General features: G+C 42.1%; 3 protein-coding genes across 8 annotated transcripts; 1 reads left to right on the top strand and 2 right to left on the bottom strand.

Annotated features, from left to right (window-relative positions):
• Positions 1 to 1984: 1984 nt before the first annotated feature.
• On the bottom strand, positions 1985 to 13189 carry RNF146 (ring finger protein 146). Of its 6 annotated transcripts, none has more exons than XM_038131884.1 (4): positions 12841 to 13181; positions 11640 to 11760; positions 7339 to 7495; positions 1985 to 3768 (listed from the first exon to the last, which is right to left on the bottom strand). In XM_038131884.1, exon 4 carries the CDS (start codon positions 3765 to 3767, stop codon positions 2709 to 2711), a length of 1059 nt encoding a protein of 352 aa, XP_037987812.1. In that variant the 5' UTR covers position 3768; positions 7339 to 7495; positions 11640 to 11760; positions 12841 to 13181; the 3' UTR covers positions 1985 to 2708. The 6 variants fall into 6 exon arrangements, with proteins under 6 accessions (XP_037987812.1, XP_037987816.1, XP_037987813.1 ...); XM_038131888.1 differs by having other exon boundaries at positions 13042 to 13158; XM_038131885.1 differs by lacking the exon at positions 12841 to 13181 and adding an exon at positions 12419 to 12724.
• A 22214-nt stretch (positions 13190 to 35403) lies between these two features.
• Positions 35404 to 93635, bottom strand: RSPO3 (R-spondin 3). Its single transcript, XM_038133578.1, has 5 exons — positions 93356 to 93635; positions 62136 to 62327; positions 60464 to 60610; positions 57974 to 58171; positions 35404 to 36567 (listed from the first exon to the last, which is right to left on the bottom strand). The coding sequence occupies exons 1-5, from the start codon at positions 93450 to 93452 to the stop codon at positions 36374 to 36376; spliced, it is 828 nt and encodes a 275-aa protein (XP_037989506.1). The 5' UTR covers positions 93453 to 93635; the 3' UTR covers positions 35404 to 36373.
• Positions 93636 to 93883: 248 nt separating this feature from the next.
• Positions 93884 to 96747, top strand: LOC119699713 (collagen alpha-1(I) chain-like). Its single transcript, XM_038133577.1, has 2 exons — positions 93884 to 94854; positions 95633 to 96747. Exons 1-2 carry the CDS (start codon positions 93901 to 93903, stop codon positions 95795 to 95797), a joined length of 1119 nt encoding a protein of 372 aa, XP_037989505.1. The 5' UTR covers positions 93884 to 93900; the 3' UTR covers positions 95798 to 96747.
• The last annotated feature ends 17351 nt before the right edge of the window (positions 96748 to 114098 follow it).

Below are 114098 nucleotides of genomic sequence, written 5' to 3'. Positions count from 1 at the left end.
TTTCCTAGGGGCTAGTTTGCCAGCTTTCTCCTCAGCAAACTAGGTTTCCTATTAAATTGTGAAATGTCTGTCTTGTTTTTTCTTCTGTGTACTGGGACAACCCAAGGGTTTAATGGGAGTTTGGATTCTGTACCAAGCCTGTAAAGGCTGGATACTGGAGATCACTTTTAGCAATACAGATACTTCTATCTTATTTGCTGCTGATAGAAATATATTTACCAGATGATCAATCTAGATAAGCAAGGTGTTCTTGTAGAATTCTTGGGCCCTATCTGATTTATATTTTTTTTAGCCATGAAATAGGATTCCTGTATCTGTGGTTATCTGTTCTGGAAATGATGAAATGCTGTAGATTTTAGAGTATTTAAATTTCCTTTCTCATTTTCCCTTCTGCTCCACAGTGCATTTCTCTGGTTATGCTGCACAAGTTGAAAATCATTTAGTGCATGGAATTACAGTCAACCACATAATGCAGTGTGGCTGTGGCTTTGCTAAAATGGACAGAGAACACATTTCCTATTGAAAGTAATGGTTTAAATATAAGATGAGAATTATCAGTTACTACTTTTCCCTAGCTTGATCTGGGGAATGCAGTTGCTACTCTGATGGCTGGCTATTGAGGTCTCACCAGCCGTACTTTAACTAATTTTAGTGTTTCACAGCTGCAGTCAGCCAGCAGGAGCCAAAAGCAGCATCACAAGTGTAGAGGTGAACTCCCTACTTGGGTCAAAGAACCCAAGGATACTCACTGATACAATTATTTGTAGACTGTTTGGGCTATAAAACCTAAAATTAAGTATGTAGTAGGTCATGTTCCTCTGTTTTCTTTCTTGTTTTTTTCAACCCATACTCTCACATGAAGTGTGTGCACACTGAAGCTGAAGTGTTCTTAGTGAAAGCTCTTGCAGTACAAAGTCGTCTTTTGATTAGAGCCACTGTATACTAACTCAAATCAGAGAAATAAGACAGCTAGCAACTAACAGAGAAAAAAGCATTCCAGGCACAGTTTCCTTCCTGAAGTCCATGTAATTGGTGTATTTCCTTATGGGACTGGAAGATGATTGTGAAAATCTGTGTTCAAGAGCATTTATTCCTGAGAATGGAGGAAATCTTCCTTATTCCATCCTAGTCTTGTCTGTACTTTCCTGACACACTGATCTCGCCTGTAGGCAACAGAGGAGGGGCACAACTTTGTCCAAGATCAGACACGTCATCCATAATTACAGTAAGAAGGTTATAGATGTTTAAATCTACCATTTTTAAAAGTCAGCCTTTTTTTAATTCCCTTCAAATGGTTGTTGCCTTAAAGCAACTTTTGTCTTAAGATCAGTAGTACCAATGTATCAGCTACCGTCCCTTTCTATTCTGAGATAGATACTAAGAATTGGAGTTCAATTAGCTTTATTTTAAAATAAAGTCCAGAATCAACTAATGCTGTTTTTCTCAGTCTCAGAAAAAAAGTGTTAAAGAACTGCCAAAGAGATAAAAGACAAGCTGTGTTTCTCAAGATTTGGCTTCTAACATTCAGAAGTCTGTTGAAATGCAGCTCCTGCACTGCTAATACAAGCACAAAACTACACTTTCTGTGCTGCTGCCATAGTTTTTCTGTGAAGAGATGAACAGCACTACAGTCCATAATATCCATGTCCTTTGTTAAAGGGTCAACTTTGATAACTTACCCTCTTTTATCAATATTTCTGCTGTTAAAATAAGGCAGTGTGTGATAGATCTGCCTGCCATCAACAGTGAAGTGAGTTAATCAGCTCTTCAGCTGTCTGTTGAGCATTAAGCTTGCAACTCATGATTTTTCAGTAAAAGACGAGACGCCTACAGCACTGTGTTTGAGAGACAGCCAGTGAGGGATGCAAGAATGTCAGGATGCCACTCAGAACTAGTCCTTCCTTCTGGTAAACAAGGGAAGCTGTTTTATGATCATTTTCTTTGAAATTCCTTCAGTGAAGTTCAGTTAAACTGGAAACATATCTGAGATTGTTACTGATAAAATGTAGTTTTATTAAATTATAAATTCTGTAACAAAAACAAGACAGATCAAGAAAGATCTCAATAAACAAAACTACAAGGACTAGATGGCAAAGCCAGTGAAAAAGCCATGGAAAGTGTAAAGGTAAGGATTTGCAACACAAGTTAACAGCATTTTTACATTTCCATTGAAAGAAGTAAATGATTGCTCTTGTCTAGTAAAAACACTTTTTAACTCCAAACTCACATCTATTTTCTCACATTAAATTAAGCATCCTGCTCACACCCAACACCTTGCCTGATTCCACGTAGCTTTAGTGTTCTTTTCATACATCAATCCATGCAGAAAGTAGTAAGACACTTAATGCAACAGTCAGATAATGAAGACAATTCAGGTTGTACAGTAGATATACATTGGCCAAAAAGGGATAGAGTATCTTCAAGGGGAAAATGCTACAAAATAAACACAAGACATTTCCAAGAAAACTGGGCATTGCTAAACAGCTTTCAAACCATTAACAGGACAACCCAGTTTCCTAGAGTTAAAGAGTCTTCCAGCTGAGACATGTTAAGAGACTTAAGTTACAACAGGCCAAATCTGTTTTCTCCCCTTCACCCCACCCTCCCACCAAACACACTGCTAGGTTTGAGTGCAATGCCAATGTGGACAGAAAATTTACAGAAAATTACAGCTGAGTTTTTTTTTTTTTTTGCGCATGGCTCTAGATTTAAACTTCAGTGACTGTGCACTGTCCATCTGGCCTTCTAGATCTTACACTTGCGTTTGCCACCCCACCCCCTGCCCCTGGTCTATCTGCTCCTGCCTGGCTTGCACCAGTATTCAAGTGTCTCTGCTGACCAGAGGACGGGTGTTGCTGAAGGTGGGCAGACACATCCTCACTGTCGCTGCTGGCATCCGATTCGGTCTCCTCAACAGAGGTGTCGGGGGCTGGCACCCTACCAGAAGATGATGATTCGTGGTCTTCTTCTCCCTCTCCCCTGTGACTCCTTTCAGCCATACTGTCTCCATTTATTTGCAACTGGGCAAAAGAGTTCTCTAGAGAGTTGCTTGCATCAGGTGATGGCGTCGAAGGGCTCACGAGCTGACCATCTAGTGCTGGTAGGGGCCTCACAGAAATGGATGCTAGAGGCTGCACAGCTGCAGCCCCTGGAGTCAGTGTGCTGTCCGCACCATCAGCGGAGCTCTCTCGTGCCAGGTTGACAGTGTTGGTGTCACAGTCCAGCCTCAGCCCAGCCACTCCCTTCTTTGGTATATCTATTATGTCCCGTTTTATTTTTCTGCGACGTCCATGCTCATTTCTCCTATACTGAACCATATTTTCAAGGTCTGCCACGTATAAAAAACCAGCAATTAGCATTTCAGTGCTCTTTTTACCCTTGGAAAAGGCATCTTCCAGCTCTCTGCTGGTACGTTCATCATACTGCCACCAGCCATTTCTACCTTCATAGTACCAAGCATATTCTCCATTGCCTCTGCTTGCTGCTTTGAGTTCTTCGGGTGACAGTAAGGTTGGCTTGTCAAGGAAATCCTCAGGAATCTCCTGTCGGCAGAGTGCACATCGTTTCCCAAGCCAAGAAGCGCCCTTAACACACAGATAGCAGAAAACATGTTTACAGGGCAGACTTACTGGATGGACACACGTTTGCAGACAGATAGCACATTCAGGGACTTGCAGGGAAGGTGCTGCATTGGTACATGACTCATTTGTCTTCCTATTTGTGGGAAGCATGTTGATCGAATGATCTATTTCACCACAGCCAGCCATCCTGCAGAAGATCAAAGAAATTTAAATCAGTTTATTTATGTAACTTAAACTAGCACCTCGTATCACATTTCACCTCAACATCCACACAATGAGTGAGATATTTACTTCAAACTGAGGTAAGTTACTGTTTCCTGACGTGATGGACTACATTGAGTACTGGGAAGATTTCTTTTCCTGATCACCAACCTTTTATCTGTTTAACTTGCAGCACGTTAACATACCAAGTCAGAAAATAAACTTTGGAATTTCTTCTGTTCATTCCCTGAAGCAGAGTTGATTAATGACCCTTCAGCCAACCAGTTACTTTGGTACCTCCTCAGAAAACTTAAAGAAATTATGGTTCTTTCCTCAAGAGGTGACATAGCTGCAAACTGAACTTAAACAATCTCTCTTCAGACTACAGGTGATCATCTGTTTGATTAAGAGACTTTCTGAACAGTATCTCGGACTAGGTTTACACAACAGAAAATACGCCTGACAGCAGCACCCAGCTGAAGAGTTCCCCAACTCTGTTTCTCAGTTCCCATGCAGCATGGTACCCTCAAAATATGCTCAGAACAACGACAGGGATGCAGAAAGAACCAGATATGAAAACTGAGGTGTCCTTTTCAGAAGATACCTTGGACTCCTTAAACATCAAGTGAACTCCCTGATATATGTGAGTACCTCTCGAAAGGAATCACTCCAGACCAGCAGAAGCAGCAGTGTACTGCTGAAGACACACAACTCTGATTTGACTGGCTTGTGAAGTTATTGCCTTTACTTTTTCTGGCCATATCTTATTTCTGTTATTAAAGATGTTTTTGTAACTGTAACAGAATGGGGAATGCAAAACTGCATCACTTTAGCATTGTGTAGGATTTAAGCAATTGAAAAATTCTAGCCTAAATATGCAAATGCCTTCTCAACTACATTTTTGCCATGGCAATCTTTCATGGTCTGTTTCATGGTCATTTTTCTTTTATTTATTAACAATCAAAACCAAATACCAGATACCAAATGAGGGAGGAGAATGGGCTTTGGGGAATGGGGCCTAAAAAGGTGCTTTTTTAATTTAAAATCCCCAAGAAACTTCAAGACTGATATTCAACAACAGCCTTTCAGTGAAAGTAGTCTTTGTTGTACGGGCAGCTAGGAATAGTTCATGCAAAACTACCACAAGCATGTGGGCCAAAAGGGACCTTCAGAGTCACCTAGTCCAGTCTCCTGCTCCACATGGCACCAACACCAATACTAGATTAGACCAGCTGTAGCTTTGTCTAGCTGAGTTTTTTTGAAATCCGCAAGGATGGAAATACCACAGGCTCCCTGGACAGCCTGTTCTAATGTTATACACATTTCTAACAAAACGTGTTACCTCAAGAGAAAATGCCTAGTACTGCTGTAAAAGCTTTCACTGTTTTAAAAATCTTATAAATATATGCTGGGATTAAACAAAAACCTATGCTTCAGTATCTATATTTATCTTTACAATAATATATCATGTGCTATTTACTTAAAACATTTTTCTGTATGCTGTCTGTTCCCTTCTATCACTAAAATTTCCTCTTCAAAGACCAATGCCTCTTTAATCCTTTTTTTATCAAATAATTATTTTAAAAGCTCTACAGCTCAAATACTTTTTCCTGAAGCAGCACAGAATTGTATCCATCTACGTTTTGGTTTCATATCTGAATTTCTTTTTCTGAGATTAATGACCAATCTGCATAACAGTTCTTAAATCAGCATGCCAGATACACACACAGCATTACCTACCAGCTGGCAGCTGTGATTTTACTGCACAGCACACATCTGTGAGATCCATTCTAACAATGTTGTGAACAAGTTGCTTTTTGGAAGCCTCACACTTCCGAGGATGTATTTTGCGACAGATTTTTATTTAGCAAATGTAGGGGTTTATACCAAGAAACTTATTAGAAAAAGGGGAGAAGAAAGTCTGTTGAGATTTCAGAATACCACAAACTCAACCCAACCATCATTTCACAAATGAAGAGCTGAAAGAGAAATCCATTTATTGATTAATTTGTGCTAACCATGGCTGAGGGAAAGGATCTTAATTTTCAAGTGCCCCCACAATGACATAGTACAATGCAAAAAAGCACAGCAGCAGAGATTTTGACTTCCATGCTACAGTTTTACAAAAGGATGCTTCTCCCTGAATATCCTTTATAAAATTATCCTTTTCAGAGTGAAAGAAAAGATTAAAACAACCTGTAGGTAAGTAACTTAACTTCTACATGAGTCACCTATCATAATTAAGATTTTTGAGGTGATTAAAATGCAATGCAGGGATCAGAAAGGCTTTGACAAACCAAATTGTGATATCATGAGCTAAAGACAGTTTACCCTGAAGTAAACTAAAAGAAGAATTAAAAGTTCTCACCTGTTCACTGAAAGCAAAAATGCTAACATTTGAACTGTGCTCAATAGGTCACCCATTAATTTGATGGATCTTTGGGGTCCTTTACTAGATCAAGATAATAATGCAGGATATGAAAAGCAGTAAATGCTTTTTCTTGAAATTCCTATTTGATTTTTAATGACTCTAAGGAAAATGTTATGTATAAAATGAATAGAGATAGAGGAGCAAACCCTTATCTCTAAAAGTGCTATGCAGGAACATAAAACTCTGATATGATAAGCACAACTGCAGTTGCATGTGCTCAGAATGCAGGACAATTATGCACTTGAAGATTCATATCAACTACACGGATTCTGTCTCACTTTTTGTTTTTAAAGCATGACGCTAATTAATCTTTTTTTTTTTTTTAATTTACCTTTTTAATACAAAATCTAGCTCATGGAGTTTGCTTATAAGCTGGTAGGAGGACGTACATGTAGGTTTTTACTGAAGACGTAATCCTTCAGAACCAAGGACAAACATCTTGGACTGCTATTCTGTTATGTTATGGCTGTGGAAGCACTTGAACTGCAACTTCATGGTACTAACAATTAAACAAAACTGACCACACAGTATTTTTCCTGAAATTATAAGTAATATTTTATAACAAGGTTTAATCAAAGCAGGCATTATATCAGAACTGTTATCAAATAAGAAAGCTCTATTTTTTGGGGGATTGGGTTCCCTTTAAAACACTCCTGGCATCACGGAAAATCATATTCTTGACTACTGGCTACTCGACTAAGAATTAACTAAACTCAAGGAATGATTCTAAAAAGAATTTTATTTTAAATATTTAGATTCTCAATTCAGGTATAAATAAGGGACCAAAAAGAACCTGAACTCTGCATTTTAACAAGTACAGCCTAAAACCGACTGAGACAGTATGGAATGAGTCCAAAATCTTGCGAGATCCCACCTCTTGTGGTTTTTACTGGTAATATTAAGTAATACAGTTAATTTCTAAGCTATGGGGCCTTCATCAGTACATGAAGTATGGAAGAGGTGATGACAACTACATGAAAAGACCCCAGGCCTTCTTGGACTCTAATGGAAGAAAATGTAAATTCCCACAAAACCACTTCAAATTCCAGGTCAAATTATAACTGCAACTAAGCACTCCATCAAGGAGCTGACATGTTTAAGTTCATTAACAAAACAACAGCTTACTTTTTCTTAGTAATTTCTACTGAAGCATGCCACGAGACTGAAATGTCCTCTCTTCAGATGTCTCCAGCTAGGATGGCAGGTCCTCCTTCCCAAGGCTGGCTCATTCCTGACTTGTCCTGCTCAGTGGTACACTACAGCGTTTCAGCTTCCCTGCAAACTAACAGAAAGCAAATAATACCACCATTATAATGTTGTCCAGAGGTACACACAAGCAAAGTACAATGCCGTGGTTCTGTTACAGAAAGGAAATTACAATGCTTTTATTTACTTGATGCGTCTTATTTTCAATAAAACTACCACAGGACTTTTGTTTCATTTTTTGTAACCATCAATTTTGATCCATAGTTTTTGTTTTTATGCTCAAAAAAAAAATCATCCTTTTTTAAGCATTATAAAAAGAAATTATTTTTTACTCTAGTAAGTTAATTGCTCATTTCCATATAGTGACCTCACAAAAGGAGTAAAAGACCAAAGTTGGGAACACGTTATGTTTATGCAAATTTAACCTCTAATAAATGATCCCTTATATTTAGGAAATTTAGAAAGTCACAACGGCTTCCTAAAGCTTTTTATAAAACTATCTGTATGATACCATCCCAAAGGATCATCTAGCTATGTGTCTTGCCCTGACACAGACTAGTATCAGATGCTTAAGGAAAAAGCAGTGTGCACGAAGAGCTGATTTCCCCGAGGTCTTCTCCATATTTCAATCAGAAATTTGCCTCTCCATATTTCAAGGCTCAGAACCTTGAATCCTCATCCTCTTTTACAGAGATCATTGCATCCATTTAATGAATGAACTTCAGAACCATTCAGCACTTTCTTCTTTATAAATGTACATTTGTATGTCCTCATACCAGCTTATAAACAAACATTTGATACCTACCAAGGTAAACTAACAACAACAAAAATTAATTAAGACCTTCCTCTTTCTTTAAAATGTCCTGATGGGCTCCAAGGTTCAACAATGGAAAGAGTGCATACGATCTCTTCTTTTAAAAAGAGGACAAGGATGCAACTTAGCCTCCACACCTCAGAGATAATACACCCCTCTTCAGGCTAGCAGATGATGTCAGTCGCAATATATTTGCTGAATGCCACCAACCAGAATCTGAGCCAAGTCACTTCACACGGCTGTAATAAACACTGAGTGCCTAACAAATACCTTAAAAGTTCCTACAGCAAGGAAGTTGGAATCTGCAAACTCAAAAAGGTAAGGGAAACCATCACTCTTGCATTTTTGCAACCTAATCACGAATCTCTTAGGTCTTGACCTAAGAGAACCACCTTCAGTGAATCCTCTGTAAAAAGACAGATGAATCACAGAATCACCTACAGACCAATCCTTTTGGTCTGTAGCTTTCTGGATGATTCTCAAGCATCTTGAACTACAGTTTCCAGTTGCTGCAAAACATTACATATAGGAATGATTTGAAGTAGACCTGAAGTAGACCTGTCATCTCTTTGATTTCCATTTGTTCAAGGAAAGATTAATTTCAGCATAAATACAGTGCAGAGCAGACATGTAAGAGTCAAGTAAAGTCACGGAGTGATAAGTCCCTGTAAGAACATGGAGTATTACAGTGTTCTGTGCTATAGTCCTTCATCAAATGATCGAATATTTATCACTAATAATATCAGTGTTCAGATTACTTCAGTGCATGAAGCAATACTCAAATATGTTATTTTCCTTATAGCTGAGCTCCATGTAACATTTTGTACAGCTATTTTTAGAATGAGCTCCAAAGGAAAAATGCAAAAATTAACAAGCCTATCCACACCTTTTCTCCCCTCATAGTTCTAGCAGATTTCCTTTCTTCACACATCAATCTGAAACCAAGTGCGGCAATCGCCTTAGAATCGTGGCTCTGCTTATCCACTGAGACAAGATACTATGTTTTCTGTGATCAAAGAGACAGCTGCAACAAGCTTGATGCTCTGGGTGTGGTATTCAGTCCTTCATCTTGGGAGCTGGCTTTCTGTTACTTCAATAGGTATCACTTGAAGCCTTTTATCTACTCCCTCTCATAATGCACTACTAGAGGTAGCACATCATAAAACCAAATGCTTTGTGGAGATGGCAGAAAAAGGCTGGGTCAGTTCTCAGAGATTTCTTAGGAAATAAAAATGCATACGCATATTCAAGATATGTAATTATACCTAGAAGAATCCAAGGAAGGCATAATTACAGGATTGTGATAAGGCAACCTTCCAACTGCAACAAAGGTCTTGAAAAGAACTAGTTCACACACTGACATCAAATAACCTCTATATTTCATGTCATTGCTATTTATTTAATAAGCCAGTCTTGAAAATTCTACTAAATGGACTGACAAACACTTGTGGTTTCATACACGCCCCTTCTTGGATGATGACTCCTCCTTTGAAGTCACCTGGGTAAGGGCTGTGTTCTATACTTAGCAATTAATTTTCTCTTTTTCCTGTACTATGAGGAGTTATGCTATCTGCAGCAACCTGCAGATCTCCCTTCCTAAACGCCTGCATCCTCTCACATACTGATTTTGAAACTTTAAAGATGCAACAGAGAGAAGGCCAGTGTCACCGATCAGGCCCATCCCCGTCCAAACTGAGGCTCAGCCTGCATGGGACTGTTCTCTTTGTCCCCTTGAAAGTCTCTCGGGATGCTTACTGGGAGAAGTCATGTCCACTTCTTCCACGCTTTAAGAATTTGAAGTGGTGCACTTCCCACCAGACCTATCTCCCAAAATGACTTCAGGTTCGCCTTAAGAACAATGTTAAGCTTTTACTAGGTCAAGATAGAATGAAACCATTTCTAGTCAGTTCAACTGTGCTAGCTAAATTATGAGACCCAGTAAATTATCAGGCCCAGCACAATTTTTCCACCCTTATTCCTTTGGGAAAAAAAAAAACAAACAGCAACAATTACGAACGCTCGCCCCAACTACCAATAAACCAACCCATCGAAACCAAAATCAGAAGCTTGCATGTTTAGGAAGCCAACTCCTATATACTGATGAAGAGTTACCTATAGTCTTAAGTTTCCTCTGTAAGTAAAATTTTAGGTTTCTAAAAACACACAAGTGCAACACTGGTGAATTCAACAAACATCAGCCTAAGACTATTATATGAGTCCTACTTCAAATAACAGAAATCTAGGAATACTGCAATGCCATACAGATTATTTTAAAATAGCTATCACAAATTCATCATTTCCCCCCTTGAAAACTTAGCAGTTACAGTATTCTTTCACAAGAGTAAATGCTCTTCTGTAATTAAATACGTGGATTATTTTCCATCAACTCCCTATTTTTTAACTCAATTGGTGGGTAGGAGGGGAAAATGATCCCCTGAATTCTGCCCTTCCCCACAAGTAACCATGAGCCACACAGTGTGGGAAGAAAGAAGGTAGCTGTTTTATCTAATGAGAAAAATCACTCTCCTGTCTGACGGTCTGCTAGTGTCAATACACTACCAGCTCAAGGTACTCTGAGTCTCATCAGATGTGTTTAAAACTGTCCCTGGTACTGATTAGCACAAAAGATCAATAACCTCACTGTTTCCTCTGCTTGCCTTCTTAAACTTAGAATATTCTCAGGAATTGCTGATTGTGATGAGGCTTCAAGTTGCCTGTCATTCCTTATCGTTGGCTACTGCATATTAGTAAACCCCAACATTTATACCTACGCTCGGAATTGAATCATAGAAGAATAGTCAAGTGCAGAACAGTCAGCCATTTCACTATTAAAATGCTACATGTATTGAAAATGAGGTTGTTCCCTATGCTACAACTGGAGCACTGACCTTGAATTTTGAGTATATATCCTATTTCAATCTATTTAACAAAGAAAAATGGTAATTTCTCACTCAAAAGCAAAAGTGTGCAAAAAATGAAGCAGAAACTGGTTCATCTTAAGTTACCAATGCTTCAGAAACTCAAATAAGTACAGGGACATCTCTTTGTGCATATATTTCTATATATGTATATAGACTTGATTAACGTGCACAGAAGAGAGGGAAAAAAAATCAGTTTCAATATGAGGACTTTTCCAGGGGCTCACTATTCAATAGGCAATAAAAATACTGCAGTTCCAGCTCTTTAAATAAATGACAACTCCATTACATCTAAATTGATGAAATATATTTTGAAGGAAACAAGAACAAACTTTTTTTTTTCACTCACTACAGATTTTGTATTATAGCAATTTAAACAACTGGCACTTCATCAGACTTGGAAAGAAGCTACAGTATTAAACACAAAAGACTGTAAAGCAAGTTCTTGCAAAAACGTTCAAAATTTAAGATTATTTATTCAAAATTACCAAATGAAGATTCAGATTTCAGCATGTCTTCAATACTATTTCACGCTGTGATTTTTGGTACCGCATTTCTAGAGATGCTTCAGAATCTATTTTTGAGTAGCCCACCGTCCAGAGGCAGCAGCTAACAAAGCAAGAAGGATCGGATTTTTAGTATTACAAACCTGACAGAGGCAAAACGTTTTAAAGCTCTGCTCCCTACTCCTCCTTGTAACTGTTAATACATAGCTGCATATTACACACCAGTAACAAAACCTACAGCGTTTCTCAGGCATATCACAGAAAAGCTGTACTAAGATTAAAATCCCCCACAGTTTCAATTTAACTATTTCACCACTCCGATCGTCTTATTCGCATTTAGTTAATGTTTTTCAGTGGCGGCAACACGTACCGCGCCAAAAGCGGGACCCGTTTACACATCCCACGTCCCCTTTCAACATTCCGAAGGGATGCAAAGCCAACACTTGAGCCGAGGCGGTCAAGCACAAAGAAACAACAGCACTTCCATTAGGAACGCTTAGTTACTTCTGTCTGGGTGCTCCGCGCTGCGCTGCGGGACCGCCCGTGCCGCTCCGCTCACGCCGCCGGCGGCAGTGCCCGCGGCCGGCCGGGCACCGCGGGGACACCGGCAGGGGCGAAGCCACTCGTTACAGCGCTGCACATCGCCCCGCGAATCAGAGCGCTGCGCCGGCTCGGCCAGGGCATCCCGCCACGCGTGACGCCGCCACGGCTAGAGCTCCTGACCTATTTTACTGCCCAGCACATCGAAACCCCCGACTCACAGAACCGATACGGCTGGGAAAGACCTCCGGCCACCGAGTCCAGCCTAAGCCCGAGCCCGGGCAGGCACTCTGCGCGCACCTCGCCCCGCACCGCCCTCGGGGGCGCCGCCTCCTGCAGCGACACGGCTCCGCCGAAGGGGGCCCGGCCGGGCAGGAGGGACCGGGAGGCTTTGCCGGCGGTCCCGGCTCTCCTGCCCAGCCTCTGGGTGCGCGGCCTCGGGAGGGCTCCCGAGCGGGCTCTGCCGCCGCGGCCCCGACACCCGGCACGTGACCCCGCGGGCGGAGCGGCGCCGGGCGACACCCCCCACCCGCCCCGCCGCCAAAACAATACCGGGCAGGGCTCTGCCCGCCGGGCGGCCGCCCCTCGCTCGGCTCGGCTCTGCTCAGCCCAGCTCAGCCGGCCTTTTGTTCAGGGCACTCACCCGCGCGGGAAGGCTGCGGCGCCCACTCCAGCTCGGCCGGCGGCGGAGGGGCGAGGGGAGGCGGCGCCGCTCCGGCCTCGGGCGGCCGCGCAGGGGGCGCTGTCGGAGCGGCCTTTGGTGGCTGAGGCCGTCGCCGCCACCGCCACCGCCTCCCCCCGACCGCTCCAGCTCGGGCGCGTCCGCGGCGGCGCGGGGACTCACCCGCCGGGCCGGCCCGCGCCGCTCGGCTCAGCCCCGCTCGGGCCCGCTCCGCTCCGCCCGCCGCCACCTGCCGCTCCCTCCGGCCCCGCCGCCGGGACCGCGGGACGCGCCGACGTCACGCGCCGGCCGGGGCGGCCGAACGCGCCACCGTGACGCCGCCGCGGCGGGGGCGGGGCCGGGGCGGGGCGGGGCCGCGCGCGTGATGCCGCGGGGAGGCCTCGCCCCGGCCCCGCGGCGGCGTTATGGCGGCCTCGCGCGGCTCGGGCGGCACTCGAGCTGAGGGGAAGTGGAAGGGCTCGGCGGCTGCGGCCCCGGCGGGTGCCCTGCGGGGGAAGCTGCCAGGCGCCCGGGAGGGCCCCGCCTCCACACATGGGGGTCCCTTTCCCGGACCCCCTACCCAGGTCGTGCCGCCTTGTGGCGTGCTCGCCGTGGCTGGACGCCAGGTGCCTTCTAAAGCGGCCCTGGCACTGCCCTCCGCAGCTGAGCAGGGGAGGGGCAATATTACCTCGTGGGTCGGGATAAGGACAGGAATTCATGAATTGCCGTCATGGGTAAAAGAATCTTGACGTGGGGAAATGAATTTAATACCAGTCAAATCAGAGCAGGATCATGAGAAATAAACCCGAATCTAAAAACACTACCCTCGCCTTCCTTCCAAGCTGATTTTTGGCTTCCCACTCTTGATTTTTGGGATGCAGTCCTTCAGGAGCAGCCTGCTCCAGCGGGTGCCCCCTCAGGGTCACAAGTGCCACCAGCAAACCTGCTCTGGTGTGGGCTCTTCTCTCCATGTGGCCACAGATCCTTACAGGAGCCTGCTCCAGCACAGGCTTCCCACAGGGTCACAGCCTCCTTTGGGCACCCACCTGCTCTGCCCTGGGCTCCTCCATGGGCTGTGGTGGATCTCTGCTCCCCCATGGACCTCCCTGGGCTGCAGGGGCACAGCTGCCTCACCATGGTCTGCGGCAGCGGGTGCAGGGGGATCTCTGCTCCAGCGCCTGGAGCAGCTCCTCCTCCTCCTCCTTCATTGCTCTTGGGATCTGCAGAATTGCTCTCATTCTCATTTCACTCTTCACCTGAAGTTGTTGTGCAGACCTTTTCCACTTCTTAAATCTGTTATCCCACAGGCACTACCCCTGTCATTGCTAGGCTGAACCTTGGCCAGCAGTGGGTCCATCTTGGAGCTGTCTGGCATTGGCTCTGTCAGACACAGGGGAGCCTTCTGGGAGCTTCTCACTGTAACTCCCTCCCCAAGTCCCTGTCACTACCAAAACCTTGCCACATAAACCAAATACACCAGAGATGAAAGATCTGGAAGCAGTGGGAGCCGCAGCATGTGTATTCCCTGGAGCTTTCTGACCAGAAAAAGTAGGCAGGCACGCTTCCTTGGGATTCGTTGTTCAAGTGCCTGGTGGCAGTGCTGGGGGAGATGAACTTGCACAGCTCTGTCACAATTAATGTGAAGGCAGGTTGCAGTTGCCCTTGTTCCCACCAATGAGGCCAGACAGTGGATTCAGCAGGAGGTACAAACAGCTGCTGGCCTTTCCAGGGGCATATTCTGCAGCTCAGGGAAGCTGCAGCTCATTTTTTGCCTGAAAATTTAGGTGGCTTGACAGTCAAGTACATGCCTTACACTTCTGTGCATTGCCTGGTCATGCTTGGGTAGCTGCAGAGGTTTGGCTGTTCTGGTGTCACCCGTAGGTGGAGGTGGACCTCAGCAAGACCCAGATGTAATTTCAGGGGGTCAGACTATCCGAAAGCTGAGCTGCTCCTGTAGATGAGGTGCAGGGAGGAGACCTGTGCCACCTGCTGTTGTCAATTGAGAAGTCTGCTGTATTAATATTTTAATAAAGCAGGATGGGAAACAATAATCCACACATCTTTTAGGCTGGAATGGTATTTAGATGGGGAAAGGGACTGTGTGTCTAGGTACTCCTTGCACCTAAATGGAAAACTAAATGCTTCAAGGTGCAAACTGTCTACGCAAGGGCTTGTTAAAACTAAAGCTACTGTTTGGCTGTTCTTATGGTTTTTAAACCCATGGAAATCACAAGCATCAGAAAACATAAGAGATGACAACTCTAAAAATATTAAAGTCTAAATGTGATCAGGAATACCAAAAGAAATGTTGCAGCCACAATACACAGAGCATCTCCATACAAATTCAGAAGGCTTTAACATTCACCCATACAGAGTAACACCATACCAAATCAGACAACTTCAGGTGTCTACCCATAACCACATACCACCTCAGAAGGCTGCAAGTGTCTGCCTTTCCTGTTCTTTAGCCCAACCTTTTATACCCCTCATGTTCACGCATTGCACCTGTGTGCCCTCTTCCCTTTGGTGATTGGTCAGTGCACCTGGGCACTCCATGTTTCATTGCTTTCTATGTTCTCTGGCTTTTCACAGCTGTAGCCCATTGGGGGTGAGGCTCAGCCACAGCCCCACTCCCAATTAGGACGAACTGTGTACCTACAAAGAAATGCATTTCGTTAAATCACTTATTATTTTCTAAAAGTTCAGAAAAGCCTACCCAAAATTTGTGCTGGTTTTAACAAATGTGACATGTTTGCATCCAAGGACAAGCTTTTACGTGGTAACCTATGTTCTATTTAGATAGTTCTGTGTGAGGCTGAGTCTAAGAACAGAGGTTAGGGAAAAGGAAAGCTCTCTTACTGGCAGTGTGTGCTCAGCAACAATAGCCTTAATCCTTTACTGAACCAGACCTTGATCCTGTGGAAGCTATTGAGGCCAAATTCCTGTCAGTTTCTGTTAGAATCTGACCTAAAAAAAAGAAAGCAGGCTTGATCTCTTAAGGGATCTTAAGAGTTCAGGCAAAGCTACTCTGACTGCGTGCAGCTTTGGAAAAAAGGCAACACCTTGAGAAGACTGTACTTAGTAAAAAAGAAGTCTATGGCTGTGTATGGATGTTTGGAGGCTGTGTATGGAGTTTCACTGCAGCTGCAGTGATGGACTGAGAAAATGTGCTTGTGAATAAAAGATTTTATTTTACAGTCCGTGAGTTATAGAGCAAGCGTGGCAATCAAAGGAATATCAGATAGTGCCAAAGATAGTGACCAAAGAATTAAATGCATTTCACCTTACTAGACTAAGGGAATAAGGAGCATGAAGGGGTATCTAGTTGAATAGATTACAATAAGGGGATCAGTTCTAGCAATATACCTTCTAAAATGTTCCCTACATGGTTATCAATCCATATTACCAGCTTCTATTTCAGTCAGAACGGGTATTATTTAAACATCTTCTTTTGTGTTTCTGTTTTTGGCATGGACACAACCTATTCATTCCCCTGATGGTTTTCTTTATGCCTGTTACTTTGTACCTGTCTGTTACAATTGAAGCCACCTCAATTGTATCTTTTCTACATCTACTTGCTTCACATTTCTGTTGTCTGCTATGTTTCTCCTTGTGTATTTTTATTGTAGTCTACAACGTCATCACTGTGAAATTCATGTCTTTTGCTCACCGCTAAATTATTAATTAATACAGTGGTTTGAAAAGTAAAGATTTGCCAGACTATTTCTTAAGGAACACCACTTTCTCTGCTAAGTGTCTACACTCCCATTATTAATATTTTGCTGTGATGTTGGAGAACTATTAATCCATATGTGAAACACTTTTTCCTGCTTCTTCCAATCTATATGATCTATATAAACCTTTGCAGATGTGCCAATGTCTTATATTCCTCAAGAGCTCAATCCTTGCTGCACTTGGTGCAGCTGAGATGAGAGGGAGAAAAGCAGTTTCCTTCTGCTGTGATTTTGAGTCAGTTTATGTCAAAGCAGTTTGGGAAGTTGGGGTGGAGAACCTCTAAACTGCTGCATGTTAACGACTGGCAGAAGAGTGGATGATGTGTGGTATCGTGCCACTTCCATGCTCCTGCACCTTCAGCAAACCCTCTGTAAAGTCCAGAGAAGGTGTAAAGTTGGCAGTGCACTGCACTTGTCTGCTCCTTGCAAGGAGCCAGAGAGGGGCTGAGAATCAAGTTACAATGTGTAAAAGTACTAAAGAGAAATCTTGATTTTGCTTAAGTGGCACATTCCTTTATGAACCCCCTGTTGCTTATCACTCCCTGCATTCCTTTTCCTCTAAGCTGTCCTCCAGCAGGAGATCCCTATATTGCAGTGCCATTTTCATTGAAGTAATAAATGTCATACTGTCATCAAAAACCAAGATACACAAATTTTCCAGGATCACTTCTTTTTACAAATGATATTTATAGTTTTTCACAGTCCTAGACACAAGCTTATCCCTTGTGCTATGAGTGTTTTAAGATGGTGTCAGTGAGACAAAATGACATTCATTTGAACTCTCTTGAAATGCAATTGCAGTTGTGCCAATGATGTATGAAATGCAAGTTGATTGATGGAAATCCAAAGCCCCTTTGGGTTTGCAAGTGTTTTTTTTCATTTCGACTCTCTAGAAACTGCTGAGGTTTATGCCTGTTTCAGCAATCTGCATTTACAGTCCTGCTGCACTGTAGCTAACTGATTTACAGTTGCTCTTTGTAGATTCAGAACAAAGTGTCAGTTAAAGGCCAAATTGCTGTATGGAAATGCAACTACTGTACCTCATGGAATATCTGTATTTTGCTTACATAATCTAGATAAGTAGTAACTTCTGCCAAAAATGCTGTTATTTAACAGTTTTGGAAGGACTATGCTGGTTAGTCATGAGAACAATCCCATTTTGCTTTAAAAACAGGAAGCTGAATGATGCTGACGAGGAGGAGTGGGAGAAGAGGAGCTCAGGGCGAGTTCTTTTTCTCAGTTCTCTCAATCTGTTACTTTTGCTGTATCTGTACCCGTTCTGTCTGTGAACTCCCAAGGAGAGATCCTGATTCTTTTGTTTTCATTTAGTGGCATTAAAAAATTCCACACAGCATACAAAACAAATTTATTTTATTGCCCCAGTTGGCAGGCAAGGTAACATTTTCTTCTGCCAATAAGTAAACATTGACTTTTTCCATTATCCCAGCTGTCAAAATCATATCACAGTATATGTTGCTGTGGAATTGAAGTCATCCATATGGTGATGCAGACAAGCAGAAAAATCCCACCACAAAACAGTTATTGCATTAGAATACAGTGTGTTTAAATCTTTTCGTTTTCCAGGCAGCAAGTTTGCAGGATTAAACCCTTCTTTTCCCAAAAGTAAATCTTGTGCCTTAGTTTCATCATCACTTGAATCCCTTTCTCTTTGACTTATTCCCTATCAACCAGGGGAGCAATTAAACTCATTAAAAAGAAAAGTATTTTGGGAACTTCAAAATCATGATGTTTACAAAATTTACAAGGTTAGATTTTGTTTGTGGGTTTGTTTTTTTTTTTTGGCCCCAAGTTTTACATCTGTAGGACTTAACAGTAACTTATAACTGCACATAAAATGTCCATCTGTAGCTATAAGGTAAGCTTTATTCTAACTTTATTGAAGCTGAAATTCTTGCAGAATCATACATCTTCAGGAATGAAATCCTGAAAACTAACTGGAGTCACGAGATTCTTGATATATGGAAAAACAGTTAATTGCAAGGAGGGGTAGTGCGCTCATACTATATTTTATTTTAGTGAAAGGAAAGCAAACTATAAAAAAAATGTTGGTGTCATCTTCATCTTTAATTTTAAAAAATAGTGAATGAGCAATTGCAATTTCCTTTTGTATCACTAGATGGTATATGGTAACTGTGGGGAAGCTGAGCTCTTAAAAAAAATGGATATAGTGTAGGTACTGCTGTCTCTCCTGATCCAGATGTTGCGCTGACCAGACTCCCTGCTTACAGAGGGAATGCCTGCAAAGCTGTTCCTGACACCTAAAACTGCTCCTTGTAGTTCCAAACCCCTGGCTCTGTCAGGCAGTGACAAAATTTACTGAGTGATTTGGTGCTCATGTTTTCTGGGAAACTGCACAGTACTTAGGCCTCAAACTCAGAATTACATTTTTGAAGAGAGGAACACTATATTAAAATGCTTGAAAACACCCACACTTTATTGGAAAGTTAGCAAAGTCTTCAAACATTGTGGATCAGACCCTCTTTGAACTACCTGCTGGTGAGTGCTCAGTAGGTGTAAAAGTCCATATGGAGACAGAACCAATGGAAGTTTAGGTTTGAAATTTTAGTTACAACAATATGAGCTACCATGTAGTTTCCATGCAAGGACCTACTTTTACACTAGAGGGCATATTTTTATTTTCTCAGGTAATATTTTTGAATTCTACATTATCACAATCAAAACAGCATCTCCTATAGTAATTATATATATATTTAAAAATATGCTAGTGTAAAATATTTGCTAGAATTTTATAAAAGAACCAAGAGCATTTTATGCTGTTCCATTTGGATTAACAGTTCAGCAGCTTAAATGGAGCTGTTTCCATGTAGTTGCTGTAGTAGTCCATGACACTGTAGTTTGAAAATTATCAGTACAAAATTAAAACTTTCCTGCATGACTCTGTCCTCTGGGCTTTAGTTGTGTGAAAAGGGTATCATAAGTAAAATTTATAGACACAGTTCCACAGTTAAATCTTATTTCTCCTGTTCCATAGAACCCAAACATTTGTTAGTGCTTTTTAGAAAAAAAAAGATGTCTAGTTTTCAGAAGAAAAAGGTGTCTAGCTGCTCTGCTATTTGGTAGCTTGTGCTTTTTCCATTCTCTTGGTCTCTCGTATGCTCAGACTCTGTGGCTTTCTGGGTGAGAGACCCATTATGATGGGCAGGATCATCTGAAGCTTTCATAACTACTTCTCACAGTGTCACCAGATTCCCCAGGAGCAGGAAATGCTCTGGAGAAGGACTCAGAGTGCAGGGCTCTGTTCTTCACAGCCTGACCCTGCTGGGCCTTTGCTCCCCTTGGTCTTCTCTACAGTGTGTGGCAGGTTCCTCAGGAGGGAAGGGAGTGAGGAACACACCACACGTGTTGTGTGCTGCGTAACCCCCCAGCACTGCACCGAGGCAGCAGACGAGGAGAGAGTGTCTTTCTATGGCTTCACCAGACTTTTCTCCAAAAAGAAAAAAAAGAAGATGGAGTTGTTATGGAAAAATCTTGGAAGGAAAGTAATTTCAATCAATGCTTAAATAATTATTCTAATTGCAATTTTGATGACTGTCACCTTTCGGAGCCATACAGAGTGAGACAGTTAATGCAAAGGTAATATTGCAGATGAAAGAAACAGTATCACTTGCTTTTGCATCTGTCTAATAAAGTGTTCTGAAACAGTATGACAGAATTGCACAGAAATTTCTTAGTGGCATGAAACTTTGAGATGACAGGAGTTCGTTGAGGATTTGATGCATGCATTCATCAGTAATGCTCTACTGCCTGTTATATCTTAGAGTTTAATTAACAAATTCAGTAAGGGGAAGTAGCATCTATAAGCTGATAAAGGTACATTAGGCATAGCTTACAAAATAAATAATACAGTCTAAATTTAATAATTCTGATAACCCACATTGTCCCCAGGCTAGTACTTACACACCTTACATTTTGCAAGTAGTTTCATTAGATCCATCAGGATAGACTGCCCAAGTGAATATCAGTGTGTGTTTAACTGCCTGCTACCTGCAACCTGCTTGGCTTGGCTCAGGGTGCATGTGGAAAGTTTTTTGCCTTTTCCTGTAGAAGGGAATGGTTTGAAAACATGACAGTGCAATTAACCCCTCTGTAGATCTTCTCTGAGGGGCTGAGAGTGACAAATTTACATCCTGGTTTAATTTGCTGCCAGACTGGTTTAGAATGGCATGAGCAGGCTGCCCTGATAGCACCATTTATCAGAAAGAGGTCTCCAAGAGAAGATAAATGACTTGTAATCTCAAAAGAGAAGGGGTGCATTTTCTGCAGCCTAGAGTGCAAAGCCCTTTCCTTCTGTATGCTTAATCCCTTAACTTCAGCCATTTCCTGCTCATTCGGTTAGCTCTAATAGTCCTAGCTTTTCTGATTGAGTTCATATCAGTTCTGTGGATTTCATAGGATGGCAAAAATTAGCTGCAGCAATACTATATTCTCTCTCTGAACCCAAATGAAGAGAGCAAGCAAAGGAAAATGGAAGGCATGAAAGAAAAGTTCACAAAATGATCACAGTACTTTTGGGATCCCAAATTTTCCAGATCAGTAGTCATTTTAACTAGCTATGAAATGAACTATAATACTGACCTGTTTCGCTGGGATCTTATAAGGATTCATTAGATATAGTCCTTTAAAGATGGAAACTACAAAGTGGTAGTGTTCTGCTGGCCCCAAAATCCTCTCCAGGTTCCTAAGGGTCAGTAGACAACTCTCTGGGTAAAGCAGCTGTTTGCAATCTGCAGTTATGTATCATTTATTGTGCATATGATAAATTATTGTATCTATTATGTATGCTTGAGTTTATATCTGCTTGGGTTTTCTTTGATGCATTTTTTCTTCTCTTTGGTTTGGTTGATAGGATCTCAAGATGAAATTAATTTCTTCAGCTCGTGGTGAGGCTACCCTGGGGATGACTCACTTGAGCCTTTGTGTGCACCAGTGCATAATTACTGATCTCACTGGAGTTTTAAAAAGTGCTGTTCCAGGGCTTCTTGTTGTGTGAATTAGGTCTCTTGGTACATGGGTAATGTTAGCTTGGAGTTTGTTTGTGGTTTAGGTATGTTTCATAATCCTAAAAAGCTTCTGATATATTAATGCATCATTAATTTTCAAGAGTATGTATTCTGTTAAAGGGCTAAGGTAAGTAGACCGGGCATTTTGTTATTTCATTTGAAGTCTTCCCACGACCTGCATTTCTAGAAGTGTTCTAATTATGGAGAGCATTGAGAAGCAATGGAGGAAAAAGCAATGGAGTAAAATATTCTTGCTTCTTGGCTTCCAGCAGTGCTGATAAAAGCTCATGAGGGGTTTACATTAGAAACAGATGAGGAGTCTCAGTTCCACCACTCTGGTTTTGGGTAGGATGCCACTTTGAGCTCAACTCTGGCCATTTTTCTTGCTGAGTAGCACTTAACTCTAGAATTATTATCCCTGATTTCAGTTAAGTCATTCAGTTGTATGATGATCACTTCTTTCACTGTTGTTCTCTCTTCAGGGAATTTGTGTTAGGCTTTTTAAAATTCAGGTAAAGGCTATACTACTTCCAGTAACTTGAAATGAGCTCTGAAAAATCTCACTTTTGCATTTCTCCATTTTCTGGCACCACTGAGCACCACTGCCTTTAGCTGTGAATTGCCTAATGTCACAGGAACTCACTCACCACCAGCAGAGCTCAGTGCCATTCTGTGGAGTTAGCAAAGTTTCAGCTACTCACATCAGCAATGAGTAATCTGTAGCTTTTAAAGTACACACGTATGTGATCAGCAAGATGAGTAGGTTGTATCTTCCAATTGTATAAAATCCTGGATTTATATGAGGGCTGAATTTATGGCATCTATTTACCTGGGGCCTCAAGGCTGCTCCTATTACTCATTTTTACCAGGATGCTGGAACTATGTTATTCCACTGATCCCGGATTAAATTCACTGCTGTTGTAAGAGGATATAACTAACTCCTTGAGTTCCCGTGAAGTAACACTGGTTTACACCATCCACAGACTCACTCGTCTGATTTCATCCAAGATTCCAACACAGCTGGATAGTGAAACAAAGTTGAAACACAATGTTATGGCTTAAAGAGTGAGCAGTAAGGCTAGATAAGTTGACCAGGTATGTGTGTGTGTATGTATGTATGTATGTAGGTATGTAAGAAAGAAAGAAAGAAAGAAAAGAAAAGAAAAAGAATGAATGAGTGAACTTAATTATAATTCATATTGAAGACTCTGCAAGGCTTTAAATTTCAAAGATGAGGCCATACATTTTACAGGAGGCATAATGCTTGGTTTGAGCGGAGATGATGAATGAATCGGTACTTCCATTTGAGTTTCCATAACGTGAAAGGTATCTATGTGTTTTTAATGCATGTGTGCAGTTGTATACATCCTCATGTCTGCAGCTGATGATACATTTTGCTTTGTGTTGTGTGGCAAATTTCTGTGATGCTTAGGCCCAGCAAAGTAGATATTCTGTGTAGGTTCAGGTTAATTAGTGCTGGTGCTTTTGGTTCAGCTTGATGTGATATCAAATAATTATGTTGATGGAGTGATTATTTGCACCATCTAGCTTACTACCTCATTACTCCCACCTCAGTTTCTAGTTTGCTGTAAAATAACAGCAGGAGGGATAAGTTACAGAACTCTGCAGGAGAAGCAGAACACTTTGCAAGATCTGCAGAGGAATATTCAGGACTCAGGGTATCTGGATAGGTGTGGTGGACAGTTAGCAATTGCTGGGTATGTGCAGAAGCTGGATATTTCTGCTGAAAAGGTTAGCAGTGGTATGATTACTCGTTCTCTAGTTCTAGTCTCAGATATTTTCAGGCTTCATTCTTCAGTGAGGCACATAGTATCTATCATTGTTCCCCTTTGGTTAGCTGAAGAGCTGCTGAATCTTCTTCAGGAGCCCAGATTCTGTGGCATTGGTTTTTCATTATCTCCAACAATGGGATTGAAAGCTCTTGCAACTAAAATAAGACTGGGAGAAAACTTACAGCTTTACACAGAACAAGAACTTATAAAGGAACATTCTTTGATTGATCACCCAGCTAAAATGCAGTAGCAGTCAAGATCTCTCAGGAAAAAATGAAAGCCCATATTGGAGAGGTGCCTGGGGTGATAGTAGACTGAAAAGGGCAAAGAAGGGAGGACTTGTATTTTAAACTCATTTAAAATTGTTAACTTTGTTTAGAATAGACAAACGGTGCAGTTATGACAGCTTAAGAGCTGATGCTCTTAGTTGAGTGCCCATAACTGTCTTTGTATAAACTTTTAAACCAAAAGAAGCAGGTCAAATCTGGGTCATACTGGGAGATTCAATATGAGCATTAAATACACTTCAGCCTCTCTAAGTGTCTATAGATGTGCCACCCATTTAAATTTGTGGAAATGTAGGTAGGGTTCAGGTGTCTATGTGCATGTCTCTTGGGCTTCTTGAGATGCTGTAGAGTTTCTGAGACACCCACTGGGGGCTGATACATCTAACACAGTGTCTTTGGGACACCCAGGCCTGCCATGGTATCTGAATTCTGGGCAGGCTGTCCCAGGGCATCTCGGATGGCAGTCCATGAGCTGTTCAAGAAGCTGCACTGAGCTCCTGGGCAGTACAGTCAGAAGAGTGGATCGACTCACTGGATCAAACTTCAGTTTGCCCTGAAGGCAGGTGACAGCCATGCATCATTTCAGATATGACACAGGCTTTACAGGAGACGTGCCCTTTTTGATGTTCTGTTTGGAAGTCAGCACAGGCTTGATAGGGAGTGTAAAATGGCCCTGGACGCCTACCTTTGGACAACTCCATTACCCTCAGCCTCCACTACTCTATTCACCAATTTAATGTTGACAAAAACAGGATTTAGGCATCTTATCTGTGCAGACACCTCCATGGAAACAGTGAAAATTTGCCATGGTAATCTCAGTGTGAACTTTGTCCTTTGCCTCAGCCCTGAAACAGAGAGGTGAGAGAGGCTGATTTGGCCAATGAGTTATGCTCCAGCAGGTCACTGACTCCTGCACCAGAAGCTGCTCTTTCCTGCTGGGGATCACTCTTGCCTGTACCCAAGCATTCATGTGTTGGTAGAAGTCAAAGGTTTTAAGGGCAGCTGTGAGCAAAAGAGAGGCTGTTGCAGTGGTCAGAGCTGCAAAGTCTTTTGTGTCCTGATGGCAGATGATGAAGAATTGGATCCCAAGAGCTTGCACTTGTGTTCTTTTTAAAATATGATATATATACAGAAATTCCCACTGTGTGATGGCAGCAAAGAGACAACGTATTCAAGGGGCACCAAAGTTTTCATCTTTCCATTGTCCATCTGGGAGTAGCAAGACGGAGTAATGCCATAACAGAATAATTACCATAATATTCTTTAACAATGGGAGTCTCACTGATAGCTGAACACATTTGGGTTATGTCATTTCTCATGATGCAGTGAAAGGCAGTACTGTTGTCTGTCAGTATCCATAACTTTACAGGTAATTGCAGCTATGTATGAGCCATGCTCTTGGTTGATTAAAATTGTTTACCCAATAATTGAAGGCTTATTGTAGTATAATTGTAATTGTAGTATACTGTGTTATTTCTGAACAATGGAAAAGTAAAGGCTAAAGGGTATCCAGTGGAACAAACTACCTCCTGCATGCAAATAAATTGTCCAGTTGCTGTTATAAACAAGAAGCATTGTGTTCTGCCAGACTTGCAACAAAGAAATCATTATTTGTTTGGCCTGTGTGTTGAAGAACAATGATCTCTATTTCCAAAATTAAAACCATAATTAACGTATTATTATGAGTCCACAACACAAGAATGAAGAAAATGATAGTGTTAGGCCCCTCTGAGTCTCAGATCCCCAATTAGCAACCCCTGAATCAATGGTTCAGATTTTTCCCACATGAAGATTGCTTCATGCCTGACTCTCTGTTGTTTGTGGAGGCATCACCCCATGGTCTGAGTCACTGAAATGCTTCTCTCATTACCTACCTGCTATGCAGAGCTTTGCCAAGAAAGGCAAAGTCTCATAGGGATGTATCTCAAACACCTCAGGAAACAACTTAGGCTTTGTCAGTTACTGGAAACCAGAAAATTATATAGGAGGCCTCTCACTGGTAAACAGTTGTCACAGAATTTATTTTTTTTTAGCTAATAAAAATAATCTGAAATCCCTTCTTAAGCCCTTTTTCAGGCCTGCATTTCACTTTCCTTTGGGTGTTGCTGGGAGTCTTGGTCTTGATCATTCTCTCTTAATAGAATTGTGGAAAATAGAGTAAAAAAAAAGACAAAGGTAGCATTTCAAGACTTCTACCACAAAACAAGCTCTCTAAATTACAGCTGCAAATATACTGATGTATGTGTACGTAAGTATTTGTTCACATCCTTATTACTGTCAGATGTTAGGGCCAAGGTCTTCATAAGTCTTATGTTTCTTATGTGTTGTTAATGTGTCATTGAATTTAAAATGAAGACATTGTTCAGGTTGTCTGGACACAGTGGCAAATAGTAAAAGTCAGTAAAAAGTCTCTGGGTAGATCTTCAGTGTCGCCTAAGCTTCTGTGGAAAATGAGTGAGAACATTGCAGCTAAAGAATTTGCTACATTATTTAATCTGGCTGACAGTGCAAAAGCAACTTCAAATTTTGAAATACAAAACTGCAGTGAGTCAGAAAAGAAAGAGAATTATTTTAATTTGACTCACCCACTCACATCCTACCTCCAGGTTTAAGGCTGCAACCAGCTGTGCAGTCTGGAATACCCTGCCTGTGTAGGGTCAAAACTAAAGCCAGATGACTAGGTCTTTTCTTTTTGTAAAGAAAACTTTGAGGAAAAAAACATGATCCAGAGCTAGAAATCAAGAAGTTCCAGGTGAAATAAGTTTTACTGACTTAATGTTATGGTCAGATTTCCTGTCCCATCAGTTGTTCATGTAGCTTCTTTCTTCCTCTACACTTCTGTCTTTCTGCTTCCTGTAGTGCCCTTGGAGGGACTCCTTAAACCACTGTTTTCCTCAAACAGATCCTTCCTTGTGCTCACATCAGTTCAGCAGCCACATCACACCCGTGTTTTGCTGGTGAGCAGATGTAACTCTGCTCAGCTACTGAGGCCCGTGTCAGAGATCTCAAAACAGGTCTTCTTTTAGTAGATGTTGCTTTGCTTCCTGGCCATGTGATCCTAGCTGCCTTAGCATGCATGGTCTGAATTGGAACAGTCACACAGTAGGAATGCTGCTCTGCTTGGATGTGTGCTCCAAAGTGGGACACTCAGCTGTGAGCCCACCTGTCTGCTAGTCCAGTGAAATGTCACTGTCCTGGATCCGGGTATTTGGAGTATAGGACTCTCCCCGTCCCCTTGCATGTGCTTGTTTTACTTGCAGCTCACAGCACATGCATGAAATAAATCACTTGTTTGGGTAGATATAGACATTGATGCACACACCTGGAGATTCAGTCCAAGAATTCACTTTTTAATTCTGACTACATTACATAGCTCTTTGCTCTGCTTTCTGATGAAAGCCATATCGGATCCTTTTTTTCAGGATACACTTGGAGTGGGAGGACTATTTCAATATCAGAAAGTCTGCACATGCTGACTGGTAGCTCAGGATCTGTCTGCTTTGCACACAGTTAATTTTTTTTCTCCCCAAATTATGGTGAAACTGGCCATCAAGGTGGAAATTTGCTAGGCCAGCTCACTACCAGTTTTCCAGCATGGTAGCACAAATTATTTTCCTCTAAGAAAGATGATAACATTTATGTTTTGCATTTTTCTTCCAAATTAGGAGGCTCCAGTGTTTCTTTGAATCACTGGGAAACAAGGAGAGTAAGTTTTATTTGGAAAAGAGTAGGAAAGGTGTTATTCTTTTCTAAAATAATGAATGAGGGAGCTAGGAATGCAAACACACACATCCTGAGAAAGGGTAAAATTAGGTACTGGCTACAGATGGGATGGAAGAGATATGTTAGTTTTAGTGCTGGGAGTCTTGTGTTTTGTTTTCTCTTTTGCTAAATGCTCTCAGTGAGTTATATTGTTTAGTATATCCAGAAAGGGAGAAATTTGTACAGATAAAGAATTATTTATTTCTGCTTCCTTCAGCTGATTCCCATTTGTGGCCATATCCCTTTCTTCCTTGGCAGTGCTGCTGTATGGCTACTATCTCCTTCATAAGTAGATAGGTGTGGGACCATTTTTCTGAAGCTTTTTTTTTTTTTTTTTAAGCTTTGATCATTCTCAATGCTTTTGCTTGAACAATTTCTAGTTATACCCCTTCTTTCTTCAACTGTGGTACCTTAAGGGGACATTGTAGTTCAGCTGATACTTCTGGCAATACTGAGTGGAACAGAAGAATTGTTTTATATATATTACAGGCTATATTTCTGCATGTGTGTCCCAGTATGATGTTTGCTTTCTTTGTGATATGACACTATTTACATTCAGCTGTGAATTACCACTGCTGCCTAAAGGGCCTTTTCTTCTTACTCTGCATTTGTATGCTCCTACCTTCGTGTCCTGCTCTGCATTCTCCCCTTTTCATCTTGCTGCTTTACAGAAGCCCACAGGAACCTTCTCAGTCTTTGGCCACAGCCTTCTGAGAGATTTGTTCTTGTGCTTAGCTGAGGAAAGAGACTGTGGGAGCTTCAGACTAGCTTCAGCAGGGCTTGTGCAAGACAACTCGTGTTTGTATAGACAGCTTTATACAGAATTGTAAGTCACTGTTATTGCTCGCACCAACCATGTGCAAAGACACCTTGACTACGGATCTGTGTCACTGTATTAAAAAAATCAAGGTATAGGCTGTTTAAAACAATACACAGTGCTTTCAATGCATGCTTTAAGTAATCCTCTGAGTGCTTTGCATCGCCTGTTGCCTTATAGCAAACACAGTATGTCCACTTTTCAAATTAATACAGAAATTCCTTTTGATGCTGTCAACTGTTCTTCAAAACATGGCAGTTATTGCTCTCCCACAGGGGCAGATGGCTGAACCATGAGGAGGATGCTTCTGCAGCTCCCCCTTGTAGCAATAAATAATACAATGTATGGTGCTGCTACTGTGATTTTTTATGAAGTAACAGTTTCAGTAAAACTGGTTATAAAACACATTAAGTATGATTTATAGGCCTGAAATGATGACTATCCAGCATTCCTGAGTGATGGATTATTTATTCTTGTAGTCAGAAGACAAAGCTTTCTATATTGAAAAATAGCTGATACCTCTTTAATTACAGCCTAGGTACAATGTGCACATTGTGCTTCTTAACCACCCGCTGACAGACACTAAAGTGCAGTGGACCTGCATTTCCTAATGTAAGAAATTACTCCTAGGATCCTGCAGGACCCATGAGAAAATTGCAAAGAATTCTTACTTATCCCTGAGCGAGTCTGTCTCAGCTGAATAAAACTTCTAAGTCTTTCTAAAACCTTCATTCTTAAGATCTTATATTGAGATGGCCCCCTAATGGTGCACCAGAATTTCAGCTTAAGGTGCCCAGCTGACTTTAAAGTAGTTACTTTTAATGATCATTCTTTTCTTTCCCCTAGGATTAATTTTGAAAATGTAAGTCTCTGGGTGCATGTGCTTAAGAAATTTTCTTGTGTTGGCATTTCTCTCTTGTATAAAAAAAGGAAAACAAACCAAAACAAGAATTTGATATCTCAAGAAAGATTTCTACTGCCATGAGAATACTTGCTTTTCTTTTTCTTTTCCTCCAAGCAGCAAGTACAATATGTCTAGACTTCAGTAATGCATTTGGCACAGCAAATGTAAGGTTGTAGGAAACAGGCTGTGAAAAGAAACCACACATGAGGGATGCTAATTACATCGTTTGATGCACTACTGGAGCTCAGATAATGCCAGCAAGGTAAAAGGATTCATAAGTAGAATATGTGCTCTTGCTCAAGATTATCTGGGAAGCTGTCACCAAAAGGTACTCCAAAGAGGATTTGTCAGGATGGAGAGTAGCAGGTGGCTCAGCCCTCACTATTCATTAACTATAACATAAACAACTTAATTAACATTCAAGAAGACTCTTCATTTGTTACAAATCCCATTAGGAAGTGAGCTGAGCATCTGTAGCGAGGAGAATAATACAGAAATAGCACAGTATATTCCAAAGGTGTAGAAATGGGCCATAGCTGTAGCCCACGAGGTCAGCCTCTACCCTTGGGATTCATCTCAAAGGTGACTACAAGAGACTAAAATGTGTGAATGGTCTCCCACAGGCTTTCAAGGTGTTTTAAAGTATAATTTTGGCTCATCTAATATCCTCCCTCTTTTAGAGATGTTTGATCCAAAGTGCAGTCTCCACCAGTCCTTCCGTCCCTGACTCCAGTCACACACATGGGCACTTGAGACATCCAAACCACGCAGTCTTGTTCTCAGCAGAAGTGGGTTAGTTATCCCACATGAGGCACATCTACAGAACAGATGGCAGGGGCTGGTGAGTAGTAGAAGAATGTTTTAGAAAGAAGTAACTAGCATCTGGAAAAAATAGAAGCTCCTCATGCTCTATGAATGGTCAAAGTCACTCTTTAATGGAAGTAACACACTAGAAGAGAGTAATATCTCAGGTGTTATTACTGAACAGAGTGACAGCAGGACATAAACCTCTGACATGGGAGACATTATCACCAAACATGACAGAATTGTGCTCTTCAGCCACTGTTCAAAAAATCTCCTGGTTTAAAAACAGGCTGACACCTACTTGCTCATTTTTTGGTCTCTGGCTTGCAAAACCAGATGCTTTTTTATCAGCTAGTTTAGGAGTAACAGGGCAGGGGGGGCTGTGGGGGGAGAAAGGGCTGATAAAAGGATGACCATGAGGTTATTATTTGGGATATTACTTTTCTAGTAACTAGCAGGAATACACAGTTATCCATCAGTGCCTTGTGGACATAGTTTACTCATTTTTAGTTCCCTCCTGCTGTCTGAAACTGTCAGAGAACAAAATTATTAGAGTAGCTATAGGACAGATTCTGTTGTAATTTACTCACTGGAGGTTTATTTTATGAACAAAGCATCACTGTGAAAAATAACCTCTTTTACCATTTGGAATTGTGCTTTTGCTGTGAGATGTTTTTCAGTTTCTACCATTGTTCAACTTTGACAGCAGACTAAACCAATACATCATTTCTTATGAAAAAGGAACACAGCCCTGAGCAGATTATGCTGATTTCCATAAGAAATATTACCCACATTTTCCTTTCTCATGGCAGCTTCCTTTATGAACTACTATGTATTTAAACAGTACATGGATGATATAGTAAGGATTGAATCATTTATAAAACCAGGTATTGTGCTATAGCCTAAAGGGAACTGCCCTCCTGTTTTTCAGTCACAAAAATTACCTCAAAATAACAAAAGCAGTCCCTTAATATCATGTTCTGGGAAAACATTGGAGTTTTACTAGAGCAAGGTATTAGTTCCTGTATTGCTTCCCCCTGGACAATGTCTGTATCAACATCTGTAGAACTTTAAAAATCTGTTTAGACACAGGAGTACTGGAGTAGACTATAAATGAGTAGAGATTACTTAATGCACAGATTAAATAATGGTGGCAACATGTTTTTCAGCTTCTTGCTTATCTGCAGCCAGCCAGCACTGTTCCCTTCTCTGCATTAATTTGTCTCATCTCTGGTTTCCTTCTATAGGCACATCAAGAACTAAATTAATTCAATCCCATTGGTTTCATTCTGGAATAATTTATCCTAGTGCTTTATTCCCTTTATACAAGAAAATGTGGTTGCTGTTACTAGTTTAATTTTGTTCACATCATCCTTTATAAAGGTGGCAGACCAACTTTTTTATCTCCTGTCTTTGCTCTATGGCCTCATATTTTGGTGGCACCTGCAGAATTTGTTCTGCTTCCACAGTAGTGGCTACAGAAGAAGTTGTGCTGCCAATTTTATCCAAGAGAGCCTGCTTACCCTACCCTTCCTTCCCCTGGCTGAGATTCCATGATTACAGGTGAGTCTGCTAGTAAGATTGTTTGGTTTCTTTTATATTTTTATATTATATAATGAAACTTTATTTTATATGGACATTGTTAGCACTCTGAAACACTGTATAGAACACTATCAACAAGAATTTGCACATGAAAACACAGAAATTTCTGTGTCAAACCAATCAATGGGTACTCTTGCTTCTTAAATGCAATTAACATTCCAGATCTGAAAGGGCAGGCCTAACCCACTAGGAGTGTCACAGTGAAGTTAGGAGAGGAAGATGTAACAGGCAGATGCATTATTAAAATGGTGAACAAACATGATGACTTCTCTTTAAGTTATGCCAAATTTTTACAAAATACTAGGACAAATCCAACCCCCCATTAACAAGAGGCCACATGAGAAAATTATTTGTGGATTTGTAACAACAGAGTGTGCTTGCTTTTAAGAGTGCAAGGTCTTTAATGAGTAAGTTTTGTGCTAAATAACAGCAGAGGAGTAGCAGATCTGAGCCTGCAAATGTGACCAAACCCTTGCTGATGGACTTAGGAAAGACTGAAGCTGCAGCTGATGCTTGCAGAATGTCACTTTGAAGAGTAGCTCCCATGATCAGGTGTTATGTCATCCTGTGCAGAGGTTAGAATTTTTGTGCAACTTCATGTGAACCATGCAAACTAAACCCAGTGCTGCCTCTGCAAATAACAATGCATAGCAAGTAAGTACAAGTGCCATGGTAAATTCATGCTGCATCAGAAAGTTCAGCCTTCAATAAGTTTCAGAGCCTAAAACCACAGAAACAAAAAATAATTATAGTGACTCATGAGGGCTATAGAGGAATTCTTCGGAATTAATAACAATACTCTTGTGCTGCTTTCCCGTCAGCACATCAACCACAAGTACACAGAGGCTGTTGGTAGCGACACAAGACCTTCACTGTGGGCGATGAGGGTGATGATGATGGTCCCATTCTGCTGATGGGCTCTTCTGCTGCCACTTTGCTACAGGGTACAGCAAAACCTGTCATTTATTTAGTGCATTGGTCAGCCTGACAACTCTGCTGTAGTGGCTTAGAATAAAGCTGCTGGGACAAATTCAGTTCAGCAGTTCAGCAATTAAACTCTTTACCACTGGATTCTTTTATTTGGATCTTCAGATGAGAGAACAAGCTACAGCTTGGTCAGACAGATCTGAAGCCTGGGACATAACAGTTGTTTGCTTTCTTCTGTCTCTTTGTTACTGATGACAATTCCTTCAGCAGCTTAACTGTCAGAAATAGCACTCAATGTGTGTTTATCCACTGGCCTTAGCTGGTATTTAGTATTTTATTTCAGATATATTATTTAATAATTATCACACTATGAATTTGGCTTATAATTAATGCCCATTCAATTTAGGTTCCATTTTAAGAAAAGCTGTTCATAATTCTCTGGGAATCACTTCAAATCGACTCTTAAGATTTTGAAGTATTTTTTAACTTGGAAGCAATTGTCAGGAAAGAAGTTTTGCACAGATTGAGTCACAGCTACTCCTATTACCTAATCAAATATTCTCCAGTGAGGTCCTATGAGCTCTCACTAGCTCTTACTAGCATGTAAGATTATTGACTCCTGATTTTACACATTTATTACTGCATGGGCAGAAGGTGTTATTGCAATACACTTGGCCTACAAGGGTCCATATTCTTCAGTTTCTTGGGAGTCCCAATTGAGTAGTTCACCTACCAGCACGGTGGTCTATGTTCTGTGCAAGGACTTGAGAAAATTTTAGTTGTCCAAGTGCATTGGATATACTTTTTAGTGCCTCACCATGGCTATAGGCAATATTATCAAACATTTTTCTGTGTGGGAGGAAGCAGCATGACAGCAACTTCCTTGTTCATTTCCAGGAAAGAGGTAGCATGTTTTTTCAGGTACTAGTGCTATAAATTATTACTGCCATGGGCCAAATTCTGTTTACATTTTTATTTCTTGCTGAAAGGTAACATCATTCCAAGTTCTGCTCTTGGTAAAACAGACTTGTCACTGCCTCTTGTGTAAGCAGGGGATTTGTAATAAAGATTTTTGTGACAGTGTATACTAGAACTCACATTTGTATCCTAAATTACTTTCTTTTTCTTTCTCCCTCTTTCTTTTCCCTCAGTCTGTAAATCTTGAACTACTTGATACTGCTTTTCCAGTCTTCTGTTTATCTTTGCCAGATAAATGGCATTCCTTTGACTCCTCCAAGTGTTGTAGTTGAGAATAACTGAGATCAGGGACATTTTGGGTATAGTATCTAGTTTTGCTTTTTCCTTATTTTTTAAATTCCTCTCTGAACACTCTTGTTTATTTTTATAGATTTTGTTTGTGCTTCCATCAGAAACAATTCTTCCATAACAAACCCCCTTGGCCATTTAGCTCCTATATTTAATCAAGGCAGGGAAAAAACAATCCTACTGGTTAGTTTTAAGAGTTGCAGACAAATCTTCCCTGAGTGCAACTATTCATGTGGTCCAGCTGCTGACCTAGTTTGCTGAATCCAAGTAGGGATGCTTCATCTAGCCAAAAACCTGTCTTTGGAGGAAGTAAATTGAACAGTAAATTCTTTCCGAGCAGCTGAACATCCCTGTTTGCCCACCAGCACTGCAGACAGATGAATGATGCAGCTGTAGGAGAGGGTTTGAAGCACTAGGTTCCCCTTTCTGTTGTGAGACCAACACCTCTCAGCCCAGAACTGCTACTTGCACCTCCTCTGGTGCCAGCTTCGGAGTCTGGCACCATGAGGAATTCTCCTTTCCGCTCTCTATTTCAGCATCACCCAGAGCCTCAGTGGTGCACACAGATTCTGCACCTTGCACTACTCTAAGACCAGCTCCTCCTCAGCTGCTGCTCCCAGCAAGGTGAAAAGATGTTGATGGAGGGATTTGACTGCTGTTGCTTGGGTCAGTAGTGGGAGACTGAGACCAGACTCCTCTGGAGGAGGGTATAAACAAGTTATGCAATGGAGCTGGGAGCTCACAAATAGTCACCCCTGCTCCAGCCTCCCACTGCTAGGTGCTCCTCACAGGCACACCCTGCTGTGCTCTCTTACCCATCCAGACTCCATTGTGTGTGAGGAGTGTTACGTGCGTACGATGCTCATCTCTGTAAAATTCAGCCTTTCAGTCTTCTGAAAGACTGAGAAAATAGAATAAATGCATAAAATCAGGGACTGGTTACAGAAAGTTTTAATTAATTCTCATGAATGTAGGAGGCAAAGTGTGGAAGCCTTAAACACTATGTGGTTAGACTACTGCATCTACATGTATCATTAGAGACAAAGCTCTTACAAAGCAAGCTAGGAGACCATCCTACATTGCTGTCTGGATGATTAGGATATTACTTGGAAAGTCACTGGCAGCTGTCACTCAGGTGTCCTCAGCCTGAAAGACAGGCTTGAGTGTTGGACAAGGTCTTTTTGAAAGTCAAATTCACTGTGAGAAACAGAAATAGTGAACAGGGAAGGGAACTGACTCCTGCCACCTGTTCTAGTCCACGCTCCACAGTGGGTGGGCTGCTACCCCCGCGACAGCTGTCATTGGGCAAAACATGGCAACAGAACACAAATCATGAGGTATGTTTGTTCCTCAAAGTGTTTCTGGAAAGGGTAAGTGCATTTCAGGGCAGCAACTCAATGTGTAGCATAACCTGTGTTTCACTGATGGGCTGCTCTAGCCTCTAACAAACATGAATGGTACCACAGGATTCGGTTTGTCCTCTGAGCAGTGGAGATTTTCACTTCTGCTGTGTCAGAGAGAAGAACCAGAATAGGAATTTAAGTAAAATTGGACAGAAGTTTGTAATTTGTGTACATTTGTAAATTTATTTTTGTGGATACTCTTTTGCTAGATGCACAGTGTGGGTGTAAGTTGTGTCCTCTTCTGTCTGTGAAGCTATCAAATTATTCCCTTCTCCAGCAGAAAAAGTGACACCATCACTGTGAAAAACACATACTTACATGGTCTGTTTTTCTGGTTTTTATTAACTCAACGTTGTCTCCTACAAATACGATTTGTCATTCACCAGAAGATTTGAAATGTAGACTTAAGTTACACATAGGTATAAAAAGCATAAAACAGCACACGGTACCACTGTTTAGACCAGAAAACATTGTGTTGTTCACAGATAAGAGCATTATTCGAGCTCAACTCAGTTTCCTTCTGCCTCAGGGATTCAGTCTTCAAAGCTGCAGATGCTTCTGCTTCTTATCCCTCAGCAGCTGAAGCCCTGCTGGTTTTCTCCTGGTGTTTCTCACCTATGTCTGGAGCATGGACTGGGAAAACACAGGGCAATCCCATCCTGCTCCACCAGAGGTTGTAAAACTTTGGGCTCCTACTGGCTCTTCAGAAATGTTTTCCTCCTTCTCTTAATTATGTACAATATATGAAGGGATACGATTTTCATCTTTGATTTAGACATATCTCTTGCCTCATACTTAAACAATAACTTGAAAAATATTTTACAAAGAAAAAAGAACATTGTTCATCTGGAAGTCATTCATTATTATATTGCTATATTTTATACCCTATTATTATTATATACAAAATTTCTTAATTGCCTTTTACAGATGCATGGAAGCATATAATATAACAGTTTTAAAGGATCCCATCTTTAGATTTTTTTTCCTTGGCTCATGTCAATCTCTTTAATAAACTATGGTTGCTTGGAGAATATAGGATGTATTTGGAATGTTGTTTAAAGTTTAATAATAACTGGTAGCATTGTCCATTTGCAGCCTGAATGGTTGGAACACCTGTCAGGGCGATCTGGTAGAGATAGCAGCATCATAATACTTAAACAATCATGGAGGGCCATTAATGTGCAGTGTCAACGGGTGCCAGGTCCTGTTCTTTGTTTGGGGCTTTCCTTTTCTTCGGCTGCGTTTTGTTGTTGTTTTCCCTCTGTTCCCGGTTTTGTCTTCGGGCTGCTCGCCCTTTGCTTTCCTGTCTTGTCTCCTTGCTTTCATCTTTGTTGGATTTTTTTCTTTTCTCTTCCCTATTTTTTTTCCCTGAAAAGAAATGATGGCACATTAGAAGATTTGCTCAGATCATTAAAGTTTCTGAGTCCCTCACTTTGCCATAACCTGTGAAACCAGCCCTGGTTTAGCACCTCCCGTTAGGAGCTGGACACCAGTATTTGGAAATGTCCAATCACCACACCCACATCCCAGGGGATTCTTGGTATTGCAACATGAATCCCATGGCAGAGTGTCTGCTCCAGCACAGATGTGTGATGGTCTTCAGACTAAAATGTGTCTCAAATCAAACTCTAGACCATTGTCACAAAATCAGGTATTCAACTACTTTATTGCTTTAAGTCAGGTGAGATGTGGAGGAATTTGTTGCTGCTTCAGACCTCTCCAATACAGCATCCTGTCACCTTAGGAACATTAAAACTTTGTAAATTGGCTGTGGAGGTGATATAATAGAGTGCATTTATGCTTGCATGTGAAGAAGAAATTTTTTATGCTGAGTGTGGTGCAGCACTGGAACAGGCTGCCCACAGAAGGTGTGGATACCTCATCACTGGATCTGTTCAAAGTCAGGCTGGATTGGGCTCTGAGCAACCTGATCTAGAGAAAGGTGTCACTACCCATGGCAGAGGTGATCTTCAAAGATCCCTTCCAACCAAACATTTGTGTCATTCTATGATTCTGTTTCTTAGCTTTACAAACCAGTGCAGGAATGACATTGGCTTGAACTAGTAAGTACACACGAGCCTAAAACAGATTAGATTTTTGTCTGTGTGGGACTACTGAGCAATGCAGCTGAAATTCACTTGCAGCTAGATGAATCCAAATAATATCTTCAAATATCCCAATAATATCTCTGGAGACTTTCCTGATAGAATGTCATACTGACCCCTGTGCCTTCTTACATGGAAAAATTTCTGGACAAGTATTGAAAAACATCTGGCTAAACTCTCTTTTATGGTATCTCAATAATGATACTAGTGAAAGTAATCTATCCTTCTTTGTTACAGAGAGAATACTTTTTGTTTTTAAATTTTAACAGAGATAATCCAGGCTTTCCTACACCGGTGTAGGGGGAGTTACACAAACCTGGCAGTAGCTCTTGCTGTTGAGGGTGCTAAATTTTTATCAATTTTGCTCATTCCTGCCTCAAAACCAAAGACAGTGGTTTTTGATGCCTCACTGAGCTCTGTGGGAGTATGTCTCAATGAGGGAGTAGGTGCAGGAAAAGTGTCTTTGTTCTGAGAACAGATAACCATCCAAGGAGGTTCAGGGTGCAGGTCAGATAAAAGAAGAGAGATTCAGAGGAGGTGAAGAGAATGCAGAAGGCAAGGAGCAAGATGTGAGAATATGCTCTCCTTGTTGTGTGGCTCTTATGGGAATATTTTACACCTTCTCCATTCTTTACCACCACTGCCTAAGATTGGAGAGCAAGAGAAAGTTTAGATACACACATTAAGTAGTGACCAATATCTTTATCATTTGTTGTTTCTGGAACATTAAAATTTTAAATGTAAAATGACACCTTAAATTTCAGGGAACCAGTTAGAGATTACCCGAATATATACCCACATACCTGCTGAATACCTCTCTGGATTTGTAAATGCCATCTAAGATGCCCAGAGGTGAGCAGGGGAGACCTGCAGAACTGATGTGGGAGGCTCAGAAAGGGCTACTACCACTGGGAGAACTGGGAGACCTCCATGCAGAAGTAAGGCTGCATCTTACCCAGCTTGTAATGCTATCTCTTACTAATGGATAAATGACAGTATGGGATTTCATTCCAGTGGTTTGTAAATACTATTGGCCCAAGATGAAATGTTATTTGAATGGAAACTGTCCAGACATTCAGTGTTTGACATTACTCACTTGGTGATTAGCCAAAATCATTCAGCTGTGACTTCCCAGCCACAGTTCTTTAAGTGTGTTGGAATGACATGTAATGGTTTCCCATTCAGTCATGGACAAGGATATACGTATTTATATGTGTGTGGATTTGCTAAGAATAAGATATCTTTGTCTAGCTAGAGACTTATCCATGCACAGCTTTACTGTTTCTGTTTCAATCAAACTGGTATCTTTACAAACGACAAGGAAAACTGACCTCTGGAAAACACTTAAAACTGAGTTGTAATTCTCTTCTACTCTGAGGATAGCTAATTTAGAGTCCTCTGTGCAGTTTTGTGCATGGTTTGATGTTACCACCTCCATTCTACTGCCATTTGTGAAAAGATCTGATCTCCAGACCTAGAATGTTATGGTAAAGCAACATAGCACAGAAGGGTCATCTTTGCTGGCTCTTTAGGTCCTTTCATTACTATTTTTAAAAATGAAAATTTTTATGTGACAGTGTAATGTTACTCCTAGTCAGTCATATCCCTTCTCTTTTCTTCCCAGAGATTTGTTCCTGAGTATTTTTTCTTCTTTCTTCTACTTGCTGAAACTCACTTCATAGCAGCACATTGAACTGGGTATCAGGTATCATGGAAATTCATTGAAAATTTGGGCATTTGGCTGTCTGTGAAATGAAAAGTGCAAGAATTACATGGGCCATTATGTTTACTAGTTCATCTCTGAATGAGAGTTGGCCTTTCAGTACTTAAAGACAGATTATAAAAAAAGATGAAGAATGATTCTTTATATGGACAGATTGTGATAGGACAAGGGGGAGAGATTTTAAACTAAAAGAGAAGAGATTTAGGTTAGATGTTAGGAAGAAATTCTTTATGGTGAGGGTGGTGAGGCACTGAAACAAGTTGTCCAGAGAAGCTGTGGATGCCCCATCCCTGGAAGTGTTCGTGGCCAGTTTGGATGGGGCTTGGAGCAACCTGGTCTTGTGGAAGGTGTTCCTGCCCACAGCAGGGGTGCTGGAACTAGATGACGTTTAAGGCCCCTTCCAACCCAAACCATTCTGTATTTCTATGACCCACTTTGCCTTTGAAGAAGATGACAAGGCAAGGCCATTATTAAAACTGCAACTCAGCGAAGAAGTAAACAATGCAATAACATGACCTGGAGGAATACATTCTCCGGAAATTTCAATTCCATGTCCGAAGAACGTTCTGGTTAGAACGCTCTCCCGGGCTGCAGCCTGTAACATTGTGAGCTCGTGTGTGTCTCCCTCTCTCGCTGTCCCCGGACCGTGCTGCAGTGCCCGTGCTGCCCGCGCAGGGGCGCCGCGGCTCCGCAGCCGCAGGTTCCCCGCGCCGTCCCCTCCGCTCGTGTCCTAAAGCTCCCGCCCGTGCCCTTCCTGCCGCTGGACTGTCTGCCTTCGCTTTGCTTTGCCTGCGGGTGAGCTTTCCCGATGAGTCACGGAGTTCTTGCTGTGATGCGCTAACGTTACTAACGTTTATTTCTTCTTACAGATTCAATACAACGGTTCGAAATGAAAAATAAAATTTAAAAATAGGCTAAGTATTTTTAGACAGGAGATGAAATATTTTCCAATAGTGTTTTGCTTATGAAGAGAATATATATAATATCAGAGAAGTATTCATGAGAATCTAATACATCTCTGATATTATATATTACAACTATTGTATTACAAATGTATAATACTTTCAATATATATTACAACAAAGTAATTAATTGGCATTAAAATAGCTTTTATGTTGGAATTAAAGCTTTGTACACACAGCTGTACTGGAAGAATTGATCTGCAGGCACTGTGAGTTTTCTGGTACACAGGAGATACCTTACTACTTCTAATAATAGCAAATTCCTACATTGATGAAAATCTAGTGACTTGCCATAATTTTGATAAGTACAGTAGTTCAAATTAAATGCAGACATGAAATTAGTTTGGATAACAATATAATTACATGTCTAATCAGATTCAAGGTGCTGAGTTCTTGTTAATATATTTTATAGCCTCGGGTCAAAGAAATTCCCGAGTCTGTATTTACGCAATCCGTGTCTGAATACATCTATTTAAACAAGCCAGGGTATTTCAGAGAAGCCTGTGCATTATCTCCTCGGATGTGATATTTCCACTAGATCTGTAGCTGTATTTTATGGATTAGCAGGAGGACGCGTTGGCCATGACTTGGGAGGCCTTGGTACTCAAAAGCACTGTGTGACAGACTTAGAGTTACTTAGAAAATCATGGCTGATGTGGATTAACTACCACAGGTGACAGATTTCTTATGCTGTGAGCATTGTCACTTAGTCCCACCTATTATATTCTGCTGAAATTGTTACAGGGGGCTTGGGTGCTGAAATCCCAAAACACCATAGGAAGACATAAAATCGGATTGGGCAAACTGCTTCACTTTGATGGGGGGAAGTATTACAGGGTAGGCTTCATGGAAATCCCAGAGGGATGAGAATCTGCCATCAGACATTTGTGATGATTGTATTTCTTTCATCACTCCCGTGAAGGCATTTACCATGGGAGAGCAAAAGGAGCAAGAGGGGCATGGAACTGCTCCTGTTGGGATTGCAGGCACTGATGTAACAGGTCCCTCTTTGGAAGGGTCCCACTGCTTCTACTAGGACTGTCACCACGGACCACAAATCTTCCCCACTACACTGTAATAAGCTGAAGAGCTGCAGTAAAAGACCACATGCTGCTGCTGTAACGTGCCACAGTGTTCTTTCACACCCCTCCCAGCCTTGTCTGACCTCTTGGCGCTTTCCTGGCTGCTGGAGCACTGTCAGCACTGGTGCTGCAGTACCAGTGCCCCAGTCCCTCTGTTCCTCCATGAGGCACAGGGACAAAACCTAAAGGTTACGTGCCACTACACTGTGTTGCTCTCCTTCCCACCTGTCCACACCCTTCTCAGAGGCATTTTTTGTCCTCTTAGAGTAAAAGTCTGTCATGCTTTCCTCATCATGTGGCCTGGACAACAACAGCGTGACGCAAAGAAACCATGCTGAGCAAAGAAACCAGGAAGAGAAGCATGCCCCAGGCTCTGAGCTCCCTTACTCTAGCTCTGTCAACAATACAGTCATGCCATATTATGCAGATGAGCAGATCATTCTCATTTTCAAGAAAAGTGATACATTTTTTTTCTGGAACATAGCCTGTAGCATGTACTCACACTACTTGCCAAGATAACATCCCTCCAAACCCCCAGCTGCCCAGTGATGCAATGGACTTTCTCCTTTCATTCCCAAGCCACAAGTGGCTGATTCATCTGGTATGTCTTTTTGAAGTTTAAACAGCATAACTGCATAACTTTTTTCACAGCAGTCTTTTTTTTTTCTTCTTCTTTTTTTTTTTCTTAGCTATTGTGGCCCTATTTTATAATCACTAGATTTCCGGGTAGCCGGAGTGTGAGGGTCAACAACTTCAGAACAATCTAGATGCTACATGACTCAGTGCATTTCCTGGCCTGCCTTATTGCTGCAGTGGTTCCAAATGCTGAAGAGAATATAGATAAAAATTATAACAGAGCTAAGGTCCACAGACATTCAAGGGGCAAGTAACTTGGTCAAACCTTGGTTCTCCTGCTGTTGAGATGCATGATGGTAGCCTACCTGGTTTCCATACCAGTCCAGATAGATACAGATCTTAAGGCACGTAACATATCCATAGTTCTATGTAGTGATCTTTGATAATCCAAGATACCTGGACAAGCTCCAAAAGTGGGAATCTCATGAGGATTAACAAGACCAAGTTCAAGATGCTGCACCTGTGTTGGGACAACTCACAGTGCCAGTACAAGCTCGGGGGTGAACAGATGGAGCACAGCCCTGCTGAGCAGGACTTGGGAATGCTGATAGGTGAGGCTGGACATTAACCAGCAATGTGCTCCTGCAGCTCAGAAAGCCAGTGGTGTCCTGGATTGCATCCAAAGCAACATGGCCAGCGGGGCGAGGGAGGGGATTCTGCCTCTCCTCTCTTGTAAGACCCCGCCTGGAACACTGCATCCAGCTGTGGGGTCTCAGGCACAGGAAGAACACTGGCTTTTTAGAGCATGTCCAGGGGAGAGACACCAGGATGATTAGAGGGATGAAGCCCTCTCCTATGAGGAAATATACTGAGAGAATTGGAATTGTTCAGCCTGGAAAAGTGATGTCTTTGGTGTGACCTAATTGTGGCCTTATAGTACCTAAAGGGAGCCTGCAAGAAAAAGGGAAAGAGGCTTTTGACAAAGGCAGGTAGTGACAGGACAAGGAAGAATGTCCTTAAAATGAAAGACAGTAGGTTTACATTAGATCTGAGGAAGAAATTCCAGAACTGGTTGCCCAGAGAAGCTGTAACTGCCCCATTCCTGGAAATGTTCAAGACCAGGTTGGGTAGAGCTTCAAAAAACTTGGCCTAGTGGAAGGTGTCCCTGCCCATGGCAGGGGATTTGAATTAGATTATCTTTAAGGCCCATTCTAATCCAAACCATCCTGTGATTCTATGATGATGCTATACCTCAAAAGCTATTGATACTTATAGTTGAGCAACTGTATTATGGGACTTGGTGACTAATTTGTTCTTACGTGTCCTATCACCTCTGAAGAGTGGAAATACTTCTCTAGATGTAGACTTTAGATGTCTTTGTATGAGGATCTTTAAGGTTTGTTTGCCTCTGAAAATAGGATCTGGACCACTAGATTGCATTCACTTGAAAAATGTTCTTATTTACATTGTGTGTGCTAGCTTGTCCTTGCAAGAACAGTACTAAAGGAGGCACATTAGCAGGAATGAGAATGTTGTTTCCAAATACAGAAATAGCTGGGGCCTGCACCACAGCTGTTGGCATAAAGCAGGCAGAGAGGAATGGGAGGAGGCCTACGCGATTAGTTACGCCAAGACAGGAGATGTTGGGTTTTTCACTGCTGTAGGAGATAAGGAGAAAGTTGTATCCTGTTAGATGTATGGGAAGTCAGGAGATATAATTTCTTCTGTGGATGGTTGGGAAATGACACTTCTACACTCATGAGCTCATAAGCAAGATTTATGGGAAGTCCCTGGCTTGTGATGACCTCTTGCAGTAGAAACTGGTTGGATGTGCCTTTCCAGTGCCATAGAAAAGATATTGCCAGTGCCTGAAAATAGAATATCCTCCAGTCAAAGAAGCAGCCAGAGAAGGAGGATTCCTATAATGAGTTCTGTTTGCTGTTTGTGGAGACATTTACTGCTGTCTCTTCAAACAAGTGCTTGTGGGGATTTATTCCCTTCGTGCTTGTCTGTTGGGACTAAGGGAATTTGCTAGCAGCCTTGTTTTAATCAGGATTAACGTGCTAACAACACCAATTTTGTAATTACGTAACGGTTTTCATCTTATAAGAACCCGCAGCTTATAAAGTCTGAACACAGCTTCCAAAGACAGGAAAGTAATGGCAAATTAGCAGACCAGAAAATCACTCCCCTTTCCTTAGGACAGGAAATGACCTAGACCATGCTGGTATTTAAGAAACTGGCATTTTCTTCTTTTGAGACTTTTAATGGTGACTTCTGAATGGGATTGGGTTTATAAAGCTCTCCTAAAAGAGGGGAAAGGTCCGTGAGTGTCCAAATCCACTTGATGGGCCTCTTTCAAGACTAGGAGAATCAGGAACCAATACAAATACTGGGAGTAATAGTGATTGGTACCAAAAGCCTGTTGTTAGAGGATCAAGATATTGAGAAAAATCTGTAATGGCCTCTTTTCCTTTTAGTCACCAATAATCCAAGGCCTCCCGTTAGCTTGGATTGAGGTCATAAATATAGTCCTTTTTAGAGACTTATTTCAGCTGGTGCAGTCTTTTGAAAAAACCAGAAATAAAAATGTGATGCTGCATTATGTCAGAGTTGCATGTTTAGTCTGCCTCTCCAGAAATAATCAAGAAAAGTTATACATGATAAGAGACAGATGCTAGTGCCTCAGCAGACATTTAAACTCTTTCAAGTACAATGGTAAAATGGAGAAAACCCCCAAAGAAACTTGTTTCTTTAGTACTCAAATTTGTGCTCAGTGTGCTCTGAAGGGAGGGATAAGTGAGAAAAGATGTTTTCCTTGGCTTTACTTAAACTGGTTGCCTCAGTGGAACCTGGTAATTCAGATGATACTTATATGACCCCAGTGTCTGGGTGCATCCCGAGGAATGCCTTTTTCCATTACCAACCATGGCTCAGAGCTGGGCTATACTGGTGAGTGGGTACAGATCCTGGATGAATTTTGCAAGTGCTGACTCCAACACTTGAACCACAGCAGTTCCTGCCCTGGTACTATACACCAGGACCAGGGAGCCTGGGCATCTTCCACCATTTCATTTGCTGGTATAGATGCACCTATACCCTCCCCCAGGAGTCCCCTCCTTACATTTTCTTAAGTTTTCTGATATGCCAGGAAGGTAAAGGAAGATGAGGAGTCAACAGGATGCCCCTCTGGCCCCTCGGCACGGTTCACTTGTCCCCTCCACTCTGAGCATCGTTTATTTGCATTTCTGCCTGGGGTGACACCTGTGCTGACAGGTAAACAGGAGTCCCTGTGCACCCCAGGCCAGCTGAACATCTGGATCAGCCTGTCAGCAGCAGGTAACATACAGGGGGACAGCAGCTCGTGATGGATCCTCTCAGCAAAACCATCAGCACAGGGGCAGGCTGTTTTTACCAAAATTCACCAGAGGCCCGATTCTGACCCCTGTGTTGTACTTGCTCAAACACACAGAGGTCACCAAGGTTGGTGTTTGGTGTAACTAAAGGAAGAATTTGCTTTCAAGGATACTTTTCAAGTCAAGGTGTTGAAAATTGACTGTTTTGTGTTCCAGTGTGTGTGTACTATTTGAGCTGGCCAAAGCATTGATCCTCCCCTCTCTAAGTATTGCCAATACTTCCAAATACATTTTCACATTGATTAAAGTGACAGGTCAGGCTTCTAAATTTCATATGAATCAGAGACTCCAAAAGTTCCCTCTCTAAAAGGGTGACATGAGGTTTAACTTTGGCCATCTTCATGTGTTTCTGAAGGATTTTTCTTACCTATTGAGAAAATACCTGGCAGTTTACCAGGTGGAGAGAAGCTTATGGAAAAGGACTTTGGGATCACCAAGACTCATAGGCTGCCTCTGAAAAAGGCTCAGGGAATTTATATGCCAGCAGGATTCAGAATTTAGCCCAGTGAAGCCTAGGAATCTTGGACCAAGTTGCCAATGGGATCTCAGGTTTTCAGGCTGTTGAGTCTTTGTCAGCCTGCCAGGTGGGCAGCCAGAGGCCAACCCAATGGACAAGCTGAAAGGATACCAGCCAGAAACCTAACACAAAGGCAAGGCTGTTTCAAAAACCTGCCTGCTTTCTACTGGGACTTCATCGAAATCAGCAAGTTTCTGGGAAATGTGATGACTTATAATCTGGTATTTTCCATTTCTCTGGAAAATCAGTGCCTATAAAATATTTTAAAAAGTATTTTTAAGTGAGGTTTGTGGTGGATATGCACAAAAGGAGCTTGAATGCAAATATTTTAATATTGCCCATAATTCTTCAATTTAACATGAATCACAGATAGGAGTTGTCCATGTGAATTTTATCCAGGCTGTCTTTCCTTCTTTTATTTTTTTTTCTTCCCCAAGAATGTGATAAGTTTATTCTTTTTAAATTCCTCTGAGGATGAACTTCGCATTTAGAGCTTTTTGTAGTAACACAGCTTTGCACACTGATGTGAGTAGCCAGCTTTATGAGTAGCTGGAAGTGGAATGTGAAGAATGATTTCGCCGTGTGACAGTGCATCACTGGAGCCCACTTCACTTAGGATACTTCACAAACTGACTGCCATGCTCTTGAGATGGATGCAGGCAAGCCCGTGTGGCCCAAAGGCTGGAGGAGATGCATCCCCCGGTGAGATGAGAATTCAGCCTCTCATGACAGAGCACCCCCAAGTGCTAAGGAAGGTCTGGAAGCCCTGATCCACCAGGAGATCTGCCACATGTCCTGTCTCACACAGTTTCTGCCAAAAGTGCACAATAGCCATTCAGCACAACTTGCGTGTTCTATTTTCAACTTGGCAGGTGCCTTAAGAATGTTACAGCAGTGCTGGTAAAATGGTGACACCCCTAGGTGTTCCTGTGGTGTCTGTGCAGCCCATACAGCAGGGCTGGTTATGGGAGCTGAACTGCTGGAATGCAAGAAAGGTTCTAAGGAGCCTGACACAAAAGTTCAGCAAGTGATATTTTCAGTACAATGATGTATTGCACAAAGCCAGGATCCTCTCTAGCCTCTCTGGAAAAATTTGGGACTGTGGGGATCAGTAGCCTCTCTCTCCAGCTGCCTCCTGCCTCCAGGTGAAGAAGCCCACTGTACAGTAATCACCAAATATATTCATGCTTCTCTTTGAAACTGAGTAACTAATCATTTTCTTGCCTGCTCTAAGAAATTCTGCTTCAGCCAAAAGCAGAAATTACTCACTATTTCTACAGATTTAAGGACCACCTGCTTTTGTTAGCAACTCCTTTGGCACTCTTTTATAAGACATGAGACCAACCGTGCAGCCACTAAAGGCTAGGTCTGCAAGGGTCTGGAATGGCATGCCCAGAAACAGTTTAGAGACAGTGTAAAAGTCACAGGAGCAAGAAAACAGCAAATAATTGGTACACACATATTGTAGCAACATACTATATATAAGGAGCAGGATGCTTTGTCCAAGGGATTCAGAACAAATAGACTCTTACTCCAACCTCAACCAGAAACTCTAAGAAGTTACTTGAAATTGTGGCTGTACTTTTGAAAATGTTACCCAAGATGTCTCTATGTCCAGGAATTTAATTTATGTGCTGTAAGAGTTTCTTTCAGATCAAAACCAGAGATTCCATCAGCCTTAAGTTTTCACAGAGACAAGACTCTTCCATCTCCATGTTACATCTTCCATTGTGTCACATTTAAACTTGAAAGATTTATGCATCATAGCTTTAGTTTAATTTAAGACTGCTATGGAAAAAAAAATCCAGCAACAAAAAATACACTGTGCCTGGGAATGCAATCCTTTTTCTCAGTGACAAAGACTTTTTTCTTTATAATACTATATTTAAATTACTTTCTCAGGTTCCACAAGTGTAAAACACTGGTAAGAGTTCTTTAATTTTGCTGCTTTGGACTGTATGGATAAAAACCACTACTGCTGCAAATCAGAGCTGCCAAAGTGCGCAGAGAGTTCTCCTTACTGCAGTTAATGTTTTGAAGGACCAAATGTTGTACTTCAAATAGAGGGCTCAGGATTTTTTTTTAAAGAATTATTGTTTCCATGCTCATGCTTAAAGGTAGCAAGGGCTGGATCACCCACTGGAATTCCCCACCACCACCCCACATCCATACAAGAAATAAAGTCAGTTCCTCTGGATTTAAACTAAATACTTCTGGTTTAGCAATGCACGTTTCTGCTTAGGCAATAAACATCTGTCATCTGCCATTCATTAATATTAATTATAAATGGTCACTAGCTCATGGGATCCAAGTCCACCAGCTGAGATTTTTCCAACTTTGACCTTGTGAGGGTTTGTATAAAAAGTGCTCAGAAGGGTTCTTCGACGCTCGAAGCCAGCAATAAGTGCAATTTGCAGAGTGTAGCATTTAGATTGTGCACTTAGAGAAAGGGCAGTCACAAGGGGTGATGGGGAGTGGGGGAGGGAGGGGAGGAGGGAATACAGAGCCTGAAATGGAGCTCCTTTAAATGTTTAAGAGTTTTAGCCCTTTCTGCAGGCTAATGACAGGGAGAGGCATTGTCCATAATGAAACCAGCCCATCCATTAAACATTACTGTAAATGAAAGGTTGCATGAATTAAAGGTTGTTCATCTCATGTTTCAGGAATGTAGCTGTGTTTCATGTCTGAAGCCTGTTTTCCTTTTAAATGGAGTTCTTCAGATGACAAATGAGAGAGAATTTCAGAAAGCAAATGGGCAGAAGTAAATACACGCTCAAGAACAAAGCAAAGACATAACTGTAGCTGTAAATCTTTACACTGGGACTACTGTTTGCTGTAGATATTGGGGAGGATTAGATTAGAATTGAGAAATTTCATTACTGGGTCATTTTGCTTGTAAAACAAAACAACAATAGAAAATCCCCACAGTTAATTGTCAAATTCTGACCTTAATGTTAGCTGTATACATTTCTCTCATGGAACACCAGTTATTTTTTTGCTACCATTTTGAATTTCAAGGAACTAAAAATAGAAGATTTAGAAAATGCTTTTTCTGAGTCTTGCATGGCCCCCACATTTTTAAATGAAGAATGTTTGTTTTTTTTCTTCCAATAATTTTTTGTCACTGCACAATTTCTTCAACAAAAAGTACTGAAAAATAATACTTGTTTGTATCTGTCCTTATTTTATTTTCTTTCAGGCCTAATCATACAGCAATATGCCCCTCATGGACAATATTTGCATCTGCTCTTAAAATAGACACATTTTCATTGGCAGAGAGTTGCTACCTTATATCTCTCATAAATTAGCAAGAAAATCCAGCCCTCTACTCTTCCTGTAACAACTATTCAAAGCTGGTGAATGCAAGAGAAACATGAACAGATATCTCTGCAATGCAAATGACTAAATTGGACAAAAATGATGAAAAGTTGATTTCAGTTCTTTGACTCAGGCCCAAATAAAAGTCCGAGCTTGGTAAATGACAGCAGAAGGCTTTATACTGTTGTTGGATTTGTGCTCTGTAAATAGGCAGTATGCTGTCTTTTTGCGGGAGTTTTGCAGAAAGCAACAGGCAAGAAAAATTTTTGTGGAAATTTTGGTGCCATTTTATAAATGCTTATCAAAGAATTATCTAGTCCCTTACTAGTCTATGAATCTGAGCTGCTATACTTAGTCTGGCTCTGATGATTGTTTGTCTAACCTCCTTAAAAATCTTCCATAGAGATTCCCACAACCTCTCTCTCGATCTTTAGGATCTGTCAGAATAACACTGGATGTTATCATCATTGGGAATGTTCTGAAGCCTCCTTGGACCTTTATAACACAAGGTTATGGCAGCAAGTACTTAACTTCATCCCCTTTGTCAAAGCTTTGAAGGTGAAAGAGAGCTGGGAGGTGGCAGCCGAAGCAGACCAAAGGCTGCATCAGGTGTCAGAGCTGGCAGGGACAGTGAGCTGAGAGAGACAATGAGACTGGAGATGCAGAGATCTGGGTGGGGAAAAACAAACAGAGCTGCTTGGGTGGGGAAGAAAAGGCAAATATCCAGAGAGATGAGGAGAAGCAGCGGCCAAAAAAGTGCTCCTTTGTTTTCACTTTGTTACAAAGGAATGCTGAAAATCCCTGCTTTATGGTTAGATTCACAATACTCCGAAGTCAATGGGATTTCAGTGGGTCTTGGATCAGGCCCTTTAAAATGAGGGCAGCTGTAACACAATAATGAATGAGTGCCATGCTGCCCATGACTGCAGTGTTATAACAGCATTGCTATACATGGAAGTGTTCCATAGCCCAGGATTTAGCTGATTAAACAGTGCTGGATGTGTCGCCATTAGGCTTGAAACATCCACAGCCTGATTTACTCTGTAGCTCACATAGCCCAAATGTTTTGCATTCTTGGACTAAATGTGATAGATGCCCTATCAAACTTCTCTCTTGCATTTGTTCCTCTTTCCAGGACACTCAGGTCAAAATAGTGAAAGGTTTAGGTCTCCAGGTGGTGAGAGCCTGCTCCCAGCAGCCACGTCCCTTCACATTTACTTTGTAGCAATATTGTCCAAAAGTGAGAAACAGCTTGATGTGGAGTCTACTCAAGCATCAACAGAAAGAAGTTGTGATGGTATCCCACTGGGGCACACATCCTGGAGGAGCCTCATTTCTTCTTCCAGCAGTGGCAAACGTGTCTGTTCCTCAGAAAGTGTTCCTTACATCACTAGGAGTTAGGGGAAGGACTTCAGAAGCATTAGCTGTGAGCTGTGATAGAAGGCCAGTGTGGGTATGCGAGGATGTTCCGGCAGAGGAAGGAAGGGATGAGGCGTAGGAGAGAATGACACACTGCTCTTTTGCACATTGTCTGTGCCCTGCAGCACTGAGAGGGGAGAGTGGTCACAGTTTCCTGTGTGCCTCTCCCTGAAACGATGGGAAGTTGCTGAAGGTGAAGGTGCCATGAATAAGTTGTCCCACAGTTGTTCCCAGCTGTGCCAGGGAGGAAGATCAGAGACTAGGCAGACTCCTGCATGTCTGCATAACATAACTGGGAGTTTGTTTGAGGACTCTGTTTGACCTGCCCTCTTCCCCAGTCATATCTGCTATGGAGAGAATAGCCCCAGCTGGTTTGGTGGCAAGCCAGAAGGTGGACCTGGACTTGGTGGGCAAGGAGCAGACCTCTGCCTTCTTTTCTTTCGTGGAATAGACACAGATGCGGGTTTCCCTTTCTGAAACTGGAGCTTTCAATCCCAAACATTTTTATTCAAGAGGGAAGAGTTTAGTCAGGTGCTAGAAATTTAGTGCTGAATGAATCCTGATGGATACTTTGCAAGGGGGAGGAGGAAGGGTTCTTGAGGGGCTTGTATTCCCTTCAGCTTTTCCTACAAAGCTCAGGCATCTAAAATACAGTTTGCTAGCCAATTCTGGAGCACAAGGAGGCACCAAAAGGGAAGATCAGAAGAGAAAAAAAGCTGATTTCTATCCCTTATTTGGTTTAGTGATCTGAGGAGGACAGCTCTCACATTGTTCACATTTTAATAAAAGTATGCAATCAGCTTTTTTTTCCGATTCACTTCCCTTACAAGAACAATTGACCACATACTTCTGTCCCAGCTTTGACACTGTTCCTGTTAATGTGAGGTTGATGCTTTTTATCAACAGCATGTCCAGCACATTTTTTATAGCATGCTCCAGAGGTGCTCAGGGCATCTGAGTCATCTCCCCCCTGCTCCCAGGCTGCCCAGGACAGGGAGGACGCAGAAGGTGGCAAGAGAGGAGCTAGTAGTAGGAAAAGAGAGCATCTTCCAAGGAGCACAGAGACAGTAGCAGCCCCGCACCCTGTGGGGCTTAAATTAATTTTCATATCTATGAGCACAACCATTTTCACCTGACTGTTCATCAAGATGCGTATTATTCAGAGATCACAACCTTGGCATGGTGCATGTGTACAGAGGGTGTGCATTTATGTATAGTACCATATATACACGGGCACATTGCATGGATGTGCTACCTGTTTATGTGGTTCGTGTGTGTCTGTCAAAACTGGGAGTTTGATGAGAATTTAATGTTCACAGTAGCACAAACAAAATAACTTGTCGTGAAATTAAACATTACAGTAATTAGTTCAGATTTTAATGTCTCTTTTCACAGGTAGTAACTTAGTAAACTTTCAAAACTGCCTATGATCAAATCTTGAAAATGCTACAAGGTTAAAAATAGTTTTTTCCAGCCTTTTCAATCCTTGATTTCTAGTCAGTATTTCCTCTACTATTAGCTAGTTTGGATTCATAAATTATTTTGACTCATTTTGACCTTTTTTTTCTCTCTGAAACCTGTTCATCCAGATCTCTTGTCTAGGTTGTGTCCATGTCTGCCAGCCAGTAGCAGTGGCAGTGGCAGCTGGGTGCTGACCGTGCTCTGCTTTGCTTGGGGTATCCCCAGGATGCCATTTCCCTCCGTGTTGCAGCTAGTGGATTCCCGGTCTCTGCAGCCCTCCTATTGGAGGCTGGAAATGTGTTAAAGTTAAAGAGTCAAAACCCTTGCAAGGAAAGGAAATGAGAAGCCCTCTTGGCAGCAACAAATGGAAAATAAACAACCAAACTCTTCACAAGACAGATTCCTCAATTATAGTAACTCAGGCTCGCAAAGGCCAGAGTTAGGGCCCATTGGCATATACAATATGTAAACACAGGGATGCAGTAATTAGCATCGTGTTCATTTTGAGGTTTCAGAAGTCCTGTGACCTGCCATGGAGTAAGGTCATTAACCATAACCACACTAGTGACCTTCACACAGGACACCCCGCAGTTACACGAGCGAACTGTGTACTGGGACGTCTCCCTGGCTCACATGCTCCAGCCCTCTTGTTTTAAATGCCACTGAGCTGTATATGAGTGAGAGGATGTGACTTGTGGAATGGACTGTGATAGGAACATCTTACTTTCCCACATAGCCATGCTTAGGACTTAAATGTGAGTAAGTAAAAGTAGTCAATACCAGAAATATCTAAAATTGTAGTCTTTTTTTTTTTTTAATCAGAAAAATATTTGCTTAAAAATAGTACTCTGAGGAATTACTGAAGTGGTGTGGACCTCCTTTGCCTTGGGAAGAGACTTTTATCTTTGGAGGATGGAGTGTATAGGGATAGACTATACATTTGAATAAGTAGATGTACAGCCATTACTACGCATTTATCAACACAACAAAACTCTGCTCTGACCTGATGTTGCCAAGACTAGGTAAAATTAATCTTGAACATAAGTATTTTTCAAATCCAGTTTTTATTTTACTGTGGCTGATCTGTGGTTCTCCTGAAATGCACCCATCCTGCTTGGAGTCCCTCCTCACACCACAACAGCCAATTGAAGACCTCTTCAGACATTATCTGATTGATATATTGGGAAGCATTATGTGGGCATATAAGAGGTGGAAGAACTAGTACAAAGAAACAACAGAAATGAGCTGAGTCTCAATTCTCTAGGCTATTTAATGGAACCTGCAGTTTTATATTCACATGTATGTCATACAGTATAGAAGCTATTATTTTAATTTTTTTAACCCAAAATTTATGCACTTCCCCATTAAAACTCCTTAGCAACAAATCTTGTTCCCTTAGTTCCCTTCTGTTCACCAGTCTGTATCTAGAATTCTGCTCCTCACCTCAAAGGCATTTCTCTCTCTCTTATTCCTGCTGTAAACTTAAAAAGAGTCATATCATAGTGTCTCTATTCTCCTTAGAGCTCAAACCATTAGCTGACAAGCTACCTCACCTCCAGGGGGTTGTAGTCTTTTGAATTTTGACTAAAATTATCCCTCTTCCTCTCATAACAGTATCCAGCTTTCAGACTGTACAAGGTGACAAGTGCTACATTCCACAGTGAAAAGGAAACATGCTATTCTACATTCACCCTCCTATGTTTTCATGTCTAGTGCTTGAAATTTTGCCTGTCAGGAAAAGAAACTTTCTTTGGTTTGTATTGGCACAGAATGGGACACAGTTAAGTTAATATTGCTTCTGTCCTCTGAGCATCAAAACACCACCAGCGTACAAAAATTCAATGTAAGAACAAGAAACAATTGAAATGTATTTATTTGCTTACAGTAATGCAGCTGTGTAACCAATGTCAATCTATTGGCTTGCATAATACCCAGATTTCTAAGGTGTCTTTCTTGTTCATAACTAATACTAATTTTTGTGAGTTCTTTTATAATCTTCAAACTGATCAAAACATATTATCTGAAAGTACTTGAAATTGTCTGATCTCTGGGCAGGGGGGGGGGGTGGGGTTAGTTGGGACTCCACAGAAAGTCATATGGTGAATATTCTCTTCTTGGCAGAATTAGTCATGAAAACATGCAATTCTTTCCCCACAAATACTTTTGTATGCAGAAAATCAGAAATTCAGAATATTTGTCTTTCGTCCAATAAAGTCGATCTCATATATTTGCAGACAGTAGTCCAAAGGGACTTGTGTTAGGCCAGAGCACATTTATTTAGGCAAAGAAATAATATTGATGGATAATTTGCAGTGTTTGAAGAGCTCTGAAAGCTCTTTTGCTTTTCCAGGACATCTATTTGCCATTAACAGACATGGCTACAGGAAACACGTCTCAATTTTTATCTGTCAATGAAGGGTAGGAGCCAAGAACGTGTTACACGTGGGAAGGTAAAAGTTACAGTACACTGCACTGGGTGAACAAAACAAAAAGTGTGAGGGAAAGAAATGAAGAAGAAAAAAATGGAACTTAATATCTTATAGTCATGCAGACTAAAAAGAACACAACACCATGGGATTAAAAGAGGAGAATGATGAAATAAATTACAGAGAGGTTTGGATGGGACTGAACTACAAAAGGAGCCCGTATGTGAAAAAAATGGGAATTACCATGTCAGATCACTCTGGGATCAACTAATTTAGTGTTAAAATAAGTAAAAATAATCTTTTAGGCTAATTGAGCTGTTTGTATCCTCATTATTCCCATTTGTTTGCATCCATTCTGAAAATACTATCATCTTCTCACAGTAAAAGATCATTGCATAGCCAGTGAAGGGGAAATAAAGGGTTGCAAGACATCTCATCAGCTCCAATGACACACCAGCAGATGGAAACAAAGAAAAAAAGCCCCCTTCATCTGCTTTATCTCGTTTTGCGTAGTTGTTCCAGAGACGTGTCCTTGCTGCTGTGCGATAGCAGCGCCTTCACTGAGTAACATCCTGTCGCTGACCTCAACGTCTCGAGCAAAGTCATTGAGGCATCTGTGACGAGCACACCCCGTCATCATGTGGTCTTTGACCTAAATCCCTCAGCCACAGACATCTATCCAACATGGAAACAGCCAAGAGTGACCGAGCTGACCCTCTCTTCAGGGTCATAGAGAAAAGATTAGCGGCGCTGCTGATCACTGCCGGGTCTGCTGCAACGCTTGAAAAGCCAATGCCATGGAAGTTCAACTCTAAAGCAATGCCTGAGTGGCCATGGGGAGTTGTACAATACAAAAGAGCCTTTCAATATTTCTCAACAATAAATACAAACTTATTGACTTTCCCTTTCCTTTCAAGTGTTTCTGTTGTCACCTCCTTCTGCACTCACTGACAGGGCATAGCTAGCCTTAAGAACAGAGCCTGGCTTGCTTTCTTGGGCAGTTATTCTATTGTTCAAAGGGGAATAGAAATTTCTTTTTGTGTAATAAGGGACAGTAGCAGTAGGGAAGATATGTTGCCTGGAGATTAAGTTGGAAAGCTTTGTTTTCCCATTTCAGTAGGAATAGAAAGACAATTTATAGCTTAATTCTTACCTTCCTAGCCTGTCACCATATTTCATCCCCTGAAGCTCTTTTAACCTGATATTTCATGTGTGATATTCCTCAGTTTTATTAAGAATTATCTTTCTTAAAAAAAAAAAAAAAGTTGATCTCCCTGAAGGAATGAATGTGAATGGGAAAGACTTCTGTGAATACTGAGAACATAAATGTCAGAACAACAAAAAAAAGGGTCTCAGACACAGGCATACAAATCCCAAGGGCACAGACAGAGTGGGAACACAGGTTCCTCATTTGAAGGAATTATCTACTGAGCACAAAACAGGCTAGAATATAGACTGTGACTTGCTCAAATGAAGGAAAAAAGCCTACCTTTATGCACATTGCAGAAAAGAAGGAAAGAAAAAGATTCATTATTGTGAACAAATTCTTGTGGTGCACAGTATTTTTCAAGTATGGTTTGGCTCAAATCCCATAAAATAAGAATGGATAGCAAAATACGTGAATAGTTTCTTCTAAAGTTCTTATTACACAGGAACAGCAGGCATTTCTCAAAGAGAAATGTCTTGTCCAATCTGAAGTGTTTGCCAAATTGCTATAAGCAAACACATAATATCATCGCTTCAAAAAAAAACCCAGTTTCATAGTCCAAAATTACTGTTCAGTCCTATATTTTCATCTCTGTCAAGATTAGGCTTTAGTAGGGAAAAAAAAATGGACTCTTTCCCCAGTTACAGTGAGTTAATGAGAGGCTATTTCAAGTTGTGCCACTGTGTAGAAACAGAACCAAGCATGGACATTTTGAACATAGAAATCTGTAGGATTTCTAAAGGGAATCATAAAGGTTGTCTTGACTGTGACCTTGACACAGGTGCAGCTCTCTACCTCTTCAGGACACTGCTGACCCAAGGAGGAGGAGGTGACATCTGTGCCCTATAGATCAGCAGATCTACCCAGTCCTTGGGTGAGGAGGCATCACCTGTAGCTATCTGTAAGATCCTCCCTCTAACTACAGAATCACAGAATCCGAGAATATGCTGAGTTGGAAGGGACCCTCAAGGATCATCAAGTCCAACTCCTGGCCTTGAGCAGGACACCCCAACAGCCACACCATGTGCTTGAGAGCATTGCCCAAATGCTTCTCTGAACTCTGTCAGGCTTGTTGCTCTGACCACTTCCCTGGGGCGCCTGTTCCAGTGTCCAGTCACCCTCTGGGTGAAGAACCTTTTCCTGATATCCAACTGATATCCAACTCCTGACACAAGTTCAGGTCATTCTCGTTGGTCTTGTCACTGGTCAGCGCAGAGAAGAGATCAGTGTCTACCCTTTCTCTTCCCTTCACAAGGAAGCTGTAGAAAGCAAGGGCATCTCCCCTCAATCTCCTCCTCTCCGGGCTGAACAGATCAAGTGACCTCAGCTGCTCCCCATATGGCTTCCCCTCAAGGCCCGTCAACATCTTTGTGGTCCTCATTTGGACTCTCTCTAATAACATTATTGCCCTTCTTATGAGGTACATCCCCAGGGAATGAGCTAACCTTCAAAAGGGTTAGAATATCCAAGCCTCTTGAGCATTTCCCTAAGTCATCTGCAGCAACCCTGGCCATGAATTAACAGTGGAACAGGGGGTTGTTACTTTGGTACCAGCAGCTACTGCTGCCTCACAGATGTTCACATGGAGGGGCAGCTGCTCCGCCTCTTCCACTCACCGTCAGAAGGGGTGGGAGGAAAGAGAGAAATTGATGAGATGGGGAAATGGGAGGGACAGAGAAAATGGGAGGAATGGAGAAAAGGAAGTAGTCCATAGTTCCTCCTGTGTCAACCAGAGTAACTTCACTGAGGACAGATCAACTAACTTCCCCTCTGCAAGAAGGGGAAAATAATCAAACAGCAGTATCTACTGAGTGGAATTTATGTAAATTATTATTTAATAGACTTTTTAAGCATCTCCCAGTCTTAACACATGTGATGCCATTCCCTCACTGCCATGCTGGGGAATAAGTCCCACAAGCTGCCTAGCATGGAGGGACAGTTCTGCTGGCAGTCTTGCTTCTTGGGTGAAACCAAGTGGAGTTTCCCTTGCCTGCCATGCAACGCTGTGATCTTTCTCCCTTGCTGGGACTCGATGACCCAGATGCAGATGTCAGGATCAGGTTGTGTTGTTCAGCCAGAGCTAGTAAACAGAGTTCAGGCTGGGAGAGAGGCCACAGCACTGCATTTACAAGAGTTAAAATCTTGTAGGGAAGCATGAAATGGGAACTGGTTTGCAGGAATCTCTCTGTTGAAGCACGAAACTTGGCTGCCTGATATCCAACAGACAACACCCACCATGACATGTTTCATGATGGATCTGTTTGTTCTGAGCACTACAATGCAACTTTTCATCTTGGCAGCTCTTTCAACACACAGAATTGGGAGACAAAGTGCCTTCCCTTCCATCCCACCCTGTCCTCTCTAGATCACACAAAGCACATTTTTTGAGCAGCGTTAGGATTTTATTTACTGCAGGCAAAGGCACAATTCTCTCCAGCCCAAACACCACCACATCAACGGCAGCTTTGGTGAAGCCTGAAATTGAGGCCTAAGAATTCAGGTGAGAATTATGAAAAAAACCCACAATATCAATCTCATATTATGATGATGATAACTTGGTACCTTTTCCTTCCTTCTGACATCTCTTTCTTTGTACAATACATTTTCTGCTCTCGGTTGTAGCTGGGCAAGGATTTCCCCTTGCTGACGGATGCTGTATGATCTCTTTGACCCTTACTTCATTTCCTCTTTTGAAACCACAAGTTTTTCCTTTCTTCATGCAAGGGCTCCATGGACTCCACTCACTAGTTTCACAGTGCACTGCAATAAATATAGAACAAACTTAGCCTGACCAATATATTTTTGTATACAGAATACTTATGGTACATTATTTTCATTCTGCATCAGCCAAAAGGTGGCAAAAACTAATGGAACCAATCAGCTGTGAGTTGCAGCAATGAATTGACAGAAATTGGACTATTAAGGATATGCAGCACAAAATAATGCCAAATAATTATGACAGTTACTATTTTCTACTCGCTGTTTTGCAATTCCATTACTGAAACAAGGCAATAACAGCACAAATGGACTCAGTGGAATCAGTTACTGGAGTTTGTTCTGACTTTGTTTTGGTTTGATGGAGGTGTAAATCCTTTTAGCTTTGGTGGAATAAACTTTGGTCATGCCTGTGTGAAAGGTGAGTTAAGCCACTGGGTCAAGCTGCTGCAGCTTGTCTCAAAGGTGGAAATTTGGAAATTGATAGTTATAAAGGATTGATTGATATCAAAAGATGTTCCATTGGAAGTCAAGTGTCTTTGGCCATCTTAAGACCCATCATCTGTAGCATACACAAGCTAGAAACAGGCAAAGCACAGGAGAATTTGGGTCAGTGTGAGGCTTCAAGCTTTTCAGAATGGTGCAGGTTACCCTTTCTAAACCAGAGTGATGTGAATGTGCACCCTGTACTGTTTGGAAGTCACAAGGTGTGTCATTTCACACTAATCCAAAGAGTGTAAACAAAAAATGGGAATAAACTGGGAAGGCTAACAATATGCTTTTAATAGCTATCCTTCTCTTATGCCATCTTATGCTATCTTTCTCTTGAAAAAAGATATTAAATATATTTATTTTCTTAAGATTATAAGTCACCACTGAAGAAGGAAAGACTTCCGGCTCCTCTATAAGGAGGAATTAGGAAGTCAACCTTTTTGCAGATCCAGAATTTATGTCTAAATTTTCTGAAACCTAGAAATGTAACAGACTTTAGGCAATCTCTGAACCTTCTTCCAGTGGATTGTCATATGGGTCATTTTTTTCATGTTACACTGGAGCTCTTCTGCTAAAATAATTGATTTTCATGTGCACAAAAAAGGTTTTGGTTTTACTCCATAGCTTTAAATGGCTTTTCCTCTCTGAGACTGACTCATTGTTAAAGCAGCTGAGTCTACAGCAGTTGGAAACAGCCATCAAGAAACAAAAATGATCCCTTGAATTTCTTTCAAAGAAGAAAGTCTTTGCTTGAAAATAAAGCCGTAAAAGCCTACACTACCACCTGAACTAATATATATTTGAGAAGGAAAATGCCAAACTTCTGCACATTATTTTTATTCCTCATTACTTCCCCTCCAAAATGCTTGATGCCCAAGAGAGCTATGTGCATGATACTGTGGAGAAGATTTCCATCACGGCCAGACTGTGCCTAGTGCTCTCTGGTTGCTGGTGGCTGAAGAGGTTACAGCTTGCACTGCAGCTCACAGCCCTCAGCCACCACCATTCACAGCCAACTTACTAAAATAAGCTGAACCCTGCTGTAGCTTCAGTGTGCCTGTGGTGGGGGATGCTCACTGCAGCTGTTCACAGGCAAGCATATCGCTTGTTCTTGTTTCATTTGGAGGGATGGCCGAGGGATGGAGCAGACAGTTAGGTGTGGTGACCTCCGAAATTGCCCTTATGTGAATAATTGGAGCTTTTGAGTCAGAAGCTCAAGATACAAAAGCAAGTCTCTTCTCCACAGCCAGTGAGTCACAATGACATCAATCTCACTCCTTCAGTGTCAGTGACACCCTATTTGTAATCCTCATTTTCTGAGGTCAGGTGATTATTGCACCATTTTGGAGAGTGGAGGTTTTTTGGCGGGATATTAGTTTTTAGCCTTCACCTTTGAAAAGGTAAGCTTCAAAATGTTGTTGCATACATGCTTTGAAGGCTCAGGTGGTACAAGGGAGCTAAAGTAAAGCCATCAGTATTTTAATATTTTTTTAAACTACATGTGGGATCTGACTCAGGGTTTTTGAAACTTTGATGTTAGTGGTGCTGCACAACACAGTAACCAAGCAAGAGATATATCTCTTGCTACCTTAGGGAAGACCAAGCAGACTGTCCTTCCTCTGGCAGAATTGCCCTTAGCATCAAGGCTGTTTTTGTGGGACACAACCAGGTTTGTGTCTCTTGTGAAGTGGCAGACTTGGGAAATAACCTTGAGTGTTTTGTTCTGGGGAATACATCTTGTTATGAAGAACGTTTTTATTTCCCTGGTGTTGTAACTGATCATGCCTTCCTTAGATCTCACACCCCCTCTGGGAAAACGAGGCAGGACATGGGGAGCAGACTCACCGATGCTGGTGCACTCCATCGTGTGGTTGTTGGCTTCCAGCCCATCAGGGCACTTTTCAAGGCACTTTCCACTGTATAAGTAAAACCCACTTTTACACTTTGTGCAGAAGTTTCTGGTGAAGCAGGTATCACAGTCAGCTTTACATTCTGAAATGCAAACAGTGAACAGCAGCGTTGTTGCTCTTTGCCATGAACTGCCAGGGCTCTCACACATATACCAGAATCACACCATTCTAGCAATATCAGACAGTCCTCAAAGGAAGCAAATTATGTTAGGTCTTCTTCCTGGCCACTACACCTGGTGAGGCCAGTCACAAGTGACCCTGGCACAGGTGAGAATTTAGAAAGGATGGCCTGATAGTGAACAGCCTCACACTGCTAATCTTCTTGGAGACCTATGCAAATGGCAGGCAGAGCAGAGCACATGAGAATAACACTGTGCTGCTTCTGCCCTACCCTGGCACCACATAGGTACTAATTAATCCCATGGGACACAAGTGCTAGGTCAGCTCCTATCTCCTGTCTCCAGGAGATGAAAAATATTCATCCAGGAGAAAAAAAAAAAAAGCCGGAATTTAGAATCTGCTTAGGAGTGGTTTTGATCAACATATCTTTCTTTTTCCTTAAATGGTTCCCTGATGTTCAAGCAGATGTTCTGTAGTATTTAATGTATTCTATATATGACTGCCCAAACTGGCATTGCTGATACATTTCCCAGTTCTCAGAAATTTTTAAGAGAAATGCATACAATCTTATGTATGGCACAGCTCATGTTTGATATGCAAGGCCACACACTGCTAAAAAGCGAGCAAATGCTTTGCAGTGTCAAGTTACTCTGTAAGACTTTACTCTGGGGTCCATTCATTAAATAACTTTTATTACCAGGTAAAAACTGGGAGAGTTTCTTGGCCATCACTCTTATGTTTTTATACCAGCTGTGGGATTAAAAACAGTGAATTCAACAACAAAAAGAGGAGTGGGGAGGACATTGTGATCTTTTCCAGTTCATTTATGGTTCAAAAATCCATAGTGGGGTCAAAATCTTGCCTGTGCAGTAGAGAATAGAGTTGGCTTCTCTGTCCCCCAGCCTAGAGACAACACAAACCAGTAAATTCCCCCAAATCAGGCTGAAACCTGGCCAGCTGAAGCCTGGTCAGCTTCTACAGGCATTCAGAGGACTACAGTGAGCATCAGACAAGCTATAAAGAGACCAGGGCAAACCACATCTCCAAAGCATGCCCCCTGCCACCTTATTTCCTTGTCGCAGGGCTCAGGCAAGTAAGGGCAGTGGGTTTAACAGCTCCAGCCGCCAAGATTCAGCATTCCTCAGTCCCCTCTCTCTCTTCAGAGCTGCCGGCGTTCTGTTGCTTCTGGAGGGCAGTGCCTGGTGCCCACTGGTACTTCCCCTTCACATGGGGATGTGGAGGAGGAGGAGGCCATCACCTGGGTTCCAGGCAGGTCATTCATGTAGAGCCAGCATCCCTGAGCTTTAGGCCATTTTCTGGTCTTTAACTTCTTGCTTGGGTTAATATTTACTGCCCTACTACAAAGAACTGAGCAAATAAGGACACAGCCCATCCGTCCCCTTCTCTGTTGACTTGACTACTAAGGAGACACAGCATTCAAGAGAGAACAAACAAATCCACGTGCTTCCCCTTTCCCCAGCACTTACTTGCACACTTATTAATGTCGGGATACCGTGTCCCATAGTATCCGCTTGGACACGAGGAAAGACACACTCCAATCTGTTTCATGCCAATCCTCTCCAGAACAAAAAAGAGCCTGGGCTTACATGACAGGCATCCATTGTAGTCAGAGCATGTAGCACACCCTCCTTGGCAACCCTGGCTCACGTTAGGATGCACTGAGAAGAAAAGAATTAAAAAAAAAAAAAACAAACTGTGAGAAAACAATACATTAAACAAGACCATGAAATAATGGCTCCTCTGCACTTGGAAGGGTGGACCATCCATCTCTCTGACAGCTCTTAAAGATTGCTTCATTTTTTCTGGTGTCTCTTATGACCTGACTTGTCATTTCAGAAATTATTTCATCTGCATAAAAATGAGAAGCTCAGCTGACATCTTTGCATCTTGCAGAAATAGCCAACAGTAAATGATCTTTGAAATAGATGGTATGGAACAGCAGCATTCTAGACAACATTCATTTTTCTTTCCTTATTTTCAGGGGCTTTTCTGTCTTGTGTGCACTTGGCTCAGCAGATAAATTCATGTGTACTTATTCTTTCTTTTCAAAGTTGTATGATTAAAAATCGATCTAGTGTATAATTTCCTTTGTTGACCAAATGCCATTTTATTTGCGTTCTGCTGTGCAGGAATATGCCCTTGTAAGATGATGATACTTTGCCTTAAAAAAAAAGACACAGGAGAGCCATCCTTCTCACACTCCTTCTTTCCCTGGAATGTTCTCTCTGGCATGTTTTTAATCTCTAACAATTACAACCTGATGTTTAGACTTAACTGTGGCATTTACCCTGCTCCTGTCTCAGCGTGTAGCATAGGTAGGATTATATCTGCCTTTCAATTGAATTGTTCTAATTCTTCAGACAAGGAAAGCGAAATTTATTACACACACTGCCTAATTTCAGGAGCTTGGGGATAGCAGGAAAGAGGATGCTGTTGCAGACTGTCTTTCCAGTAGCAGACATTAATCTGCTGTGTGATGCAATGAAGTGCATTACTTCTCAGTGGTAGAGAATAAAATTTTGCATCCTCCTGTACTTGAGAAGTTGTTACCTACTTTTAATTCCTTCTTGATTGCTTTCTTAAATAAACTGAAACTAAAAAAATAACGGAGCATCAAGTGACTTCAGACCCTGTGTCCCCTCTTTTTTTGGCCTTGTCTTGCATGAAAAAGTGGTCATTTTTTTTTTAAGTGCAAGCTTTAATCTCTCAGCCTAACACACCTGGTTATATTTCATATCTAGAAGAAATATCATCCTCATTTACATTTGTAATCTGTATTTCTAAATACTATTGGCTTCCTGTTCTGCCTTCTCCTCAGGCCAGCCATAATTTTATAAATGTGCACATGCATGGTGTGATTGCCTATTTTAGTGCTTTGATTTTATTTTGATCTGCAGACACTGCTAAATAGCTTGCACACATGATTAACTTGTTTTTTTCAACTCCTTTCTGTGGAGCCCTTGGAGGCAGACCAGGAGTCCATATGAATCCATGGCTTACATGTTGAGAGGTACCACTGCCTGCTGCTCAGGGTAGGGCTGCCCTGCCTGGCAGGGAAGTTCAGGAGCATTTCTATACTTTGTTCATTTACACTCTCGGCAGAAAAGACATGTCCCATGAATGGGAAAAGCACTTCGTTGTGCTCTGAGGTTTCAATGACAAGTCCTGCGATCTGAAGAACCTCAAAGGGAATTCAAGGTCACTCTTCCTCTTTCATTAATGAAATGAGGAATGAGGGTTATTTCTCTCAGAAGGGCTGGACACATACATGAGTTGTACAAACTTTGGCCTAGCTGTGCACAAACAGTTTCGGTAAGAATACAAGGACTCAATTCTCTGTGCGTACTGAGACGCTCATTTTGTAGCATTACCTAGAGGAAAGTGTGTTTACAATGAGGACATGACACCACTATGGGAATAAATGACATTCAGCAGTGAGAAGTTGCAACTCCATTCAGTTATCATACTTGCTTTCACTAGACTCTAAAAATACTGAATACTTAAAAAAGATAACATTTTTATTCTTTTTTTCTGAAAATATTTCAAAGGCACAGAGTTTACTGATTTTGAAATTCAGAGCGTGGAAATTTTTTTCTTTCTAAAGTTAAGTAAATGAAATCATCCTTGTCTCTCTCTCCTCTTTCTTGTGACCCTTGCATGAAACAGCTTTAAAAGGCAGACACAGTAATGTGATCTAAGAAGCTGACATTATTTAAAAACTATCTGTGACTTTCCTTCATTAAGCCTGACAGTTGGATGAAAAAGCAGCTGAAGTACAAAATATTTGTCATCAAAGCTGCTGTATAAAATACGGATGATCACTTTTGACGGGAAACATATTATGTGTGAGCACCTGTGACACATCATTATGAATAGATTCTCTTGACAGAGAAAACATTATGTGCAACTACTCTGAGGTCAAGATGTGTGTGTGAGCCGAGACAGGCAATACTTTACTGTTGAAATATGATAATTCTCTATAGCTAAGATCCATTACATGGCCAATTTCCATCTCCCCTTTAACTCCAGAAGTACTAAGTATAAAATAAAATGTACTCCCAGCCATTTTCACAATTCTCTCTCTTTTTCTGCATTCCAGATACATCTCGTACAAATAACACAGCAAAAAAGGAAAGCATAGTTCCAAATGGAGAATGTTATTGCTAGTGTTATGGAGCACGGAATAGGATAAAATATGCAAGTTAAGCTCCACTGATTTCATGTCATGTTATAACTGTGTGAAGCAAAATAAGGTCCAATTCTTGGAAATTCTTAAAGAAAAATATCACTGAAAAGTCAGAATTAACATTTTACATGAAGCACAGGTTTTTTCTCTTAAACACTAATAAAGAGATGTGCTTTTCTGATTGTCTCTTACTGCACTGGCATTTTTTGAGTCTTGTATCTGTGTAATAAAATAGTTTCTCATTTGTATGGCAATAAGGGCAGAACCTTATTCTGGCCTAGGCAAGAATCAAAGCAGGGAGAGACAAGATGCATGCTCCAGATACTGGCATTCTTTGAAAGCACTGGGCTTTGTCATTGAACCTGAAAGAAAAAAAATGTGGAGCAAGAATATTTGTGTCTAGAGAATGCAATAACATGTTTGAAATTAGTCATCTCCAAGCTCCAGCTGAAGATCTCACTCTTGTTACCTCTCAGCCTCCTCCCTCCCTGGGTCAGATCCAGGTGCTTGCCATATCCTTGCAATGTATGGGCCAGTCCTTCTTCTCCTGCTGCAAAGGCTGGGTGGGATTGAATGGATTCCAGAATCCATTCAGTCTTCTGGGTACAGAACTGGCCCTTACTCTTCCTCTCTCATTGCAGCAAATTGTTAGTACCTGCAGATCTCAAGTGCTTCAGCAACTGCAAACATAAGCCCAAGGAAGCAACTAGAAGTTTTACCTCTTTTTTTTCCCCGTATCAGACACAGAGCTCAAAGTTTAAGTGATGTGCCCCAGGAAGCTGGAAACATAAACCCCATCTAGTGAAATCCAGTCACAGTGCACCAGGTGTAAGCATTTCTTCAAATTTCTATACCAAGGTAAGCAGTAGAGATGGGTAAGTAATGTATATCCATGTTAAGAAACACTTTGAAGTGAAAAAGCAGGTGATAAAGCACTAGGAGAGCGCAGACCACTCCTGTTAGCCACAAATTATAGATGTGGTAAGAGGAATGAAGAGAGATTCAGTGCCTTGGCAGAGGGTTGGACGCTGTGGCCTTGTGAGTTAGACACTGGCTGCAGAACCAGGAGGTATGGAGTGTAGCATAGCAAATATGTCCAAGACATCTTCTTGCTAAATACGCTTGCTTGAAACCACTTGGTCTTTGGTATAGTCTGCTCTGTTACAAAGACATAAAAAATGAAATATAAAAAATTCTCGACAACTTTCAGAACTGATTCAGTGGGGATGAAATATTCTATGCATGACCCTACTAACCATTCAGTGCTCTGCTCTCTTGTATCCAAACACTTTTTGAGCACAGTGAAATCACAGACTTTTAGGGATGGGAAATGCACCATAGCAGTGGGCAAAGCAAATGGTGGGAGCACAGAGACCCGCAGAGTTCTTTCTCAGCTCTTACACAAACATCAGCCAGAAGTGATACAAACTACTCATTTGCAGACTCATAACTGACTATAGGTGCAAAAATCTATCCCTTCTTTTTTCTTTTTTGTAAAACCTAAATACTGGAGATTAAAGAAGACCCTAAATGGATGTTGAACTATTCCCTTCTCCTGCCTGACTTTAGGCTCTTTTTTTCCCAGAGGCCTCTTTTTGTGCAAGCCATTTGTCCAGATATTAGTTTTAAGTCTCATTAGCAAATGAAATCTCAGAATATTTTCCAAAGCTCTACTCTGGAAACAATGAGTTATAGTCTCTGTTAAAAGTAGAAAGTTAAGGGTAAGGAGCTGAGTTTGAATCTTAACTTTTGTGGACAAGAATCTAGGTTTTGACCGTGTGCAGCAAATAAATTCTAAACCTTTGTGATGATATTTTTAAATCAATTTTACTCCACGTATAGATTAAAACTTAGGGGATCAAAAAACATGGAAATAAGAAAATGCAGGAGAAATCCAGCTGGGCATACGTTCTGACACCCGGGGGAAAGCACGGGGTAGAAGAATATTCTTTGCCCATTTGCCGCAGCTGAGGTGCACTGTCTAATCACCACTCCAACAACAAGATATCCCTTTAGAGGTTTGCTCTTGAAATGGATGTGCTAGGCAAATGGAATCCATCCCTGCTGCTGCTCCTGGTTTCTCAGGCTCGCGTGTTCTCACAGGAAATATTTTCACAGCAGAGCTGCTCTGGAATTCGGCCTTCCCAGCTGGGCTGCCCCTTGCCAGGAGAGCCAGACCCCACCTCAGCTTTTACCACCACACAGCACCCGCGCGGACATGAGCCCTTCTGGTGGTAGGGGTTTGGGATGGGAAATCCCTTGGGTTCTCATGTCATTCAATCGCTCTGTGTGCTCACTCGCGTTCCTTTCTCTTTCCCTTGCCTAGAGAGAAGCAGCTGCCTGTGGTGGTGGCCTGAAAACAATACTTCATGTAAAGCAGAGCTACTCTCAATCATGCAGGCCGTCCTTTAGGCGAGCGCAAACAGCATTTGGCAGTCAGCTCTTCTAATGAGAAAGTCATTAAGGAATTCTGTTTGCAAACCACAGCGTATTTCCTCAGACTCTTTCTTGGACAGTGTTTCTTTGTGTGGAAAAGCATTAGAGGTGGGATGCACAATGGTGGGGAAAAAAGCTGAGCTGTCGTGCAGGCAACAGGCAGTGCAGAGCAGGGACAAAGCCCAGGAGTGGTAGGACAGCCCTGGGAAAGCTGCTATGCATGGGCTTGATACATTTGTGTTATCAGTGCTAAATAGATTGCCAGCCTGGGCCAAGATGGAGCCTGAGTTCAGTCTTGCAGGCTAAGCTCTACTTGATCACGAGGCCTTAAATTACCTGCAGGGAAGCAAGGGACTGGATGTGCTGTGATGGGGGAGCAGCTGGGGAAGATAAGCCTGTACATGGCAATTCCTACGCGGGATTGGCAATAAGTTTTCTGGGATGTAACTGAATCGGTGGTGATAGCTGAGGAATGTGGACTCTCTGTTCAGCCTCCTCTGGGTCTACAGGAATCTGAGGCGCCCGCAAAAGAGGCAAAGAGGAAAAATCAGTCTAAAAGTCAACTGTTAAAGGCTTAATGTCTTCTGCTTCTTTTTGTGATTCGATCTTCACAAATATTTTAGGACTTCTTTCTGAGAGGGTGGTAACTCCTCCAGACTTTTGCCCGACTTCTATTTTACTTCAGAGTATTGCTGCCTTCTGATACAAAACATGTAGTAAAGAGGATTCCCAAGTGTCTTCCTATGTTTTGAAGGGAAAATATCTCATACAAAACAAAAAAAATTTCCCCAAACATCTGCCTGGCTTGACAATATTTTTCTCTTCAAGAGGCACTTCACGTCTGAGGGAAAAGAAACCAACCTATTTTACTCACCAAATGTCAAGAGTTCTAAAAAGCAACAGAAATGTGAGTATGGGGTGGTTCCATGGTCTCAGGGAGTATCCATAACTGTTCTGTAGTGGTGTCTGTGAGCAAGGAGGCCCTTGGCCCAAATGGCCAAGACCTCACTGGGGATTGCCTCATCATTATTAAACACATGTCTGGCAGAGTGATCCTGAAAATTAAGTATACTGGCAGCCAGAACGCATTTCCCCTGAATTCGGTTAGAAAGAGCATCAACAGGCTGAAAAATCTCACCAGGGGTGCAGAGTTTTATGCAGTCTCCTAGCATCTTCAGCACAACAGAAATCAGCCACAACAACCACAAATGGCTCCTTGTCATTCCAGAGAGTTTTGTAAATAAACTGAAAAATTCTTTTCATGCAGAGAGAAGGGAAATTGACTTTTTTTTTTCCACATACTATGGAGCACCACCAACGTTCAAACATCCAGGAAGTTTAACCAATACAGGAAACAAAGAGGATCCCTGAGAAAATTGCCTTAAACAACCTGATAGTGATGGTGATGGTAAAGGCAATACTTTCTCACATCAAGTTCTAAATCCTGTAAACAACTACAGATACTACTTTTAGAGTCAGCTGTAATTGTTTCCAAATACCCAGCCTTCAAGACGATACATTATGAATTTTTTCTAAAATGTAAACTCAATTACATAATCTCTATCTTATTGTCTAGATTAAAAAAAAAAAAAAAAGCTGTTATAGAAGGGTAAGTATGTGATCTATTAAAAGTAGTAACCCAGTAATTGTAGTAACCTAATAATTCTATAACCAGCTGTGTTATGACAGTTGTCAGATTCAGCTACTTTCAAATAAAGTATCTGTGCTCAGATAAAAAAGGTGGTATTACTTTTGAAAGAGATTGTATTTGATGCACATATAGACAGTATTTTAATAATACAGTCCTGCAAGTTGCTGTCAAGAAGATCCCCAGCTGATTTTACATGGTACATATGGACACAGAGCTCTAAAAACAAAGTTGTCAAATCACTGTGATTCCCTTGGCACTCCAATCTCTCCCCTACAAGAGATGCATGTTTCTACTAAGTAAAGAAGTAAAACTGCATAGTCTACAGGCTCATTCTTTGAAATGTGTGGTCTTTCTGCTTGGTGGTAACTCTCCATCTCCCATTTTTGTGTTTCTAACAGAGGTTGTGAATGCTTAGGCTATTCTGGTGGCAGCAGAGCCTGTACCCTCCACACCCCATTTGCTTTTCCTGTTTTGCTCTCTTAACATACTGGAGACTTTGATTGTTGCATATTTCACAGATGCTCGTGTATTTCCAATCTGTATAAGGATCACTCAGCTTCTACTGTCAACATTACACAACTACAGTAGCATTTGCAAGTTTCTCATTTCCCACAGGGTCTTTTGAGACCAGAGTTTTTCTCTCAAAGTTTTGTTTCAGAAACCACAGAAAGAACAGCAGGATGTAACAGATTTTACTTTCCATGCTGGGGACCAGGGAGAAGGGTTTAGACAGCAAAAGCCTGTAATCCCATGTCGAAACTATGATTTTCTACTACCATGTTTACAGCATTAAAAAATTAATAAGCCAGACAGCAAGCCAGCCCACTGCCTTGGCGATGCTCACATGTGCCTTTGGTCAATTACTTAATATCCTCTTGATTTAATGTATTTTCCTAAGTGGAACTGATCAAAAGTTTGTACTGAATGAAATGATTTCTTTCTGTGTAATGATTAAATTCATACCATACTGAAGCTAACTGGAAGCCCCAAATACATTGCTTGCAGTGGAACTGTTCTGGACTGATGCCTGCAAACATTGAAATGGAACATGTCCCTTTAAATTCAAGGCTCACATCAAGATTTCAAGTCATAGTATAGGTATTAAGGAGTATCACAGTGCTGGAAAATCTCTAAAAATTGTGTTCTACAACTTGTAACAAGGAAAAACTCTGATCTCACATTTTCATGAAGGAAGAAGTCTAGCTTTTCCAGGCTGACTGGACCACCCATCTGCTAGTGACACAAAATACTGTCCAGAATTCCAAGATGAAATTAATGGTTAAAATAGTGCTGTGTAGTGACACTCAGCAAATGATGATCCAACTGTTTTCACCTTTCCCTTATGTCACTGGTACTCATGCTAGCCTAAAAGAGAAAGCAGTCAAAAGTTTCTGACTGCAAAACATGAACAGTATGTTGTGAAATCAGAATAAACTCTGGTGGAAAATAGACAAGAGTCATCATCACCAGTCAGCTTGGACTCATTGACAAAAGTCCTGAGCCCCTAAAGTCAATGGTAAAATTCCTGTGAATAAAACTGGGCGAGGATAATTTGTTAATCAGCATTAGCATAGTCCATGGTTTGGAGCATAGTTATCTGATTTTTAGAGGGCAGTGTGATTGGATGGTTTAGATTGGGATTAAGTAATAGGATGGGTGAGATTTAAGTAGGCTTTCAAATCCTGAGAAACTGACTCAGTTCAACAGCTCTGTGTGCCTGGATTTCCTAGTGAAGTAACTATGAATGGCACGTAGTTAGGGCTTGCTTTATCACCCCTTCTGCGTGCTGCCCTCCCTTTGAAGTCTGAGCCTTTCCCTCCCAAGCAGCTTCGCTGCTGCACACACTGACCCACATGAAAGAAAGTCAGCGCTCACCCCGAGCATCACTCACTTCCCCAGAACTGTAATGCATCTGACATCACTGCAGTGACACACAGCAGGCAGTTTGCTGTTCAGCTACAGCTGGGCTACAAAGTGTTTGAGCTGAATTATTGGGGTGCTGGTGACAAAATCAAGGCTATTGTCCGTTTTGTGCTAAAGCAGAGAAAGAGTTCATTTTCTTTGTGGTGGTACGCCACCAGTTCCCTGAGGACTTGCACAATAATCAGGTCAGTTGATTGGAAGAGAAAATGAATTAAAATTATTAAAATTTCTCTTTGGTTTTTGGTTTTGGTTTTTGGTTGGTTTTTTGTTTTTTTTTTTTAATTGATGTAACATTTGTAATAGCATGTTTGTAACCAAATCCAATTAGCAGTATAACACTGACACGTCAAACTTTGTCAAAATATTTGACAAAATATTTCTATTTTTTAAGGGTGTCATATTCTAATGGAATTTTATTCCATTAATAATTGTCTGAGTGGCTTTAATTTAAAATAGAAATAGCAACATTTTAAAAGTGATACAGAATTATAAGATACAGAATTAAAATTTAAAAGCAAAAAGAAATTCTATGGTAAAAAAATAAACTGAGGCCACCTATTGACAATATTAGGTAAAGAAAAACAAAACCTCATAGACCAATAACAATATAAAATCAATAATTAAATATCAAGGAAACTTTGGGTTAGTGTTATAAGTCTTATTAAACATTTTATAGTAAGAGCTGAAAAGTCAATGGTTTTGAAGCCATTTTAATGTTTTTGTAAAATAGCAAAAATATGAAAAAAGTCTAATTTGTCTTTAAAGTTTGTCTGTAGCCTAAATGGAAAAAAACCCCTCACATTTGGAATGATTAATGGGCAAACTCTGAACTATAAATTTTAAGTGACTATGTATGACTTTTTTATTTGTCTGATATATTGTGTAATATCACTGATGCACATCAGAAGTGACATCTGACACTTTTTATGCACAATTGAAGAAGTGGTTGTAAAAACATACTTGTATTGAAGTATTTCATTGGTAACAATGGTAGGAGTCACATCATTTAGGCTGGTTCAGAGCAGAATCCTGAGGGTGCATGTTTAACCTTGCTCTGACCATTCAAGTACAAATTTGTAAGACACATCTTCCTAACCAAGCTCTTACAGAAGAAAATGATCCATTTACTATTTTGTGGCCTAAGAGAGCTACTTTTTCAGGTGCCAGATGCCTTAAGCAGCTTGTAAAATATCCTTAGCACTTTGCAATGTGCTCTGTTGAAGAATATTTTTCTAATAGCTCCAGTAATGAGGAAGAAAGGACTGTACTGTTCTGTTCTGTCATGCTGTAACTTCATTAAGCTGATGCAGAATGATGGAAATAGAGACCATTATTGCAAATAGAACTGCCTAATATAAGTTATACCAACAATTAGTTAGGCTTCAGTGAAAACCCAACATCCCCTAGATATTAGAAAAACATGGAATCACAGCAGTTATTTTCAAAGTATCCAATATGATGAATATTTGGCAGCTCAGCTGGTGGCTAGTGGCTTGCCACCACGTTGGGCTGCCATGAGACAGGGCTCGGATGTGAGATGACCACAACACCACCACTCAAAATGCTGGGCTGCTGCAGAAAAATTGTGCTGAAAAATGTCACAAGCAGATGCCAAAATGGAATAAGTGAAAGGAAAGACTGAACTGTGACCTAGAATGAAAATATCCTCCTTGACTGGCTTCTTGACCTCCTGGACTTGCACGAAGAAAGTCAAGCTGTTTGTCTCACAGAGGTGAGCAAACTGCTACCCCAAGTACCCAAAAAGCATATGCTCCTGGTGACAGTGATCAAAATCATCCATGAAGGGATCCAGGTCTGAGGTAGAATGATGGACCCAGTTATCAGCTTGTAATCAGTAGACCACCAGAGCTCTGCATGATGTTGGAAATCAGAAAAAAATACTATGATGATGTCAGTTCCACACCTCCAAAGCAAAAATATACACAGTCCAGCACACATGAAAAAGAACCCATGTGGGAAAAGGTGAAAGGTATAGGTTAACTTTCGGCATCTAGTTACTTTGCTTTCACTAACAATACCACTGAGTTATATGCCTTTAAAGAAAGTTAGGGGTTCTGGGTTTGAAGGTTGATAATGTTGGCTGGTTAAGGTCCCTTTCTACCATTGCAAAGTATGAGAATCTACATTTTCAAATCTAGGGCCTCCAGTGAGACAACTAATCTCCTGCTTCATTCCTGTGTATAAACCCTCATTTTCAGAATGGCTGCAGAAGACGCAGGTGGTCAGAGGTCTGAAATCGAAGCTATTTATTCAGGAGTCCAATCAAAGAATTTCTATTTCACTTCTAGAGCCAAACTTAGAAATTTTGGCTTTATCATCTTTGGGCTTCAATTTTCTTCATCTGCAAAGGAGAAACAATATTTATCTCTTAGGATTGCGAGGTGTTTAATTCATGGATATTTACAATATGTCCTCAGCTTTGGCTGAAATTTCTGGCTTCTTTGCACAAGCAAGCCTTCATGCAAGAGTCTGTTTCTGGCACCACATTAAACCTTGCTTTATAGAGGGTTCTCTCATATACATCAGATTGTTACGGGCACAGCTATTGAGTCATGGGCGCAAGTGTGGTAACAATTTATTGTAGTTATTCACACAACATTTCCATGCACAGATTTCAAAGGCGGACTGAGACAAGTTGAGAAGCCAATCCTTTTAACTTTCTGATTTCTGCTCTGTGACTGAAGAGATTAGATTATTGGAAAACATGCTATTAGCACTGGCTTGCAGCCAAAGGGTCTGCTATGGATTCTGCAAGGGGTGCTGTGCTCACTGTAAATTAAGGAAAAGAGCTGGGTAAGTTACTCCAGCGAGGAATGTTCCCTTTGGGAATTGTCCACAGCAAACGAGAGCTGTGGTTGGTGAGCAAAGAGCAACAGGGAGAAGAAAAATAACAAAAAAGGTCAGAATTTTCAGGGAAATAAAAGGCTCTTTTTCTCCTCTACACTGAGCGCTAAGTTAACAAGCTTTAATGTTTCTTGATCCCTTTTATGCTACTTTCAGCCTACCCAGACCAAATTGGGAAAAAAACCCATTCAATTACCATGTAAGCCCATGATTAAATTCCTCCCCATTCCAAAAAGCACATCAGCATATGGTTACCTACACGCATATGTTACAGACCCCTTGACTTCAATTAGACTTGAATACCTGATTAAAATTAAGGACTCATTCTTGAATGGAGGCTCTTGTGCTTGGAGCAGACACTTATCTGCCTGAAGCAGGCAAAAGCCTAACTCCTAACATACTAATTTGAAAATAACGCCTTGAACTTCTCAGTCATTAACTAATGCAAAGTCAGACATTTCTGTTCTTTAGCTTCTTACTCAATAGTTTTGGGTAATTTTGTATTGGCAAAAAAAAAAATCAAATATTTTCAACATAATAACCATGTTTTCATGGTGTCTCAGAGAGCAAAACCATTTTTCTTTTTTCTTATTTTTAGAAGATTGGAAAAAAATTCTCTTCCCTAATACTGCAGAGAAAAGCATCGCTGTGTGAATTCAAAAGACTTATGTAAGGCTTCTAGCCCTACTTTATTAACTTTTTTAAATTAATGTTCATGCATTTTAAATCATTGCCATTATATTTGGAGTAAGATTCCTACAGTGCTTGGAGTCAGCAGCCCTGGTCCTTTGTGTGTCAGCAAGAGATACAACAAAGATAATAATTTCAGTGCTTTTTTAATATAAAAGTGTTTGACTTTTAGATTACTAAGTAGTTTTATAGGGGGCTACTAAGCTATATCCTCACAGGAAGGCAAACAGATTGCTTTGATTTCAGTAAGACTCAAACCAGTGTCTTATAAAAGGAGAGACTCAAAGCCTGTTCATTAATCTCTAAAGTATCTTTTTCAGCTTAAATCTGCTGTTTGGCTTATAATACTTTCCATACCAACATCATATGTAACACTCCATATGGAAAAAAGCCAGTACCACAAAGGTGTTCTCACAGAAAATTAGAAAGAGGTGTTCAAAGGCAAACTAAATAAAAAGGAGGCCAAGTGATCAGGGAAAACATTTACGAAGTTTATCATATACATGGGAAAAGGAGAATAAGTATAATTAATGCAAACTATCATGATTTCAACAGTCCTTAAAAGCCTTGAGAAAATGATAGAATGACATAGCAACAGCATCAGTAAGACTCCAAATATACGTGCAGTTCTGTAGGACTTTTCACCCTGTGGTCCTCAAAGCACTTTACAGCAATCAAATGAGATGCAACTCCATGATGTAAGTAAATGCTTTAGGGGCCATATTACCTTTAACAACACATGTTTGGAGAAGAATGGGAAATGCAATGCCTGTCTGTTGGCTGCTACAACCACTCTGAACTGAGACATTTGGGGAACCCCTCAGGTTGAAGCTGTGACTTGCCAGCAAATCCAGATTGGTTGCTATTGGTCTCACTCTGCTTTGTGTTGCAAGGAGAAGGCACAGCCGTCCCAAAGCCCATGCCAAAGCAATAGTTCAGTATCAGAGATTCAGAAGGGACAGTGCATCACCTCACTGCTACTTTTCCACCTATGAAGATCTCTAAGCTTTGAAGGGTCATGTTGCTTCATAATGCTTGAGAGCTGCTGGTGTCAGGCAGGGCATGGCGATGAGGGAAATTGGAATGTCCTCATGCCTTCACTTCCAGCAAGAACACAGCTTCTTGGTCGCAACATAGGGACAGCACTGTGCTAGACCCTGTCCCAATTCTCCCGTAACAATTTTGTAAGCAAAGAACAAGTACATTAATATTTATCACCAAAAGGCTTTCACTGGCATAGAACAGGGCTGAGTTCAGACATGCTGAGGCCTCAGTCAAGCCTGCTCTTAAAGATGAAAAAGCGCAGTAAAATCTGCAACTAGCTTAGGGGACTGTTTTCTCCAAAACCAGCCTTGTCTGAACACTCTTCACCACAGCAGTTCTTTGTCTGAGCAGTAAAAAAACCCAAAAAGGCAGTCTGTAACAAAGCACTGCCCCTAAAATATCTATGCTATAATGATACTGGAAGTAAGGATATATCCAATCAATGGTTGGAAAGAGGCATCAGTGAGACTGCGTTAATTAAGGTAAAATTCAGAAAGCCTTGCTAGATAAAATCAGTGCAGCAGTCTCAGGGAGGCAGTATAATCTCAGCCAAATGTATGCTTCAAATCAGAGGTGAGATATCTTTTAAAAAGCATTCTGTAGCTCAGCCATAAATTATTGTGCCTGGGAAAGGAATCATTGAGTGGATCCAAGAGTTTATGCTGAGCACCTTCTGACATCCCTTGCCACTGTACCCCTCTCTAGGGGCACACGCTGGCAAGATAGCCTTTTGTTAGCATTTTGCATTATGATGGTATCAGAAATATCACAGTTTTCTTACAGTGAGTTGTGTTATGCTTATCAATCTAATTCTAACATTTTTTAAGAGAAATAATAATAGTTGATAAAAGCAAATAAAAGTGCCGTATTTCTAATATAAGGTGATGATCCAATATTTTCTTTGTGATTTGAGAACTGGTTGTTTCACAGGAAATTTCAGAAATTAAATAAACTTTAATTTCCTTATAACAAACGCCACATTTTTGCCTTACTAAGAAAATTGGAATTTTATGTAAGGTTTCTATGTAGCATAGCTGCTGAATGAGGCATCAGTATAAGCAAACAGATGGTAGGAGACTTGTTGATGTTACCATCATATATTTGTGCAGGATGGAGAATGGGGGACTATCAAGAAAGCATCCTTTTGATTTCACATGATTTTCTCTTGTTGTGCTTTGCTGCTTGTCTAATCCACTAGCTTACTAATGTTCCTGTTTCTTGAAGAGACCACTGAGTCTGCCCCTCTTCGGCTTTTCTAGAGCATGAGTATCTCTTCTGCTTGGCCTTCTGAAATTCCTATAATGTGCACACACGGAGGGACAGAAGAAGATAAATGGCCTTACGTGCTACCTTCTTCCCTGCTGTGACATGGAAGCCACCAACTCTGTAAGTCACCATGATCAGAGACAGGAGTACCCACCATGTCAGCATGTTTCTGCTCAGTAGCTCATGCCCAACCCTCCCAGTTGTCCTGGCTGCTTTTATTGATTTGTCCAGCTAAGATCTAAAGTCACTAATAGAAAATTGTGACTAATTTTGAAAGGTTGGATATGACTATGAAGTTGAAATAATGAGCACAGATTGATGTCTAGGATAACCCAGACACATTATCCAGACATTTTATTTAAGGTAAGGGGATAAGAAATGGGAAGGAGACTGGTAGCTTCAAAAACTAGACGTGATGCTAAGAGGTCTGCCTTACATGCATTATTTGTGAGTACCAGACATTTCCACCCTGGGAAAGCATCATAAGCAGTCTGGATAAGCTCCAGGCCTTTGTCTTGCAGGATTCCACCTGTTCAAGGTGGACACTGGAGTCAAATATTGTATCCAATTTTTACCCCTTCTGTATTGGAACTAGCACACTCTACTCACTGATCACTGACAAAAAAACAGAGTAATTAAAATTTTAAAAATCTGTATCCTCTGTTATGATAAAAAAGTCTGCTATGATGTGCCCATGCATAGACATATACCTGCTCTTCACTGTGTTCCTAGAACACCATTTATTTTTTAAGCAAACAAATTGGCTAACATGTAGATGTGTTTATACATCTTCATTCATCTCAGTTGTTTGCAAAAGCAGTATTTTTTATTCTCAAAATTATGTCCACTGGAAAGAGACTTCTGCTAGAATAACTTCTTAAGTATTTCATAATAAGATCCAGAACAGTGTTAGTGTTCATTCTTTCTCTGCCACCAATATCCTACTGCACAAGGAACATCTAAGATACTCTATAAACAGGATAATTTTGGAATACAATAGGAGTTTAAAAAAATCCACCAGACCAATGCTTGTCTTTTCCCCTGTAACACATGACAATCCTTGATACACTTTGAGGTGGAAGGGGACTTGGTGCTTTGGGGTTTTTATGATTTTGGGGTTTTTTTTGGGGTTTTTTTTTTTTTGGCGGGGTTTTTGGGGTTTTTTGGTGGGTTTTGTTTTGTTTTTTTTTTTTTGGGGGGGGGGGGGCAGGGGGAATGTTCTATTTTTGGAGCAGACCAGAGAATAGCAAAAATGTCTTAACAGAGACTCTGAGTGCTCTTGTGGCTTTATACGGATCATTTGAGCTACATTGGTCAGGAACTTTGCTGTCTGGAACTTTTGCAAGTTGTCCCATTGCTTTGTCCCATTGCTGTCTGGAACTTTTGCAAGCATGGTACACACTCTACAGAATGCTGTCTCTGTGCTGATATTTGTAATGATAACACACTGACACTCAAATTACACTGTGTTCTGGTTGCTGCTTTCTATCTTGCCCTTTCTTACAAGCAGCCTAGAGGCAGGACTTTCATATGCATTTGTAAAGAGTCTGTAGCTGCAAACATTAATAAGAGCTATCACTTAGGAGCAGTTACTTACACTTTGTTTAATCTCTAATGGATTCTTCTAAATATTTACAGTAGAACAGTTGTCAGACCAAATGCTGGACATTACTGGCAACTTCCCAGCAGCCAAAAAGGAAAGAGAAGAGAAGAGAAGAGAAGAGAAGAGAAGAGAAGAGAAGAGAAGAGAAGAGAAGAGAAGAGAAGAGAAGAGAAGAGAAGAGAAGAGAAGAGAAGAGAAGAGAAGAGAACCTACTTGTTGCATTCTTCTGTGGGGCTTTAGTGAAACAGGTTCTGCATTGAGTAGCTTGGTGGCACTGAGCAAAATGGTCCAGAGGATTATGCAAACCCCAGCATCAAGTTGTGGTTCAGTCATGTAAAACTGCCTCTATTCTTGTTTATCTTGGGGAAAATTACTGTTTGACTGTTTGCTTTGCAGACACTGAAGTAAATAAACTGTGTGAAAGGCCAGTGGCTGCTACAAGAGGTGGAGGAACTCCAAATTGTTTGGGGTTGTCAGCATAACACCTGCTGTTCTCTTGGACGATCTCTTGGCTGGTAGATCTGGAACCCGCAATATTTCCCTGTTGTTGTGGCTCCCTGACACAGGTTGATGTGGACTTTAAAACAAATAAAGTTACTATTCTGAGGCTGAAAAAAAGCCCTTGGTGGGCCTCATGTCCTCTGAAGTTACCTTGGCTCTGGTGAGAACAGGGTGCATGGTGTGAAGCAGGTGTGGAGGAGTAACAAGAGGATGGCAGCAGTAGGAGCCTGTGGCTACTGGGAAGGACTTATGTGCCAGCAGCTGCTGGCTAGCAGATCACCCACCAGGCTGTCCAGCTGTGTCTAACAAGTGGGGTCTTGGGCAGGCACGAGGAGGGGATGGTGGCTGCATCACTGTTTGACAGCTGGCAGAAGTACTGGTACATGGGAGGCGGGCCTGAGACACGAGGCACTTGTGTGTCTCACTATCTCCCACTGTGACACAGCAGGTCTGTACTTACACAGAAAGGCACCAAGGATTGTTATCTTTCTTTGGAAAAATTTCCATTAACTTGAAAATTAGAGCCTTCCATGAATAAGAATCTGTGAATATATATAAGATATATAAGTTTTCTGTAGAATTTGCTATTGTAAATGTAATTTTGAGATGTGTGTGTGTGTGTGTGTGTGTGTGTGTGTGTGTGTATGTGTGTGTGTATGAATGCATGTATGAGAGGGAGAGAACTCTCACTGCCTACAACTGTTCTGCCAAGATAAACTTTGGAGCATTTTATAAATTAACTCTGCTCTGTGTGTTTATTTTTCTTTTGGAGATTCTAAAAAGAGACTGTTCAACCCATCTTATTAGGGGCAGCACATTTTTTTAAAGAGAAAAATAAGTTCCGACTCTGCACTGGAAAGTATTTGCTATTTTCAGCAAAAAGTATTCTTTCCTTCTGACCTGGCATATTAGATAAGATTTATATTTCTGACCTGACATTAGGTAGTTAAGATTTATTCTTCTATATTAACTTTACTGAGCTTGCAAGCTATTCATTTACAGCATAGGGAATATATTTATGGCAGAAGCAAAGAAAGTTCACTACAAAGTAGTAAAATATGTTATTAGGAGTGTCCTGTAGACTGATGAAAATGGTGAGTACCCTTGCAGCTGGCTCCCTTCTGACTCTTTTCCTTCTTTGTTATTTCAACTTTAAAACTTGAATTTGAAGTTAGTTTCAATGGCAAATAACTTAAAAGAGTCCAGATGATTCTAATATATCCACATATATATGTACGTACATTTACCCTGTGATTGAGAGGTGTGGGGAAGCGGATAACAAGTGACTTGAATTCTCTCCGTGTTCTGCTGGCAATGACCCAGGCATAAGTAACATTGGACCTCACTCTCCTGCCAGTATAAATCAGGAGGAACTCCACTGGGGTATGAAGCTGGTGTGTGAGTGAGCGCTGAATCAGATCTGGAGCTTTTCTCCATCCAAAGGTGTGGACCCAGGCAATCTGTTAATGTCCAATTGACTTAAAGAGGGGAACCGCAGACTATGATGGAAACCTGGAAGTACTTCAAGACTCTATATGCAGGTTGGAAAGTTAGAGGCCTCCTATTGAAATCAGTGGCAAAACCTCCCATTAACTTCAATAGGAAAAGAATCAGGCCCTAGAAATGTCTGGAAGCCAGAGAATTGCATGGCTCAAGAAAAAGGTAATAGGAGCTGATGACTTGCACCAATAAATCACTGATGCAAACCTGGCTGTGCTTGGTTTAGGCTCAAAATTGCTTTCATCTGATGTTTGTTTGAAACTTTTTCATTGTAAAACCTTAAAGAAGAACTGGCAGCTGAGAGAGCTGTCTGAGCACGAGGCTGACGGCTGGACAGGGTGTGGTACCTCCTCTGGCCCTGCGTCATCGGAGGGAGTCCATCTTAAAGAGAAGTGAGAAGCACTGGCCTGCCTGTCGAGACAGCAGTGCTAGCACTCTGCTGTGAACCAGAGGATTTCTAATTCAGAAACTTTCAGACTAACTCTCTAAATCCTCTTAGACTGAATATTTTGGGGGAGGGGGATTATGACTCCACAGCAAGCCAAGAGGAGGAGTAGATATTTCCATTTGTGGACATTATTTAACTCCTGTCACTAGAGAGAATAGAGATGTGCAGAGCTTTGAGGAATTTAATGTGTTGGAGAAAGGGCTTGGCATAGGGAAAGTTGGGACCATCAGGCATTACAAGAGCTGGGAATTGCTTAAAGAGTGTAGTGAGCAGAGCTGCACATTGCAGTTCAGCTGAGGAACTCTGCTCCCCATCCTGTCTGCAACAATGCAGCTGAGGAGGAGGATTCTACTTCTGAACAAACTCCTATTTGTAAGCTGTACTGAGTTGAGGCCAACTGCTCTGCCACACATCTTAACCATCCCTGATAGAGTGGCGGGGAAAAGCACAACATTGTGGGGGCTTTCCTCCCCCCTCAATATTTTTGCAAACAGTGCATTTTTTTCCGAAGTCCCCGAAGGGGAAAGCAGTAGACAAACTGGATGGATAGTTTGGTATCTGTGCTTGGTCAAACAGCCAGGGACATGTTTGATGTCAGCTGATGCATTCAGAATAGTTCACCACTTTACAAACTTCACACTCCCTATTCTTGCATTTGATAGTCCTCAGGGCTACATTCTCTGTTACTCTATGCAAACCTTCCCATCCTTCCTTGTATCTGACATAGGCTCCAAGGATTCACATCTTTCTCTATATGCAGAGATTCATGGCTTGTTTTTACAATCTGTCTCTGTAAATCAAAGAAGTTGTTCATTGCTTCTAATCTCTCACCAAGAAACCCACTGCTATCATCAAGTCATCACACCACAGCTCAAGGGCATCCTTCCTCTTTCCACCATTTCTTCCCAAAACCCTGGTCTCAGCAAAGCAAGTTGCAAAAATTTGTAATCAAAAGGGGAAAACTATGTTGAGGAAGAAACTTTCTTGTCGAGACAAACGAGGGAGTGAGGATGAGAGAACACTAAAAATATGTTTCTTTGGGGTGACACTAAGGAAAAATAGAAATTTTTAAGACTATGAGAAAATAAATATTTTAAAAATTGATTTGACAAAAGGCACATTATTGTACACCCTGTATGTTGGATCTAGGATTGCATGTGAATTCTGGTGTCTGTTCTGGTTCAATGCATTCACCTGCTAGTTCTCATTTCCAGTAGGCTTGGGCTGGGTTAATGTGCTAACTATGAGAAAGACATGGATCATACATGTATTAAATCTGGCAGGCTAATGGAGCTGATCTAGACTTATTACTTCCTCTACCACTTGCCACTTCAGAAAATGCAACATTTTGTGCCCATTCCTGTGCTCACTTATTTAGTTAGTCTGTTCTGGTGAATGTTCTCATTCTGTGAATTACTTCAGGCACTACTTTGAGAGATAGTGCTCAGGTTCAATATCTGTAGGAAGAGAGGGAAGGCAAAGAAGGAAAATGCTCAGGAATATACAGTGCTGATAGGGTGAATAATACAGCATGGAGAAAGCCATAAAATATTTCTCCTACACTTTTAATTGGCAAATTGCATCGGTTCTCTGACAAAAGACAGTGGAATACTCTCATGTTCTGTACCAGCAACTCACAAAGTGAATTACAGACTGCATTTCTGCTCCTTTTCTAGGTGATTGGCAACAAAAACTTCCCACTTACCATGTTTTTTTAGTATCCTGTATAAACATTTAGGCTGGATTCAGTGCACATGTAAATTTTATGCTGGCAGGGCTCTATGAGATACTTGCTTCCTGACATGAGTTGTAACTAGAAGCAGAATCAGTCCCTTAACCTTTGTGACATGTTTATTCTGCCTAAACCATCTCCCATTAAAAACAAATCAGAAGCTCTAATTGAAAACCTCGTGTTAGTATGGCATGTGCCTTATGATTGTGACATTTCTGTTTGCTGATAAAAGAGGGGAATATTGTCTTTCCTTGCATGTGCACAGATGCAGTTAGAAGTGTACCCATATGCATGGTCAGCCCCAGGGACATCAGCAGCAGTGCTGCTGCATTGTGACAGTGGCAAGGAAAGACCCTTTTCACTGGAACCACCAATTTTCCCTGCCCAGAGCATCATCTCTGGAGCATCATCTTCCTCCCAAGTGGCTGAGTAAAATTCCCAGCCTAGTGATGCAGGTCATTTGAAAAGCAAGAAAGGTTGCTTAAACCAAAAAGGGAAGGGTCCATATAACTTTCTGGTACAGTTTTAAACATGATGAGGTGATCAGAAAGAAAAGAGGGTCCCCTACAAAGCTTCCCAGGCAAGTTTTTGGTGTTCTTTAATTTAGCATTTGGTTTAACCTACAAAAAAATTAATAATTTTGTTTTCCATGACCAAACAGATGATAAGAACAGTGGGAGAAGAGATGGAGTTTTCAGACAACCCAAAGGACTTCATGTGGAGTCATAAACTTCTACCTGAGGATATCAGCATGAATTTCACCTATATTTTAAGACAATCTCAAGGTGAAAATACTTTAATTCTTGCTTGTGCTGATGTGAACTTTTGGTTATGTAGAGGAATGCATATATACAGATATAGATATTAATGTGTAGGGTAGAAGGGAGACATGACAGTGCATAAGGATGAGTTTGTCCAATTCTAGGACAACAGTTGTGAGGTCAGGGTGTTCCAGGGAATTAACTATATAAGCCAGAGATGTTTCTATAGGAATTAAGAAAGATGAGATGTAAGATTCTACTTCTGAATAAAATCTCTTATATGCAGTACTGCAATTTCTGTGACTGATTTCTTTTGAACAAGATGTGTCCAAGGTCTCTGCATACTTCCAGATGAAAAACACAGGCCCTTTTTCCTGTTCCCAGAAGTAACCACAGCCAGTCATGGAACCAGACTAGCAGATTCAACTAGCAAGGATCATAGATGAATAACTTCCTTTTCAAGAAGTTATGCAAGGCTTCAAAAAGGATAATGGATTGATTTTCATAATGCTTGGTGGTCTTTTAGTGGTAGCTATGGTTAGGCTCCTCCTCTCTCACATAATCAAGAAAGTGTGGAAATGCAAGAGAAAGCTACTCTTTTGTTTAATCTATTTTATCCAGACTCAGCTGTGATTTATCCGGAGGGAGAAATTAACTTCTCTGCTCACTGGGTAGCTGGAAATGATGTGATTTCAGAAAGAGGTGAATAGCAGCCTGTCCTCATCTTGAACTGGTACAGTTAACAGCTTTGTGTCCAGCCAGATCCTGGCAGAGTAGTAAGATGCTCCCACTCTGATCACTCCCCACTCAGTGCTTCTAACCTCCATAAAGCTTGGGAAGACTTGTGTTTAGCAGATTATCCAGGTACAATATGGAGATACCTCATAAATGGAAGTCTGTTTGAAATTTCCTCCATAATTTTTTCATTCATAGAGTGATTGAGACCACACAACCATAATATATGTCACTGCTTATTAAATATATTGAAGTCAGGGCTAGTAATGTGGCAGCTTACTTGTTCTATGTTTGAAGGAAGCTGGGGTTTTAAAGCAGGATTAGTATCTTAGTTAATTACTCAGATGAAAGAACCCAGTCATGGACTCTTCCATGCTTCAATAAGCACTTCAATAAGCATTTTCAAATCATATTGATTTTGTAGATTTGTAGCAGAAATAAATTATGCCGGTGGAGATAAAATGCAATATTTTTGTCCACAATCTGTCGAGGGGAACTCATTTTTTATGTTTATCTGTTCCTCAAAATGACTTTGGTCTATTCTTCAGAAATAATGTATGACCTAAGCAGCAATGAGGATGCCCTTTTTCTGATGTTCACTTGAAGTTGAATCCTACTGACAGATTTTTACATGTCTGAAACTTCTCCTCAATTGGTAGCTTAAAAAGCACATTTAAATAATTTCATTCCTAAAGTCGGGGCCTTGATCTTAAAAAATACTTGTCTAGGACATAGCACAAGTAATAGATTCTACACTCTCATAGAGAATTCTACTTTCCCTTTTAATACGCCCTCAGCCCTTAAACTTGTCAATTGCCCAACTCTTCATAAAACATAAACACAAGAAACAAATGTGTGACTTCATTTTGGACTCCAAAACAGAAACTATTGTGGGGTTTCTTTTTTTCTTTAGCAAAACACAAAATCATGTCATTTATTTGCCTTCCAGGCCTTCAGGATCTTGCTATTAAACATCTGCGGCCAGTATGCCCAGCACAAGAAGGTCTCATTTCAGCTGATTATTTTTAGTTCTGTGTTATACTAAAACTTTCTGGAATCTTCATCCATCCCCATGTGTTTGCGAAATACTTGCACTTAACATCTTCTGACTCCCATGTTGAATAAATAGCCTTTGCTCCCACTTTTCTATTTGGGAGGGCTAGCTCTTCCCTCGGCAGTAACATCAAGTAATATAACACCAGCAACTCATTATTCAGTGGCATAGAAAAAGTGAAATTAATAATGAACATTCTAGGAAAAGGAAACAAGGTTATGAAACCCTTGCCGACACTGGTTTGTGTAATCTTCATGAATAAGCGACTCAATAATGCTGGGCAAGTGTGTGTAGGAGGCTCATTTTGGAGAAACTGGCTGTTTTCCTCTCTCTGACCAGTTGAGCTGTTATGATAAAAAATGTTGTTGCTAAAGAAACCTGTAATAAATCCTAATGGGAGTATTGCATGTGCTGATAACATCCATAAACTTTGTAAACATATTAAAGTGTCGGGTTTTAGTAGCCCTGGTTCATGTGGACGTTCGTAAAAGTTTTTCAAGGAATGCAATGGAAATCTTGTTCCACCAGCTGGTTGCTCCTACAATTCTGGTTTACGTGAGGAACTTGTCTTCCTTTTCCTTGAAACAGAGCATCACCCTGTAGGGAAGCTGAGTTAAAATATCTCAAGGCCTACCTCCACTGTGATTTCTCTCATGAAAACGCTATCACCAGTGAAGCTGTGTACCCAGGGAGCTACTTGGGGAGAAGTGGGGTGGATAAGCAGGTGCTTGGTAGAGGATTTATGCTGTTCCAAACACCCTTGCTTTGTGTCATGATGTACTCCATTGACACCTCCATTAAAGTAGGGCTGGCAGCTCTGAGCAAGGTATTTCAGTTGCCTTTTAGTAGGTGAGAAGAGTTGGGTGCCTACAAAAGGGAAAAAATCCAGCATGCTGAACAAAGGAGCCTTAACCTGGTCTGAAATGATGAGGTCAGAAACTGTATCAAACCCTGGTTGTCCAGGGAATTCAGGTGCCCTGGCACTACTACACCACACTGCAAACCAGTATATTCTTTAACAAAAGGAGGGAGAATTCACTCTTTTCTTCTGAAAGGCACCAAGAAGAGAGCAGCAGCCTTGCTGCCCCTTAACACATCCAAAAGCTTAGCTGCTAAAACATTTGGCCAGGAACGGAAAACCTAAGCTAAATTAATTCTTCCATATAGCATGACTCTAGCCTGTCTGTATCGATATGCTCTAATAAAGTGATGTTTTTCCACCTGGATTTGCATGTTATCTCAGGTCGCCGCTCACACCAATTTTAGTTTGCACAGGAAAGACAAGGGCTTAAGGGCTGGGTATGGAGCAGGAATGCATGTGACTTTATTCCAATGTCAGTAAGCAACCATCTGCAATACTGTGTGCTCCGTGTGGAGGAACTTTGCATTGATGTATTTATTATTTGTCACTATTTAGTCATTGCACTTTTTTAACACAGGGTTTCTTTAAGAGAAAATCTCACAGTCTCTGCATGAAAGGACCTGAGCTCAGACAGATGCTCTGTACCAGCAGGATGAAACATCATGTTAGAAATTACAGAGCATCTGAGAAATGTCCATGTGTCAAGGGTGAGGTGGAAATTAGGCATTATTGAAGGTGAGGGACTCATATTTAAATCCTGTCCCAGATGCACCTTAGGCATCTTATGTCCAGTTCTTGGATGTGAGCCTTTCTGTGTTTGCCCTCGCCCTTTACAGGAAGCCACAGGAATTACACATCGTTACTATCCCAACATCTATCAATGACCTCCTGTTTCATTTTACAGTGCCCCAAAATCTTCTTTACCCTGTAGAATATATTAAATGCCTGAAATCCCATGTAGGACCTTGCAATTTTAAACACGAAACCTATCAGGATGTTATACTGGCGCACATTAAGAAGCTTGAAGGATAAAGTTTATAGCAGCACTACGAGAACTTGGTGTAAACCTGTGGTTTGGAGTTTTACTTTTTTTAAAAGTACTACAATAAGCATTCCTTTATGCTCTTCCTCCCAATTATTCTATTGTGTGGAGCCAAAATATCAGTGCAAGGCTGGGGTGCTGCTGCAAGCTGGCAGGAGCTCAGTGGCACTGCCACAGCCAAAGACTCTCCCGGTTCAGCTCTGGTCCCCATAGGTGAGTTCGTGCCTAGGAGCACTGCAGCAAGATGTGTTTTGTGGCTCCTTTACTTCAGTGGCTGTTATGTTTGTTTACAAGAGTGAGTAACACTAACATTTTAAAATGCAAGGTCGATAGCTCATAATCTAGAAACTGAAACACACAGAAATGTTTATTACTCAGCTGTCGGACAACCGTAGTACAATCGTTCCTTAAGTAGCATTGCTCATCGCACTGCTCTGTACTAGCAACAAAAGTAAGATTAAAGTACTCATTAATAAAATCTGTTGGATTTTATTATGACAAAATGTCTAATTTTAATGATTCTGCTGTCACCAAAAACTCAGTTATTCAACTATTTATAAAAGAGTTGGAGCTCTCGTCTTTTTCTTTTTTTTTTTTTTTTTTTTTGAGAGACATAGCACGTTTTGAGTGAATAAATGTTCTCTGAGTACTTTTTTCTGAAGCATTGTTTGTGGTAATAGCAGACAGACAGAGTTTTGTATAAAAACGTACATGGTTTCAGCTGCCTTTTGTCATCTGATAAGATTGCTTTGTTCAGAATTATTTTGGTAAAAAAATTGGCTAAGTGATTTTGAGTCGTTCAGACTCCTAAACTAGAAGCGAGACAAAAATATTTTTTTATTAGCTTTTCTATCTTCTCCACCAAACTTTCGCAACTTCTAATTTAATTTTGAGCAAAAGGGACAATTCACTGGAGAGGGAAAATTGTTCTTAAGAACATCCATAGCTTTAATGGAGGAGTGTTGCTAGTAGTCACTGTCTATAAATGATTGAGTATGAAATGACAGACAGCTTGTTAATGTTAGCGATAAAGTGCAATGGTCCAGCCAGCACACTTGCTTTGCAAACCAGAGAGCAAAATGAGCATGTTAAGCAAGAGAAAATGAGTAAGTCTGATTTTTGAGTTCTAGCTCAGATTTTATCAGATTTATGTAACTTCCATAGTCTCCGGTGAAAAATTTATAGCAAGAAGAAACAGCAGAATGGGGATTGGCAAAGGCTTGGTACGTTAAGGGCAAAGCTCAAAAGAAGAAATTGGTCTCAGTTAACTTGTTTGGCTTCAGTTGGCTCAATAGGTGGAAGTAGTAAAATAGTGGTACTTTTCATATGATTTAAGAAAGAGACTGCCTCCCAAGCAGCTTAAGTATCATAGTTTTGAAAGGTAAGAGGCATTGTTTTATCCTCTTTAGGGGCTTTTCATATTTGAATCATGCAATTTTGCAAGTATTTTAGTATGGGATTTCTTCCAAAATGTATCCTGAGTTCCTGCAGAAAAAAGCTCACTCCAGCTCCAGCATAGTCCATAGGACTTTCTCCACTGAAAGTAAAGGAGGCAGTTTCAAGCTCTAAAGCCTTCTTACTAATAATAGCAATATTTTATTATGTCTGCAGAGAGAAATAGGACTTTTCATGTATTTTCAGGTACAGCATCCTACATCAATGTCTTTTACAAATTGTGGTAACATGTATTTAAAGTCTAACATGAATTTTATATAGTATAAGAAATGTCTTCAGCAGGTCATAGGAAAAAAAATTGAAATTGTCACCCTTTCAGTTATCAGGTATGAAATAGGAACTGGTCAGTAATGTCCTTTAGTCTCTGGGGATAACAACACTTATCGTTCCACATACGCTGATATGATCAGGCACAGATTTTACATACATACCGAGTTATTTTTTAAAAAATAACACAAGCAGTCCATCCCTATCCTAAAGGTGCTTCTAAACCTTTCAGCGATTGGTAGCGATTTTCTGATACTTAATTTTTTAAGATATCTCTACAGTGAGATATGTTCACAGTTTACAACAACACGATGGAACATCATCGCCATCAAAGTATTTACCCTCACAGTGCTAATATGAAGTGATCACAGAAAAAATTATCAGCAGCATACAAACACTCTGAAAGAGAACTAACAGTAATTCAATCCTGCCCAAGGGGGGCTGCTTGATGGCTGCTTGCCTGGCTAACTTCTGCTTAAAACTGTTGCACCAAGATACAAAATTATTTCTATTTTTAAAAATTAGTAACATCTATATTTCATACCAACTCTGTAGTACTGCCATCTGTGACATGCAAACCTTGAGCATACATGTAGATATCAATAATATATATATAGGTGGTGAACTATTAAAAGAATTGCTTCTACAATGAAGTGTTATTTTAACTAATTATGTAATTCCTTTTTTCTTGCTGACATTCTACCTCCCTGTGAATTACACCCTGCTCAAGATATAAAAAGACTGAAGAAATAATTTTACCAGTTGGCGTTTTGTCAATATTTTCCCGGTTTGTTTTAATTTATATAGCTATCTATACAAATGGGCTGTTAAACACCTCCCTAATTTTAAGTTTGTAAGCAGTTGTATGCAAATCAAGCCAGAGATGCAGAGTGTTTGCAGACTGGAGCCCTCCACTAGCAAGTGTGACCAGAAGCAGATGCTGGAAGACCTGCAGTCCCACATCCGCAGAGGAATGGACAGGGGAGCAATGGAAGGCAGGCAGGAGGGTAGGAAGGCAGGAAGGCAGGAAGGAAGGAAGGAAGGAAGGAAGGAAGGAAGGAAGGAGCACTGGGTATCCTGGACATGCTGTTGTAGTGAAAGGCAGGAGGCAATGTGATGGGCTACCATTAATCATGGGAGCTCTACATCCAAATTGCATTTCCATAAAGTCATACAGATTATTTTACTCACAGATGTAGGAGTGTAGTAGAAATACAGAATTTTCTATCACTTTGCTTATTCTGGATTTCCAGATTTAGTCCATGGCTCACTGCTAGTCCACAGGGTCATGGCAAATGGTCTGCCGGTCACTCACAGACCCGCAGCAAATAACACTTCATTTCTATCTACTAGAAGGTCAGTGAGAGATGTACATAAGTGTCAGTACTAAGTCTTGGGGGTTGGTAGTAGTCTGCAGAGCCAAAATATTTTGGAGCTATTGACTTGATCCTTTTTTTTTTCTAAGCAAACTGCAATCACTGGCAAATACACAGACATTCTTTTTTATTGGTACGCTAGTCTATACTCAGCTGCATATTACTCTGTCTTGTAAGACTCAAACTAGCAACTTTGTTAATCTTGATTACTCTTATCAGAATAAAACCACAAATTTCTCTGCTAGTGGTATGTTTGCTTTTAAACATTTCTTGATTGTGTTCTATGTCTAATTCTGGACCAAATTCTCTGTCTGCACTTTGTTGTTGACTTCAGAGGAGTTTTATCTCTCCAAGACAACTATATCTTTACTACTGATCATGGGACAGAAATTCAGGACTCCCCAACTAGAAAATTCAATAGGAACCAAAAGGAGACCAAAAGGATAGCAAACTAGACATTTCTCATAGAAAGGATTACTTTCGCAAAAGGTACAAAATAAGTAATGATTCGGGACCAGATCCTTCTGACGGGGTAATTTAACAAATGAACTTCAATTTATACCAGCTGAGACTCTGGCATGGCGTATTCTGAATTACCCTGTTCAGATTTTATAATTTCTTTACTTTAAAATATGTATGTCTACAATATAATACATGGAATGGAGGACTCTGATAATAACCAAAACAAAGTAACATGGGCTCAGTGACTGCTTGATGGGAAGTTATTTGTACTATGTTTAAAAATAAGTAGGTTAAAGAGAAATTTAAAAACATTTCCCTATAAATGTGCTTATGATTTGCGATTAAAGCAGACTGTCTGAGCAAAAGAAACAGAAATCCAGGGAAAGTCTCCACACAGTAGATTAATTTGACAGGTGTCATCTTTATCTGCACACTATAATTACAATAAAGTTGCACTATTCACTAACAGCGATTCATAGGTTTTTAAAGCCAAAGTAATTAGTTCAAGTGATCATAACCACTTTTATAATCTTTCATGAACACTCACTCTCTAATTCTTTGCTTCAAGCTAAGTAACCACTATTTATACCAAATCATGTTTTGCAACCAGCTGGATTTGAAGACCTTGGCCAGTACACGATGTATAGCACGTCCAGGTGAGGTGTTCTGAAAAGCTTTTTGCCTTCGCTGCCAAAATAACGAGCCAGATTCCCATTCTGACCCTCTAGCTGTGGTTTACCAGCCACTTGCATTGCCCTGAATTTATCTTAACTCCTGCATTTTAACCATAAAACTTTGAGCAAGTGCTCCACGGCGTACCAACCAGCTAAACATTCGCGGCCAGCACTCCCGCCCCTATTTCCCGAAAGTTGCCCCGCTGTGCAGGTTGCCTGAGGACGAACGAGGCGGGACGGCGCTCTCCTGGCAGAGCCCAGCGCGTCTGCCCCACCGCTCGGCAGCGGCGCTGCCCTGCGGGCGGCGGGGGGCAGGAGGCAGACCTGCCTTCTCCCGCCGAAAGCGGGGCGGCTCCGGGGCCGTGTCGAGCCGAGCCGTGCGGCGGGAGCCGAGCACCTGCAGCCGGGCTGCCCGCCGCGGCACGGGACAGCAGAGGTCGCCGCCGGCCCGGCGCTGGCCCGGCGCGCCGCGCACCAGGTGCCGCAGCGAGGCCGAGAGGAGGAGGGGACCCCGCTCCGCGACCCTCGCCCCGCTGGGCCGTCCTGCCCCCCGAGCCCTGCCGTGCCCCCAACCCAGGGCTGAGGCTCCGCCGCGCCCGCCGGGGGCACCCCTGCGGCCGGGGGTGGGGGGCAGCCGCAGCTTGCGGGCCCGCGGTTGCCAGGGGTTAAAGGAGTGGGTGGGAGGTGAGGGAGGCTGCGGAGCCCTCCCTTGCCAAGGATAATAAACCGGATGCCCTGACATGTTTTACTTAGCCCTTAGTGCTCCCTCGCTGTGAGGCCGTGGGGATCGGAGGGCTGGAGCCCCGGTCTCTCTCGTCCTCAGCTCCGCTTTAGGGGCACTTTAGGTGAAGCAAAACTTGTTTGCAGGAGGCAAACCGTACAAAGGAGGCTTTCAAGGGCCAGCCGTGCCAAGCAGGGCAAGGGAGCGAAGGCTGAGCAGGAGAAAATTAAAATAACAGTACCTCCCCTCCCTGAGGAAGTAACTCAGTTACTTCTTGCTGATGAAATGCAGGGGGCTGTGTTTTATGACATTTCCTCGGTGTCTGCAGCTGTCAGGGAGAGCGGACCGGCATGAGCAGCCCCTCCGCGGTAGGTGCGCAGAAAATGCCTCCTCTCCTGAAACAGCGGCGGGTCCGATCCGGGCGGGGTGGAGAGGCCGGGTCGGGGGCACGTCCCGGCGGCCTCTGCCGCATCCCGCCTCATCCGCGGCTCCTCGCGGCAGGGTCACGGCAGAGCTCCGGCCGGCGGCACTGCCGGAGGTGTCACCCCGAATTCGAGCCCACGCCGCACCCCCACGCCGGAGCCAGAGAATGCCTGACCGTGGCAGCGCCCCGCGACCTGGACAGCGACTTCCCAAGGGGGCGACTCGCTGCTGCCTCCCCGTTCTTTCTTCCCCGATGACGGGGGGCTCTCCTTTCTAGCCCTCACGGGGGCAGGGAGCTTCTGCCAGCACCCTGGGTACTGCACCTCTCCCCCCCGGCCCCCGCCTGCCTCTGCCCCGGACCCGGGAGGAGATGGACTGGGGCCGCTTAAATCAGAAGGGATGGACTCACCTCATCCTATGGGATTAAAGTTTAAAATTTAAAAATTAAAAAATTTAGGGGCCACCGTACCAGGACGGTGGCAATGGGTGACTAGTGGCCAGGGGAGGCTGAAAGCCAGCGGGCCGGACAGAGCCGCGACACCCCCAGCCCCCCTCCGCACTGCCGGGCGCCAGGCTTAACCTATAGCGACAATCTGTAGTGCCCGTTCTTGGGAAGGGGGCTTCTGGACCGGGATGGAGAAAGGCGCTTAGGGCATACCGGCAAAAAGTTACCTGTCGTGTCATCGCCCTTTCAGAAAGAGGGAAGACCTAAGACAGGACGTTCCCTTTCACCAGACATTAAAATGTAAAGCACCAGACGCGGGTCTTCCCGGAGCCCGCGCTGCTCATCCCGGTGAGGTGAGAAAGAAGAGCAGAGAGAGGTCAAAAATCGCTTTCATCCCTCCAGTTGAATGAAACTGCCTGCAAATCCGCTCGGCCGCGCCGCTGACGCGGGATTTAGTTCCCAGCGCACTCGCCTGGGCACCGGGGGCACGAAACCCCCCGGACAGGTGAACAGCACAACGAGAGGAACCAGAAGTTATCAAAGTATAAATCTCTTCGCACTTACTTCTTCCCTGTCGCCGTACCCTGGAGGCGTGCTGGCTGCCAATGTATTCCATAAAGTTCAAAGTGATAAAAAACCAAGAAATCAGTCGCAATTGCATAGTAACCCTTTGAGAGTTCGACTTCTCCTTTTCTTCCTTTTTTTTCTTTCCTTAAAAAAAAGAAATAACAAACCGGGATGGTAGGCGGCAAGGGATGAACACAGCAGCAGAAATACCTGCACTGAGATCCAAAGCTGGGTTTGGCCGGCTTGATGTCTTTTGCCTTTTTTTTTTTTTTTTTTTGCCTTTTTTTTTTTCTTCCTTTTTTTTTTTTTTTTTTTTTTTTTTCCTTTCCCTTCCCCTTCGCTTTTCCTATTGCACTTTCCAGCAGTCTGCCCCGCTACCTGCCGCAAACCTCAGAGGGCAGTCAGCAGCGGAGAGGAGCCGAGCAGCCGCCGCCGGGGTCCATGCCGGGCCGGCGGCCGGCAGCATGTTGTGAGGGTGCCGGGGTGCGTGCGGCTGTGCGCGCCCGTGTGTGCGCCGGGCGGGCGAGGTGCCGACAGGACGGATGGATGGATGGCGGTGGGAGAGGAGTGTGCGAGGGCGGGAGCGGCGGGGGGGCAGAGGGAGGACCCAGCCCCGCCGCCGCCGATCCGGAGCAGCCGCGCTCTGCGCCGCGGGCACCGCCAGCCGCCGGGCGCAGGTGGGCCGGGCCCCCCCGGCTCTCCCGCCCGCCGACCAGGAGCCCCCGGGCTTCATGCGGGAGCTGCTCCGGAGCGGGGCCCCGGGGGAGAGGCCCCGGGGCGGGGCGCGCCGGGAGGAGGCGAGCCCCGGCGCCCCGGCACGGCGGGAGGAGGCTCCCCGCTCCCGGCCGAGCCCCCTCGGGGCATCGGCGCCCGAGCATCCTCCGGCAGCGGGGCCCGCCGGCGGTAGGGTTCCGCAGAATCGCTGGCAGCCCCCTCCCGCGGGTCTCCGCTCGCCTCCCCTCCGCCGCCGGCCTTGCCGGGGTCACCGCGGAGACGCCGCTGCCCCCCGCGCCCCGGCCCCTCCATGGGGAGGGGCGCCCCCACTCGCCGGGGGGACGGGGCGGGGTGCTCAGCCCCTTCCCTGCGGAGGGGGACACGGCGCGGCACCCTCTCCTCCCCTAATTTGCCCCTTACATCCCGGCTCGCGGTGGAGGTGGGGAGATGGGAGTGGGGCGGTGAGGGGTCTCCAGCCTCTCGGGATTTTCTCCGTTGTGGCCTTTCCCTACCGGGCAGGGGTTTCCTGGGGTGGCTTCTCCGGTGGGAAGGAACAGAGCAAACCCGCGTGTCCTGCCGGGGTCGGGGACCGTCCCCACGGCCGGCTGGCGGCAGGCGACACACGGGGCTGGCCCCAGGCTGGGGTCGAGCGGAGCCGTGAGCCCGGGGGCGACCGCAGCAGCCTCTCGCCCCTGCCGCCGGGACCCTCAGCAGAGCGCCGGCAGCAAGGGCACAGCTCGGCTGCACCTCGGCGAAGCGAGGCAGCCTGCTTTGACAGAAGGGTATCGCGTTTCTTTTCTCCGGCAAAGGTTTCCTTTTGGGGTGAAAGGGAAGGCTGCAAAGGGGGTGGTGAGGTTGATTCAAGGTAAAACTGGCGACTTCGCTGAGCCCTCTCTCGCTTGCCTTCTTATCTCGGGTGCCTATCGCTGGGATGAGAGAGTGAGCCGTGTGAAGCGGCGCTGATCGGATCAAGAACCTCAATGGTGTGAGGAGCGGCCACTCTTATTTGTAACAGTTTTCCCCACTCTCTCCCCCCGCTGTCCCTCTCAGAGCTGTTAAATATCGGCACCATAAAATGTGGGGGATTTAAAGGTCTGTGGGAGGCTCCCTTTGAAAAGGACTTTGGGGAAAGTCTTTCTAATCCAGGATACTTGAGCCGGATGGGGTGGGATTGCCAGAGAGGCATAAAATAAAAATCATTCAGCAGACAAAACTAGGGACTACCCTGACATGTAGAAAGTGCATTTGTCTCGATGTTTCGTTTCGTTGGAGATTGAAACTCCTTGTGTGCTGGTGTGTATGTATAAATAGCTGAGCAAGCCAGGCAAGTGGCATAAATAAACAAGGCAGTGGAGAAAAGATGGGACACGTATGTGAGCCAACCTGCAGCTAGCCAGCCAACTCACTTGAGCAGCATTAGCACCAGTGGGCAGAGAAAGCATGTCAAAAAATAAACGCTCCGCGAGAAACATAAGGAAAACATTAAACAAATGGGGAGTGCACTCCCTCTCCTTGCTCTGACAAAGCACGACTGAGAAACTCTGCTCACTGTCTCTCCAGCCTCTTCCCTTCGCTGTGTCCTCGTTCCAGCAGAGATGCGTGGGACAGATGTGTTGGGAGACAGCCCCGGGGACTGCATGGGTCACCCAAGAGCCTCAGCAACAACGACTTGTGGAGTGCGCACCAACCGAGGGCCAAGCAGTAGGGCAGGGTATGCATGAGTGACCAGCAGCGGGGGGGAGAGGTGGTTTATTTGCTGTGGAAGAGGGGCAGAGACATAGACCGAGGAGAAAACAAAAGCTGTGCCTTGACTCAAGACAGGATCCAAAAAGCGGCAGGGTGAGAGGACGCCAGGAGCCTGGTTGCCTCCACAAACCAGCCCCATTAGGGGGGAAGAAAACCACCCAACAACAATAACAAACTGAACCCATAAACAGTTACTGCCGTTCTGCGATAAAAGGGGAAGATTTATATTGTTGAAATGTGTGGAAGGAGCTTGTTCCAGCGCAAAACTCTGGCGCGCAGTTCTCTGTTTATGTCGCTCATCCCGATGGATGAGATACCAGCGGCAAAGTTCAGGCTGACATCAGCCCTGGGGAGGCAGAGCCAGCGACCGGGCTGGGCTGCGCAGGGCTGCACAGCTGTGCCTGGGCCTCAGCTAGGTGGACGATCAGTTTTGGGGTGATCCAGCACACAAGAAGCCTCCCTTCACCAGGCCGGGAGACGAGAGGAGCCAGCAGCAGCACACACTGTGGAGGGAGTTGGATGCAGTGTTTCCTTGCAAGCGAAACAGATGAATCGGAAACAGTTCCCAGGGCGGTTCAATGCGCCTCTCTGTTTTGGGGTTTATTAAGGAGGGTGGGGAGGGAAAGAATGGCTGATGGTCTTTGTGCTGCCGGAAAATCAAATATGTCTGTTTTACTCAGCTGCAATGAAGCCAGCAGCAGGAGTCTGTAAATTCAGCTAGGTATTGTTTTGCTGTGGTTTGTTTTTTTTTTTTTTTTTTCTTTTTTTAAGGAGTGTAATCCTTTCGTCAAAGAGTAATAGTGTGTGGTGTTTTCACTATGGTAATTCCTGCCCATCCTGTGCAAATTCCCACAGCTAGAAAACCTTGGTTTCAGTTTTCCAAATAGCTAATACATTGTATTAGAAAAAAAGGTGGCCTCAGGATTCTCAGATTATATCTCAAATAAAATATTAATATTCAATTAATAGCTGATATTGTGTTTGTTTAAAATGGCACTCTAGTCATAAAAACTAGCCATGTGAACAGGACAGCTGAATGCTCGCCCTTTGTCATTCTTCTCTAGACTGGAAATAGTTTGTGTAAGTGAACAAAAGAGTCACTAATTTGCCTTTTCAACTTGGGAAACACTGTAAAGGAATAAAGGATTACTTCTGATATATAAATTGAAAACGAAGCATACTATGTCCGATAGATATCCTTATTTTTCAGGTACTGATCAGCGTGTAGATGGCATGGGTCAGACTCCACCACCAAGGAGTCATTCCTGGTAGCTTCCCCACAGATCTGGGTCAGTAATGCCTGAGAAGGGAGAAGGGTTGGAGGACTGGAGCAGGAGCCCTGAGTAACAGTTGCACAACTTGATGCATCTACTATTTGTTAAACACCCACAATATTCTTGGCACCACACAGGATCCCAAATCATGACAGTCTTTGCTCCAGATTTCTCTTTTCCTGCACAAACTGAGGGCAAGCACAGTTGGCAAGGCATGCAGAAAGACACCAATATATAAGAAATTACCCAGAACACACACACACACTCACACACACACATATATGTGAATATTTGTGTTTCTCTTTGTGTGTCTTTTCTGTATTTCCTAATCTGACAGTTGTTACTTTTCTCTGTGTTTCCTAACATAGCCCATTTGTTATTTAGCCATGTTCAGTTTAGGAGGTTAATCTCCTGTAACATCATGAGTATTCTCAAAAGCTGTTAATATCACAAACAGAAGATTGTATTTGAATAGTCTAAGTATACTGAAAAAAGTGAGTGATGAAAAATGCTTTACTCACAACAAGTTGAACTTAAGCATACTTTTTAAAAAATATACTGATTCCTAAAGATCCAGTCCCAATATTCTTAAGAATGTCTTTATGTTTCATATATTTAAAATATCTAATGGCAGAACACTAACAACATGTGCAGCAGAGAACAATCCTACACTGGCAACAAATAGACTAGATGACCTAATTGATTTTTCCCATCTCCGACTTGTGCAATTCTGTCATTGTAATAAAATCCCAGTGTAATCAAAGTTTACAGGACCAGGTCCTAAATTAGCATGTCGATCTGGACTACCCCTCTGTCTGGGTCAGGTCCAAAGCCTGCTGCTGTCAGCCTGACCTTTTATCAGTCTGAGAGAGGTTTGGATCTGGTCTTTGGGATCATACTGGAGGAGGGATGGATTGTTGTTTCTTTGTATGCAGGGAAAAAAAAGGCGTATTTGTGGGAAAAACACACAAACAAATTTTGCAGCACAAACCTTCCAGATGCAGTTCAGTTAAGAAAGCCCAACAGGAAGGCCTCAAAATGAGAAGTTTTTGGCACAGAGGAAGTTTTAGCAGTTAATACGAGGATGATCAAACCGTGCTAAGTCATTGTTTCCCTGTATTCATCTATCAGTTGGTCTTCTCTTGGACTTGTGATCCAATTGTAAAACTCTTGGGATGCAGACCAACTTTTTGTTCTGTGTTTGCAGAATCTGTGCCTAGAGCAACTGTGTCTGCAAGAAAAAAAAATATGAGCATTGCCGTGGAAGTATCTGTGTATTTTGGGTGCAAATACTCATTCTAGAAGAGAAGCAATTAACATAAATGTTTTTCTAATGTATGTTAAATTGAAAGAAACCTCAAAACTTTTGATGTAGGCTAACTTTAACCACACAGAAGGTAATACTAGAATAACTGTACTGGCTTAAATTCATGCATCAGTTTGCCCAAGTCTGCTTCTCCTGTAGTGACAGCCCACAGGGTGGAACTATCACTGGGTAAAGCTGGAGGATGTGAGTAACCGGCAGCAAAGGTTCACAGCCGTCTGACACATCCATTTGTCTAGGCATTGATTTCTCTATGATTTCAGTATTTGGGAGGAGCTGTTTTCTCACTTCGGCAGTGTTTCCTGTGAGTTTCCTTGGTGTTAATGTCCATCTAAGTAGATTCCACACTTGCCCAAGCGACTTGCTCATTCCCACTTCCTGGGCTCTGTTGGTCCAAGGGTTTGGGAAATATCTGTCTGAAAAATGAAACACAAAAAAGGTTTTTTTTCAGCAGATTCAGTTTCTTGGTCTGGTACACCATAAGAAAATGAAAAAACCTGACATGTAGAACAGTAAGGGCAGGGAGTGTCTCAAATAGGTCAGTGAAGCAATCTCAGTACCGTAGGTGAGATTACAAATGCAGGGTTCCTTGGAAAGGCAGGGACAAGGGAACAAGCCCATTTCTTTATGTGTGTGCTCACTCGGCGCACGGCATGGGTGACGGGCAGGTTGCCTTGTGTTCACACAGAGGAACAGGTGGGCATGAAGAAGGACGATGGTGCACAGTGCTGATAGAGCTCATGTGCTGCAGTTCCAGCTGTCCTCAACAATGCCATCCCACTGCCAGGATATACTGAAGCAGTCCAGCTCCAGTGGCCTGAAGCCATTAGAGGTATTACAGGGTTGTAGGAGGTGTAGCTGAGGAACTGGGCAGCCACTGTCACAACATGAGGAGCAGAGCAAACAACCATGGGTTACCCTGCCCTGTCCTTCACTAAACTTCGGTAAATGTGTCACTGATACTTATTCTGTGGGATGTTTCAGTATTAGGCAGATAGTGCTTTGCAGTCTGGAACATGTCTGTACCCAAAGGCTCTTGTTGCTTATTTCAAGGTGCAAAGTGAAATTCTGGAAAACTGTAAAATGGTAGTCCTGAAAAATATTTATTCTCTGCTTGACTCTGGTGCACTGGTGACATAGTACTCTTCAGAAGGACTTTTAAGCTCAAGCTGATACCTATCACTATGTCTGGAGAGTTTGAAGCAATTGGATATGTTGCATCAGTTCATATTTTGCATTCAGTTCATCAGAGCTGAAAAAAGCCCTTGTACTTCTCTGAAGAGAAGTACAGACGTTCCCTAGTGAGAGCCTTACCCTTTTTGTGTACCTTCCAGCATATTTCTGACCGCTGTTCACGAATGGAAAGAATCACATCGTGTTTTACTTCTGAACTTAGTTCTCTTTTTGCATAAAGCTGATGACTGGTCCTTGAATAACAAGGATTTATTGATGTGGATCTTCTGCTAAGCTAATATCTACATCTGCTACACTGAACAGATTACAAATCAGGCAACTACAACTTGAAAGCCAAGATCTCATGAAACAGGGAAACATTTTCAATTTGGGAGTAGAAAATCCTACCTTGTAGGCATATGACTTTGCAAGTGACATCAAGCATTCAGTATTTAGATGTCTAAGCTCTCCATATAAACTGTGGCAATGAGTGTTCCTTCCAACCTGCTACCAGAATCAACATTCATCCTGAATTGAGAGCAAGCAGGAGCTAGCAATAAGGAAACTCTCAGCCCAGCTAGGATTTTCTGCACAGCTAAATATCCATTCATGCCTGAGTCAGCCAGCCTCCTCCATCAGGGGAGAAATTAAGATCCTTTCTTTCAAAAAAAAAGTCAGTTGTGTCTTTTTCTGGAGTTCCCTTTAGCCCAATGGCAATGAAACTTGGCCACTAAGTGGACCCATGCTGCATGAGCACCTACCATGGGAGTGTGATTCAGGGTGCAATTGCACCCCACACCCTGCGTTCTCAGTTATGTGATTCTTTGGCTGAGTTTGCTTCACAAGCTGCTTTACTGCATCTCTGCCACCATAAACATTCTTGGTGTCAGATGATAAGAAGGAGATGATTTTAATTTTAAATCCTATTTTCTGTCTCTTTTTTGAAAGTATGCTTGTGCATTTCACATTAAATGGAAATTTATTAGCAGAAACTGGTGTCTGCTGGCTGCATATACCCTAACCACCAAGAAAAGTTGCTATCGTTGCCATGTCTATTTTTCTGTCTCTGTTTTGTAAACAAGCTTTTACACACTGCTTGATGAGAAGGGCCTGGTTCCACTGGTGGCTGGGTCTAGTTCCTCAGTGAATTTAACTCTCTTTGGCCCACACTCTGCTCACGCAAGAGTCCTGCCTGTGCTGGCTCTGGGTCTCTGCAGGAGCTGTACTCTGAGGAGCATTCACCCCAAACAAGGAAGGACATTGTGGATTTAATTAGGTTCTTCCAGCCTCAGCTGCTGCTGAAGATGATTCTTAAATCGCAGCTTTCTGCACAGCTATCAAAATCCCTTTTGGAGCAAACCTCTTGTACCAATCTCCCTTAATGTGCCTGCAGAGTTTACATACACTGATAACATTCAGAGCATCACAAGGAAGACTCTCATTGTCCTTACATTACGTTGTCCCACCGACCTTCCATCTAAGAGTGAAATAAAATCTCCAACTGCCTAATCTGTTGGTTACTTATCTTTAATAGTTTACTGTTTTAATGGGTTTTAGTACCCACAGACTCATGGAAAGGCATCTGGGGTAGCACTTTGCAGGAGGACTTATTATTAAGGATTATTAAGGACATTATTAAGACTTTTTAAGGACATTTTTAAGAAATTGTGTATTCCTGGATAAAACATTTATTTATAACGTGTGGAGTTAAGAGGGGGTTTTGTCTGCAGCAGCAGCTTCCACAATTGGTACTGGCAGGCTATTTGGAAGCCAGGCTGTTTAACCGTGGGGTACGCATACAAGGAGCACATGTATATGTTTTTCAGGAACTAGAAAGCTAATTTTGTACTATGGAGTCAAGCAGGGCATATGGTAGATAACAGTCCCCTTTCACATTCTAACACAGGATTGAGATTTCTTAACAAAGGCAATAGAGTTGCAAAACAGCATGACTTTGTTGCAGTTAGTAATTAATGAGGTGCTAAAAGTGCCTAAACAGAGGATCGCAGACAGAGAATGCATGACTCAAGAGGATAAGAAGCCCCCATCATTTCAAACAACAGTGTCATTTAAATAAACAAGCAGCAAGTCGCTGGGTGTGTGAGGTGGGAAGGGAGCAGCGGCAGCAGCAACATGCTCTGTCAGCCAGCACTTCTCTGCCTGTGAGAAACCAGTTGTGCTTTTCCAAATGCAGCCAGAGTCTTTAGGTGTGAAACATTTGTTTAATCCATTATTGGGGAGTGGGGGAACACACTCATCGGTGCTGCCACTTTTCTGGTGGCATGTTAGTCAATTCGAATTGTAATCAAAGAGCAGTAATTGCCCTCAAGGCTGTTACCAGCGACATACTTTGCTGGATGAAGTCTACCTGGAGGGCTGGTTTTTGTTTTTTTCCCCTCATAACAGTTATAATTTTCCTGTGTTCTCAGATGAGATATAACCACTTGGTTTATGCCTTCTTATTTTATGTTTTCTTTTTTTTTTTTAAATTTTTATTTTAACAAGCTTGGGAGATTTCATGTCATTCTGCAGAGCACTCCAGGATTATTATTTATTTTAAGCAAAACTAATTCCAGTTCAAGTATTATATGAAAATAGTAAAGGTTTATAAAGTGTTTTTCCTGCAATGTTTACTTTCTTTCCAACCAAACATTTATAAATAGATTGAGAGAAATGTGGCAAAGAACCAAAGTCATCCACTGAGATATTTCATAAGAAACTATAATGTAAAACTGGAATAAAGGAGCACTTTTGGAAGTGATTGTTAGTGAATTCTTTTTGTGTGTGGGGATATGATGCAATATGTCATGTTGACTCTCTGGAGTCTATGGCATAGTGATCCAAATTTATTCCTGGAGGTACTGCCGTGCAGTACATATGTTGTAGCCAGACTGAATTTATCTATACATTGATGCAGCAAGAGATAGCAAGCTTTGGGTTTCTTCTCTCCTTTCTTTTGTGGCTTTAAAAACCTAGCAACTGAGAATCCATCCCATGCTGGAAAGTAATGGACCTAGTTAGTAAGAAATAGTTTCTCTATTTTCATATCCAGGCAGCTCAGTAAGTTCACATTCTTTTTTTTTTTTTTTTTTTTTTTTTTTTTTCCCCTCTTACCCAAGTATTGTATTTTTTCATCTTACTTTCTGGCAAAGAGAGAAGGAAAATTGTGCCTGTCCTGTATTGCCTCTTCATTATTACATATGAAACTTACGGAATGTATTTGATGTTCTGTTTGTTTTTCATTAGAAACATCGGCATAAATGCTTTGAGAGACTCTGTGTCTTGTTTCCACTGGGTTCTTTCTTGAAAATTCAGTTGTTTATTCTGTGCTACCTTTTCTTCTGTTCAATACCTCATTACCACCTGTAAACAAACCTGTGCAGCTGCCCGGAGTGGCAGTGGGAGCACTAACAGAGAGTGGATCCATTGGGGTCTCGTGTCCTGCACCACAGGACTGAGGGAGTTTCACCAAAAGGCTTTTGATGACCCAAGTGACTACATTGGCCCTGCTCATTTTGAAATGGGTAACCGATCCTGATTCTAGAAAAAAAAAAAAAAAAAGACATTTGGGAACTTCAGATGTTGCAACACTGTTGAGTTTGTTTGAATCCCCAGGGGCCATAGTGAATGAAGGTCCTGTTCTACAGCAGGTCCCCAGAGACACGGGTCTACTCTGACTCAGCACTGCAGACCAAATGAAAGCCCTCCTACTGCATTTAGTTGGTGAAGACAGGAAGGCTTTGGTCTCCTTTTCGGAAAACATAGGCATGCACAATTTCAGCTCTATCACCTCTTACTGAAAAAGAAGGTTCACCTTTGTTTTCTGGTGTCAGTGAGGCACTAAGGTGCTCTGGTCTGAGTGCTGCAGGGACTCAGCTCTAACTGGCAGAGAGCTCTGTTGAAGAGAGGCTGGTGGGCACAGGGGGATTCTTGCACTTGGAGAGAACTTCAGTGGGATTACAGGGAGCTTCTGCAACAAAAAAGGAATCTCCTGATTCAAGCTTTTCCTTAAATATACTCTAGAGGGAGTCAAATCTAAAAGTTTATTTATCTTTAAAGTATTTCAATTGCAGTTCCTTCTTTGAAAAGGTTCTGTTTGTTTCCTGTTTATTTATTTTAGACTTGTCTATTAATACAGCAATTTTGGTTGAATGTTTGTACTTTTTCAGATCAGGTAGGTGCTAATAGTACTTTAAGAGGCACTACTCAGAGTGATATGTCACTGTCACAGCAATAAATAGCCCTTGAAACCAGCAGTCAGTTTTATCTTTGAAGGAAGCAGGGCCCTAGGAGACAAAAGTAGAAAAGAAAGTGAAAGAGTTTCATATTCCAAAGAAATTGAGGCATTGCATTTATCGAAGTCAATTTTTCTACCATAATTTGTATGAGTTCAGTGTCTGTGGACACCAGGTCTATAGCATGAGAACTTCATTGTAGAATCATAACTCTGAAACAGATAGCCCATCAATTGCACACTAGTATCTTGGAGGAAGGCTGTGGCCATATTCTATTTAAAAAACAAGTCTACTTTTAACATCAATATGTAGTTTGAATCTGCAACTATCCTTAGTTTACAGTGATCACTGGACTGTGTTTTACGGAATAAAACCTGTATCAAAGGACGAGGAGAGGGAAGACTGTGACTCTTCAAAAATTTTTTTGGGTGACAGTGTCTCGTGGAGCAGATCTACCTCTCTTTAACCTCACTTTGCATACTTATCCCATGTAGCAGCAGAGAATAAATTTTCTGCTTTTATTTAGCTTCCACTGTTACAGCTGCTAAATGTCTCCTGGTTTTCTGACAACAGCAGAAAACAAGCATTTGTCAAAAAACCATGAGTTCAATTTCTTCCCTTAGAGGAAAGAGAGAGAGCAATGCTCATGAGGTTCCCCTCTAGAGATTCCTCCACAATCATTGAAGGAATGATGCCCACTGCCTCACAGAAAAACTATCTGGTATCTGGAAACCCAGAAACTCCACAAATTCCCTGAGATCTAAACACTCAGCAGAGATAATGAGTGGGAGGCTACAGCTAGCAGTTGAATTTCAACCTGGTTTCACTCATCAATGAGCACAACCTGGTGTAACTCAGCAAGCAAAGCCCTGCTTGTGCTGAGCTCTGTGCTGTGAGGGGATCTGTATTTTTTCATGGGGGAAATGAGAAGGATGTGGTGGGTATAGTCATGGAGTTAAAATTGATCTGACCACATTTGCACATGAACTTGTCTTCCCAACTGCTTTTGTAGTCAGTGGAAAGACACAGGTATTTTATAACTGATTTATTTGTCTTGTGGTAGATGTCTAAAAGAGCTGACCTGAATAGTGTCTTAAAATATGTAAATGCCCAAAGTTAGATGAAATAATTTCCCTTCTGCACTATTGTGTATAGACAAAGGAATGCATAGAGGCAAGGTCTGGCTATTGATAGAGTACGAGAAAACAAACCCAAGCTCATTGACATTTCTGATCTCCAAAATCATTCTTGTTAGCTTTGTTTCACCCAGGCTTGAGGCATTTTGCATAAACCCCTGGAAAGCACCACTCCCTCCCTTCCTCCTCTTGTGCCTGTGTCTCCTAGGGTGATGAGAGTGCTTGTCTGTCCTGTGGGAAATCCATGCTCATGTCCCTCTTTGCCATTACATTTACTACGGACTCTGCAGCTAAACATTGAAAGGCACATCTTACCTAACAGTTTGCATCACATGGGCTGAGACTTTTCTAGCCCATCAGCTGCAGCTTACTGTCCATGTTCTTCCCAGCTTTCCAGGTCCATGGGAGAACATTGCCCAGGTTGCTCTCACTGTCCAGCTCTCTGCTGAGCAGCCGAGAATCCCTGTCACTGCAGGCTGAAGGATGTCCCTTCCTCTGTGGCAGTCTCCCTGCTGGATAAGTCCTAACTGATTTTGGAAAAAGGAAATAATTGATCAGAAATCACTGGTTACATCAGGGGTGAGCCACCTTGATACCTCTGTTTGCAGAGGAGGAGGAACAAGGGTTTGATTTCCAGTTCTCCGTATTCTAGAAGGTGCCTTACCCTACCTAGCCCAATTCAATCAAATGCAACCCAATGCCATCCAATGGTTCATGTTTGGCCCTGGCTGCAAATACTTCAAACTTTCCTGCTACCATCAATGAACACAGCACTAAGCATAAGAAACTTAAGCTTCAGTGCATCCTCTTTACTTACAAAGCTGCTACATTGAAAAATTTGGTTAAATTCCTCAGCAATATTTTTCCTTTATTTCTTTCTAACCACAGCACTGAGCCTCCCTTAGGAACAATGTGGGCCATAGGGCTGCTGAATGAACTATGGCTGTGTTTTTCAAAGAAATCAAATGTATGAAGAGGAAACCAGGGTTAATATGAAACATTGCCCTACACCTCACATTGGCTCAAAGAACATATTTTTCTTCTCTGCGTCTTTCTTTCTCTCTTTTGCTCTCTTCCTTGTTTTTTCTTTTCATCATTAAATGAGAGGGATAATTTTTTTCCAAAGTTTACAAAGAGGAAGTGCAGATTCTGGTGCCACTGTTTATGTGCAGAGATTGACTGCTGCCCATCAAATTCAAAAACACAGCATCACTGGAACATTATAAAAGGATTTTTTAATTCAAATTAGATGACTGGCTGCTATTTTGGCCTCATCTATGCTTTTATAACTAAGTGGAATATTTCACACTTTTCTTCTTCAAAGCCTTTATGAGTGTTTAGTCGTTAGTCTTCACAGCGATCTCAAGAAATATAATTTTTTATCATGTCCATGAAGAAAGTGGAGACAAAGAGGACCTGATGAAAATCTCATTTTTCTTATGAGCTGCTTCCCAGCAGAACTTCTGTTGTGATACTGGTGGTGGGAGATCTGGAGTGGACAAGCAGCAGCAGTCACCAACATGCAAACATTGCAATCTGCCCTGGGCCGTGAATAGAAGATGTATATAGTTGTTGAATTAGCAGTGATCAGTCACAGCAGTGTTACAATTATTCCTACCTATTGGTGGAACTGCAGCAGTGGGAATGTTCTTTGGACTAAAATCAGCACAGACACAGCAAAAGAGATTTGCCCACAACCAAGCTTATTAGGTATTGCAACACAATTCTTGTGTAAATACTCCCATTAAGTTCAGCTGGAATTATGAACTCTTAACTCAGGATGCACTGGAAGTCATAGCTAGGTTGTGGAGAGGTGAAAACAATAGTGCCAGTAATTCAGTTTAAATGGCTTTTCCTGGTTGTTTTCCTTTTTTTTTTTTTTTTTTTTCTCTCAAAGAAATTGCTGTTCTTGAAAGCAGATGCATCCAACCCTGTTCTTCCTGTGGAGGAGTGTGTTGCAAGCGCTCTTACATGGCAATGGGATCTGCTTCCCACAGGGCCTTGGAGGGCTGAAAAGGCAGAGAACATGTGGCAAAAATCAAGGCTGTTGAGCAGTTTTTGAAGGACAGTTAGTAGCATTAGCTCCACGAGATGCTAATTAATGATAGAAATGCAATGCTGTCATCAGAAGTACTGTGGCCCAGATTTGTACTCCCAGGTGATCCAGACTGCAGAGCTGTCTGCCTCGAGACAAGAATTTCAACATATATAAAAAACCATATATAAAACCCTTTAGGGATAGATAATTAACTTAAAATTAATAAGCATTCCTCATCCAGATTATTTTTGAGTAATCATCAGTTTCCAACATTTTGCCTTCACCCAGTTTAGTTAAAGAGGTAAAGTCAAACTTATCCAAGCCCTGTATAAATATTATTTCATTTCTTAATATTAGCTGATTTGAATTTACTTAACAGCTCTTCTTGACAACTAAAAAGGCATTTTAAAAGAGGTGGAACTACCTCACTAGTTGGGATTTATGCCAGCTATTAAAACCACAGAGAATGTTGTACTGGGGCAGATTACGTTGCATCTGCCCTCCTGGGGATTCTTGTTCCTGCCTTTGCAGTGCCTTTGCCAAATTACTGCCAAAGACAAACACTGCAATATTCACAGATTCAGGGTTGTTATGTCTCTGCTGCACCAAAAGTTCCCAGGTTCAACTATACCACTTACACACAGAACCTTAAGAAAGTCCTGTCTCCTACCCAAGATTAAAGAGTAAAGTTCTCAGGATTTTTGTCTTTGCTTTGCTGGCTCATTACCAAAACCACTGAGGAACTCTCCTGTCCTTTGCAAAATCTCACAGAAGCAATATGTTCTCTGGCAGTCAGTGCTTGTGTGAAAGGGAGTGGCATAAAGACACAGAACTAAGCTAAACTCAACTTTCTTCAAGTTGAAGCTGAAGGAAAACCCTAAAGAAACTGAAGGGGGAAAAAAGCTTAACAAACTGAACTCTTGCAAATGCCATTCTTACTTGTGGCACTAACTTTTTGTGGTGGATTTTGGTAGAACTGGGTCCAGAATGAGTATAAGACGGGTGTCAGATAAGATTCTGTAATTCCACCCAGTGTTGGTCATCATTAACATCTGCACAGTTTAGGCTAGTGGAGTGCAGTTTATGTGGCTGGCGGAGTAGCTGTGCCGTGGTTAGACACACTATGACAAAGGCTTGTCACCCAGGGGTAATCTCATGAGAATAGTGAGATTTTTCTATTTCTTCCAGTGCCTGCTGGGATCCAGAAGCCAGGTAGCTGCTTTGCTTGAGGATGACCCCTGAGCTGGGAAGCTCTTCTGGACCTGGGCTGGTCCTGCAGGGAGACCACTTGGAGAACCAAGACGCCAGATGATGCAGTGCTTCAGGCACAAGGTCACATGAAGGCAGATACTTAGCTGAGCCTGGCCCTGTGCTAAAGCTCTCATCTCTTCCCAGATGCCCAGGTCCTTCTGGGGTAAGCACGTGCAGAGGTGGCTCCATTTTGGGATGGCTGGCACTGCCTTGCAGAAGAGCCTGAGTTGCCTCTGTGTTCCACATACTCTCATTCATCTCTGCTCCCTGTGTTGTCTGAGCTTCATTGAGGATCCCTGCTCTCCTCATCCTCCACTCCAGACAGCACAGGGTTAACCAAATTTTTTGGGCTGACTAAGTCTTAGTTTTCTCCTGCAAAAACAGGCTGCAAGAAAGGCTTTGGTAGAGATTGGTCTGACTATGAAAAGAGGTGTCTATCTGAAGACTAAGAATAAAAGTGGCACCCTAAAATGAAAACCCCACAAAAGACCAAGAAAACAGGAGAAATACGTCCACTTAATGATGCCCCAGACTGTCTAGGTGGCAGCCTGCTGGGGCAAGCACCCTCGATTAACGGAATAACCTCTCACCCCTGGAAACTAGTTTAAATCTTGCCTTAGGGTAATAAAGGAAAATTCCATCTGATGGTGTCAAATTAGTCCCTAGTGGACTTTTCTGCACATCACAAATTCACCACAAATTTCATGTAGTTTGTAATGATTGGCAGAATCTGCTGGGGAGAAGTTTAGGATGAGAATAGCTGAGGTTTTTTAGGCTGGAAGTCAAGACCCTTTTTGCAAATGGCCTTAACACTATCAGCCCTTCACTGTCAGAACAAAGCCTCAGATTCACCCCCACTTCCCAAAGCAAGGGAAACAAATAGAGGAACTGCCATCTCATGACAGAATTGAACCATTATTCTCTCTCTAGGCTCTAGAGCTGAGGTGGTTTGTCAGAGACAGATCTGGCCCATCCCAGATCAACATCAATGTCTCATTTGTGAAGATATTTGAGGTTTCCATCAGTCTATAAGAGATAAAAATAATATAATCACATGCCAGGGTTTAAAATAATCAAACCTTCTAAAAAACAGTGGACTTGGCATGAATAAGCTGCAGATTCTCTTGAAATGTGCCCATTTCACACATACTGCACTGTGTGAAATGCCAGCTGGGAGACTCCCTAAGTCTGCAGGTGTACATCTGCTTCAGACACAGGCACATCTCTGTGTCTCACACTTGCTCTGTACACACAGAATTTGAGGATAAACAACTCAAAAAGCCTATCCTGTGCATTAGAATTTTGAACAAATTATCTCTAAATAAATAAAAAAAAAAACCAAACCTTTAAAGGCTTCAAAGAAGATTTACAAGATTAGGGGGACAAATAGGAAAAAAAAAAAAAAGAATGCAGAGCAGGAGCAGGAAGATGGCATCTGGAGTCATTCTCATAGCTAATGGGATGTCACATCTCTCTTCTCTTGGTTTTGGTACCTGAGCAAAACCACCTTTGATGGAGCTGCTGAACAGCGAACTGGAGAATTTAGTGAAAATGAAAGTGCCTTCATTCAACAGCGCAATTTGAGAAAAAAAGACCTTTTTTTCTGCCACTGTGAGAAAGAGACAGTGCGCTGGCCCACATGGCGTTGGAGCAATAGCAATACCTACTGATGCAGTCTGGTGTTACCATACAGTGCTTTGAAAATATCACAGCCCCTGTTTGTGCGATTGCTGGATCTCCTTGCTGCCAGTCATAGCATTTGTCAAACGCCTGCTTTCCAGATTTATTGGCTTTGCTCGTATCCTGTTGAAAATCCTTAATAATGGTGTTGAATTGGATATAAACATATGCTTAATGTCTTTGAACATGAAACTTAAGCACTTTGCAGACATTAGCTGAAATAAGAGGCAGTAACATGTGAGTTTTCTTTTGAACAACAGGAGTAAACACTACACCTGTTTTTATGAACAGTCTCACTTGACAAAACGGAGTTTAGAAACACTGAGCTACCCTGTCCTGCTGGTCATTTTGGCTGAACTACCCCAGTATGGAGATGGCAGCACCCTGCTGAAAGCCTGGTGCTTCTCTGAGTCCATGATGGGGATGTGCATAGGCTGGAGGATGGCTGCCAGTGAGCCTGCAAGTGGGAATGGGCTAGAAGCCATTGCTCTGGAAGTTAAGATCATATCTGGGGGTGTTGGAGCATGAGGACAGCACCAAATCCAGCCCTTGACCTGCTGTGTGCCCCACAGGAGGGCAGTTTCATGGACACCTCTGACAGTGTGGCCAACTCAGGGATCTCTGTTTTGCTGCGTTTTCTGCCCATCCTTCTTCCCCAGCCTGCCAGGATGCCCTGTGGTGTCATTTTGTGGAGACCTCTCAGCACAGTGCCTGTACCTACTACAGGGGGTGTCCACTGAATAATGCAAATGAGTGGCATAGTGGAAAACATCAATTAGAGCTTTTTCCAATATATGCATGTGTAATGTCATTTTCTACATAGCTAAGAAACATGCAAATAAGATAAACCTTAGAAGTTCTGTCTGAACATAAAAATTCCAGTGTCCATTCCTACTTGTTCTCACCTTTATCATCTCCCTTTGAATGATTAATATCACGATTCTGCACAAAGCTTTCCTCCAGCGTAGTCTGTTGTACTGCAGATCCCTACCTAGCTCCATAAAGTTAGCACTTGTTAGTGAGTGCTAACAAGTAACACTTAAATTTATTTTCATGTGGAAGCAAGTAGCTGGATCAAACTCTGAATGAAGTGAGCTTTTGTAGCTCTAAAGACCATTTACAAAGCTGAGTTAAGAAGTGGATTAAGATGAAATACTCAGGCTCAAGTCACAGAATCACAGAATTACAGAACAAATGGGGTTGGAAAGGACCTGTAAAGGTTATCTAGACTAACCCCTCTGCAATTAGCATGGACACCTGCAACTAGATAAGTTTGCTCAGGGCCCCATTCCCATTCCTGGCCTTGGAGGTTTCCAGGGATGAGGCATCTACCACCTCTATGAATCACAGGATCATTTAGGTTGGAAAAGACCTCTAGATCATCAGGTCCAGACTTTGACTGATCACCACCTCATCAACTAGACCATGACACTAAGTGCTGTGTCCAGTCATTCCTTGAACAGCTCCAGGGATTGTGACTTCACTACCTCTTTGGGCAGTATATTCCAATATTTAACAACCATTTCTGTGAAAAAATTCTTCCTGACGTCCAACCTGAACTTCCTCTGGTGACTTCTGAGCAACCTGAACCTCCCCTTCTCCTCTGGGCAACCTGTGCCAATGCTTCACCTCTTTCATCTTTACATCTTCTCTAAAAATACCCATTTTTTAGTTTAAACTCATTGCCCCATGTCCTGTTGCAACAGGCCCTGCTAAGAAGTTTGTCTCCATCTTTCTTATAAGCTGTTTTCAAGTACTGAAAGGCAGGAGTCTTCTTTTCTCCAGGCTGAATAATCCCAACTCTATGAGCCTGTTTTCATAAGAGAGGGGCTCCAACCCTCTGATCTTCTTCATGGCTTTCCTTTGGATCTTTTCCAAGAGGTCCACGTATTTCCTGTGCTGAGGACTCCAAATCTGGAGAAAGTACTCCAGGTGGAGTCTCAGCAGAGTAGAGTAGAGAGGCTGAATAACCTCCCTTGACCTGCTGGGCGCACCGCTTCAGACGCAGTCCAGGATACAGTTGGCCTTTTTGCACTGCAAGCTCTCATTGCCAGGTCACATCCAGCTTTTTGTTCACCAGTATTCCCATGCCCTTCTTAGCAAGGTTGCTCTCAATTAATTCTATGCCCAGCCTGTGTTTCTATTTGGGATTGCTTCAGCCCAGGTGCAGCACCTGGAACCTGGCTTAGTTAAGCCTCAAGGCATTCCCAGGGGCCCACCCCTTGGGCTTGTCCAGGTCCCTCTGGATGGCATTCTGTCCTTCAGATATATCAATCACATCATTCAGCTTGGTGTAGTCTCAAACTTGGTGAGGGTGCACTCAATCCCATTGTCTATGTCATTGATGAAGCTATTAAGCAGTACTGGTCCCAGTATGAGTCCCCGAGGGACACCATCTGCAACTGGACATTGGAGAAAAAATGTTGATTTGTACCTCGCCTTGACAATTGTTACCAGTTTGTCAGTCTTGTCCATCTAGGAGGTGTGCTTTCTTTGATCTTCCTTTTCTGGTTAACATATCTGTAGCAGCTCTTCTTGTTGTTCCTTGCATCCCTTTCCAAGTTCAACTCCAGCTGCACCTAGGCCTCCCTGACCCCATCCCTGCACAACCAAGCAGCAATCCTCTACTTATGCCAGGGTGCCTGTCCCTGCTTCCACTGCCTGCACATTTGCTTCTTTTCCTTTATTTTGGCCATCAGATCTGTACTCAGCCATGCCAGTCCCTTGCCATTCTTGCCCAATGTCTTGTGCATGGGGATTGGAAGCTCTTGCACTCTTGCCCTTTAGTAGTAGACAGACACAAGATTTCCCTTGTTGCCTCGGTCTCTGTCTCTCACCCATAAACTTTCAGTCTCTTGCTCTTCAGAGGCAGCTCTTCACACTCTATCCATTTCTGGATCTAGAGGCCAACCCTTTCACCCCTCCTTCCTCTCCTGTCCTTCCTGAACAGCCTGTAGCTATCAAAAGTTGCATTCCAGTCACGGGATTTATCCAACCAAGTTTCAGTTATGGCAATCAGGTCATCACTTTCTAGTTGCACAGTGGCTTTCATCTTCTCCTCTCTGTGCTAACTTGGTATTGGAAAGGTAAGGAAAGAAAAGAGAGGACTAAGAGCTGAAATATGTTCAAATTGTTTTAAAAATAAGCCTCTTTTCTAAAGTAGTCTCCCAGTTCCTGTTTTTCATAAAAACTAAAATAATCCCCAGAGTTCTCTGAATCAAAGGCAGAGATTCAGAGATATATGATTTGCCACTATTTAGGAGTAAAGTTAACCTGGAATTTTACTTCAGCTCAATTTAATCTTCCCTATAAGCAAAAGAACAAATGATTCTCAGAACATGCAGAGATGAATAGAGACATGTTAGTTCCCTGTCACACACAACCTGCCCCAACCTCTTCAAATAATACTTTCATCAAAAAATACTGGTAGAGGGAAAGGTCACGGGATGTGATGTGCAATGGGTAGCTGAGGACAACCTGAGATGATGTCATGGGCAAGATCTGACAGCAGAGGAAGGATACAGATCTACACTTTCATTAGTCATGGTTTCTGTGCAAATCCGTGCAGAATTTTTTCCTTAAAAAAAAATATATCCCTTAACTATTTTAATCTAAACCAGCTCTGTTAGCTAGTAAAAACAGCGAGGTCTCATCTTTTTGCTGTCTACTCACTAACAGCTTAAATTAGACTTAGAAAATTCTTTCTTCTGTGGATGTCTGGGGCATAAATAACACCATATGTTCAGCAGTAGTTTAAATAAAATATCATTCTTACCTTGACAATGACACTGCAATTTAGGAGCCATGGCTGCAATCACAATGCAAACACTGAAGTATTCTGCCTAATCTTTATAAAATATTGTAATACTTTCTTGTTGCCTTTAAACTGTATTATAAATATAGCATTATATCTGTGAGGGGAAAAGCCTATGATCTTCTAGCTTTGTGCTGCTGATATATACAAATCAGAAAATTTAAATGTCATGAGGAATGACCCACAGAGTGAAAAACCTGTTCCTAAAAACATATGGACCTCACTGGCCTCAGGAAATATTTGAAGAGTGAACACATATTTCATCAAGATTTTTGAAATCCCAGGGGTGAGGAAGGAATGAAAACATGACAGACTAATTTAAAATGTCAGGTATTGCACTTTTCCTGTTCAACAC

The sequence above is a fragment of the Motacilla alba genome, chromosome 3, assembly GCF_015832195.1.
Source record: "Motacilla alba alba isolate MOTALB_02 chromosome 3, Motacilla_alba_V1.0_pri, whole genome shotgun sequence".
NCBI classification, from domain to species: Eukaryota; Metazoa; Chordata; class Aves; order Passeriformes; family Motacillidae; genus Motacilla; species Motacilla alba.
This window is presented reverse-complemented; position numbering and strand designations above follow the sequence as displayed.

Coding starts and splice junctions, on each gene's coding strand:
- RNF146 (XM_038131887.1), bottom strand. CDS start 3,767: ATGGCTGGCTGTGGTGAAATAGATCATTCGATCAACATGCTTCCCACA.
- RSPO3 (XM_038133578.1), bottom strand. CDS start 93,452: ATGCAATTGCGACTGATTTCTTGGTTTTTTATCACTTTGAACTTTATG. Junction 62,328..93,355: donor GGTACGGCGACAGGGAAGAA/GTAAGTGCGAAG, acceptor TTTTCTTCTCAG/TGCATCCTAACGTGAGCCAG. Junction 58,172..60,463: donor GATGGAGTGCACCAGCATCG/GTGAGTCTGCTC, acceptor TATTTATTGCAG/TGCACTGTGAAACTAGTGAG.
- LOC119699713 (XM_038133577.1), top strand. CDS start 93,901: ATGGATGGATGGCGGTGGGAGAGGAGTGTGCGAGGGCGGGAGCGGCGG. Junction 94,855..95,632: donor CAGCCTGCTTTGACAGAAGG/GTATCGCGTTTC, acceptor CTGTCTCTCCAG/CCTCTTCCCTTCGCTGTGTC.